Genomic DNA, 142866 nt, shown 5'->3' with positions numbered 1-142866 from the left:
GTCTCAGGTGCACATTTACGGTGTGGGGGAATATAGTCAAAAATTATGTAGTATCTTTGGTAACAAATGACAACTAGATGTCACGGTGTCCATTTTGAAATGTACAGAAATATCGAATCACTCTGCTGTGTATCAGGAGCTAACAGTGCTATAGGTCAACTATACTTCACACACAAACAAATGAAGCAAACTCATAGAAAGAGATTAGGTTTGTGGTTACCAGGGGTAGGGGATGAGAGCGAGGAGGAATTGGATGAAGATAGTCAATCTTCATCTTCAGGTTAAACTATTTTCAGATTAAAAGATAAATAAGTGCTACAGCTGTAATGCACAACATGATAAATACAATTAACACTGCTGTATGTTACATACGAAAGGTGTTAAGAGAGTAAATCCTAACAGTTCTCATAAAAAGGACAATTTTTTTCTATTTCTTTAATTTTGCATCCATATGAGATAATGAATGTTCACTAAACTTATTGTGATGATCACTGCATCACGTTTGTAGGTCAAACCATTGTGCTGTACACCTTAAACTTACGTAGTGCTGTGTGTCAATTGTATCTCAGTAAAATTTAAAGAAATAAAAAAGAGTGAGGCAAGGAGTAGGGAAGAGAGCACAGAAATTCTGTTCTCATCCCCAGTTCAAATTACCTATGAAACACAGCCTTTTTTGACACTAAAACTTTACTTATGTTATTAAACATAACTGTTTAAATGGATAACTGTTACTTGTGTCTGAAGTCTGAGTTACAATAATTTCATAAGGACAATGCCTACTTCAAAATTCTTAGTATTTCAAGGTATATTGAACTCAAAACTGGTGACATGAGAGAACTTAGTGAACAGGAACAGCAGGGTGATTAAAATGGAAAAGAATACTGAATAGATCAAATCATTCACATACTCCACTGAGTTAAAAAATGCGACCCACAGCACACCATATGGACATTACCAAATCTGAACTTACCAGAAATTCAGTCTCACCTGGAAGGTGAAATTTGTCTGGAGGGGAATCAAGAGCTGTAGTGGCAACTGATAATGAGAAAGAATGAATTCTTCATTTCCTTTTTAACAAAATGTGAGAGCCTTTTGCCACAGTTCTTTCATTGTGAGCAGTTATCTCAAAAACAGAGATTCAAAACCAAGTGGAGGATTAAATAAATACATTCATTCATCTACTTTAATACCCTCTACACCTTCCCCAAATTTTGGCCAGCTTCTGACCCACAGGGTCCTCCACAGCTTTGACTGTTTAGGAGTTCCTTTGGCCACAACGGTGTGCTGAAGGCCCTTCCCTCCACGTACTTGGCCTTGCTGGTGATGTCCTAACAATCTGAAAGAGCAGTTACACTGTCCCGAGAAACAAGGAACTGTTATGGCTTAATGTGCAGCTTATCAGAACTCTGATGATGAAAAGAAAACCGAAGTTTCCCTCTCTTTCTCCATTTCCATCTCTCCAAGATCCTGGTGCACACATCAGGCAAATTTCTCTCACATTTTTTTAAGGTGACTGCAACAACTCCAAACCTTTTACCACCTCAGGAATAAGTCCAGCAGAAGATAGCCCTGTCTTCAACTGCCAACATTTCCATCAAATATATCTGGTTGTGTAAAAGGTTGACCTCAGAATCAACACCTGTGATCTGAGAAATGGAATGCATGCACTGATTAGGTCAAGAATGGTTCAAGGACCCTCATGGTCCTTGAACAAACCATTTTGCAGTATCTATTAGGGTCTTACCTTTCAAACCATTTAACTATATGAGGCAGGATTCTCTTTACATAATTTAGCAAACTCTCATAGTACAATGGATGAATGCAAAAGCAGATATAGAATCCAATTGTCAACACAGAGTCAGCCGGTAAAGAAAATGTGAAACAACGGTATTCTGCTTATAAAATTTTTTTTTGTTTTAGAAAATAGGCTTTTAAAAAAAAATACATGATATATATCAACATTTAATGATTCACTATTGCTATTATTAAATGAATTTTGAGTTAATGGTTAAGCATTCTAAAATTTCTTGGTCCTAATTTATAATAAAGTACATATAGAGAGATATAATCAAATAAACAAAAGCTCTTTGCTGTTCTCAATAACTTTTATTTCTTTTTTTAAATATTTATTTACTTAGGCTGCACTGGGTCTTATTTGCACATGGGATCTTCCCTCTTTAGTTGCAGCAGATCTTTAGTGTAGCATGCAAACTTTTAATCAGAGCATGTGGGATCTAGCTCCCTGACCAGGGATCAAACCCAGGCCCCCTGCAGTGGGAGCACAGAGTCTTGACAACTGAGCCACCAGGGAAGTTCCTTCAATAACTTTTAGTGATACTGAGAGCAAACATTCTGAGTCCTGCTGTTATGGAATACTGGGCAGAGGTTGGGGTGTGTGGTCGAGGTGAGGTTGTCCCATTCTGAAACTTGGGTTCATACCCATATTGCTGCTCTCCCATAACATTTTGTGAGGCCAGAAATCCAATTGTGGTTTTTCTGGTATCAAGCTATTATTCTAGGCAGTGGGAGGTGGATATTGGTTGTAGGTGATCTATCAAAACAAACAGTAGTGTTTGGTCAGTCATCATGAATTCCACAGGGTCTTAAAATGGGGACTGTTTTACTGAGAGGTCAAATGAGGTTGAATTCTGTGGGCACTTTCCGTGGTCTTTATTCAGATGCCTTAGAAGAAACTATGGCACTGTGGTGATCACCAATACCTAGTCTTTGTGTTCCACTCAGTCACAAAGTGAATCTTGCCTATGCCTTTGTTGCATTTAGAAAACGACAGAATTCAGGAGCTCAGCAGTCAGCACTTCCAAATCTTCCTTCAGGTGATTCCGTCATCACCTGTTCCCACCCTGGCATTTGGGACTCACTTTAGCTGACTCTGACTTCATAAGCCTATGATGGAATTCGATAGTGTCTCGATATTGGGGCTATTCCAAGGTGAGAGGAAGTGGAGGTACCATTTGCCTTGGGAGCCCAAGACAACTCCAGCTACAAGTACTTCTAATCAGGGATCTGCATCTTAGCATAAGCCTGTGTTCACCTGACCCCATCACCACCTGAGTGCACACGATTAACCTACTGTCATTTTGACATTTTCCCATTGAATAAAGGGAGAAATGATCAAAGGTTTTGGCTGAGACCCACCACGTGAAATAGAAGGCCTCAGTTCATCGTACTTGTGTCTCAAATAGTCAGATGCTTAAGTAAATTTTTTGAATGAAAATAAATATAAATATAATTCATAAATATGAATATAAATATATTCCTATAAATACCTTTTATTAAGGAAACAACATTTTTACCTTGGAAACAAAACCCTGATAAAGCAGGTATTTCAGCCTGGATGATACGCCCTCCTTAGACAAAAGACTCAGAGGCAACCTACATGGATGACACTTACCTTAAACCTACTGTGCATCCTGCCTCCCTCTAAGGAGCAGCCACAATGAAGGAGAACATCAAGCTCTGTTTCTACCTGCTATTATGTCACTCTCAGGGCCTCAGTATAATCTCTAAAATGGGGATAATTATACCTGCCTGATGGAATATTGTGAGGGTTGATTTAAATTTTAAAATTCTTTTACAAATGAGAACAATCAATATGCTCTTAAATATGTTCAGTGTGAATACAAAATAAGTTATCTATCCTGGTATCTTAGTTTGTGCTTAGTCGCTCAGTCGTGTCCGACTCCTTGGAACCACACGGACTGGGGCCTGCCAGGCTCCTCTGTCCATGGGGATTCTCCAGGCAAGAATACTGGAGTGGGTTGCCATGCCCTCCCTCCAGGGGATCTTCCCAACCAAGAGATTGAACCTAGGTCTCCCACATTGCAGGTGGATTCTTTACCATCTGAGCCACCAGGGAAGCCCAGTATCTTAGCTTATCCTCCATATATAAACATGGTTATTATTTTAACGCTCTCCAGTATTAAAAGCACTTTCTAAGTGCAGTGGGCAGCGCGTCAGTCTCATAAAAGACCAAAGTTTGACCCAATTGATACTGACTCCTCAGATTCCTGTTACAAGAAAAACCAACTGAATTGTGCCAAAAATATTCACTTTTCCCAGGCTTCACTAGGTTCAGCAACACCATGTGTATTTGGAAGGGTTTTCTGTTGTCAAGCCACAGCATCTCCCACCCTACACCCACATAGGAGCTTCAGAACATAAGGCCCTAGGAAAACCCATAGTACCAGAGGTAACCCGCCAATAGCAGGGCACTATAAATAAACACATGATGCTTAATACTGCTGCTTTTGTTCCAGTATATTCATTCCAATTTGTTTATACTAGTAAAACTTTGAAAATAAACAGAATATCCTGAACATGGGGCTGTATAAAATACAATAGTATATCCCTACATACCGGGGTCTAGCCCCGGTTGGATCCAGGGATTCCCTCGGGAGGACGGCGTTGGTGAAAAGGATAGCAAAGCAGAGAGATTAGAGGCTCATTATAACTGGTTTACGCGGAAAGTCAATAAAACCCGTGACATCAGGTTTGCTCTGACCACGGAGGCCGCAGGCGCCCTCTCGAATCGCTGAAGGTGCCCCACCTTAGGCACCTTCTCGAGTGGGTCTTAGAAGCCCAGGCAAGTAAGTGGTCCCAGAGGACCCCCACACTCCAATTATATGTCCTGAAGGAAGAACAGAAAAGAAAAGGAGAGAAAAGGAAGCAAGAAAGAACGACACGGGGAGACCAAGCTTTGAGCAAGGCCCGTAGCTTTATTTTCAAAGGGAGCTTATATACCTTAAGTTGTGCATAGAGGATAATAGGGGGTGTAAAGTCATGCAAAGTCAGCAGTCTTTGATCCTTATTGAGAACAGGCTTTCTTTTCTGCAAGCTTAACGTATACAAATGGTTTAGGTGATTTACACCATCTTTTGGCCAGAAGACCTGTTAACATTTTATGATTCTGATCAAGGTTTGTCAACCATAGACTTATTTTCTCTAAGAGTAATTATTTTAAAGTTTGGCGCCATCCTCCGAAGGTGTTAGATAAAGTTGCATTCCTTTAGGGCAAAGGTGCAGTGGGCTTACAACAAAGGAAAGAATGTATTACCTTAAGGGTCTAAAGTTGTTAACACCAAGGCCACTACTTATTTTTTCTATATACCAACTATATTAATTAATATACTTCCAAGGATACAATACAGGGGATGTGGAAACTTGGCAGCAAGCATTGGCTCAACAATGAAATCTTCTACTATTTCTATTCTGACAATTTCTAACTCTCCGAGAGGCTCTATACTATTTGAATATCTTAAGCTTCCCGTGCCTCTCGGTTGGGAGACTGTAAACAATCGTATGCTGTAGGAGTCTGGGTAAACCTGTCAGGCAAATTAGAGAGCCGTCTGAGGGGTTTAGATTGAAACACTCCTATTATGCACAGGAGGCTAATTAACTAGAGCTCCAAATTGATTTCCTTCAGAGAAAGGTGGTCGGGGATAGCCCCGCATTAATGTCAGAGGAGTTGGTGAAAGTCGTAAAATAGTAAAACAGACAGATTCTGGTTTTGGGGTAGACGCTCAGGCAGGTCCACGGCGGGGGAGCCCCTAGAGTCCTGACTCGCCTTTGCATATCAGGCCTCTCCACATGACTTTGTCATGGGTGGAAACTCCCATGCTGGCTCCCGGCCCTTACAAAGGAATACTATTCAGCCATTAAATAGAAGGGGCTTCCCAGATGGCACTAGTGGTAAGGAACCCACCTGCCAATGCAGGAGACTTAAGAGATGCGGGTTTGATCACTGGGTTGGAAAGATCCCCTGGAAAAGAGCATGGCAAACCATCCCAGTGTTCTTGCCTCGAGAATCCCATGGACAGAGGAGCCTGGGGGGCCACAGTACATAGGGTCTCAAAGAGTTGGACACAACTGAAGCAACCAGTACATTAAATAGAATGAGGAACACTCTTGCCACTGGCATGGAATATGTCCAAAATATATTGTCAGTGGGAAAGAGATATTCAATGTAGAACACTGAATATAAAATGTTACTACTTATGGGGGGGAGGTGGGGAAGAGGCATCTATCCACATGTCAACAAACTTATAAATGCCTGTAACATGTAGATGATATAAAGACTGTAAAAGTATACCCAAAAAACTGAAAAATTATTGCATCTGGAAAATAAAATTTGGACCAAGAACCAAGAGGACAACATTCTTTTTACTAGGTTTGCTCTCTTAGTATGTTTGAATTTACATCTGTCATTTACACGCATCTGTGTGTTTTTAAAGGAAAAAGTCAAATAGACTACTTCACTATAGTCCCTTCTCAGTCGAGGGACCCAAGGAAGAGTCCCTGGTAATAGAAAACTCAAACACCTTTTCTATTTGTTTTGAAATCGAAAGCTCAAACAAAGCTATTTGCTTTCAAAGCTCATAACTCATATTTATGACATAAAACATAAACTACCATGGTGATGCAGCACAGAGCTGACCTCGGAAAACCCAGCTGGGAAGCTGCAGATATTCCCTCCTTCCTCCACCTGCCTCCTTCAGCACATCAGCCTCCTTCGTGATGGAGAGTTCCTGGTACACAGTAGGCGCTCATAATCTGAAACCTACTTGCTTACTATCCTGAGATTTTCCTCAGTGATTAAAAGAGCCTTTTGAAAGTTCGAAGCCAGGTGGAAGAACCAGAAAGTCATTAAAAGTTTCCGGTCCTGCTCGGCCCGCGAGTTCCAGGCGGCGCAGCGCCCCCTGCCGACCGAGGAGGCGGCCGTGGGAACCCTCCCCCGAGCGCAAAGGCGCTGAGCCTGTATGTGGGGTCTCCGCAGCTCCAGGCCCCCTCCTCTTCTAGCAGGGCTTCCTCCTCAGGCTGTGCTTGCAAGTCTAGGGTTTGTTTCTAAGAAGGAAGCGGAGGCCCTATGGGTAGAGCATCGAAACCCCTGTCAGGAGTCCTTGATCTGCGCCTCAGTGGCGGAAGCTCTGCGGGTGAAGAGACCCGAAGAAAAACGCTGTGGGTCCGGTCACCCGGGCCTTGGGTCAGCGCCATCGGAGTTCTATTCGAGCTGCCGTGGGCCGATCGATCAGTGAGCCCAGAGAACATCATCCCAGGGAGGGAACATGACTTTCCCGTATAGATGCCCACCATCCTATCAGCACATACGCGCGCACGCAAGAACTTGCTGACTCTCCGGGCCCCTGTGTCCTTCAATCCCGCCCAGGAAGAGGGCGAGGAATTCGAGGAACAGGGGAGAACCAGCCAAGAAAACAGGCCAGACTGGAACGAGGCGCAAGCCCAGCACAGAATTTCGCAGCAGCTCCTGCCCTCTGCTGGCGGAAGGCTGATTTACGTTGTGAGAGAGGCAGCTGCGTGGGGTCAGCGAGGGGTGCGGATTTGGGAGCCAGAAGCATTAGAACGGACTGAGGGTCCCCATAGATAAGAAGGGGCTTGTATCGCAGCACATGTCCTACTAGGAAAGGGGGAGTCTATACCAGCCCCCCCATTTGACCTCGTGGGTAACCGGCATGGAGCTTTAGTTGCACAATAGATGGTAAAGGCTGGCATGGAGCCGCTATCCATCAGTGACCTTGGCATCTTAAGAATGTTGTGTAGTGGCAACTGATTTGAGGAGCCTTATTCGGCAAACATTTCTTGAGTACCTATGTGTGAGACGCTGTTAGAGGTATGTGGGAGTCATCAGAGAATACAGCGGACAAAAAGAGAGAGAGAGAGAATAAACATAATAAAGTATGCAAGCTGTATAGACGGGATGATGAGCTCTGTGGGGAAAATACAGCAAGAAGGACAATAAGGCGCAGCTACCAGTAGCATTTTAAACTAAGGGGCATGAGAGAGCCAGGAGACAGTGGTGTCCCAGACCCAACATGCCGATTGACAGGTCTGTCTGTCTTGAGGGCACCCGGACTGATCTTAAAGGCTTTTCACGCTTGTTTCTGTCACAAGAAGCCCCACTGCCAGGTCAGAATCATCAAGGAGGAGGGAGTGATTGGCCATACTTGATGCTGCTGAGCCTGGAGAATCAACTCGGCTGGGGTGGGGAGGTCTCATTTCAAGTGCAAGGAGTGCCCCCTAACTTCTACTTATGGAACTGAGGAGACTGACAAAGTTCTTGGCCTAGAAGAAGACTGTCTTATCTAGGTGTGAGTCGGAAAAGGATCTGAGTCGTGTTCTCTGTCCTAGAGGAGGGAATGAACAGACAGAGAGGAGGGGATCTCTATCTCACTTCCCCCAAATTACCAGTCCTTCTTGCCTCAGACCGCAGATCTTCAGCACTCTCCCCTTCTCTTTCTCCTCCCTTGTCTGAGTACTCACGTGATAGGCTCACTTTGTCTTCCCTTCCTTTGTCTTGAGCATCCAGTTCAAGCTCCTCCCTCTTCTCTTCCCTCCATCCCACTACCTTGACTCTGCACATTCTTCTAGAGATCTCTACAGGTAGCACACCGATCCACCTCATTTCTAAATAGCCACATGGTACTAATGGAATCCTTGTATCAAGGAGCCACGTGTTTGAAAGTCAAAATTAGTCACTCAGTCGTGTCCAACTTTTTGTAACCCCATGGACTGTAGCCCACCAGGTTCCTCTGTCCATGGAATTCTTCAGGCAAGAATACTGAAGTGGATTGCCATTTCCTTCTCCAGGGGATCTTTCTGACCCAGGGATCAAACCTGGGTCTCCTGCACTGCAAGCAGATGCTTTACCAACTGAGCCACTAGTGAAGCCATGTGTTTAATTCCCACTTTTATCTCTACTTTTCTGTGTCAGCTAGATAAATCACTCCAGGATTCTAGTTCTCAGATGTTAATTGAAGGATTTGGAACAAAACAAGTTCTCTTGTAATTCTCTGAATTCCTGATAAAGGAGTAAAGGTGTATATGTGGAGAGGAATGTCTACAGAAAGTGCAATCCTCATTTCTGAAGTTTTTCTACTATGTAAAGCTTATTTTCTTAAAAGATTATGCCTAAATCCATAGGAAATAGGTCAATTACCTGAAATAAAATAATCGTAATATATATACATACATGTGTGTATATGTGATGGTTAATTTTCTGTCAACTTGACTGGCCCATGGGGGGCCCAGATGTTCAGTCAAACCTTATCCTGTGTATTTCTGTGACAGTGGTTTTGGATGAGATTAATATTTAAACTGGTAGACTAGGGGGACTTCCCTGGTGGTCCAGTGGCTAAGACTTTGTGCTCCCAGTGCAGAGGGCCCAGAATTGATCACTGGTCAGGGAACTAGATCCCACATGCTTCAACTAAGAGTCTACATGCTTCACCTAAAGAGCCCTCATGCCATAACAAAGATTGACAATCCCATGTGCCCCAACTACGACCTGGCATGGCCATATAAATAAAAATAAATATTAAAAAAATTAAAAATTGGTAGACTGAGTAAAACAGATTCCTCACCCTAACGTGGGTGGCCCTCATCCAGTCAACTGAAGGCCTGAATAGTTTGCTGTCAGTCAGCATACATTAGCAGAGTAGTTCCATTCTTCGCTGTCTCCAGCGAGGTTCACGAGTCTCTGGTCGAATAGGAAAGCAAAAGGCCTGGAACTCATTAAACCAAACAGGAAGCTTTGATGGGTGCTATGCAGCAAAGAATTGATGCTTTTGAACTGTGGTGTTGGAGAGTCCCTTGGACTGCAAGGAGATCCAATCAGTCCATCCTAAAGGAGATCAGTCCTGGGTGTTCTTTGGAAGGAATGATGCTAAAGCTGAAACTCCAGTACTTTGGCCACCTCATGCGAAGAGTTGACTCATTGGAAAAGACTCTGATGCTGGGAGGGATTGCGGTCAGGAGGAGAAGGGGACGACAGAGGATGAGATGGCTGGATGGCATCACCAACTCAATGGACATGAGTTTGGGTAAACTCCAGGAGTTGGTGACGGACAGGGAAGCCTGGCGTGCTGCGATTCATGGGGTCGCAAAGAGTCGGACACGACTGAGCAACTGAACTGAACTGAACTGAACTGATGCAGTGTAAAATATCTGTGCATCATTCACAATTTTTATGACTCTTGGTGTGCTGAAAATAAAGGCAAAATATGTTGAAAATAATAAGAAAGCCACCACCTCTTTGATGCACCCATTTCATACATGGCAGTTGGAATTAAGCCCCCCAATAAGGCTGCCCAATAGGTAACACTCCCTACACTTTCTAGTGTTTTCTCACCTGTACTCAAGACCCAGCATGACCCACTAGTAGACCTAGGATGTCTGTGGACAGTATGCAGGAGGAATTTTACTCTTTCTCTGGGATAAGGGAAGGTAAGCTCCTTGGCTGAGGTCTCATGGTTGGTGAGGGGCAGAGCTGTGAGTCAAACCTTGTTCTCTGTTTTTAAAAAGCCATGCACTTTAACAGACAAACAAGCTTGTTCCTCTCACGTTAGACCAAGAGGAATCATGGGATAATACCCCACACAGGAAAATATCCTGGCTTTGGAGGAAGAACATACGTTAACAATTAAGAGCCCCCAAATTCCTCTAAATGGCATCAAAGGGAAAGCCTTACTGCTAGAAATTATCTGCAGTAATGTCTATTATTGAGAAACAAGTGGAGTAGCTCAAACTGAGAAGCCAATTAGGGCACAGACCCAGGTAAGCCTGACTTTATCTCAAGCTTTCCCAGACATCAGATATCCTGCATGATAGCTCCATTCCAACTGTATTATTCATTAACATTTCCCTTTTATCAACTCAGTTTTTACACAATTTTGTTCTAAGGCATAATACATATGAAAACACAGATTTGACACACTGATTATTCCTCACATTAAAATAAATCCCTAACAATTAACACCTTAAATATTTATCTGTGTACTCCTTGACATCAGTGAGCTCACTTCTCGCCAATTGTACACATTTCATGTTTTTACAAACAGCTGTACCTACAGAAAAATAAAAAACCCAAAAACCCAAGCACAGTGGGAAAAAATGAACCCAAAAATCAAAGATTTGGTCATATTTAACCAATTCTGTTCAAAAGAAAAGCTACTCCAAGCAGTGTTCATAATTATAAAATGTTATTACCACAGTCCTTCTTTCCTTGCCGGCAAGCAGTGTTCATTGTTGCCCCTGTAACAGCCACTGCATTAGGAAAGCTGTGTCCAGGAACGTATTAACAGTTGGCAACTCCCTATCAGCAGATTAAGGGCACACGTTGCAAGAGCTCCTTAGGGCTGAAGAAATTTCAAGTACCGAACATCAAGATGGCTTTGAGAAACCCTGTGGCCAAAGCCCTCAACAGTTATTTTTCAGTTCAGTTCAGTTCAGTCTCTCAGTCGTGTCCGACTCTTTGCGACCCCATGAATCACAGCACGCCAGGCCTCCTTGTCCATCACCAACTCCCGGAGTTCACTCAGACTCATGTCCATCGAGTCAGTGATGCCATCCAGCCAATTCATCCTCTGTCGTCCCCTTCTCCTCCTGCCCCCAATCCCTCCCAGCATCAGAGTCTTTTCCAATGAGTCAACTCTTCGCATGAGGTGGCCAAAGTACTGGAGTTTCAACTTTAGCATCATTTTTTACCACAATGCAAAAGACCTTTTTCCCAAGACTATACCTTACAATGTCCCTCAATTACAAATAATAGCATAATGACATTGGCTGCTAATTCAGTGGCTGTTGTAACACAGATGGGGCGATTAAGCTAATGAAATAATAGAATGAGCTCACATTTAGCAGTCTTTTGATACTAAAGAAAAATCATGCTGAGAATTCCAGTTTAATTATGGGTTTGTATTAATCCCTTTTCAAATAAACAAATCCTCAGCCCAAGATCTTTCTTGTCAACTGAATCATTTGGGTTTGATTGGAAGGAAATAGAGGACAGTTAAAAATGTGCAGAGAAAATCTATAGATGAAACTATCAGAAATTATGTTTGGGGATGTTCTCTGAACACAATCTAAAGAAGAATGGTCAAGGATCAGGCAGAGTATCAGCCAGACTCCTCTTGGGACACTTAACAAGTCTGACGGCTCATGAACCCAAATGTGTGCAGGAGTCGGATAGGTATCATCCCTGAGCGAACAGACAGGATGCGAGTCAGGAGGGAGGAATGGAGCAGGGAAGACTTCTTGAGCTTTTTAGAAGTGGCCTATTCTACTCAGCTCTGGCTGATGGTTACATGGCCACACTTTGAGGCTATTTTAAGGCAAGCCAAGGATCATATTTTCTATATGAAAATCCCTCTTTGGAAAGGTTATCATGGACTCCAAAAATTAGTTTAAACATTAAAAAATAACATCATCAACAAAACCCACTGACTAAGCCAATCAGATCGGCTTTTGAACCAGACAGACCCCTATAACTAGAGTATATGGGTTTGCCTCATATTATAGATGCTTGAGTACCCTTGTGGTTCAGCTGGTAAAGGATCTGCCTGCAATGCGGGAGACCTGGGTTCAATCCCTGGGTTAGGAAGATCCCCTGGAGAAGGGAAAGACTACCCACTCCAGTATTACTGCCTGGAGAATTCCATGGACTTCCATGGAAGAGTCATGACTCTTTGCAACACGACTGAGCGACTTTCACGTTCTACAGCCTTGCTGCCCACTGAGACTCTAAATCATTGCAGAAGGGCTACATTATTCTTAATTCACTTTTATACCCTTTTCATGTATAAAAGCTGGTTTTAGAAAAGGCAGAGGAACCAGAGATCAAATTGCCGACATCCTCTGGATCATCAAAAAAGCAAGACAGTTTCAGAAAAACATCTATTTCTGCTTTACTGACTATGCCAAAGCCTTTGACTGGGTGGATCACAATAAACTGTGGGAAATTCTGAAAGAGATGGGAATACCAGACCACCTGACTGGCCTCTTGAGAAATCTGTATGCAGGTCACGAAGCAACTAGAACTTAGAAAAAGTTAGAACTGGACATGGAACAACAGACTGGTTCCAAATAGGAAAAGGAGTACATCAAGGCTTTATATTGTCACCCTGCTTATTTAACTTATACACAGAGTACATCATGAGAAACACTGGGCTGGAGGAAGCACAAGCCGGAATCAAGATTGCAGGGAGAAATATCAATAACCTCAGATATGCAGATGACATCACCCTTATGGCAGGAAGTGAAGAAGAACTAAAGAGCCTCTTGATGAAAGTGAAAAATGAGAGTGAAAAAGCTAGCTTAAAGCTCAATATTCAGAAACTAAGATCATGGCATCCAATCCCATCACTTCATGGCAAACAGATGGGGAAACAGTGGAAACAGTGGCTGACTTTATTTGGGGGGGGGGGGCTCCAAAATCACTGCAGATGACGACTGAAGCCATGAAATTAAAAGATATTTACTCCTTAGAAGGAAAGTTATGACCAACCTAGACAGCATATTAAAAAGCAGAGACATTACTTTGTCAACAAAGATCCATCTAGTCAAGGCTATGGTTTTTCCAGTAGTCATGTATGGATGTGAGAGTTGGACTATAAAGAAAGCTGAGTGCTGAAGAATTGATGCTTTTGAACTGTAGTGTTGGGGAAGACTCTTGAGAGTCCCTTGGACTGCAAGGAGATCCAACCAGTCCATCCTAAAGGAGATCAGTCCTGGGTGTTCATTGGAGGGACTGGTGCTGAAGCTGAAACTCCAATACTTTGGCTACCTGATTCAAAGAGCTGACTCATTTGAAAAGACCCTGATGCTGGGCAAGATTGAAGGCAGGAGGAGAAGGAGACAACAGAGGATGGGATGGTTGGATGGCATCACCAACTCAATGGACATGAGTTTGGGTAAACTCCAGGAGTTGGTGATGGACAGAGAGGCCTGGCGTGCTGCCTTCCATAGGGTGGCAAAGAGTCAGACACGACTGAGCAACTGAACTGAGCTGAACACCTATAAAAAGGGCTTTCCAGGTGGTGGTAGTGGTAAAGAACCTGCCTTCCAATGGAAGTAGACATAAGAGACACAGGTTCAATCCCTAGGTCGAGAAGATCCCCTGGAGGAGAGCATGGCAATCCACCCCAGTATTCTCACCTGGAGAATCTCAAGGACAGTGGAGACTGCGGGCTATGGTCCATAGGGTCACAAAGAGTCAGACGTGACTGACACAACTCAGCACACATGCACGCACCTATAAAAATATTTCACACCCAGTATATATACAAAAAGCTACTTGATACTCAAAATAATTAAGGAATTCCACAAAACAAGAGGACACAGCACAGTGCTAATAGCTCAGCCTTCAGTCCTATCCAGGTCAACATTTGTGTCCAGATTTTAGAAGGACATCAGTGGTAACATGATCACATTTGCAGATAAGAATACAGAAAAGGAGTAAAAAATTACATGAATTCATTTTGTTGAAAGATGATATTATGCCAATTTAAGAGTCTGATCCCAATTTTTCTCACCTAGAAGCTGGACCAGTGACTTAATGTCTCTTAGCACTTAGGCCTTCCCTGCCTTTGTGCACTGTTGCACATCAATTCCTTTGTCCAGAATGCTCATCCTTACCCTAATGCCCAGCAAACTCCTGCTCATCCTCATGACCCAGCACAGAAGAGGCTTCCAGCCTCCTCCTAGAAGCCTTCCTGGACCCATCAAGGAAAGTAACTTCCTCCACCTCCTGAACTCCCATTAAATCATGCTTACACCAGCAATATTATTGTCCTTCTATCACAAATTCAGCTTCTCTACTTCCCATAGGTTACTTGGGAATCTAGACTCCATTTCATGTATCTTGGTATACCCTGTGATTAACACGGTTTCAGGAAGAGTGCACTGTCCTTAAATGACTGATTTACAAAAAGAAAATTCCCAATTTACATAATGAAATATAAGCACTGGGCATGTACATGAGAGTTGTGTAGAAAACAGCCTGTGCGTGCATGCTCAGTCACTTCAGTCATGTCTGACTCTTGGCGACCCTATAGACTGTAGCCCACCAGGATCCTCTGTCCATGTGATTCTCCAGGCAAGGATATTAGAGAGGGTAGCCATGCCCTCCTCCAGAGGATCTTCTCAACCCAGGGATCAAACCTGCATCTCTTGCACTGCAGGTGGATTATTTACCGCTGAGCCACTGGGGAAGACCAGAAAACAGCACAAATGTGAATCAATGCAAGATCCTCGAAACCGAGATTGTATTCTTTTACAGAAAGTCTTCTGTGTTTTTTCAGATTGTTGGCTGACATAGAGTAGGAGCAATAATCAGGTTCAGACTGAAAATTAATAAATCCAATACAAATGAAACAGAGGGAAGAGCTCAAGAAGCACTTAACAAACTGTACTAACCTCTGCACAATTTTGAACAGCAAGAAGTCCAAAGGCTTAAGTTTCTAGCATCAGGAAATGATGAGATGGAGAAAGCTTATGTGAATTAAAAACAAGGAACATTACTAAAAATAAAAAGGAACCTGGGTTCCTCCTTTGCAAACAGCCTTCCCTGGCTCTATTTCTCCTGAGTATTAGGTTTTTTATTTTTTATTTTTGGTGGGGGGAACACATTTGTGGGATCTTAACCCACTCCAGTGTTCTTGCCTGGAGAATCCCAGGGACAGGGGAGCCTGGTGGGCTGCCGTCTATGGGGTCGCACAGAGTCGGACATGACTGAAGTGACTTAGCAGCAGCAGCAGTGGGATCTTAGTTACCTGACCAGGGATTGAACCAGGGGCCTCAGCAGTGGAAGTGCTGAATCCTAACCAGTGGACCAGGGAATTCTCTCTTTTTATATGACATGGCCCCTTTAGTGGGCTGAAGTAGGATTAAAAAGGAGATTTTACTGATATCTGATTCCATAGTACTTTCAGAGCTTGAATTGAGGCACCTCGGTGAGTTCAAAATACAAATTTGGAACAAGATTGTACAAGAAAAAGAAGACAGCACCTCCCATAACATATTCCACTCCTTGCCTGGTTTTCACCCTTAACACAAGGCTTGGCACATTTAATGCAGTCAGTAAAGGATTCCACTAATTCAGAAATGAAAACTAATTCTCATATCATAAATAAATATCTTTTCTCATTATACACCTTTCTCTCTCTATTTTTTCTCTTTTTTATTCCTTTTCTTCATACATTTCTTCTTCATTTTCTGGACAACCTCCTGGGCTATGAGGCTATGGGCTGGATAGCTATGTTTGCCAAGCTGGCTTCTAGTAAATCTCAAAAACACTTATGGGTCCTTCCAGAAAGTTCTCTCTTAAGTTAGTTCCTGTTGCAGGGCAGTATATTAGAGACAATATTTCTAGAAGGCAAGTTTCCTTCCTGGAATTCCTCTCCTGAATCTGGAATGGAAACTGCTAAATAAGTTGTTGAACAAAGGAGGCCCCTGACCCAGATGACTACATTTGGAATAATTTTAAGATTTCCTTCAAAGAGTCATGAACTGATAGAAGGAAGACTTCTACATCCCCTCACTGCCATGGCCACTCTCATGCCCATGTCAAAGTCCCAGGCTCTCAGAAGAGAAATGGGATACTCCGGGTGGGGGTCCAATCCTTTTCACCTCTAGAGAAGCTCCTGTGTATATAAGATTCATGTTCTGTGGATGTCAGAGATCCATTCAAGCCATCTATGCAGAGCTGAGTACTGCTCTGTGATGCTACATGGACTGGAGGTCCCTTTGCTCCCTTGTATCACATCTGTAGAGATACTTGACAATGTCTACCCAGCCAGATTTTTTAAAATATATATTCCTCTGAAACCAGCTTGCTCTCTTTAACAAAAGTTTTTGCCAAAGAAGATACCCTAATATACTGTGCACCCCAGCTCCCTCTAAGAGCCAGCCCGAAATGAATGGAAACACTTGACTTTTGAGGAAGACATTGCTGGTTTTGCCACTGTTAAGTGTGTGAGCTTCTGTTTGATCATCTTTAAAGTGAGAATAATACTATCTATCTTGTGGGTTCTCCTGAGGGTTAAGTGAGTCAATTTAAGTAAAGTGTTTACCCCATAGAAGTTGCTCGAAAATGAGAGCTTGCAATTTGCTCTAAAATTTTCTACATATGAAGTTAAATTAGCTGTTCTTACTTGTATCTAATTTATCTAACACATATAAACAAGCATGTACTTTCTCTAGTATTAAAGGACCAGAACTTTGAAATAATAATGCTGACTTCCATATGCAGATATGTTACTGGGCTCTCAATACAAGGAAACAACCCCTGGGCTTGTTGTTATGCTCTGAAGAATAATAGTCTCCCAGGCTTCCTTGGGGCCAGCGACGCCAGATGCACCTAGACTTGGCATTGCCAACTCACAGCTTCCCCCACCCCCCACCCCACAACATACAGAAGCGTCAGTGCTCGGATCCGGGGAACATTCACCATGTATGGGAGTGAACTTGTCAACAGCTGAATACAAACAGTTTGTTGTGGCACTTTTGTTCCAGGATATACATCCCATCTTACTGATAGCAGTTAAAGACTGGAACAAGCTGTTTGATTGTTTCTATGATTAAATAGCCATAGATCAGAATACCATGCAGCCATTAACTAGAGTGAGGTATATTCTTTGCCAAAACATAGTTAGTAATTAAAAAATAAGGTGCAGAACACTGTATAGGATATTGCTATGTGTGGTGTCAATGAAGGAGAATCACACAAACCTCTATACACACCAGTAAACTTACATACATGTATAAGTGTATGTGTTATGTATAGACTGTGAAAGGATACAAAGAAACTGAATACTTGTTGCTTTTAGAAAGGAAACTAGTGCCTAAAAGACAAATACTAGAGGAAGATATTGTTTTCAGTGGATACACATCAGTAAGTTTGAGTGTGTATATATATATATATATATATATACATACATATATATATATAATTTATGTATTTTTTTTTGGCTGTGCCGAGTCTTCATTGCTGCGCAGGCTTTTCTCTAGTTGCAGTGAGTCAGGGCTACTCTCTAGGTGTAGTGTGACTTCTTATTGCAGGGGCTTCTCCTGTTGCAGTGCAGGGGCTCTAGAGGACTCAGCTTGAGCGGTCTCCAACTGCTGGATCCTTAGTTGCCATTCTCAGGAACTAGAACACAAACTCAACAGTTGTAGCACAAGCTCAATAGTTGTGACCCAGGGGCTTAAGTTGCTCCACAACATGTAGGATCTTCCTGGATCAGAGATCAATCTGTGTTACCTGCATTGACAGATGAATTCTTTACCACTGAAGCCACCAGAGAAGCCCCTTGAGTTTATATTTTTACCATATGCGCCGCACTGGCAGAGACAGAGACACAAACGATAGAGACAGACCCTCGTAGAGAACCTTTGCTCTCGGAGCAGAAAAGAGGAGCGCTCTCCTGAGCTCTCTCCCCCCTCCCCGGGTCCTCTTCCATCTTCTGTCCACTGCTGGAGGCGCACGGTAACAAGGGATGCTCAATAGTTGTGTCTGTTGCTGCCTTCCCCTGTTTTGAAAAACTTTGACTATGCCACAGCAGGAGGTAGGTAGAATGAGACAGAGCTTGGAGCCAGGTCGCTGCGGAAGGGTGAAAATCTTGTACTTTGGCAGCTGATCTGTTTTAAGATATTTAAATCCTATGGGTCTATTTCTCTGTTGTTCCCCTTTGGACTCAAAAAGGCTTTTAAAAGATAAAGCCGGTCTCAGCCTTGCTGCTGCTGCCGCTGCTGCTAAGTCGCTTCCGTCGTGTCCGACTCTGTGCGACCCCATAGACGGTAGCCCACCAGGCTCCCCCGTCCCTGGGATTCTCCAGGCAAGAACACTGGAGTGGGTTGCCATTTCCTTCTCCAATGCATGAAAGTGGGAAGTGAAAATGAAGTCGCTCAGTCGTGTCCGACTCTTAGAGACCCCATGGACTGCAGCCCACCAGGCCCCTCCGTCCATGGGATTTTCCAGGCAAGGGTACTGGAGTTGGGTGCCATCGCCTTCTCCGTCAGCCTTGCAGAGCCAAAGGGTAAATTTGCTCTATTGCGCTGACTCGCGGGGAGCAAGCAACATAGCACCCCCTGCCAGCTTGTGCAGTGAGAGGCGCCTCAGCGGGAAAAGAGGGTGGAGCCGCCAGAAGAAAGGCTGCCAGCCAGGATCACAGATTTATAAGACCCGTTCGTAAACAAAAGAGCTCCATCACTCAGCATCACCCTGGGGCTTCCAGAAGTAGATGCTGCCCCACTCCCACCCCCATGCTCTGCGAACCTGCGAAGATTCCCTAGGTGAAAGGGGTACCAAGGAAAAGCTGGGAAAGTAGCAAGTGTCTGCCTACGATGTCGCGGGGCCTCTGCGCTCATCTGGCAGGAAGGGCAGTCACGCCTGCAGGAGGCAGCATAACCCTTCTCCCGTCGTGCACCCAGGTCTCCTCACCCCACTCCCTGTCACACGAGGCGCCCTGAGAGTGAGAGAGACGGCGGGCCGGGTCAGTGAGGGGTGCAGATTCGGGGAAGGAGTCTAACCAGAGGGAGCACCACCGAAGGCACCCCAATTAAGGCGCTGGTGTGCTGAGATCATCAGGGCGTCCGTGAGGACACGGTGACCTGGGAGGCCAGCTGATGATTGATGACTCTACTGGTTCAGCACACAGGCCATTCGGATATACCAGGACCAGATTCTAGACCTTTAAGGAGAGTGAGAGGGCCAGGACCCCAGAGAGACCATGTACTGGGTGAAGAGTTTTAAGAGGTGGACCTACCAGTTATTCTTTCAGGCACCTGGTAGTCTTGGCGCTGCATGTCATTTATCCCTTGCAAGCTCTGGTGAAAGAAGGTATTGAGGGACTTGCAGACCCTAGAGACCATCCCCCTGTGCTGCATCCTCACGTGGTGGTACTAACTGGACCCACATGGGATCCTGGAGTTGGGGCGGTCCTGTGGATGCTGGGGAATCTGGGGACTGGGAGAAAACAGTCTGATGTAGCAGCAGAAACCTGGAGAAGGGCCCGTGTGTTTTCCGAGAAGGACACACTGTGAGGGTTAGTCTCTTTCCAGAGACAAGGTGTCTGCCCTTCTCCTAGTTAAGAAATGTAGTGCTGCAAGTTCTCACAACTCTCAAATGGAATTTTCTGACACTCCCTCTTCTGCATCAGCTCACTCGCTTGGTCACACCCTCTTCTACTTGATCCATCTCCTTTCTTTTCTTCTCTGGGGCTTCCCCTTCCTGAATTGCCATCTGGCCCAGCTTTTTTTCCCCTAACTTTTTGGCCACATGGGATCTTAGTTCCTCCACCAGGGATCCAACCAGCAACCCCTGCAGTAGAATCGCAGGAGTCTTAATCACTGCACTACCAGGGAAGTCCGTGACCCAGCACATTCCTGATCATAGTGCTGGAGTCTAGATTTCTTCAAGGAACTGAGGTGGGGGGAGCTGTCACACACGTAAAGAGCCAAGTTCCCCCCTCCCTCTAGACCTGGTGCAGAGGTCCCATCTTATCCCAAAGGATCTATGATCCTCACCTAACCCCTCTTCAGTAATTGCCATAATTTACATTGTGAAGTGCCGCAGGGATGACAAAGCATTTTCCCCCCATCTGATCCTTACCACCACCTTATGAGTTAAAGCAAGCATTTTTACAACCCCATTTTATAAAGAGATAAATGACTCTCTGAAGTTTGTGACCTGCCCAAAGTCAGCTAAAAAGTGAGAGACAGCCTAGAATAATGATGAACCCTTGAGGGTCCCCACCAATAGAAACCTGCCTCATGCTGCAAACTAAGAGAGCCTGACCAGTCTCCTCTTCCTCTCATGCTCACTTAGACTTATTTCTAACTACCTCACTCACCCCCTTACCCACTCTTCTCCCCAGGACCACAGAAGGGTTACAGCTGTTACCACCCCTTGAGCGAGAGTCTTCCCCTCAACAGTCTTGATCTCATGTGTGCAGCCCCCTCTACTTGGCCCCGGGCTGAGGTTCTCGTAATTAAAGTTGAGGAGTCTGTGGCTGGAGAGGTGTTGAAGGGCTCTCCTTCCAAGGTGTATTGTTATATCACCGGGGGCAGGGAGGAACTGGGTGCATTGGAGTTGAGGAAAGAGTACTGTCCCATTATCTTCCAGGGGTGAAAGTTGAGACTTTCAGTCTTGACACTCAAATAGGACTTCAAGCAATATATGCGGAGACTGTATAGTAGGAGGCCAGGGGTCTTTGGGGAAATCAGACCCAGGCATGGACTGGAGGGTGAAAAGAATGGAAGGCAGCCCCAGTTTCTGGGCTCCCCAGGTAAGTGTTCTCCTCTCCCTGAGCCTCTTTGTTGCCACAGGTTATATGGGAAAGGAGTCTGATTGTTCATGTCATCTGGAAGGGCAGTGGTAAAGAGGAAGAGAGCCTAACTAGAAAGCATAACTCCTTTTGGCCAAATGCAACCCAGTCTGAGCAACAAGTCAGCCACCAGACTGACTTTCCTCTCCCCTAAATAGCCCTGGGGCTCTCTAATTTGAAGCCAGGAAATCAATGAGTGTAGAGAAAAGAATATTCATAGATTCCCAATGAGGAAGAGGCTCTCAGAGATAGCTGGAAGGAAGGGAAGAGGGCCTGAGGATGGAAAGTATCAAGAGGTGGAGCTGAGATCTGAGGAAAAGAACTGATGTTGACTGTATGGGCTATCCTGCTCCCTCTAAAGCCCTCCCAGGCTCCATGAAGAAAAGCCCTAGTACTCTTGTCCTTTCACCATGAGAGCCAGAGCTTTGGTTTTGAGACTTTTTTCACAGTCCACACTCTGGGTCAGCTCTCCAAATGCCTCATCAGCCTTAACGCACTGCAGCCTGGTTGCTGGGTCATCCCTTCACTCAGCCAAGTCTTTGCTTTTCTATTAGTTGGTTCTTTCAACCTGACCACTCAGCCCTGATTGGCCTCATTCTTAGATTCAGGGCTTCTCCTGTGGTTCAGACCCCATTCTGATCTGCCACAGGCCTATAGACAAGAATCCTTATCCCTCATCTGGAAAATTGAATTAAAGATACACTTTCACTTATGATACATGTTGCATAGCTCTTGCTAAGTAAATCTTTACCAAATGAAATGGAGCCACCAGCTAAGTGAAAGGGAAGTGCTCGAGTCCCTAAAACAGGCATCTCAGCCATCTAGCCATTTACCACGTGATGGGGTGATGACAGGGCCTCTCCTATTTGTAGAGCTCTTTCTTGGTCTCCCAGATTTCTGCTCTGGCATCTACACAGTCACTGCTTGAGAGCACTTTCTCATAGGTCTGCATGCCTTTGGGACCAATGTACTGCAATTATGACCCTATTCAGCTTGTTCTTGTTTTGGAGGAAGTGGAACATAAAAACAAACTATATGTTGACTCTTTCTGGTGTTGCAAAACTTTACCCTCTCCAAGCCTTTAACTTTTCCTTTAGGTTATAATTCTCAGACTTTCAGTCATGTCTGCTGACCTCTGGCTCTTCTAAAAGGTCTCCCATCTCACCCTTGTCCCCTTCCCTGGTGGCTTAGACAGTAAAGAATCTGCCTGCAATGCAGGAGACCAGGGTTCAGTCCCTTGGGAAGATCTCCTGGAGAAGGGAACGACAACCCACTCCAGCATTCTTGCCTAGAGAATTCCATGGGCAGAGAATCCTGGCGGGCTACAATCCATAGAGTTGGCAAAGAGTTGGACACAACTGAGCAACTAACACACACATCTCACTCTTGGCAATGCTGGTGAGCAGAAATAAGTCCGCCCTTTCCCAGAGACAATTAGCCTATATTCCCATCACATCCTCCTATACTGTGGCCTGACTCTGCTCTACCAAGGCATCAGGAGCCTCGTGCCAGATGAAACTGCCATGGGAAGGGAAAGGATCATGTGAGTCTTGCCTGTCTTGTGCACTGTGGCTCCAGCTTTCCTACTTAAGAAGTTGTCTCTGCTTCCCTCTGCTTCCTATTAGGGACTTAGGGATCACTGAAGTCCTGCATTATGCTGAAAGGGACCCAGGGAATGCAGTTCATGCTTGCCAGCCAAGGTGCCCTATTTGCCTCTGTCTATCCCAGAGAACTGAAGGGTTGAATATGTACCTCTAGGTAGAAAATAAAAACCAGAGTCAAGGGAAAGAAACGCAACGTGTAAAAATTTTTTTCTAATGTCAGCCTTGAGAATGGTTACATAACTTCCTGAAATCCTTTCTAGGCCTACCCTCTAGTCATGTTGAATCAGGGACAGCCAACTCGAGGTCTTAGTCTGCCTCTGCCTGGAATACATGATTTTCTGGGGTAATTATTTATCCTCCCAGATTCAGTGTGGTGACATCTTCAGCAGGAAAACTTTCCTGTCCCCTGCCATACACTTCCCAGACCTGTGGTTGGGCTCATATCTTCCCCCATTCACGCTTATATTATGATGATTGGATTATTGGTTTGTTTTTTTTCTAGCAGACTGACAATTCCTGAAGGGCACAATGTGAAGTGAAAGTCGTTCAGTCGTGTCTGACTATTTGCAACCCCATGGATAGTCCATGGAATTCTCCAGGCCAGAATATTGGAGTAGGTAGCCTTTCCCTTCTCCAGGAGCTCTTCCCAAGCCAGGGATCGAACCCAGGTCTCCCACATTGCAGACGGAGAAGAGCACAATATGCAACACCAATCTCTGATGTTTCTGTCTTGAATGTTATCATACAAGGACTCTATAAATGTTTATAGGAAAACAACACTGGGATCAGTGGATCAAAGGACCCAAAACACTCCTTTTGACTCCTGGTATATTGCCAACTGCCCTCCAAAAAATTAACACCTATTTATAATGCCATCTGCTATGGAATATAAGTTTCACTGCAACTTTGCTGGTTTATAAGGAAAAAATCATCCTAATTTTGAGGGGTTTTTTTGTTTGTTTTTGTTTTTGCTTTTTGGATGCACTGTCAGGCATGAGAGGATCTTAGTTTCCCTACCAGAGATGGAACCCATCCCCACTGCAGTGGAAGTACGGAGTCTTAACCACTGAACTGCCAGGGAAGTCCCTATTCTATTGTTTTAACATGCTTTTCTTTACTAGTGAGGTTAGTTTCCCCAGTGTTTATCTGACTAGCCATGACCCTCTTTTGTGAACTGTCTCTTTATATCTTAGTAATCACTTTCTCTGACAACTTACCAAAGCTACAGCCAAATTTCTTTCTCCCCTTAAGCAAGGAGTCACAGGCCCAATCTTGTAGCTGAATAAAGGATTTGTTTCCTAACCTCCATATATCCATATCAATGGGCCTCAGAGGGTTTACAACTTAGGTTGTAAACTAGGCCCAGGGCAGTTAAGATTCTCCACATTACAGACTTTATTTTCTTGGTAGGAGTTGCATCATCAAAAAAGCAAGACAATACCAGAAAAACACCTACTTCTGCTTTATTAGGGCTTCCCTGGTGGCTCAGACGATAAAGCATCTGCCTGCAATGCAGGAGACCATGATTCGAGTCCTGGGTCGGGAAGATCCCCTGGAGAAGGAAATGGCAATCCACTCCAGCACTCTTGCCTTGAAAATCCCATGGACGGAGGAGCCTGATAGGCTACAGTCCATGGGTCGCAAAGAGTCGGACACAACTGAGCAACTTCACTTCTGCTTTATTGACTACATCAACGCCTTTGACTGTGTGGATCACAACAAACTGGAAAATACTTAAAGAGATGGGAATACCAGACCACCTGACCTACCTCCTGAGAAATCTGTATGCAGGTCAAGAAGCAACAGTTAGAACTGGACATGGAACAACAGACTGATTCCAAATAGGGAAAGGAGTACGTCAAGGCTGTATATTGTCACCCTGCTTATTTAACTTCTATGCAGAGTAAATCATGCAAAATGCCAGGCTGGATGAAGCACAAGCTGGAATCAAGATTGCCAGGAGGAATATCAATAGTCTCAGATATGCAGATGACACCACCCTTATGGCAGAAAGCAAAGAAGAACTAAAGAGCCTCTTGATGAAAGTGAAAGAGGAGACTGAAAAAATTGGTTTAAAACTAAACATTCAGAAAACTAAGATTATGGCATCTGGTCCCATCAGTTCATGGCAAATAGATGGGGAGACAATGGAAACAGTGACAGACTATTTGGGGGGGCTCCCAAATCACTACAGATGGTGACTGCAGCCATGAAATTAAAAGATGCTTGATCCTTGGAAGAAAAGCTATGACCAACCTAGAAAGCATATTAAAAAGCAGAGACATCGTTTTGCCAACAAAGGTCTGTCTAGTCAAAGCTATGGTTGTTATTCCAGTAGTCATGTATGGATGCAAGAGTTGGGCTATAAAGAAAGCTAAACACAGAAGAATTGATGCTTTTGAACTGTGGTGTTGGAGAAGACTCTTTCGAGTCCCTTGGACTGCAAGGAGATCCAACCAGTCCATCCTAAAGGAAATCAGTCCTGAATATTCATTGGAAGGACTGGTGCTGAAGCTGAAACTCCAATACTTTGGCCACCTGATGCGAAGAACTGACTCACTGGAAAAGACCCTGATGCTGGGAAAGATAGAAGGTGGGAGAAGGGGACGACAGAGGATGAGATGTTTGGATGGCATCACCGACTCTCTGGACATGAGTTTGAGTAAACTCCGGGAGTTGGTAATGGAAAGGGAAGCCTAGAATGCTGCAGTCCATGGGGTTGCAAAGAGTCAGACATGACTGAGCGACTCATCTGAACTGAACTGAGAAACTACAGATAAGAAATACAGTCTGGGACTTCCCTGATGATACAGTCAGTAAGAATCCACTTGCCAATGCACAGGACATGGGTTCAATCCCTGGTCCAGGAAGATTTCACGTGCCTCGGAGCAACCAAGCTCACATGCTGCAACCACTGAAGCTGGTGAGCCGAGAACCTGTGCTCTGCGATTAGAGAAGCCACCGCAAGAAGCCCTCACACAGCAATGAAGACCCAGCAAACGAGATGCCAGTCCAGGTTCGATGCACGATACTGGATGCTTGGGGCTAGTGCACTGGGACGACCCAGAGGGATGGTATGGGGAGGGAGGAGGGAGGAGGGTTCAGGATGGGGAACACATGTATACCTGTGGTGGATTCATTTTGATATTTGGCAAAACTAATACAATTATGTAAAGTTTAAAAATAAAATAAAATTTAAAAATAAATAAATAAATAAACAAATTATATTTTTAAGTGTTAAAAAAAAGAAAGAAATACAGTCTGACAGTTTTCAGCAGATGCCTAAAATTTCTGGAAAAGCACAAGAAAAAGATCCATCCTGTCTGTCCCTTGAAATTTGCCAAGTCCGTTCTCTAGAACGTCTTCCCTTAAACCTCTAGATGGAGAGGGAAAGCAAGAGTAGAAACAGATAGTACTGCCAGAGCACAGGTCAAGGGCATATCCACCCTGAAAACTTCTTAGCCAGATTTACAATCAGCTGTTTAAGTTATTGTCATGTAAATTTCAAGGACAGTCTTTTTCTCCAAAAAATGTGGTCTGAGATTCTACTCCCTCCCTCTACCTCCCTGAAGGTGGCCTCTCCCATTTCCTCTGATAGATGGTTAGGGAAAGAATGTTTCTGCCATGGTGACAATGATTTTTCACAGTACATGATAGCAAGCATTAAGGAATTTGGCATGGAACAGTGTCACCCACCATTCAGACTTTGAAGCCTGCTCCAGTTCATTTCAAAGTTCACACATAACTGCCAGTCTCCATTTTGCTTTTGTTTAGTCACCAAGTCATATCTGACTCTTTTGTCACTCCATGGACTGTAGCCCACCAGGCTCCTCTGTCCATGGGATTTCCCAGGCAAGAATACTGGAGTGGGTTGCCATTTCCTTCTCCAGGGGATCTTCCTGACCAAGGGATCAAACCCATGTCTTCTGCATTGCAGGTGGATTCTTTACTATATGAGCCACCTGTTTGTTGTTGTTGTTCAGTCACTTAGTCCTGTCCAACTCTTTGTGATCCCATGAACTGCAGTATGCCAAGCTTCCCCATCCTTCACCATCTCCTGGAGCTTGCTCAAACTCATGTTCATTGAGTTGGTGATGCTATCCAACCATCTCATCCTCTGTCATCCCCTTCTCCTCCTGCCTTCGATCTTTCCCAGCATCAGGGTCTTTTCTGAGTGCCCTTCGCATCATATGGCCAAAGTATTGGAGCTTCAACTTCAGCATGAGTCCTTCCAATGAATATTCAGGACTGATCTCCTTTAGAATGGACTTGTTGGATCTCCTTGCAGTCCAAGGGATTCTCAAGAGTCTTTTCCAACACCACAGTTCAAAAGCATCAGTTCTTCAACATTCAGCTTTCTTTATAGTCCAACTCTTGCATCCATACATGACTACTGGAAAAACCATAGCTTTGACTATATGGACCTTTCTTGGCAAAGTAATGTCTCTGCATTTTAATATGCTGTCTAGGTTCGTCATAGCTTTTATTCCAAGAAGCGAGCATCTTTTGATTTTGTGGCTACAGTCACCATCTGAGCCACCAGTTTAGGCCAGAACTGTTTATCCCTTGATCTCTAAAGAAGCAGCATTCTTTCACTCTGAACTCTGGGCCCTGCCTTCATGGCTCAAGTAGAAACTACCCTCCTTATGCCCATACAAAGTCAACTAAGAGTTCATCTGTATTTTGTTTAGAGAACATTTCTAAACTAGTCTCTTCTTGGCTGACAATTCTAAACTTTTCCTACCCAGAAAATATTCTCCCTCTGATCTGTCCTCATTGTCCTCCTCCTCACTCTAAAGAAATGCTTCTTTAAAAAAAAAAAAAAATTACCAACTGTAGAAGATCCAGAGAGTCAGCAACACATCTCCTTCAGGAACTCATCCAATTCACTCAAAAATTTTTTGATCAGATACTTATTGGGAATTTGCTATGACTATATACCTGACTTTGCCTAAGTGCTGAAGGTACAGCCAGAACTACCCATTGGCCCAAGAAAGAGGAGTCCCTTTCCTGGGTCTCACATTCAAGAAAATCCCATATGTAACTAATGTAGACAAATAAATAAAAAGTTTACTATAGAATACAGAGGTGCCTCTGTCACTTGGGATCCTCTGCAACCTAAAATCATTCTGAACTTCTGCTTCCAGGACTGACATGGCTCTAAGTCAGGGGGAAACACCTCCCACATCTCTTGCCCAAACCCTTAAAGGTGACTGTGTCTAAGTGACAAGACTGCTTGTAGATTGGGCTTCCGCCAGACATTGCTTCCAAGTACAAGGGAGGACTAGACAGCAGGAACATATAGGTTAAAAAAAAAAAAAAGACAAATTTGTCAAATTCTTCCTCTCAGAGAGCATGAATGGAATACATTTTAAAAGAAGGTTTTATTTATTTATTTTTGGCTGTGTTGGGTCTTCGTTGCTGCACAGGCTGCTGTTCTCTGGCTGCAGAGAGTGGGGGCCACTCTCTAGTTGCAGGGTGCAGGCTTCTCGTGGCGGCAGCTTCTCTTGTTGCAGAGCAAGGCCTGTAGGACGCACAGGCTTCAGTACGTGGGGCGTGCGGGCGCAGTAGTTGTGGCTCCCCGGCTCTGGGGCACAGGTTCAGTACTTGTGGCACACGGACTTATTTGCTCCACAGCATGTGGAATCTTCCCAGATCAGGGATTGAACCCACATCTCCCTCATCAGCAGGCAGATTCTTTACCACTGAGCCACAAGGGTAACCCTCGAAATACATTTTTATACTATGACATATCATAGTACCAAGCACCTATTTTCTTTTTTCCCTTCATGTTTCAATGCATAGTTCTGAAGGTACTCAAAAATTAACACAATATTCCTAACAGTTGTACATTGCAGCTGAGGCACAGTTTGCAATAGCCAACAATGTCATTACTCTTAAATTTATATATATGTAGGTTAGGACAACATGTGTGAACTTGATACTAATTCTTTATAATTCTCTGTGTATCTAGATACTGGTTTAAGATATAGTAACAAAGTTGCAATATAAGGTATATAGTACTTTATATAATAAAATAATCCTTAATACAATACAATAATGTTAATTTAACATATGCAACCCCATTATAGTGTGAGAACACGATATGTAAAACCAACAATTCATTTCCAAATCTAACTATTGCTTTAAGAACTGTATTGATAATACCAGTTGCTATGGACTTAACAGAGCAAAATATTTTCAAATTAAATTCATTTTTAAAAATCAATAACTATAATTCAAGAAAGTCTGGCTAATTTGACATCTATTGCTGTCCAGAGGACATAAATTATGTAAAAATCTGGACAGAGATTTTGCTGAAATGAAGGCAAAAAAATTTTTTCAGCTGTGCCTTTAGAAGGTCAATCTGTGTGCCCTGCTTCCTTTAAACAGAAGACATTCCACATTCCATTGATTCTCTGATGTTTTCAACTCCAGTATTCTTGCCAGGACTTTGGAAGGAACATGATTATATGAAAGTTAAAGAGCTATTTCTGGTATGAAGGATTCGTATGCCTATAGTAAGAAAGTTTGAGGAGGAGTATATTAGACTCTGGGGCTCTCCATATGTTTCTGGGTCACTGATGCTATCAGCATTTGATGACAATGAACAGAGGCTGGAGAGTTCATGCATGGGTGGATCATGCATTTTTATGCTTCCTCCCATCCCAGGGGCCTTTAGATTACCCTTTTCCTCTGCTTTCAGCCATCCTTCCAAAGATTATTTCCTTTTCTTTTCCCAAGATTCTTATCAACCAGGACTGGAATCACCTTTCAGTTCAGTTTAGTTGCTCAGTCTTGTCGGACTCTTTTCAACCCCATGGACTGGAGCACACCAGGCTTGTATACATCCATATTGTATCAAGAGCTAGAACAGAGCCAGAGAATGCTGCATATAGAGAATATTGGGGTCAAGAAAAGGAGCAATCTTGATCATTTACAAAAGCTATAAATCCCCAGAAAGAAGCCAGAGAGGGCCTCTAAGACAGCAGATGAATGTGATTTCCAAATGAGCTAGAAATGAGGAAGAACGGAATAAGAACCATAGGTCAGGAGGGACAGCTGAGTTAGCTGGGGCATGGTGACGAGAAGTCAGATTCAGGATTGACTTAGGAAGGGAACTGGAAAGGAAAATTAGGAAGAGCCATGCCAAACACAGGGGCCACTGCATCCCCATGGCATACCCTGGGTGTGCAGGACCAACAAAGCAGAGAGTTGAGTCAAGGACAGCAAAGCCCCTCTCCCTTGCTCCTAGCAAAGATCATCTCTCCCTCTACCTAACTCTTGGGTTTCTTATAGATGCAGAGACATCTGTAGGAGAGAGACACACGTAGTCACCATCCATTCACACTCCACCTCCATGACAGATACACATTCACACTCCACCTCCACGACAGATACATACACGTGCTCTAGAGACAGGAAGACAAAAGTACAGCCATTTTGGAAAAGGACTAGTGAATGGTCTTGGGAAAAACAGGACTTGGAAGCTAAAAAACAAAGGCTCTAGGGGCCTTAGTTCCAGAGACAAAAATCAGGCTCACAGCAGTAAAAGCTTACCTCTTTCTCTGTTACACTAATGAGTATACTTAGTTGCCACAAGACAAGAAACTCAACTATAAATTTTAACCTTATCTGTTCTGGTGCTTTCTTACAGAAAATTATCATGTACTTCTATTCCTTCACAGAAGAACTCCTATTCCTGATAGCTATCTTGGAGCCACCTGCTGAAGATCAAACAAGTTTCATGATTTCTGGAGATTATTGGTGATCACGAGACAAACCCTCCTTTTGTTACAAAAACAACTTGCCCCTTCTACTCTGGGAACTGACACTTTTCCCCTCATCTTCTCCCTTATGCACAAGATATCTCTTTCAATAAAAATTTTTGCTTACCTAAGAGTCTTTTTTTGTGTTCATTACATCTTTATAACTCGCTTATTTTTTTAATGGAAGTATAGTTGATTTGTAATATCATGTTAGTTTCAGATGCACAGCACAGTGATTCGGTTATACAAATATCTATATATCTATATATATTTCTTTTCAGATTCTTTTCCCTTAAAGTTATTACAAGATATTGAGTAGAGTTCCGTGAGCTATATAGTAAGTCCTTGTTAGTTGTCTTGTGGAAACAATTACTCATTTCTGTGGTATTGCTGTCCAAAAAGGTGGAAAGGGCCCTATAATACCCTCACATATGTACACATAGCTGTATGTACTCCCTTTTCCAAAGATTACCCTGATAACAGCGTTATCTTTGTAGGTAAATGTACTGAGAAGACCTACCTTCAAAGTGAACAACAACTATTGCCAGTCAAGGCTGATGCTGGTTGGAGTGCTTTGCCTGTTTTGCTACAACTTAAAAATACCAGGGCTTCTTATGGATTTTTATGGTATTCCCGTGGTTAAGAATCTGCCTTGCAATGTAGGGGACACAGGTTTGATCCTTGGTTGGGGAAATAGACCCCACATGCCACCTGGCATGGACAAAAAAAAATAAGGAATATTTAATTATAAACAAACAAACATAAAGGTTTCCTTTAGGTTGATGACCAGGAAAGGAACTCAGTTCCCTTGAAGCAACCTGCCCAGCCCAGGATGTGGTCCTCAGTTGATGAAAAGATTGAGTAACAGTAGGAGACTGCTTATAACTCTAAAGCACATGGGACAAATCAGATGGATGCCAGCCAACTAATATTGGACACATATGGTGATTTGTGAGACTTGTTTGTGCTCAGTCGCTCAATCACGTCTGATTTTTACAACCCTGTGGATTGTAGTCCACCAGACTTCTCTGTAGGGGATTTCCCAGGCAAGAATACTGGAGTGGATTGCCATTCCCTCCTCCAGGGGATCTTCTCAAGGGCTCGAACCCGTGTCTTCTGCATTGGTAGGCAGATTCTTTACAACTGAGCCATCTGGGAAGCTATTTGTTTAGGTATTTTTAAAAGGATGCCTCACCTCCTACTGAAGTGAATTGTTTTGACCAAGAGCTTTTACTTCACCTTGTCAAATTATAAACATATTGTTATTTTTAAATCTCATAAATATGTGTATGTAAATCTTATTTTTAAATCTGTCTTTGAGAGAAAATTTTAAAAGTAGAAATTGTGTTTATATCTGAAATAAGTAATGCAAACATCCAGTTTTTGTGGAAGAACTGATGAGAATCTAGGGTCAGGTTCCCAGCAGTCTGCACTAACCCTCAAACCCTGGTATGAGTTTTAGCATATAAGTCTGGGAAACCACACCGTCTCTGAATATTGAGCAATTGAGCTCCAATATCCCTTTACTTCCAATGGAGAGAGCTGAGTCGGATTTCCTGCAGACCATGACCATTAGTCTCTGAAGGGACTCAGCCTTCTTGTGCAAAAGTGAGGAAGAAAATCTTGCAGGTGGAGGTCACCAATATGCAGCAGTTACTAGGCAGCAGTGAAATGCATGAAAACACTGGCATGATGAAGACATTGTTTCTAGGTTGGTGTCTCTGTTCCTGTTTTCCTATACTACACATTCACTTACTCCCCATTTAGCTAATTGACAGAAATAAATGTAAATGCTGCATTAGTCAAGTGAATGTGGTGTGTCATAACTATGTTCTCTCAGGATTGCCTGTACTTTGAAATCCTGAAGCCTATGGGCTTTATACTCAATCTTATTACTCAGAATAAAACACATATACTTTCTTGTAGTTCTTGGCCTGCTGAATCCTTCAAAGTCATAAGAAAGATGTAAATAAATCTATTCTAACTCAATTTGGTCAATCCAGTGAATCTTTATCACTGTTAGAGAATTTTCTTGATCTTGCCTTCCCTCCCTGGGGCAAGAATCACTCTGAGCCCAGAGTCACATTTAAATTACATTCCAACAACACAAAAGTCGAACCAGTAGAAATGCACCCTGTCTACTTGTTGAATATCTAACTTGGCCCCCTAATCTATTAATAGGACCTATTAACCTGAAAGGGCCCCAAATCTCTACTTTAGAATACATATTTTTTTAAATAACTCCCCCTTTCCATTCTGTAGAAAGTACAGTTTTCAAAGCACAGTCAAATGCCAAAAACCTAAATATCTAAACATTGGAACAGGTGTTAATTCAGTTGGTAATGATACAGTCCTTAACCACAGCAGGGAAGAAAAGGATGATGCCAGAGATTCCTAGAGAATTAACTTAAAACATACTGAGATTCCAAAAATGAATATAAAGCACAAGACACAGAATCAATAATCAAAGATAGAAGAAATATTTCTTTGGCAGGAGGTAGGGAACTGGTTTTAGAAATAGGTAGACCTCACAGATTCTCACCATGGGCAATTCCCACCATTGCTTTTAAAAAGAATGTCTAAAACATAACAAAAGAACAGCATTCTGAAAATTCCTAAGTAGGAAAAGTAGACCACTAATAGAAGGACATATTTTGTTGCTGTAAGTCACTAAGTCCTGTCCAACTCTTTTGCGACCGCATGGACTGTAGCCTGCCAGGCTCCTCTGCCCATAGGCAAGAACACTGGAGTGGGCTGCCATGTCCATTTCCCAGGCAAAAACACTGGAGTGGGTTGCACTGCCCTACTGCAGGAGATCTTCCCAACCCAGGGATTGAACCTGCATCTCCTGCATTGGCCAGTGTATTCTTTACCACTGGGCCAGCAGGGAAGCCCAAAAGAGGAGTACAGACAATAATAATCCATGTCATTCCACTGAAAAAATAAAAATTACCATGTGGACACCAAGAGAATGATACTTTAGTTAACTTTTTATTCTTATATGAAGACAACAGAGTCATTCTTAGAATACTAATACTTATTTAACTGACATTTCTTTCTGAGTGCCTTTGATGTAACAAGCACTATCCTAAGTGCTATGCATATAGCGGTGAGCAAATCAGACAGTCACCTGCATTTTAGAAATTCTGTCCTCATGATGCTGAAAACTCAGCCTCTCTGTACACCAGTGCCAAATCAAATCTCAAAGTTCTAAAGTGGAAAAGAATAGCTTTATTGCTCTGCCAGGCAAAGGGAGACACAGTGGGCTCCTGCCCTCAAAAACTGTGTGTCCCAACCAAGAAGGATTTGATAAGAAGTTTTATAGCAATGGTTCAAGGCTTGGGTCCCTGACAAGATTAGAGTGTGTGCAGGGCCTGGTTCAAAATTGGGAAAGGAGTATGTCAAGGCTTTATATTGTCATCCTGATAATTTAATTTATATGCAGAGTACATCATGCAAAATGCCAGGCTGGATGAAGCACAAGCTGGGTTTTCTATTTTTTGCTGTGCTTGTGGGAACTTAGTTCCCCAACCAGGGATCAAACCTGGGCCCTCAGCAATGAGAGAATAGAGTCCTAACCACTGGACCACCAGGGAATTCCCTGAAGAACAAGCTGGAATCAAGATTGCCAGGAGAAATATCAGCAACCTCAGATATGCAGATGATACCACTATAAGCGCAGAAAGTGAAGAGGAACTAAACAGTCTCTTGATGAGGGTGAAAGAGGGGAGTGAAAAAGCTGACTTAAAACTCAACATTCAAAAAACTAAGATCATGGCATCTGGTCTCATCATTTCATGGCAAGTAGAAGGGGAAAAAGTGGAAACAGTGACAGATTTTAATTTCTTGGGCTCCAAAATCACTGTGGATGGTAACTGCAGCTATGAAATTAAAAGACACTTGCTCCTTGGAAAGCTATGACAAACTTAAACAGTGTATTAAGAAGCAGAGACATCACTTTGCCAACAAAGGTCCATATGTTGCAGAAAGGGGGATCCCTCCAGGGTCCGAGAGTTGGCTCTTGTCTAACACTCAGAAATGAATTGTCTGAGGAGACACATGTGCTGACAAAGCAAGAGATTTTATTGGGAAGGGGTGCCCAAGTGGAGAGCAGTAGGGTAACGGAACCTCTGCTCTGCCACATGGCTCAAAGTTTCGCATTTTATGGTACTGGGATTAGTTACTGGGTTGTCTTTGACCAATCATTCTGACTCAGAGTCCTTCCTGGTGGCACATGCATCGCTCAACCAAGATGGATGCCAGCCAGAAGGATTCTGGGAGGTGATCTGACATGTGGTGTCTCCTTTTGACCTTTCCCAAACTCTTCTGGTTAGCGGTGGCTTATTTGTTCCATATTCCTTACCAGGACCTCCTGTCAGAAAACAACTCACGCAAATGGTTACCATGGTGCCTGGCTAGGATGGGCAGTTTCAGTCAGTGTGCTTCCCCTAGTAAAAACTATGGTTTTTCCAGGAATCATGTACGAATGTGAGAGTTGGACCATAAAGAAGGCTGAGTGCCGAAGAATTGATGCTTTCAAACTATGGTGCTGGAGAAGACTCTTGAGACTTCCTTGGACAGCAAGAAGATCAAACCAGTCAATCCTAAAGTAAATCAACCCTGAATATTCATTGGAAGGACCGATGCTAAAGCTGAAGCCCAATACTTTAGCCACCTGATGCAAAGAGCCAGCTCATTGGCAAAGACCCTGAGGCTGTGAAAGATTGAAGGCAGGAGGAGAAAGGGGCAACAGAGTATGAGATTTTGGGGCTGGATGGCATCACTGACTCAATGGACATGAGTTTGAGCAAGCTCTGGGAGATGGTGAAGGACAGGGAAGCTTGGAGCACTGCGGCCCATGGTGTCACAAAGAGACGGACACAACTTGGCGACTGAACAACAGCAACAACAAGGCCCTGCACTCCCTTAATCTTGTCTCAAACGGTCAGTCTCCTAATCTTGAGACTAGCATCTCTGGTCCTGTTAATATTGCTTCAGGGGATTTCTTGACTGTTCCTCCTTTGGTTAGCAATTGTTTGAATCTGCCATTTGGAACTCAAGGAAGACATGGGGCTGGAATCTTGCCTATAAGGAATGGGAGACAGAAAATGCTTCCATGCCTAGGAGCCCCATACGGTTTCACTCAGTTTACCCACACATCTTGGATATTTCTCAAACTAATTCAGCAGGGCATATTTTAACTAAGAAAAGAAAATCCTTCTATTGAGGCAATTAAATACCGCAGTGAGATCCCACTTTCATTACCATGATAACCAGGGACAGTGCAAGAGGAAGAACGACACGGCCTTTGGCATCAAGACTATGGCTTGAGACCTCCTATGTAGCCTGCATCAGTGAGTTGTGTGAGGATAAATTATTTATCAAATCTGGGCAAGACAGAAGTCATATATCATAAGATGAAAAGTTAGTGCAGTCATCATCAGGTGGCTCTACTGGCTTGATAAGTAAAATCAAAGATACGGGGTATTATATCCAAGGAGAAGTAGCTAAACTACCACATTCTATTTTTAACCATAGTTCATAAGAACTCCCCTAATTTCTTTTGAAGTTATTTCAACAGTATCACTTACTTCTAAAGGAAAACAAAGGACTAATGCAAAGCATTAATTGGTACTGATGCCAAAATCTTGGCTCTCCATGCACAGATGTCCAATAGAAATATAGAGATAGAGTTATAAAGAAAAAAAGATACAGTGGCTTTATTTCCCTGCCAGGCAAAGAAGGAACACAGTAGGTTAGCACTTCAAATACTGTGCTCTCCTCCCTGGGGAATAGGGAGAAGTATTATAGTCAAGTAAGTGATAAGGATCAAGGCAGTGACCGGTTTGCATTCTTCTAATGGGTTGGTAGTGAGGTAAGGATGAGTCAACATCATCAGCCTTCCAGTTTCAACTGGTCTGAGGTCTACGTGCTTCTTATCTGGGCAGCATACCATTGTTGATAGTTAACTTCTTCCTCTGGGAGGGGGTTTCAGTATCTGCAAAACAACTCAAAGATATTATTGTGTGTATCCTCTGATGGGGAACCAGGACCCTGCCCCAAGGCTGCACTATTGTTTCTCTTGACTATTTCTCCCTTGTCTTGCATCTTCTCCCTTCCCTAATTAGTAACTGCTGGATCTGGCCATTGAAACTCAGGGAAGTTCATGGAGGCTGAATGAAGGCTATTTCCTATAATCAAAGAAATTGGGGACACAGAAAGGCTTTCTACCCAGGAGTCCCATAGGGCCCTGCTCAGCATCAGTATTTGTTATTGCTTAGTGGCTAAGTTCCAAGCTGAAATCAAGATTGCCAGGAGAAATATCAATAACGTCAGATATGCAGATGACACCACCCTTATGGCAGAGAGTGAAGCAAAACTAAAAAGCCTCTTGATGAAAGTGAAAGAGGAGAGTGAAAAAGTTGACTTAAAGCTCAACATTCTTGCCTGGAGAATCCCATGGACAGAGGAGCCTGGTGGGCTGCCGTCTATGGGGTCGCACAGAGTCGGACACGACTGAAGCGACGTAGCAGCAGCAGCAGCAGCAGCAGCAGCAGCAGCAGCAGCATTCAGAAAACTAAGATCATGGCATCTGGTCCCATCACTTCATGGGAAATAGATGGGGAAACAGTGGCAGACTTTACTTTTTTGGGCTCCAAAATCACTGCAGATGGTGATTTCAGCCATGAAATTAAAAGACGCTTACTCTTTGGAAGGAAAGTTATGACCAACCTAGATAGCGTATTGAAAAGCAGAGATATTACTTTGCCAACAAATGTCCATCTAGTCAAGGCTATGGTTTTCCCAGTGGTCATGTATGCATGTGAGAGTTGGACTGTGAAGAAAGCTGAGCGCTGAAGAATTGATGCTTTTGAGCTGTGGTGCCGGAGAAGACTCTTGAGAGTCCCTTGGACTGCAAGGAGATCCAACCAGTCCATCCTAAAGGAGACCAGTCCAGGGTATTCATTGGAAGGACTGATGCTGAGGCTGAAACTCCAATACTTTGGCCACCTCACGCGAAGAGTTGACTCATTTGAAAAAACCCTGATGCTGGGAGGAATTGGGGGCAGGAGAAGAAGGGGATGACAGAGGATGAGATGGCTGGATGGCATCACCGGATGCACATGAGTTTGGGTGAACTCCGGGAGTTGGTGATGGACAGGGAGGCCTGGCATACTGCGATTCATTGGATTGCAAAGAGTCAGACATGACTGAGTGACTGAACTGAACTGAGTGGCTAAGTTTTGTCCGACTCTGCTGACAAGGGAAGGAAAGAAAAAGGAAGGGAAGGGAAGAGGAAGGGAGGGTAGGAGAGGGGAAAGCTACAGGCTGGCTCTCTAAGGGCACAGCTGAAACAACAGCTTGGAGGGAACATTCTGAAAAGATGGGGTACCATCCTTCAGGATGCAGTGTACATATTGAATCAGAAAACTCTAAATAATACCCCAATATGATGATTACATAGGTCTGATAACCAAGGAGTAGAAGCAGGAATGGTTTCCTTTACCATCACTCCTTCTGACCCATGGAAATTTCATGCTTTCATCTCTGTAATGCTGGGCTCTGTCAAGTCAAAGGTTCAGGTCCCCAAAGAGGATGCATTCTTGTCAAGGGATATATCGAGGGTCTCACTGAACTACAATCTACAGCTGCTGCCATAACACTTTGGATTTCTTAGGTCTAGGGAGCAGAAGATGAGGAGTTACCGAACTGTCAGGGCTGCTCCTGCTGCTGCTGCTAAGTCGCTTCAGTCGTGTCCGACTCTGTGCGACCCCATAGACAGTAGCCCACCAGGCTCCCCCGTCCCTGGGATTCTCCAGGCAAGAACACTGGAGTGGGTTGCCATTTCCTTCTCCAATGCATGAAAGTGAAAAGTGAAAGTGAAGTTGCTCAGTCATGTCCGACTCTTAGCAACCCCATGGACTGCAGCCCACCAGGTTCCTCCGTCCATGCGATTTTCCAGGCAAGAGTACTGGAGTGGGGTGCCATTGCTTTCTCCACTGTCAGAGCTAAGTAACACTAATTAGAAGGAAGAGGTAGGACTCTTTTTTACACAATGAGAGCAGAGAAGAATTCATGCAGTGCTGGGAGCCAACACGGGAGTTCACACCCATGACAAGGTCGTACGGGAGAGCCCTGATGGGCAAGGCGAGTCAGGGCTCAAGGGCGCCCCCTCCTGGACCTGCCCAAGCATCTACCCCAAAACCAGAATCTGTCTGTTTTACTATTTTATGACTTTTACCAACTCCCCTGACATTAAGGGGGAGCTATTCTTGACCACCTTTCTCTAAAGAAAATCAATTTAGACCTCTAGTTAATAATTCTCCTGGGCATAATAGGAGTGTTTCAATTCAAACCCCTCTGATGACTTTCTAGCTTGCCTGACAGGTTTGTTCAGATTCACAGCCTCCCAACCACAAGAGGCATGGGAAGCTTAAGATATTCTAACAATGCAGAGCTTCTCAGAGAGTTAAAATTGTTAGAATAGAACTAGTAGAGGATTTCTTTGTTGAGCTAATGCTTGCTGCCAAGTTTTCATATCCCTTACCTACTATGTCCCTGGGAGTGTATTGATTAATATAGTTGGTGTATAGAAATGTAAGTAGTAGCTTTAATATTTGTAACCTTGGACCCTTGAATTAATTCTTTTCTTGTTATAGCCCACCACACTTTTGCCCTATAGGAATCCAACTTTATCTAATGCTTTTGGAGGGTGGCGCCTGACTTTAGAATAATCACCTTTAGAGAAAAATAAGTTTTCTGAAGAAAGGTTCATAAAATGTTAACAAGCCTCCTGGCCAGAAGATGATGTAAGTCACCTAAAGCTTTTGCATATGATAAGTTTGCAGAAAGAAAGCCTGGCTTCGGTAAGGATCAAGGACTGCTGACCTTGCATGACTCTATGCCCCCCCAACTCCCATTATCCTCTATGCACAACTTAAGGTATAAAAACTACTTTGGAAAATACAGTGTGGGCCTTGATCATCAGGCTTGGTCTCCCCATGTCATTCTTTCTCTTTCCTTTTCCTTTTCAGGCTGATTCCCTGGAGCCCAGAGGCCCTCTGCGTTCACTTTCTTGCCTGGGCTTCTAAGACCCACTCGAGAAGGTGCCTAAGGTGGGGCATCTTCCACGATTCGAGAGGGCGCCTGCAGCCTACGTGAACAGAGCAAGTCCCGTGCTGAGGCTTTATTGGCTTTCTGCGTAAACCAAGGAATATCAGCCTCTTTTCTCTCCTCTATTTTCTTAACTGCAAAATTCTTTCCTTATCTCTTTCTCTATTTCTCTTAATTGCCAACGCCATCCTCCCAAGGGAATCCCTGGATCCAACCAAGGCTGGACCCCAGCAATGCAAAACCAAAGTGATCTACTTGGGTGCTTCCCAGAATTCCCATGTAACTGTGAGGCTATATGTACTACAATGTCAGCTGGGGAAAGATATGACTATCAAGGGTTTGGACCATTCAGGATAGAGGGTTTGGGTTCTAATACCAGACATGCCACTGTCACAGCTGAGGGCAAGGGGGAATGAGAATTAATGTAAAGGAAGGAGAGGATAACTTCAGCCCTGAAATCAACCACAGTAACAGTGACTATATTTTCCCTCTCTTTCTTCCAAATTTCTCTTCAAAAACGGAGTCCCATATAAGGCTTGAAGGAATCATCTCTTGAACCTATCAAAGCAGATCTGTGTGGTTCTAGGGCAAGTGTGAAAATGCACTACTCAGATCTCCTGCTGTAGTAATCATAATTAACTGATGACCCCAACTGCTAGCCTGTAAATCTGATATGCTTCTTATGGGCTGCTCTCAGACAGTGACTGAGTGTAGCTCGGATACTAAGTCAGGCCTATTTCTCAGGAAGCACAACTTCTCTGATAGCCACCTTGAGCTCAAAGACTCTCCATTAGCCTGGCTGAACCTTTTTAGAACTGTGCCTATCCAACCTGTTTTCTTTCCCTCCGTCTTTCACAGAGGTCAGACCTGCATTGCAGACTGTGATGAGTTGTGAATTAACTTTTATTTGGGGGCAAAATGAGAACTTAGAGGCCAGGAGACAGCATTTCAGATAGCTCTGAGAAACTGTTCTGAAGAGGCACGAGGCAAGGTCCGTATATATGTGATTTTGGTGAAGGAGGGGGAATACAAGCAATCAAGCACAAATTTTTGCAAAAGGTTGTTGCTAGTCATGTGAAGGTTACTGCTAGTCATGGGGAGCAGACATCACCATGAACGATGTTGGTGCTTTTCTAAATACGAGAAGATGCAAAAATTGGGCTCATGAAAATCATCTCCTGAAAACATATGGACTTTCTGCCAGTTTTTCCCAGAGCACAAAATGCCTCATTCTTGATCTCCATCCTGAAATCCTTTCAGAGGATGCTACAGGTCAGCAGCTACAGCAGGTCATAATTTAATCCTCATAGATGTAGATGGTGGCGGTGGTTTAGTTGCTAAGTCATGTCTGACTCTTGCAACCCCATGGACAGTAGCCTCCCAAGCTCCTCTGTCCATGGGACTCTCCAGGCAAGAATACTGGAGTGGGTTGCCATTCCCTTCTCCAGGGTATCTTCCCAACCCAGGAATCGAGCCCAGGTCTCCTACATTGCAGGCAGATTCTTTACCAACTGAGCTACCAGAGAAGCCCCCAGATAGAAAGTACCAATTTGTCATCAGCACTTGACAAATTGACACTTGCTAACTTGCCTTTTAAGTACCAATACTATCAGCAGAGCATATGTCTAAAGGTGAAGATCAGACTTAGATTGCCAAGGTTTAGAACTTGTTCTCACCTAACAAGCTCTTGGATCTCAAGCAGAATATTTAGCCACCTGAACTTTCACTTTCCTTGGGTGCAAAATCTATCCTTTAGAAGTATGGGGACTAAATAAGGTAGTACCATACCTTATTTATACCTGCCACACTACCTGTCACATAAGGTTCTCATGGTAGCTATTTACCTGGTTTAAAAGTACTGGTTTAATATTAAGAGAAACTAACAAGTAAGAAACATTATTATCTATTATTCCATCAATTTCGTCTCCTAAATCTGGCTTTCCTTGTTCATCTTCCCATTACTGCAGTCTCTCCATTCCACACGGGAGGTAAAAACTCCAAGAATTCAGTGTTCTCCAGAAGGTAAAACAAAGAACACTGGTAGTTAATACAAACACAAATTCTTTGCCTTCCTGTGACGCGTTTCTGGGGAATCCAGCATAGGGCCAGCCCATACCTATCTAACCCCGCCCCTCCGATTTCTGGAGGCGGAGACAAATCACAACGCAGCGTGGAAGTCACCTAGCTTCCGGCTGGCTACGCTGGAATTGAGGTGCACAAACGGCCTCCAAGGCGATATACAGATCGATTGTTTATTGGCTACTAGCAAGCACTCGTTCTCCGCATTGGCTGTTGCTGCGCGGCGCCAATGTTCGCGCAGGATGTTCGCTGCAGCTAGTGAGAGTGACAGACTCCGCACCTAAATTTCCGGTTCCGGTTCACCGCTGGCTCCATGGCGACCGGGAGAGGGTCGCGGTATCTGCTGACAATAGGCAGATGGCGCCGCAGTTTTGGAATAGCTCCCCAGTTCCGAGTGAGTACCTATTTTCCCTGCTTTCAAAAGAGGCTGTGGATCTCAAGAACAGCTCCTCTCCGAGGAGGTGCGCTTTCGGCAGTTCCTCCTTTAGCCAGTGCCCGCAGACATCCTCTGTGCCCCGCCATTAGCTTTTCTTTTTCTGCAGGCGCTTGCTGCCCTCGTGCCCGGCGTATCCCACGTGGATAACAAGTCCGATTTCCTGGGGAAGAGGCCCCATCGCCGGCACCCTGGAATCCTGCAGCTGTCATGCGTGCGGCTGCCGCAAGCATTGGCCGAAGCCGCGCAGTTACTGCTGCTAGGTGAGTAAAGGTGGGAAATGGAAGCTCAAGAAGCGGAGATTGGGCCCTGCGTACAAGTGATTCCTCTTTGCATCTTTGGTCCATAGGGAGCGCGATGCCCAATATGGAGAAGCAGGTGCAAGCCCTAACCAATTATCTCTGGAGCCGGCATTTACCTGTAGAGCCAGAGGAGCTACAAAGACGGGCAGTTCTTCTTGAGAAAAAAATCCTGGAAAACGCAGGTGGGTCTTAAAAATAAAGAGTAAGCCAAATAGAAAGAGCAGAGAGAAATGAAGAGCGAGTAATAATTCTGCAGCCTCTTAAATAAATACTGCAGTTTCTTATTTGACTTTCTAACCAGAGTAGTTATTCATAATGTTGCCTTTCTAAAAGAAGATAGGTAATTTCAGAGATTGCCTACTAAATTCAGGGCTTTAGTAAAGGTCAATGAGTGCTTCAGTCTACTGTTGAAATTTAGATCTTTTTTTTTTTCCTCAAGTCCACTGGATTAAGACCGTCTAAGTTTTTGTTCAGGTAAAATAAAGTCCCTCTCCAGTACTACAGGGAAAGGAGAATTCGTTTGTCAAGTTATTTTCATGATTGTGAATTCCTTCCTATTAAGAGGCCTGCCTTTTGTTCATCTTGTATTCCCTGAACTTCTTGTAGTACCTGGTTCATAGTAGGCACTCCGTAGGTAAAACAGTACTGAACTGAACACAATTGTAAGACAAGTTTTTCAAGCCCCTTTCCTTCCTATAGGAACTTTGGAGACATCACATTATTAAATTTGGGGGAATTGAAGAAATCTACAAAGTACTGTCTTTATCCTATCCTTTAACTTTTTATTACACTTGCTTTTAATACAGAACAAAACCTGTGAGATAGAGTTGGTTGAATTGAAAGAACTGCTGTTAGAGGCAATATATTATCTGATATACTATGGTGGTGGTGGTGGTCATTATTATTCTTACCTGAAACTCTTCTCTAGTTTCGCTTCTCTCTTAAGCATTTTCCATGTGGGAACTGGTGGGGAATGGCAGGCAGTAAATTCAGATATTGTATCTGAGCCCTGTTCTTCCTAGGTCCTTACTTCCAGTCCTTGTTCTTACCCCAGACTCATGTCAGACAGAGAAACATCATGAAGAAATCCTGCATGCCTTGCGCAGAACTACCTATCATTGGCAAGAACTGAGGTAAGGGAGACTAAAAGGGCTGCAGGAGAAGGAAAAGTTTGGCTTTTGAGAAGGAGAGTTGGGGAAATACAATTACACCCTTTAGTGTTTGAAAAAGTAATCTGGTTTGTAAGCCTCCCTAAGACGTTTCTGTGTTGATCAGTGAAAGGGTTGAGCTGGAAGAGCCCTTTGCAAAGATTTCATTTCCTAAAAGTCTGGAGGGTAGCTGCAGGATAGAGGTTAATTCCCAGTGGTATGTCTGATTTTTCTGGCAGCTACAGTGAGGGACTGAGCCTGGTGTATATGGCAGCAAGATTGGATGGTGGCTTTGCAGCAGTCTCCAGAGCTTTCCATGAGGTGAAATTCCCTCAACTTCCAACCAGAAACTTTTTACTATCAGTTCCCTTCTTCATAAAGTAATCTTCTGGGACAAGATTCTTGGGACATTACATGTGCATTTTTTTCGAGAGGTTGTCTTTATCGTCTGAAAGGAATTTTTGACCCAAAAAAGGTTTAGAATCACTGTTCTTAAGAGCTACACTGAATCTTAAAAGACATTCATGTCTCATTTCCTCTCTTGCGGTCCCCTAATTCATGTTTACCAAGACCCTAAATGTATGTCTGTCTTCCCCACTGTGGGGTATTGAATATTTCTTCAGATCCAAGCTCGCCTTCCAGAGTTCCAGCCACAAACCTTGATGGACTTTGGCTCAGGTACTGGCTCTGTCACCTGGTGAGTATCTTTCTCTGTCTCTGTCAGTTCCAACTCTATAGAGAGCTAGAGCTAGCTTATACCACGTCAATATCAAGAGATTGGAGAACCAAAGGAAGAAGAGGAAAATTGGGAACTGATGTGTTTCTTCCCTCAGATTAGACAAGGCATGAGAAGGTATATAAATTAGGGTCAGAACTTAAATGTCAAGTGAAAAAACCCACATTAAGAAGGATAAAAAAGGAAAGGAATTTGATCTCGGACAGGGATTTACGTATCATCAAGATTTTTGTGTGTGTGTTCATGTAGTTTTTGAGTCTTCTAAAGAGTTGTAGATGAAACAAGAAAATAAGATTGCTAGTTTTTCTAACTATTTTAACATAGCACTCTGTTTCCCCAAGGTTGGGTTAGGGACAGAGGGGTCTCTTGTAGGGATAACTTTGTCATGAGAACGTGATGATTTATTTTTTGCCACTTTAGGGCTGCTCATAGTACTTGGGGCCAGAGCCTACGGGAGTATATGTGTGTGGACAGCTCAGCTGCCATGTTGGAATTGGCAGAAAAGCTGCTGAAAGGTGAGGACAAAATGTAAGGAAGGGCTTTTCCAAAGTTGAAGGCGTTTGCAAAGCAAAGGAGTACCAGAAAGGGTATTTTATTGGGGAGTAGAGGAGAGGCCTGAAAGTTAAAGATGTGTCTGATGCAATGACCCTGTTAAAGATGCTGGGGGCCTCTGTTGGACTGTGGATGGGTAGGGTAAGAATAACAGGACAAATGACCCAATATTCCCCCTGCCCTTTTTTTTCATAGTTGTCTACTCTGTTGCATCTCCTCCTCAGCTAGCATTTTGTCCCTTCAGTTTCTACCCACACTCACAGTTGCCACATCTCTACTTTCCTCCACAGGTGGTTCAGGATCTGGGATGCCTTGTGTTCCGGGTGTCTTTTTCAGACAGTTTCTACCTGTATCACCCAAGGCAAGTGGCGGTGTTTAAAGTATGCCAGATGTGGAGTATGCAGATGGAAAACTGGCCCTGGCTTTACAACCTAGCATTCTGTTAGAAAGTAAAAGAAAGCAGAAGAAATTTAGTGGGATAGACCTTTGTTGTACTCTTTAAAAGAGGGAGATGTCAGGTCGGTCGTTTTCCTCGTCTTGTGCACCAGGTACAATTCGATGTGGTGGTAGCAGCCTTTTCTCTCAGTGAGCTGCCCAGCAAGGCCGACCGCACTGACGTAGTCCAGACCTTGTGGCGCAAGACAGGTCATTTTCTGGTAAGTGGAAGCCCCTTTATCCCTTCAAGTTTTTAAGCAGCTTCATGGGTTTGTTTCATGCCTTTCCTTGTCCCCATTGGAGCTTGTCTTCATTTTTAAGCATTTTCATCCTACATAGATCCCTTTGTCCTTCTTTTCAGGTCTCCACCTACATCATATATGTAATACCCGTTTCATTTAGAATCCCTATTCTATTTGGGAATGCTCTTCCAGAGCTACTGACATTTATGTTTTCATGTAATTCGAGGCTTCTTACTTCCCCTTTTATAATCAGGTATTGATAGAGAATGGAACAAAAGCTGGGCACTCCCTTCTCATGGACGCCAGGGACCTGGTCCTTAATGTAAGGTTCTTTCTCCTTCTTTCACCTTACCCTCCTTTCCCCACTTATTCTCACCAGTTCTTGGCACTCCCTTGAAAACTGAAGGGACTCGCATATAGTAATAAGGATGACTCTGGAGATAGTAGGCACATGAAGTCATGATATAGGGTAGTAGTTGGCAAACTCCAGCCTATGGATCAGATCCAGCCTGCCACCTGTTTTTATATGAGCAGTGCTTATTTGTGCATCTATAACCATGTGTCTGTGGCTATACGTCTGTTGCCTGTGGCTATTTTCACCATACAGATAGCAGTAGGAAACAGATTTTGCCTAGTCTCTGGACCTTAAAAATTTTTTTTTTTTGCCAGCCTCTGATCCAGGGCACTTCTGAGCCAAGAACCTTATCTGTTTAGGACCATATGAACCAGTGTATAATCGCAAATTTCATTGTCTTGAAATGGGATTTTTTTTTTTTGAGAGTGAAGGTTACTGACAAGGGAGAGCACCATACTATGTGCCAAGTTTCTGCCTTTCTCTTGCTGCAAAGAGAAAGTTCTTTGTTTGGAGTATTAGAGAAACAGCCAGCTTAATTCAAAGAACATAGTTAATAATTACCATAATTGAATGTTAGAGGAGTGCCCAATTTATTGAGTGCAGAGATTGAGTTAGAACAGACCCCCTCAGCCCAGCCTAAAATTTTTTTTCATTTCCTTTGATTTCAGGGAAAAGAAAAGTCACCTTTGGATCCTCGACCTGGTTTTGTCTTTGCCCCAGTGAGTATTACTTCTGCCTTTCCCAGCAAGCAAAGATCTGAACTCAGGAAAAGAGAGCTAACCACCATCCTCTACTCTTGATTCCTCCTTAGTGATTCCCCTGGCTTGCCCTTTCGTCTGCTCTGTGCTCCCTTATCCCTAGCCCTTCTTAACTCTATTACTCATAGTTTCTAGGTTTCATGATTGTGGTTCTTTTGTCTTACCTTATGTCTTTGTGTTCACAGTGTCCCCATGAACTTCCGTGTCCCCAGTTGACAGCCTCTAAGCCCCTGGCCTGTAGCTTTTCCCAGGCCTACTATCCCATCCCCTTCAGCTGGGTATGTACTCTGAGAATACTGTGGTAGGGAGAAAATAGCCTGGGAAAGCACAGTGAAAAAGATTCAGAGATGGGAGGATTTGGGAAATTCCAGAGAATGCTTAGAGATTTTAGGGTCTGAATGTATATGACTTATAGAAAATGAGAAGAGTCACAGGAATGAGGTTGGAAGAAATTTTTTTCCCTCATCTTTTCCCGCAAGCCATCTCTGTATCTTTGTCTTAGAACAAGAAGCCGAAGGAAGAAAAGTTCTCCTTGGTAATCCTTGCCCGAGGATCTCCAGAGAAGGCTAATCGCTGGCCCCGAATCACTCAGCCTGTTCTTAAACGGCCACGCCATGTGCATTGCCACCTGTGCTGTCCAGATGGGCATATGCAGCATGCTGTGATCACAGCCCGCAGACATGGCAGGTGTGGAGGTGTGACCAGAGTTGGTGGGAGGTAGGGAGAACCTGCAGCCCACATTGACCCTCTCTTTTCTGTAGGGATTTGTATCGCTGTGCCCGGGTCAGTTCCTGGGGAGATCTTTTACCTGTGATCACACCATTGGAACTTCCTCCATCTGCTCAAGATGCCCAAGATGCCCCTGAGAGTTGACACAGATGTGTGACAAGTGTTTTCTTCTATCTTGATGGCCGAGGCGGAAGCTACCTGGTGTCCAGGATGGGAGTGCTATTACTGTTACGGCAAAAAAAAACTAGTTCAAATATCCTCCATTGTAGTAGACTGTATTCTTTGAGCTTACTCGGCCATCCTCTCGTGTCAGGGGACATTCAACTTTAAGGGATCCAATATGTTGCATTTTCTTTCTTTGTGTGCCATTTGTCAAGGACTCTGTTCCTTATCAGTTCCTGGGATACAGGAACGAGTAGAGCTGTACGCAATTCTCAGGACTGCTGGCTGCGGCTGCGGCTGCTGCTGCTGCTGCTGCTGTTGAGTCACTTCAGTCGTGTCCGACTCTCTGTGACCCCATAGACGGCAGCCCACGAGGCTCCCCCATCCCTGGGATTCTCCAGGCAAGAACACAGGAGTGGGTTGCCATTTCCTTCTCCAATGCATGAAAGTGAAAAGTGAAAGTGAAGTCGTGTCCGACTCTTACCAACCCCAGAGACCGCAGCCTACCAGGCTCCACCATCCATGGGATTTTCCAGGCATGAGTACTGGAGTTGGATGCCATCGCCTTCTCTGTCTCAGGACTGAGATCATGGGAAAGAGCACCTGCTTGGATTCCCTTCAGTGACTCTGTTCAGTGACTCTGTTCAGTGACCTTGTACTTATTAGACTATCCATTTTGTTGCAACTGGTGGAATTTCATTCTTTTTAACAGCTGAGTAATCATTTTACTGAAGATATATAAGCATGCATTTCTTACAAGCATGCTAATAAAATACCCTTGTTCCACTAGAGACTTGGGTCCCCCACGTCCTTCTTTCTGTCTCCAGCTACTTCAGAGCGTGGAAACCTAACGAACTCACTTTCTCGCCCGGGCTTTCAAGACCTCCTTGAGAGGACACCCTGTGCCTTCGTGAGTGGTACAAGTCCTGTGTATGGGCTTTATTGGTTTTCCACGTAGCCTGAGGGATATTGCTCTTTCTCTTTCTTTTCGTCGACTCCAGTCCCCAGGTCCCAGTCTGTAAAAGACCGCAACAAATGGCACCCGAAACGGACATGGTATTCACCCTTGGCAAACAGGACGGAGTGACTGGGACCTACAGAGGTTGGTAAGTGCGGGGTTATGGGACAAACAGCTGGAAAGCCTCACCATTTTTCTACTTTACTTCATCATTTAAAGTTCAAGGACTTCTGGGTTTGTGTCAACTTATAATTTGGCACCGGGTCAAAGAGAATGTTGGAACAAGCCACTAAATGGGGGAAAAATATTCCAATAGATTTCTGGCCCCTATGGACTCTCATTAAAGCTGTGATTCTGCCATTTCAAGATAATTCTAGCCCTCCTGATATTCGACAATAAGCGGAACGCTTGTTACATGAATATGAATTAGATGATGAAACTTTTCAAAAGGCCCAATTAGAACATAAAATATTTCAGAATTTTCCTACTAGCCCTGTTCCGGCGGCCCCAAGTGCTCCTCTCGCAATAGACACAAAACCGAAAGTCCCTTCAATTCAAGGACAAAATGACTCTGACAATGACTCTTCTGAGGCTCTCTTTGACACTAAAGCTGATAATGGTTTTTTGGATAACAACGATAAGCCTTTAGCACGCACTCGTATTTATGAGAAAAAACTATCTACTCATTCTCCTTCACGACGGAGGCTCTCTGAGTTGCTGGCTTTGCGATCTTGAATCTCTGAGGCCAATACAGGCTTTTCCTATATTAAGAAATGTTAATGCCCAGGGGCAAATAATACCTCAATATGAAGGCTTTGATTTTTCTCACAGGCAACAAATGAAAAAGGCTGTAATTATGTATGGCCCTCATTCACCTTTTACTAAAGAACTTTTAAACACTATGGCATCTTCTATTGGAAATTTTGTTCCTTATGATTGGCAACTTTTGATAAGGGCTCTTCTTAAACCAGGAGAATATTTTCAATGGACAATGTGGTTTCAGGATATGGCCCAAGATGGTGCCAATTCTAATGCTCAAGCTGGCACTCTCCAAAACCAAATTACTCTTGAAATGTTAACCAATACAAGGCAATATGATTCTATAGAAGCTCAAATACAAAGCCCTCCTTGGTGGAAAACTATCTTGACTATAATAATTGTAGTCATCTTATTCTTGCTGTTTGCTTTTTATATCAGTAACTGTATAATGAACTTTGTATCTAAGTGGCTTAGGCATTTAAGTTACAAATGATTGTTCATGCTCCTGCAGTTTCCACTGCCTCAGGGCCCCTGGATCAGAGACCCTCAATATGAGGATAAGGAGACTGTATTGCCTCAACAATTTAGGGTCTACACCCCTTCCCAGCAGGAAGAAGTTACAGAACAATTTCTTCACCCCTTTCCCTGGCAATCATATTCTCCTAAAAGCAGGACGAAATGAAAGAATTAAAGCTTAGGCAAGCAATCCAGGGCCTTTTAAGGAAGAGACAAGCATTCTCACTCATGTTTTCCTTAAGCCTTGTGCAACAATGTATGTTGCCAGAGAACTGACCTTTCTTTAGGTCCAGAGCTAATGATTACACAGCACAATGTCTTACTCATGGAAATGCTTTTCCTAGGCCCTATGTTAATGATTTGAATTATAACAAATCTTTGCTGGGAACCTATATCTCAAGACTTGTACCCCTGATTACACAGCAACAATATATCTTGCCCAGAGACTTTGTCTGGAATCTGTTCTCCCTGGCTAATCTTGTGCCAAAGTTATCTCAGGATATATGTCTTGCTGCTGCTGCTAAGTCGCTTCAGTCGTGTCCGACTCTGTGCGACCCCAGAGACAGGAGCCCACCAGGCTCCTCCGTCCCTGGGATTCTCCAGGCGAGAACACTGGAGTGGGTTGCCATTTCCTTCTCCAGTGCATGAAAGTGAAAAGAGTGAAGTCGCTCAGTCGTGTCCGACTCTTAGCGACCCCATGGACTGCAGCCTACCAGGCTCCTCCGTCCTTGGGATTTTCCAGGCAAGAGTACTGGAGTGGGGTGCCACTGGGAAAGAGCCTAATAGAACTCGTACAATGTTGAGGTATTCTTTTCATCTATTATCAGCAGCTAGTTGAGAAATATACAAGGTCCCACTTAAACTAATGAGGCAGATACCCTTTCTACCCCCACAAACCTTCGACCTTTTACTTGGCCAATCTAGTTTGACTTCTAAAAGAATTACTGTTCACCCTAGAATAATTGATTTAGATTATAAGGGAGAAATTCAAATTATGATGTCATCTCAGATACTATGGCAATTCAAAAAGGGGGACAAAATTGCCCAGCTGCTTCTTTTACCTTGACAGATGGACTTGGCAATACAGATCAAAAATAATCCTTATGGACATCAATAATATCTGAATATGCACAACCAAATATAAAAATCAAAATTAATGGCAAAAGATTTTCTGGTCTTGATACTAGATCCAATATTACTGTTATTTTCAAATATTTATGGCCCAAATCTTGGCCGATGCAGAGAATTTCTTGCCAAATTACAGGAATTTCTCAAACCAAAATAACAAGAACTCTATCAAAATACTCAAATTTATCCTTGTGAGGGACTAGAAAGCCAACCGGCAACATTACAATCTTATGTGATAGATGCAACCCTTAATTTAATACAGATTTACTTATACAATGGCAAGCACAAATATATATTCCACATTTTTCCTAGGGGCCACTGCTCATTTAACAAACAATGCAATTATTAAAATAATTTGGAAGAATGATGACCCTATATGGACAGATTGAAATTAAAACATATTGAGGAATCTTATTCCCCTTGGAACTCTCTCACTTTTGTTATAAGAAAGAAATCTAACAAATGGCATATCTTAACAGACCTTAGAAAAGTTAATGCAATATGAAACCTATGGATGCATTACAACCAGGAATTGTATCACCTACCACTATTCCTCAAAACAGGCGTATTATTATTACAGATTTATCAGATCAGATCAGTCGCTCAGTCGTGTCCGACTCTTTGCGACCCCATGAATCGCAGCACGCCAGGCCTCCCTGTCCATCACCAACTCCCGGAGTTCACTCAGACTCATTTCCATCAAGTCAGTGATGCCATCCAGCCATCTCATCCTCTGTCGTCCCCTTCTCCTCTTGCCCCCAATCCCTCCCAGCATCAGAGTCTTTTCCAATGAGTCAACTCTTCGCATGAGGTAGCCAAAGTACTGGAGTTTCAGCTTTAGCATCATTCCTTCCAAAGAAATCCCAGGGCTGATCTCCTTCAGAATGGACTGGTTGGATCTCCTTTGCAGTCCAAGTGACTCTCAAGAGTCTCCTCCAACACCACAGTTCAAAAGCATCAATTCTATGGCACTCAGCCTTCACAGTCCAACTCACATCCATACATGACCACAGGAAAAACCATAGCCTTGACTAGACGAACCTTTGTTGTCAAAGTAATGTCTCTGCTTTTGAATATGCTATCTAGGTTGGTCATAACTTTCCTTCCAAGGAGTAAGCGTCTTTTAATTTCATGGCTGCAGTCACCATCTGCAGTGATTTTGGAGCCCAGAAAAATAAAGTCTGACACTGTTTCCACTGTTTCCCCATCTATTTCCCATGAAGTGATGGGACCAGATGCCATGATCTTCGTTTTCTGAATGTTGAGCTTTAAGCCACTTTTTCACTCTCCACTTTCACCTTCATCAAGAGGCTTTTGAGTTCCTCTTCACTTTCTGCCATAAGGGTGGTGTCATCTGCATATCTGAGGTTATTGATATTTCTCCCGGCAATCTTGATTCCAGCTTGTGTTCCTTCCAGTCCAGTTCAGCGTTTCTCATGATGTACTCTGCATATAAGTTAAATAAACAGGGTGACAATATACAGCCTTGACGTCCTCCTTTTCCTATCTGGAACCAGTCTGTTGTTCCATGTCCAGTTCTAACGGTTGCTTCCTGACCTGCATACAAATTTCTCAAGAGGCAGATCAGGTGGTCTGGTATTCCCATCTCTTGAAGAATTTTCCACAGTTTGTTGTGATCCACACAGTCAAAGGCTTTGGCATAGTCAATAAAGCAGAAATAGATGTTTTTCTGGAACTCTCTTGCTTTTTCCATGATCCAGCGGATGTTGGCAATTTGACCTCTGGTTCCTCTGCCTTTTCTAAAACCAGCTTGAACATCAGGAAGTTCACGGTTCACATATTGCTGAAGCCTGGCTTGGAGAATTTGGAGCATTACTTTACTAGCGTGTGAGATGAGTGCAATCGTGTGGTAGTTTGAGCATTCTTTGGCATTGCCTTTCTTTGGGATTGGAATGAAAACTGACCTTTTCCAGTCCTGTGGCCACTGCTGAGTTTTCCTAATTTGCTGGCATATTGAGTGCAGCACTTTCACAGCATCATCTTTCAGGATTTGAAATAGCTCAACTAGAATTCCATCACCTCCACTAGCTTTGTTCATAGTGATGCTTTCTAAGGCCCACTTGACTTCACATTCCAGGATGTCTGGCTCTAGGTCAGTGATCACACCATCGTGATTTTCTGGGTCGTGAAGCTCTTTTTGGTACAGTTCTTCTGTGTATTCTTGCCATCTCTTCTTAATGTCTTCTGCTTCTGTTCAGTCCATACCATTTCTGTCCTTTATCGAGCCCATCTTTGCATGAAATGTTCCTTTGGTATCTCTGATTTTCTTGAGGAGATCTCTAGTCTTTCCCATTCTGTTGTTTTCCTCTATTTCTTTGCATTGATCACTGAAGAAGGCTTTCTTATCTCTTCTTGCTATTCTTTGGAACTCTGCATTCGGATTGCTTTTTTACTATACCTTTACACCCTCTAGACCGAGAGAGATGTACTTTCTCTCTTCCTTATCCTAATCACACCAGGCCTCATAAACGATACCAATGGACTGTATTGCCTTAGGAATGATGAATTCTCCCACCATGTGCCAATACTATGTAGCCAAAGCCCTTGAACCTACAAGAAAACAATTTCCTAACTTTCTTGTTATTCATTATATGGATGATGTATTGTTTTCAGCTCCATCTGTTTTAGAAACTCAACACATGTTCTATACAGCTCAACAATGCTTGAAAGACTGGATTAATCATTGCCCCTGAAAAAACAAACCTCTACACATTACCATTACTTAAGATTTGATATTAATACAAAACATATTAGTCCCCAACTAAAACAGATTCGTACTGATAAATTATCAACCTTGAGATTTTCAAAAACTTTTAGGTGATATAAATTGGATTAGACCCTCTTTCAGTTCAGTTCAGTTCAGTTCAATCACTCAGTCGTCTCCAACTCTTTGTGACCCCATGAATCGCAGCACACCAGGCCTTCCTGTCCATCACCAACTCCCGGAGTTCACTCAGACTCATTTCCATCGAGTCAGTGATGCCATCCAGCCATCTCATCCTCTGTCGTCCCCTTCTCCTCTTGCCCCCAATCCCTCCCAGCATCAGAGTCTTTTCCAATGAGTCAACTCTTCGCATGAGGTGGCCAAAGTACTGGAGTTTCAGCTTTAGCATCATTCCTTCCAAAGAAATCCCAGGGCTGATCTCCTTCAGAATGGACTGGTTGGATCTCCTTGCAGTCCAAGGGACTCTCTAGAGTCTTCTCCAACACCACAGTTCATAAGCATCAATTCTTCGGTGCTCAGCCTTCTTCACAGTCCAACTCTCACATCCATACATGATCACAGGAAAAACCATAGCCTTGACTAGATGGACCTTTGTTGTCAAAGTAATGTCTCTGCTTTTGAATATGCTATTTAGGTTGGTCATAACTTTCCTTCCAAAGAGTAAGCGTCTTTTAATTTCATGGCTGCAGTCACCATCTGCAGTGATTTTGGAGCCCAGAAAAATAAAGTCTGACACTGTTTCCACTGTTTCCCCATCTATTTCCCATGAAGTGATGGGACCGGATGCCATGATCTTCGTTTTCTGAATGTTGAGCTTTAAGCCACTTTTTCACTCTCCACTTTCACCTTCATCAAGAGGCTTTTGAGTTCCTCTTCACTTTCTGCCATAAGGGTGGTGTCATCTGCATATCTGAGGTTATTGATATTTCTCCTGGCAATCTTGATTCCAGCTTGTGTTCCTTCCAGTCCAGTTCAGCGTTTCTCATGATGTACTCTGCATATAAGTTAAATAAACAGGGTGACAATATACAGCCTTGACGTCCTCCTTTTCCTATCTGGAACCAGTCTGTTGTTCCATGTCCAGTTCTAACGGTTGCTTCCTGACCTGCATACAAATTTCTCAAGAAGCAGATCAGGTGGTCTGGTATTCCCATCTCTCAGAATTTTCCACAGTTTATTGTGATCCACACAGCCAAACGCTTTGGCATAGTCAATAAAGCAGAAATAGATGTTTTTCTGGAACTCTCTTGCTTTTTCCATGATCCAGCGGATGTTGGCAATTTGACCTCTGGTTCCTCTGCCTTTTCTAAAACCAGCTTGAACATCAGGAAGTTCACGGTTCACATATTGCTGAAGCCTGGCTTGGAGAATTTGGAGCATTACTTTACTAGCGTGTGAGATGAGTGCAATTGTGTGGTAGTTTGAGCATTCTTTGGCATTGCCTTTCTTTGGGATTGGAATGAAAACTGACCTTTTCCAGTCCTGTGGCCACTGCTGAGTTTTCCTAATTTGCTGGCATATTGAGTGCAGCACTTTCACAGCATCATCTTTCAGGATTTGAAATAGCTCAACTGGAATTCTATCACCTCCACTAGCTTTGTTCGTAGTGATGCTTTCTAAGGCCCACTTGACTTCCCATTCCAGGGTGTCTGGCTCTAGGTCAGTGATCACACCATCATGATTATCTGGGTCGTGAAGCTCTTTTTGGTACAGTTCTTCTGTGTATTCTTGCCATCTCTTCTTAATATCTTCTGCTTCTGTTCAGTCCATACCATTTCTGTCCTTTATCGAGCCCATCTTTGCATGAAATGTTCCTTTGGTATCTCTGATTTTCTTGAAGAGATCTCTAGTCTTTCCCATTCTGTTGTTTTCCTCTATTTCTTTGCATTGATCGCTGAAGAAGGCTTTCTTATCTCTTCTTGCTATTTTTTGGAACTTTGCATTCAGATGTTTATATCTTTCCTTTTCTCCTTTGCTTTTCACTTCTCTTCTTTTCACAGCTATTTGTAAGCCCTCCCCAGACAGCTATTTTGCTTTTTTGCATTTCTTTTCCATGGGGATGGTCTTGATCCCTGTCTCCTGTACAATGTCACAAACCTCATTCCATAGCTCAGTAATGCTGAGGAAGCTGAACGGTTCTATGAAGACCTACAAGACCTTTTAGAACTAACACCCAAAAAATATGTCCTTTTCGTTATAGGGGACTGGAATGCAAAAGTAGGAAGTCTAGAAACACCTGGAGTAACAGGCAAATTTGGCCTTGGAATACAGAATGAAGCAGGGCAAAGACTAACAGAGTTTTACCAAGAAAATGCACTGATCATAGCAAACACCCTCTTCCAACAACACAAGAGAAGACTCTATACATGGACATCACCAGATGGTCAACACCGAAATCAGATTGATTATATTCTTTGCAGCTAAAGATGGAGAAGCTCTATACAGTCAGCAAAAACAAGACCAGGAGCTGACTGTGGGTCAGACCATGAACTCCTTATTGCCAAATTCAGACTGAAATTGAAGAAAGTAGGGAAAACCACTAGACCATTCAGGTATGACCTAAATCAAATCCCTTATGATTATACAGTGGAAGTGAGAAATAGATTTAAGGGCCTAGATCTGATAGATAGAGTGCCTGATGAACTATGGAATGAGAATTATTTATACTCCCCTCTTTTCATCCTCCCATGGGACTTCTTGCCCAACAAGAACACCCAATAGAATGAATCTATACCCATTTTAGAGGAATAAAGTCACTTACACCCTACCTTGATTTAATTGCTCTAATTATCAATGGAAGAAATAGACCTAAAACTCTAATTGGCTCTGATCCTCATAAAATTATAATACCTATTAATAAATCTCAGTTTGAGAATGCATTACAAACCTACTGATTTCCAAATAGCTTTTCTGCAATATTTTGTAGAATTTTCATTTCATTATCCTTCTAACAAGCTCTGGAATTTCTTCAAAAATACTGAATTTATTATCTCTCACATTATCAGCTTGCAGCCTATACCTCAAGCTGATATTTTCTATATAGATGGGACTAAAAACTCCAAAGCTTCATTCTGGTCTCTCAAAGAACATAAAATTTTTTATACTAAATTTCATTCTGCTCAACAAAATGAATTATATGCTCTTATTCAAGTTATTCACCTTATCCCATTAATATAGTCTCTGACTCCTTATATTCAGCTTTTTTATTAAAAAATATAGAAACCTCCACTATAAACTCCAGTCAACCTATTATTCAACAACTTTTTTTCGAACTACAATCTATTATTAGAAACTGCACTTCTCCTATTTATATTTCCCATATTCAAACACATTCCTACCTTCCTGGCCCTATGACTCATGGTAATGAACAAGGTGATAAACTTATTTGTTTTGCTACTCCCGAGGAACAACGTGCTCTATTACACAATAATGCTGGCTCCTGGCACCAAATTTGGAAAATTCCATACCGACAAGCTAAAGAAATCATTAGTAATTGCTCTACTTGTAAACCCTTACATCTTCGACCCATTACACAGGGTGATAATCCTCGAGGATTACAACCCAAAGAATTATGGCAAATGGATGTAACTCATTGCCCTGAACTTTCTCCATCTTCTTTCCTATATATCTGTATCAACACAAATTCTTCTTTTATATAGGCCATACCTCTTCAAGGTCAGGCTACACAGCACGTTGTAACTCACCTTTTTTAGCTTGTTTTGCAGTAACGGGAACTCCTATAAAAACAGACAATGGCCCTGCCTATATTTCTAGGCAATTCAAACAATTTTTTACAATCATTTTCTATTAAGCACGTTACAGGTATTCCTTATAATCCACAAGCACAAGGCATAGTTGAACGAGCACATCACACACTGAAACTACAAATAAAAAAGTTTAAAAAGGGGGAATACACAAGAACACTTCTATCTTCCTTATCCAAAGCAGACTTTACTAGATTTCAATGTAAGATGTTATTTAAACCTATAACTATTGTTAATACAGCTTTATTTGTTTTAAATTTTTTATTTTTTTAATTTAAATTTATTTATTTTAATTGGAGGCTAACAACTTTACAATATTGTATTGGTTTTGCCATACATCAACAGGCACGGGTGTACACATGTTCCCCATCCTGAAGCCCCTTCCCACCTCCCTCCCCGTACCATCCCTCTGGGTCATCCCAGTGCACCAGCCCCAAGTATCCTGTATCCTGCATCAAACCTGGACTGGAGATTCATTTCTTATATGATATTATACATGTTTCAATGCCATTCTCCCAAATCACTCCACCCTTTCCCTCTCCCACAGAGTCCAAAAGACTGTTCTATACATCTGTATCTCTTTTGCTGTCTCACATACAGGGTTATTGTTACCATCTTTCTAAATTCCATATATATGCATTAGTATACTGTATTGGTGTTTTTCTTTCTAGCTTACTTCACTCCGTATAATAGGCTCCAGTTTCATCCACCTCATTAGAACTGATTCAAATGTATTCTTTTTAATGGCTGAGTAATACTCCATTGTGTATATGTACCACAGCTTTCTTATCCATTATCCATTCATCTGCTGATGGACATCTAGGTTGCTTCCATGTCCTGGCTATTATAAACAGTGCTGTGATGAACGTTGGGGTACACGTGTCCCTTTCCCTTCTGGTTTCCTCAGTGTGTATGCCCAGCAGTGGGATTGCTGGGTCATAAGGCAGTTCTATTTCCAGTTTTTAAGGAATCTCCACACTGTTCTCCATAGTGGCTGTACTAGTCTGCATTCCCACCAACAGTGTAAGAGGGTTCCCTTTTCTCCACATCCTCTCCAGCATTTATTGCTTGTAGACTTTTGGATTGTAGCCATTCTTCACGCCATGTGAGACTGGCATGAAATGGTACCTCACTGTGGTTTTGATTTGCATTTCTCTGATAATGAGTGATGTTGAGCATCTTTTCATGTGTTTGTTAGCCATCTGTATGTCTTCTTTGGAGAAATGTCTGTTTAGTTCTTTGACCCATTTTTTGATTGGGTCATTTATTTTTCTGGAATTGAGCTGCAGGAGTTCCTTGTATATTATTGAGATTAGTTCTTTGCCAGTTGCTTCATTTGCTATTATTTTCTCCCATTCTGAAGGCTGTCTTTTCACCTTGCTTATAGTTTCCCTTGTTGTGCAGAAGCTTTTAATTTTAATTAGGTCCCATTTGTTTATTTTTGCTTTTATTTCCAATATTCTGGGAGATGGGTCATAGAGGATCCTGCTATGATTTATGTCGGAGAGTGTTTTGCCTATGTTCTCCTCTAAGAGTTTTATAGTTTCTGGTCTTAAATTTAGATCTTTAATCCATTTTGAGTTTATTTTTGTGTATGGTGTTAGAAAGTGTTCTAGTTTCATTCTTTTACAAGTGGTTGACCAGTTTTCCCAGCACCACTTGTTAAAGAGATTGTCTTTTCTCCATTGTATATTCTTGCTTCCTAGTCAAAGATAAGGTGTCCATAGGTGCATGGATTTATCTCTGGGCTTTCTATTTTGTTCCATTGATCTATATTTCTGTTGTTGTGCCAGTACCATACTGTCTTCATGACTGTGGCTTTGTAGTAGAGCCTGAAGTCAGGCAGGTTGATTCCTCCAGTTCCATTCTTCTTTCTCAAGATTGCTTTGGCTATTCGAGGTTTTTTGTATTTCCATACAAATTGTGAAATTATTTGTTTTAGCTCTGTGAAAAATACCGTTGGTAGCTTGCTAGGGATTGCATTGAATCTATAGATGCTTTGAGTAGTATACACATTTTCACTATATTGATTCTTCCAATCCATGAACATGGTATATTTCTCCATCTATTAGTGTCCTCTTTGATTTCTTTCACCAGTGTTTTATAGTTTTATATATATAGGTCTTTAGTTTCTTTAGGTAAATATATTCCTAAGTAAGATGTCCTTTTCATTATAGGGGACTGGAATGCAAAAGTAGGAAGTCAAGAAACACCTGGAGTAACAGGCAAATTTGGCCTTGGAATACGGAATGAAGCAGGGCAAAGACTAACAGAGTTTTACCAAGAAAATGCACAGGTCATAGCAAACACCCTCTTCCAACAACACAAGAGAAGACTGTACACATGGACATCACCAGATGGTCAACACCAAAATCAGATTGATTATACTCTTTGCAACCAAAGATGGAGAAGCTCTATACAGTCAGCAAAAACAAGACCAGGAGCTGACTGTGGCTCAGACCATGAACTCCTTATTGCCAAATTCAGACTGAAATTGAAGAAAGTAGGGAAAACCACTAGACCATTCAGGTATGACCTAAATCAAATCCCTTATGATTATACAGTGGAAGTGAGAAATAGATTTAAGGGACTAGATCTGATAGAATGCCTGATGAGCTATGGACGGAGGTTCGTGACATTGCACAGGAGACAGGGATCAAGACCATCCCCATGGAAAAGAAATGCAAAAAAGCAAAATGGCTGTCTGGGGAGGCCTTACAAATAGCTGTGAAAAGAAAAGAAGCGAAAAGCAAAGGAGAAAAGGAAAGATATAAACATCTGAATGCAGAGTTCCAAAGAATAGCAAGAAGAGATAAGAAAGCCTTCCTCAGCGATCAATGCAAAGAAATAGAGGAAAACAACAGAATGGGAAAGACTAGAGACCTCTTCAAGAAAATCAGAGATACCAAAGGAACATTTCATGCAAAGATGGGCTCAATAAAGGACAGAAATAGTATGGACTGAACAGAAGCAGAAGATATTAAGAAGAGATGGCGAGAATACACAGAAGAACTGTACAAAAAAGAGCTTCACGACCCAGATAATCACGATGGTGTGATCACTGACCTAGAGCCAGACATCCTGGAATGGAAAGTCAAGTGGGCCTTAGAAAGCATCACTACAAACAAAGCTAGTGGAGGTGATGGAATTCCAGTTGAGCTATTCCAAATCCTGAAAGATGGTGCTGTGAAAGTGCTGCACTCAATATGCCAGCAAATTAGGAAAACTCAGCAGTGGCCACAGGACTGGAAAAGGTCAGTTTTCATTCCAATCCCAAAGAAAGGCAATGCCAAAGAATGCTCAAACTACCGCACAATTGCACTCATCTCATATGCTAGTAAAGTAATGCTCCAAATTCTCCAAGCCAGGCTTCAGCAATATGTGAACCGTGAACTTCCTGATGTTCAAGCTGGTTTTAGAAAAGGCAGAGGAACCAGAGGTCAAATTGCCAACATCCGCTGGATCATGGAAAAAGCAAGAGAGTTCCAGAAAAACATCTATTTCTGCTTTATTGACTATGCCAAAGCCTTTGACTGTGTGGATCACAATAAACTGTGGAAAATTCTGAAAGAGATGGGAATACCAGACCACCTGATCTGCCTCTTGAGAAATTTGTATGCAGGTCAGGAAGCAACCGTTAGAACTGGACATGGAACAACAGACTGGTTCCAAATAGGAAAAGGAGGACGTCAAGGTTGTATATTGTCACCCTGTTTATTTAACTTATATGCAGAGTACGTCATGAGAAACGCTGGACTGGACTGGAAGGAACACAAGCTGGAATCAGGATTGCTGGGAGAAATATCAATAACCTCAGATATGCAGATGACATCACCCTTATGGCAGAAAGTGAAGAGGAACTCAAAAGCCTCTTGATGAAGGTGAAAGTGGAGAGTGAAAAAATTGGCTTAAAGCTCAACATTCAGAAAATGAAGATCATGGCATCCGGTCCCATCACTTCATGGGAAATAGATGGGGAAACAGTGGAAACAGTGTCAGACTTTATTTTTCTGGGCTCCAAAATCACTGCAGATGATGACTGCAGCCATGAAATTAAAAGACGCTTACTCCTTGGAAGGAAAGTTATGACCAACCTAGATAGCATATTCAAAAGCAGAGACATTACTTTGACAACAAAGGTTCGTCTAGTCAAGGCTATGGTTTTTCCTGTCGTCATGTATGGATGTGAGAGTTGGACTGTGAAGAAGGCTGAGCGCCAAAGAATTGATGCTTTTGAACTGTGGTGTTGGAGAAGACTCTAGAGAGTCCCTTGGACTGCAAGGAGATCCAACCAGTCCATTCTAAAGGAGATCAGCCCTGGGATTTCTTTGGAAGGAATGGTGCTAAAGCTGAAACTCCAGTACTTTGGCCACCTCATGCGAAGAGTTGACTCATTGGAAAAGACTCTGATGCTGGGAGGGATTGGGGGCAAGAGAAGAAGGGGACGACAGAGGATGAGACGGCTGGATGGCATCACTGACTCGATGGACATGAGTCTGAGTGAACTCCGGGAGTTGGTGATGGACAGGGAGGCCTGGCTTGCTGTGATTCATGCGGTGGCAAAGAGTCGGACATGACTGAGTGACTGATCTGATCTGATCTGATCTGATTCCTAAGTATTTTATTCTTTTCATTGCATTGGTGAATGGAATTGTTTCTTTAATTTCTCTTTCTATTTTCTCATTATTAGTGTATAGGAATGCAAGGGATTTCTGTGTATTGATTTTATATCCTGCAACTTTACTATATTCATTGATTAGCTCTAGTAAATTTTTTAAACTTACCACAGGGAGATATCTTAACAAGAGCAGAAAAACATTTTGAAGGATTACAGGATACCTCTCCTCCTCTGCCCATTTGGTATCAAGACGGGCTGACTAAACAATGGAAATCTGGGAAATCTTACAGGGAAAGGGATATGCTTGTATTTCTCCAGATGGATCCAACAAACTCAATTGGCTTCCTCTTCGGAAAATCCGCCCCAGGGGAGCCTCCAGTATTCAAAATAAAGACAAAAAGACAAAACCCCCAGGAGGAAGAAATTCCAATACAGGCCATGGCTGCTCTAAAACTCTCCAAGAAGCACCGCCCTCGATGTCATCAACCTCATGATCTCCTGTCACTGCTCCTGCTAAGTCACTTCAGTCGTTTCCGACTCTGTGCTACCCCAGAAACGGCAGCCCACCAGGCTCCCCCGTCCCTGGGATTCTCCAGGCAAGAACACTGGAGTGGGTTGCCATTTCCTTCTCCAATGCATGAAAGTGAAAAGTGAAAGTGAAGTTGTTCATTCGTGTCCAACTCTTAGTGATCCCATGGACTACGGCCCACCAGGCTCCTCCATCCATGGGATTTTCCAGGCATGATCTCCCTACTTGGGGACAAATAAAAACCCTTACTAATCAAGCTGAAAATCTGGTTTCTCAACAGGAAATGCCTCAGAATCCAGAAAATATTTTTATTGCTATGCTTGCTTTGCTTGCTTTTGCTTCCCCTGCTCACGCTGAATTAATTAATCATACTTACTGGGCCTATATACCCAACCCCCCTTTACTGCAGGTTATAAAATGTACAGATAAAGGACCAATCATATCCACTGATGACTCAGTACATATGCCTCCTCCTTGGAGCTTGGAGGGGCCTTCTCATCCTGAGAAAAAAGGAAGACTAATTAATATTTCTCTAGGGTATGAAGTCCTTCGTCTATGCATGGGTCCAAAAGAATTATGCATTAACTTTAGCCGACAAACATGGGCTTTCATTCTGCCTCCAAACAAGAACTTTTGGACATTGCTTGGACAGTTTACTGCCCTTTCTTTCTATGAGAACCATGTCAACACTACTGAAACTCTAGGGAAAAAACAAAAATCATTATGTAAAGGATTTACATATAAAAACTTTAAATATACTCCTATTCATTGGGACAGATGTCAGGCTAAATCAGGAAAATTAATGTTTGTGGCCAATTACACCATTGATTGGATGCAATCTCAAAAATGACAGAATGATCTCTGTTCGTTTCCAAGGCAAACCATTCAATATCACAGTAATCCAAGTCTATGCCCCAACCAGTAACGCTGAAGAAGATGAAGTTGAACTGTCCTATGAAGACCTACAAGACCTTCTAGAACTAACACCCAAAAAAGATATCCTTTTCATTATAGGGGACTGGAATGCAAAAGTAGGAAGTCAAGAAACACCTGGAGTAACAGGCAAATTTGGCCTTGGAATACGGAATGAAGCAGGGCAAAGACTAACAGAGTTTTACCAAGAAAATGCACAGGTCATAGCAAACACCCTCTTCCAACAACACAAGAGAAGACTGTACACATGGACATCACCAGATGGTCAACACCAAAATCAGATTGATTATACTCTTTGCAACCAAAGATGGAGAAGCTCTATACAGTCAGCAAAAACAAGACCAGGAGCTGACTGTGGCTCAGACCATGAACTCCTTATTGCCAAATTCAGACTGAAATTGAAGAAAGTAGGGAAAACCACTAGACCATTCAGGTATGACCTAAATCAAATCCCTTATGATTATACAGTGGAAGTGAGAAATAGATTTAAGGGACTAGATCTGATAGAATGCCTGATGAGCTATGGACGGAGGTTCGTGACATTGCACAGGAGACAGGGATCAAGACCATCCCCATGGAAAAGAAATGCAAAAAAGCAAAATGGCTGTCTGGGGAGGCCTTACAAATAGCTGTGAAAAGAAAAGAAGCGAAAAGCAAAGGAGAAAAGGAAAGATATAAACATCTGAATGCAGAGTTCCAAAGAATAGCAAGAAGAGATAAGAAAGCCTTCCTCAGCGATCAATGCAAAGAAATAGAGGAAAACAACAGAATGGGAAAGACTAGAGATCTCTTCAAGAAAATCAGAGATACCAAAGGAACATTTCATGCAAAGATGGGCTCGATAAAGGACAGAAATGGTATGGACTGAACAGAAGCAGAAGATATTAAGAAGAGATGGCGAGAATACACAGAAGAACTGTACAAAAAAGAGCCTCACGACCCAGATAATCACGATGGTGTGATCACTCACCTAGGGCCAGACATCCTGGAATGGGAAGTCAAGTGGGCCTTAGAAAGCATCACTACAAACAAAGCTAGTGGAGATGATGGAATTCCAGTTGAGCTATTTCAAATCCTGAAAGATGATGCTGTGAAAGTGCTGCACTCAATATACCAGCAAATTAGGAAAACTCAGCAGTGGCCACAGGACTGGAAAAGGTCAGTTTTCATTCCAATCCCAAAGAAAGGCAATGCCAAAGAATGCTCAAACTACCGCACAATTGCACTCATCTCACACGCTAGTAAAGTAATGCTCCAAATTCTCCAAGCCAGGCTTCAGCAATACGTGAACCGTGAACTTCCTGATGTTCAAGCTGGTTTTAGAAAAGGCAGAGGAACCAGAGGTCAAATTGCCAACATCCGCTGGATCATGGAAAAAGCAAGAGAGTTCCAGAAAAACATCTATTTCTGCCTTATTGACTATGCCAAAGCCTTTGACTGTGTGGATCACAATAAACTGTGGAAAATTCTTCAAGAGATGGGAATACCAGACCACCTGATCTGCTTCTTGAGAAATTTGTATGCAGGTCAGGAAGCAACCATTAGAACTGGACATGGAACAACAGACTAGTTCCAAATAGGAAAAGGAGTACATCAAGGCTGTACATTGTCACCCTGCCTATTTAAATTATATGCAGAGTACATCATGAGAAACACTGGTCTGGAAGAAGCACAAGCTGGAATCAAGATTGCCAGGAGAATATCAATAACCTCAGATATGCAGATGACACCACCCTTATGGCAGAAAGTGAAGAGGAACTCAAAAGCCTCTTGATGAAAGTGAAAGAGGAGAGTGAAAAAGTTGGCTTAAAGCTCAACATTCAGAAAATGATCATGGCATCTGGTCCCATCACTTCATGGGAAATAGATGGGATAACAGTGAAAACAGTGTCAGACTTTATTTTTTGGGCTCCAAAATCACTACAGATGGTGACTGCAGCCATGAAATTAAAAGACGCTTACTGCTTGGAAGGAAAGTTATGACCAACCTAGATAGCATATTCAAAAGCAGAGACATTACTTTGCTAACAAAGGTCCGTCTAGTCAAGGCTATGGTTTTTCCAGTGGTCATGTATGGATGTGAGAGTTGGACTGTGAAGAAAGCTGAGCACCGAAGAATTGATGCTTTTGAACTGTGGTGTTGGAGAAGACTCTTGAGAGTCCCTTGGACTGCAAGGAGATCCAACCAGTCCATTCTAAAGGACATCAGCCCTGGGTGTTCTTTGGAAGGAATGATGCTAAAGCTGAAACTCCAGTACTTTGGCCACCTCATGCGAAGAGTTGACTCATTGGAAAAGACTCTGATGCTGGGAGGGACAGGGGGCAGGAGGAGAAGGGGATGACAGAGGATGAGACGGCTGGATGGCATCACTGACTCGATGGACGTGAGTCTGAGTGAACTCCGGGAGTTGGTGATGGACAGGGAGGCCTGGCATGCTGTGATTCATAGGGTTGCAAAGAGTCAGACACGACTGAGTGACTAAACTGAACTGAACTGAACACCATTGATTATTGGGGACCCCATGGTATGTAGTTGTCTAACTGCTCAGATGATATTAACACCACTGTATATGATTATACTACTCAAGTAGCATAAAAGGTTACTAATACTACAATGGACTTCATTGTATTAACAAAGGACCCTTGGGTGGCTTGACGGTGGAATGGCACCCCCTCGACCTCGAATCATCCTCAATAAACGGATTGGGCCTGAACAATGGGACATCTGGAAACTTGCCACAAGCACCAAAGAACTTGGAATTTGGACTGGATATTTTATGGGGACCAGTCATAGTCATAGTAACTATTCCTTTCATTATAATCATTCATATTTCATACAAGCTTGTGTTCCCCTTCCTTTTGTTATAGCTATAGGGAACTTGCAGTTTAATAAGACTTTATGTTTTGTGCCTTGTATAGATTGCAAATTATATGCTTGTTTTAATTCCTCTGTCTCTTTGAAAAATGAATCCCTTTTGATTCTTCATTTGTGACGTAATCTATGGTTGCCAATAGATCTCCAATGACCCTGGGAAGAGGGTCCCATGGCAGGATTTGCCTCCCAGCTACTTACTAAATCACTTCGATGATCTAAACAATTCATTGGATGGTTAATTCTTGGCATTTGGGGATTAATGGCCATTTGCACTACTGCCGCTGTTGCAGGCATTGCTTTACAAACCTCAATTCAAACACACAACTTTATTCAAAATTGGACCAAAGATGCTCATACTATGTGGACCATTCAGACTCAGGTAAATGAGGAAATTCAAGATGAAATACAAGAAATAAAAATAGCCATCCAATAGGTTGAAGATCAATTAATAGATTTGCAAAAACAAGCTATACTAAAATATAACTGAAATTCTACTCAATTTTGTATGACCCCTGTTCGGTTCAACTATAGTGCCTACAATTGGGAACAAATCAAATTTCATTTGCAAGACTTACATGATAATGCTTCCTTAAATGTACAATTATTACCAAAAGAAATCTTTGAAACTTTCTCTAACAGTCTACCCGCTTTCAAAAATCTGGAAACCTTAGCTGAACAGCTAGCTGATTAATTATCTGGGCTAGACCCTCGAGGATGATTTCAAAGCATTATACATAGTATTGGATCTGGAGCTATGACACTGATAATTATCCTGATGGTTATATTTGTAGTATACCAATGCCTTTCAACTAAAATTGTTCAAACTAAACAAACTCATTTCGTCAGGGTCTTTTTCACAAAAGTATCTACAGTCACCCCGAATTATGAAAAAATTAAAAAAGGAATTGTCAGGGGACAGTCAACTTTAAGGGATCCAATATGTTGCATTTTCTTCCTTTGTGTGCCGTTTCTCAAGGACTGTCTGTTCCTTATCAGTTCCTGGGATACAGGAACGAGTAGAGCTGCATGCAGTTCTCAGGACTGAGATCATGGGAAAGAGCACCTGCTTGGATTCCCTTCAAGTGACTCCCTTCAGTGACTCTCTTCAACGACCTTGTACTTATTAGACTATCCTTCCAACTGGTGGAATTTCATTCTTTTTAATGGCTGAGAAATCATTTTACTGAAGATATATAAGCATGCATTTCTTATAAGCATGCTAATAAAATACCCTTGTTTCACTAGAGACTTGGGTCCCCTGCGTCCTTCTTTCTATCTCCGGCTACTTCTTCAGAGCATGGAAACCTACTGAGCTCACTTTCTCACCCGGGCTTTCTGACCTCCTTGAGAGGACGCCCTGTGCCTTCGTGAGTGGTACAAGTCCTGTGTATGGGCTTTATTGGTTTTCCACGTAACCCAAGGGATATTGCTTTTTCTCTCTTTTTCTCTCTTTCTTTTCGTCGACTCCAGTCCCCAGGTCCCGGTCTGTAAAAGACTGCAACACTCTCACAGCTGCTTTTCTTTCTTAATTGCACTTCTCAAATGATTGCCTTCTAGCCAGAATTGTGCTGTGCACCTGGTGTTTACTTCTCCAAGAAAACACTCCCTAAAACTCCCTTCCCTTGTGAGCATCATTCATTCCAGAAAGAAAGGTCATGCGTGGTGTGATCATCTCAAGGACCACCAGAATCAGTCCCAGGAGCACCTAACACCAACTGTGACAATTTTGAAAATTTCTGAAGTGAAGAATGCAAGCTTGATCTACCCTGATCCTTATCTATGGTCCTGGTTTCCACCCTCAAACTATAAGACCCCTTGCTGTTCTCTTTCGAGGGAAGGCACAGTCTGTAGGACATTAACCTGCAGTGGCCTCCTTTGCCTGGCACAATAAAAAAAAACTACTCTTTTATACTTCACCCAAAACTGTCTTTATGTTTCTGTTCACTCTGGTGAACAGAGATGAGTTTCAGCAACAGTACCCCTATATACCTGTGTTCACTTGAAGCTTTAATAATAATAAAAAGTTTTCAAAGAATGGAAAGGAATCTTGCGATTTCTTAAAAGGTAGAGAGGTCTGTTGTCATGGCCTATCCTATAATGAAGAGAATCCTCAGATTTTCAGTGGTCCCCACATAAGTCTCCAGCTCATCCTGTCCTGGAAGAATCCTGCTGCTTCCACCAGATAATGGGGGGAGGGGGGATGGGGAAAGTCACCCCCAGCTTCCTGAGAACTGGCTTAACAGGTCTCAGGATTGTTAGGCAGTCCACCTGAACAGGGTAATCAACAGCTGCTTGGCTTCTATTTTTTTCTGCCTTCTCCCCTTTCAACTTTCTCAACTCACTCATAGTTAACCCCATACACATTTGCCTCAAGAGTCGGTTCCCCTCAGGCCTCAATGTTCCATCTCCATCTTTACATGTCCAGGCAGGAGCCTTCAGTATACCTGGTTCGTTTCTGTTTTCCTCTAAGCCTTGCTGTTTCAGAATTAGAGCAACTTTCTTCATCTTAAAACTCTCGTTCCCTTTTCTATAATTTATATCAGGAAAAAGGCATAGTCAAAAGTTGTAACAGTATCACTGTTGTAATACTAGAAATCTCAACTTCCTTCTAGACATTTCCATGCCTGGAGCTATTTCTCTAGAGTGACAGGATAGGGAAGTCCCCTCCTCTACTAGTTCTCACAGAGTGGTGGCAGCTCTACTTGCCAGCCCCACCTCTTTATTCCTGCTGCTGCTGCTGCTGCTAAGTCACTTCAGTCGTGTCCAACTCTGTGTGACCCCATAGACGGCAGCCCACCAGGCTCCTCCGTCCCTGGGATTCTCCAAGCAAGAACACTGGAGTGGGTTGCCATTTCCTTCTCCAATGCATGAAAGTAAAAAGAGAAAGTGAAGTCGCTCAGTCGTGTCTGACTCTCAGCGACCCCATGGACTGTAGCCCACCAGGTTTCTCTCTCCATGGGATTTTCCAGGCAAGAGTACTGGAGTGGAGTGCCGTTTCCTTCTCTCCTTCTTATCCCAAGTGGCCCCAAATCCCCTTTGAAAGGATGCAGTTCAGGTATCAACAGAGCAACCTAAAGGACTTGAGGCGGAGTAGACAGGGTATGAAAGGCTTAGATCAAATGTCCTGAGTGAGGCAAGATCAGATTGTCCCCAGGACAAAACAGCTGGGAGAGCTACTATACACACTCTGGATTAGAACAGCCCCAAGCCAGAACTAAGACTCGACAGCCCCTGGATTAGTCACAGCATTGAAGAGGAGGAGAAGACACTGCACCAGGCCATGCCTGGCAGAGAGTCTGGAGTTTCTGGTTTCTAAATTCAGGAAGGCGTCAGCCAGGGGAGGGGCCTGCATGTAGGGGAAGAGCGAGAAACCGGGGTTGGGCAAGCTTCCTATGTAAGGCTACACAAGAAGAGGCAACATAGACCAGAAAGAGGATTCCTGATAGCCTCCTGAAACTCAGGAGGGTGAACACTCCAGCTCTGACCACCTGAGACACCCCTCCTGCTCCAAAGACTATAACTCCACTTGTCTTTCTGAGCCTCTACTAACGCTGTACCACAAGGATGGAACCACTACTAGGAACAAAAATTGGCTGCCTATTTGCCCTGCTGGTGCTCACTCTGGTCTGTGGCCTTATTCCCATCTGCTTCAAGTGGTTCCAGACTACTACAGCCACAGGTACAGCCCTATCACATCTTTGTCCCCACAACCTAAGTCTGACTTCAGCCTTGTCACCCTGTCCTGATATCTTGCTCCGATTCTCTCATCATCCCCAGTCTTCGGACACTGAGTGCTGCCTGTGGCTCCTTAGTCACCTTCTTCTTATCTCCTCTTTGCCAACTGGATTGTAACTCCTGCTTTTAATTAGGTTGTCACCGCCGGGTTCTCAGTTTCCTGGGCTGCACGTCTGCTGGTGTTTTCCTGGGAGCAGGGTTCATGCACATGACTGCTGAAGCCTTGGAGGGGATTAAATCAGAGATCCAGAACTTGGTGATACAGGTGAGTGGCAGACCTCCAAGGCTGCGAGGCCAGAATGATGAACAGAACGAGGGGAAGAAAGAGGGGGAAGTGACAAGGTCAAGGACAGAAGGAACCACGAGGAAGATGATGGCTATTGTGTGGAGTGATGGAAACAGGTCAGATTGGCCTTGAAGGAAAGTGGTAGAGCCAACGGCATAGAACAGGAAGCTGAGCTGCTTTCCCTCATCTAATTTGTGCTTTTTTCTCCCTAGAACAGGACAAAGAGTGAGGGGCATTCTGATGATGATGCTGATTCAGCTTATGTGAGTGTCTCCCACCAGCCCTTACCTGGACAGTAAGGAGAACCAGAGATTGCTTTCATGCCCAGACCTTTTTGAGAGGATTTGTGTGTGGAATTCTAAGAATTCCTCCTGCCCCTCAGCTCTAACATTGTTGTTGGCAAGGAAAGGTGGAGCCACTCAATCCTTCTGGGCTTATGAAACCCAGAGAGAACTCTTGTTTAACCTTCCATTCTTTCTCTGGACCCTTTGATACATGCTTCTTATCATTTCCCTGTATTTCTAACCCTATTGATATTCTTTCCCTTATTTCCTCAGGTTTTCTTGTGGTCAAACGTCCATGTCTCCTCTTGGCTTCATTCCCCTTTTTATGTTCTGTTACCACACTTCCCATTCTCTTCAGCCCAGTCCCTGCTGCTGCTGCTGCTGCTAAGTCGCTTCAGTCGTGTCCGACTCTGTGCGACCCCATAGATGGCAGCCCACCAGGCTCCCCCATCCCTGGGATTCTCCAGGCAAGAACACTGGAGTGGGTTGCCATTTCCTTCTCCAATGCATGAAAGTGAAAAGTGAAAGTGAAGTCGCTCAGTCGTGTCTGACTGTTCGTGACCCCATGGACTGCAGCCTACCAGGCTCCTCCATCCATGGGATTTTCCAGGCAAGAGTGCTGGAGTGGGTTGCCATTGCCTTCTCTGTCAGCCCAGTCCCAATCCTGTGCAATTTCTTCCCTTCCTTACTTCCCCCAGGGCTTAGCAGTAAAGAAACCACCATCAACGCAGGAGACTCGAATTCGATCCCTGGGTGGGGAAGAACCCCTGGAAAAGGAAATGGCAACCCACTCCAGTATCTTTGCCTGGAAAATCCCATGGAACCTGGCGGGCTACAGTCCAGAGGATCACAAACAGTTGGATATGACTGAGCACAAGCACAGCACACTTTGCCATCTCACAACACCTCTTTCTGTTCCCACCAGATGGAGTATCCCTACGGAGAGCTCATCATCTCCCTGGGCTTCTTCCTTGTCTTCCTTTTGGAGTCGCTGGCATTGCAGTGCTGTCCTGGGACTGCTGAAACACCCAAAGTGCAGGAGCAGGAATTGGGTACAGCTCATGAGCTTGCACCTCACAGCCATGGACCTCTATCCTCACCCTCAGGGGGTCCCTTTCGAGCCCTCATCCTTTTGCTCTCGCTCTCCTTTCACTCCGTGTTTGAAGGTCTGGCTGTGGGGCTGCAGCTCACAGTCGCATCTACTGTGCAGCTCTGTCTTGCTGTCCTGGCTCACAAGGGGATCGTGGTGTTTGGTGTAGGACTGCGGCTGGTGCAGGTAGGCACTAAATCACGTTGGGCCGTGCTCTCCATCCTGTCTTTAGCTCTCATGTCCCCCCTGGGCCTAGCCATAGGGCTGGCCGTGCCTCAAGGAGACTCTAAAGCTGGGCAAGGTTTGGCGCAGTCTGTGTTAGAAGGCATGGCAGCTGGTACATTCCTGTATGTCACCTTCCTGGAAATTCTGCCCCGGGAACTTGCAAGTCCTGAAGCCCCTCTGGCCAAGTGGAGCTGTGTAGCTGCTGGTTTTGCTTTTATGGCTGTCATTGCCTTGTGGGCATGAGAGATTCCTGACGTTTCTGGTGGACCCAAGATGACCTCCCTACCCCCAGGAAAAGCTGCTCAAATGACTTCGCCCTCTGACATTTCTTCCCTGAGACACAGTGACATTTACTAGGCATTGTGCCGTAACCTGGACCCCAACTTTTCACCACGTGAGATGCCATTTCTCATACAGGACTGAGAAAAAGTTGTTTTGGTTGAGTGCTTATAAATGAGAGTATTTGACTCTTGTCCCATTTGTGCTGTTATGTGTAATAAAATGTCATTTTGTCCTTCCTCTTCAGCTGTGCTGTGCTTCATTTCTCTGGGTTGCCTAGGAAGGTCAGGAGGTGGTGGAGTGGCGAGCGGGAAGGGTGAGTGTGGGATACAGTCTTGTTTTCTGGAATTGGGCCCCCAGTCACTCATTCTGTCAGTTGCAGGCCCAGCCCCTCCAATTACAGGAGCATTGCTGAAATTCCAACAACTCACTACCACCTTATGCACGTATGTGTGTCTGTGTGTAGGTCGCTTCAGTCATGTCCGACTCTTTGCAATGCTATGGACCATAGCCCACAAGGCTCCTCTGTCCATGGAGTTTCTCCAGGCAAGAATACAGGAGTAGTTAACCATGCCCTCCTCCAGGGGATCTTCCCAACCCAAGGATTGAACCTGCATCTCTTACATCTCCTGCATTGGCAGGAGTATGGTTTACCACTGGCGCCACCTAGGAATCCTCCTTACGCACAAATTTGAGAAACTGAGCCAGAGCTCCCACATTCAGAGGGAAGAGGTTTAGGGATCTAGATTTTTCTCCTATGCTATCCACACCCACCCTACTCCCTGTGCCTGTTATCAGCCTCCCACAAAGTATCCAACAGACTCTTGAGATAAAGCTAAATGGAAGCTATTTCCATATGCTTCCTCTGTTTCATGCTGAGCCCCATGTGGCTTCAGGGACATTCTTGCTCTTCTTGGAGTCTCTGTCTCCTCCCAGCAGCCTCGTGCTGAGGGATTAAGAAACAGTTTGGAGAGAGAGAGAGAGATGCCAGATAGATGTCCTGGGTGATTACTGGGCTCACCCCATGACTTAATGACTTTCTTTCTGCCTGTCTTACCTGCCACTATGGCTGCAGCCCCCCCGCCTTTCTAGACCATTTGCCTTTCAGTTTGAGTAACTCTTACAGTGTATTGCTTCTCTTAAGAGCTGCTGAGGACATATACATTATCTAAAACCGAGGGGGAGCAGATGACCATTGCCCAGCCACTGACCCATGGGATGGAGGAATATATCAGACTTAGTGGAGAAATAGGGAAAGAGAAGGTGTGCCCTGTGCGCTCAACTGCTCACCAGCTTGCTCCTTCTCATATTTTTGGTATTTAACTGGCCTTAACACCGACAAGGTCTCCTGAGTTTCATTCTTGTCTCAGTCTATCTCCTGTCCATCCCATTACCCTTCCCGTAAATTAAGATACATAAACCTCCCCACCAACCCAGCTTACACTCATAGGGATCAGTGAGAAGGCAAGCCTCGGGCAAAGCTGAATAAAAATGTCTGACAAGGGAAATAATTTCCCTGAAGCATCATCCAATTTTGTCTTCCCTTTGGTACTAATTGCACTCACATGGAATACACTCTAATGTAGTAATGATAGAATTTCTATGCTGAGCATCTGGCACAGTTCTATTGCTTTCACGTATATTATCTCACCTTCCCAACTCTACCAGGTAAATATTATCCCTATGGTAAGTCAAGGGAAGTACTAGAAAAGTTAAATAACTTGGTAGCTAAGTGGGCTTCAAACCCATGTTTCTTCAAACCCATATAAGAAAAACTCAAGATGTAGCTTTTCTTCTCCTACCTTACCTTTCCCTCCCCATCTTCCACATTAGGGTTTCATAAGAAAGCCGAGAGCACATTGGATAAGTGAGGCAAGCTTAATAAAGGGAGTATATAGAAGGGTATTGGAGAAGACTCTTGAGAGTCCCTTAGACTGCAAGGAGATCCAAACAGTCCATTCTGAAGGAGATCAGCCCTGGGATTTCTTTGGAAGGAATGATTCTAAAGCTGAAACTCCAGTACTTTGGTCACCTCATGCAAAGAGTTGACTCATTGGAAAAGACTCTGATGCTGGGAGGAATTGGGGGCAGGAGGAGAAGGGGACGACAGAGGATGAGATGGCTGGATGACATCACTGACTGGATGGACGTGAGTCTGAGTGAACTCCGGGAGTTGGTGATGGACAGGGAGGCCTGGCATGCTGCGATTCGTGGGGTCGCAAAGAGTCGGACACGACTGAGCGACTGAACTGAACTGAACTGATAGAAAGGTGTGGGCAGGGTTTAGACAGAACAACAAGGGATGGTGCAATTCCTTGGGGCTGAGTAATAACAATGCTGTTACCTGGGCTGAACAGAGGGAGTAGCAACCAGAAACTAGAGGGCTGTCCAATAAGAGCTGTGGCCTTGGTTCAAGGATACAACCAACCTGCAGGGACCAGGAGGAAGTCAGAGGAATATCCTCACTCTCCTTCTCCTCTGTGGTCTGCTGCCAGTGTCTCCTGTCGGCCATACACAAACAGGAACCAAGGACAAAAATGTCTACGGGTGATTGCGCATAGGCCAGCCTTGTGAGGCACAGGTCCTAAAGAACTCTGGAAGGGCAAATAGAAGACATTCCACACACCATCGATTCTCTGCTTCCTTCGACTCCAATGATCTTGCCAGGACTTTGGAAGGGACACGATTATATGGAAGTTAGCTATTTCTGGTACTGAGGATTTGTATGCCTATAGAAAGGAGGCTTGAGGAGTACATTAGACTCTAGGGCTCTCCATATGTTTCTGGGTCACTGATGCTATCAGCGTTTGACGACAATGAGCAGAGGCTGGAGATTTCAAGCGTGAGTGGTTCGTGCATTTTTTTGCTTCCTCCCAACCCACGGGCCTTTAGATTTCCCTTCTCCTCCTCTGCTTTCAGCCATCCTTCCAAAGTCCATTTCCTTTTCCTTTCTCAAGATTCTTATCAACCAGGAACCATCTTTGGTTTGAACCATATTGTATCAAGAGCTGGAATAGAGCTAGGGAATGCCACATGGAGAGAACACTGGGATGAAGAAAAGGAACAATCTTGATCCTTTTCAAAAGTTCTGAATCCCCAGCCAGGAGCCAGAAAGGGCTCTAAGGGAGCAGAAGATGAGTGTGATTTCTGAATGAGCTAGAAATGAGGAAGAATGGAATAAGAACCATAGGACAGGAGGGAGAGCTCAGTTAACTGGGGCCTGGTGACTAGAAGCCAGATTCAGGAGTGAACCCTGATTCACACAGCCTTGAAAGATAGATTGTAACTGAAGAAAATTAGAATAATGAGAGTTGAAATATAAAAATCAGAGGGAAGATATACAGGTTGGAAGAGTGAATAATAGGAGAAACTAGTTGGAGTAATCACAAGAGAATTTATACAAATAGTTTTTCAAATCTTCTCAAGTTTTCTTTCTGTGTCTCTTCCTCACCCGTCTTCTCCACGCCATCTATTTTTTACATATTTAAACAGGAAAAAACAATCTGAAACAAAAGAATGAAACCTCCAACTTCCTTCCCACTTTGAGCCAGCTTTCCATTTTTGCACCAATAAATGATTCTCTGGGAGAGTTCCTTGGTGATCTAGTGGTTACTTTCACTGCCAAAGCCTGGGTTCAATCTCTGCTCAGGGAACAGATTCCACAAGTCTCGTGGAGTGACCAAAAAATAAATTAATTACAAATAAAAACAAATAATTCTTTGAAGTAAAACTTGGGAGCTCCCCACCTTTCCTTTGCTTATGAGCTAAGGGTTGGGTTTGGATATTGCTGTTGTATGAAAAAAGGGAGATGGGGAACAGCATACTGAACAGTATTCAGTGAATACCTCAGAGTCAGGTGGGAGGCCAGGCAGAGAACAACACATGTGAACAAGATACACCCAGGACAAAAACCAAAGTGCTCTGAACTAATTCTCATGAGGCAATTCATGCCATTTCACCCCTCCCCTTAAGGACAGTTTTCCAATGTCTTGCCGAGGAAATGGTCCCTTGCTCCTGGCTCTGGATGATAGAGCAAGAAACAGCTAATTGGGGTGGGTTGGTAACGTGAGTGTGCCAATCGGCCAGATACCCTCACATTTCAACCCCCACACCCCAGCCCCGAACCTGAGGGAGAAGCCCATGATTACTAGCAAAGGTGAAGTAAAAAGGGGTACAGACAGGGGTGACACCCACCCCCACCCTTAGTCTGTGAAGATGCTAAAAACACCAGTTGTCAATTATTTCCTTTTTTATTTCAGTTTTGGTTGTGAGTTACTTTTTTATATAACTTTATTTAAATAAATAATTAATGTTTAAATAAATAAAATTATATTTAAAAAGTAACAACAAAAACTGAAATAAAAAAGGAAATAATTGACAACTGGTGTATTTAATAATCTCCACAGACTGGAAGTGGAGGTGGTAACTTTATTTATTTGGCCTTCCCTGGTGGCTCAGATGGTAAAGAATCTGCCTGCAGTGCAGGAGGTCCAGGTTCAATCCCTGGGTCGGGAAGATCCCCTGGAGAAGGAAATGGCAACCCACTCCAGTATCCTTGCCTAGGAAATCCCATGGACACAGGAGCCTGGAGGGCTGCAGTGTATGGGGTCTCAGAGTCGGACACAACTGAGCAGCTAACAGATTGATTTATTTGGCTGTGCAGGGTCTTCACTGCTGTGTGAAGGCTTTCTCTAACTCTATAATGGAGACTGCGGGGGGCTACTCTCTAGTTGCGGCGCATGGGCTTCTCATTGCGGTGGCTTCTCTTGTTTCGGAGCACAGGCTCTAGACTCGTGGGCTTCAGCAGTTGCAGCACAGAGGTTTATCAGTTGTGGCTCTCAGGCCGTAGAGCTCACTGGCTGCAAGAGTTGTGGTGCGTGGGCTTCAGCGGTTTCAGCTCCTGGGCTCTACGGACTCAGTACTTGTGGCGCACAGGCTTAGTTGCTTCACAGCAAGTAGGATCTTCCCAGACCAGGGATTGAACCCATGTTTCCCTGCATTGGCAGGCAGACTTTTATCCACTGTACCACCAGGAAAGTCCCTGAGTTACTTTCTTTAGATTCATTGAAAGTGAAAAAAACAGGAAGGAAGCATTCTATTTTTACTGTATTTATCCAGCTGGAGGAAAATTCTAATGTTGGTGAGAAGAGAAGGTTATGTGGTGTCTCTGGGCACTGTTTACCCTGACCACGCCCCTGGCCTGTGGTCAGAATTGACTCACACTTTCCACTTTAGTCCTAAAATCTCTGTAGAAAGGTGCTGTTCCCTGTTAGAGGAGTGCTCTCTAAAGCTTAACACCTATCCTCCCGCTGCAGTTTCACTGCTTTGTGTGTTCCTTCAGAGAATCAACCTTTCATATCTCTTTAGTAGTTCCAGAATTTGTAAGGGCTCTCATCACTGTGTTCTAGTTTTAATCTCCTTCCCATGGCACCCTTGCTTAGCTGTCTTGGGCTTCTGTCCCTAAAGTCAGGGAAACATTCCTTGAGAACAAGAGAAAGAGAGAAACAAGAGTCCTAAGCCTGAAGCCAAGACAAAAGAGAGGTAGTTTGTGGTTTGACATCTGTAAAGTCCCTTCACCTCTCCTCTAAGCTCTGATCTTGAGAATGGGCAAGAGCCACAGACCACTGCTGACCATGGTATCAGGCCTTCCCTCCAGAGCTACCACTAGAATCACAAAGAGCTATGGGAGACTTTGGAAGGGACCCGGGAGCTGGGAAAAGTTAGGAAGAACCATGCCAACCACAGGGGGGCACTGCATCCCTGGAGTGTGCAAGACCAACAAAGCAGAGAGGTCAGTCAAGGACAGCAAAGCCCCTCTCCCTTGCTCCCAGCAGACAGCATCTCTCCCTCTACTTAATTCTTGGGTTTCCTAAAGATGCAGACACATCTGTAGGAGAGAGAGAGAGACAGTCAACACCCATTCACACCCACCTCCATGGCAGATACACTGTCTGATATGTATACACAAATGTAATTTACTCCCTCTTCTGAGGAGTACCCTGATAACAGTGTTATCTTTTCAGGTAAATGTACTGAGAAGACTGGCCTTCCCTTCCATAATGAACAACAGCAGGTATTGCTGGTCAAGGCTGTAAGTTCTCTGCCTTTTCTGCATGTTTATCTAGGAGCTGGTTGGTCCAATGTTCCAATTATGCTGTTTTGTTTCTTTAGCATGGCATTTAAGCCCTGCTTGCTGTCTACCCTGTGTGTGGTTGGTCAACACCCTCACCATCCATAGCCAGCTCTGTAACTTCTGTATTTCTGTGTGTGTGCACGCGTGCTGTCACTTCCGTCATGTCCAACTCTTTGCGACCCAATGGACTGCAGCCTGCCAGGCTTCTCTGTCCATGGGATTCTCCAGGCAAGAATACTGGAGTGGGTTGCCATTCCCTTCTCCAGGGTCTGTATATCTGCTAGTCACCTAATACTGCCCCCTTCTGATCCTGGCCTACTGCATTTAAGATACAGTTCATCCTGTGTTAGACAGTGAGGAAATGCTCAAGATTCAAGCATACATTCCACACTCCACGTTGATGCCAACGTGTCAGCACCAGATCTCAAGCTACATTAGTCCTTAGCTCAGTTCCAGAGGAAAGTGCAATTGCCTATGGCGTTTCTATTATATGAAGTAATCTAACAAATGACCTTGTAACAATCCATCTACAATCCTCTTGCCAGTAACACTATATGGTGCCTTCTCATTTTCACTTCTTGTGCCCCAAGAGCATAAGAATCAGCCTGCAACAGCCACAGACTATCTGAAGTCCTCTTGATCATTGTTCTTACTTGAAAAGCTTCTCAGAGAACCACACGCAGAGTCTAATTAACTCCCTGATTCACAGAAGAGGAGAAATTCCTGAGAGGAAGTCCTCTCTTTTGCTGTAACTCTCCTGAAGGAGTCTTCAGATTGGGATCGACTATGAGCAATCCAACCTTTCTAGCAACTGCACGAGGCCTTGTCTACTGACTGTATCGATCAATCGAAAATGAAATCTACAGAACCTTAGGGAGGATCCCGCCAGAAAATGAGTCAAAAGATGTCCTTGGACACTTGCGTCAGTTTTCTATGCTTCCTTCTTTAAATCACGATCTTGGTGATGTCTCTAAAATCCTATGGCATTTCTCAGTGGGCCAGTCTCTTAAGATCTGAGTTCCTCCTCTGGTCCCCAACTGGGATACCCTATCAATATCAAGGGCAATACCATGCTATTGGAGTAGGGACCAGTGACCATGAGGTCACATTTTATAGTGTGTCTATGCTATACAGGGGCTTCCCTGGTGGCTTAGACAGTAAAGAATCTGCCTCAAGAGTCCGGGGTTCAATCCCTGTGTCAGGAAGATCCCCTGGAAGAGGGCATGGCAACCCACTCCAGTATCCTTGCCTGGAGAATTTCATGGACAGAGGAGCCTGGCGGGCTACACACAGTCCATGAGGTCCACAAAGAGTTGAACACGACTGCGCGACTAACACTTTTGCTATACAAGCCCTGTCCTGTGGTTTTGTCACCTTGAGAAGAGAAATGTAAGGGCTGAGCAGGGAGAGGCAGAAAAGGGGCACGAGGCAGGCATATTCAGACCCAGAAGAATAATGGAGCTCAGATTCCTCTATAGTTTATTGTTACAGCAGAAGTTGTGGGAGACAGGAGGGCACCCCCCACATATAACACACTGTGGTCAGAGCCCCAAGGCAGCCCTTCCCACCCCCATGCCAAGCCCCAAGCAGCCATGCCCAGCTTGGCTCCCCCCCACCCCCCTCTAGACACACGCTGTCTAGATAGCTACCAAAGTTAGAGCAGCCGGTGGCCCCAGTCCCCTTCCTACTGCCCAGCTCCAGCCCCTCCGTCACATTTGTTCACCGCCCACCACCTCCCATTCCAACTTCCATTTCCACACTGAACGTTTCTGGCATGTCCTGAGGACCACTAACCCACCAGCAGCTCTCCCCTGTCACACGTTCATTGAGGCCCATGCCCTTCAGAGGCACGAAGGATTAATGCGACACCATGCCAGCTTTGGTGAGAGGAGCCCCAGCCCAAAGCCCCTTACCCTTGCAATCTGGGATAAGGAGGGAGAGTCTGGGGGAGTCACCACGGACAACTTCCACAACCTCTTGTCCCTTAGCTACAGACACCCAGATTAGGGAGCAGGGATACATGCCTTCTCCGCCTAACACCAAGATGAAGGAGAGGGATCATTTAGGGGTCTGGGTCCCTAAGAGATATTAGGACATCTCTCCCAGGAGCTGAGGGAAATCACAGGTTAGAGGTCAAGGTTAGGGTAGCAATCAAAGATCAAGGTCATCTCCCCACATGATCTGCCCAGCTTCCTGTGCTCACTTGGGCCCAGTGCCCTGGGCACCTCCCAGGTTAGTACTGGGGGAGGTGAGGGCTGGGTCCCACACCAGGACAACAAGGATCATTCAACAGGAGACCTCCATGGTGTGCCCTGGGGGCCCTGAAGAGAGAGTCCCAGACTCGCTGCTCTGGGACAGGGTGCGAGAGCGGGACCGGTTGCCATCAATGGATGCTGCGCTGGTCAGGGAGGCCGTGCGAGATCGGGACAGGCGAGTCATGCAGGATGAAGCCACTGTGGAGACGGAAGGGAAAGCCAGCAGTCAGAGCGGAGGTGGGGAGAGAAGCAGGCAACTCAGAGTGGGGTGCTTGGGTGGAGACGAGAGTTACAAATGGGGCCAGGGGTCAATGAGCTTGATTTGACAGACGGCGGTAAATCCAGGAACTAGCCTGAAGTGGTTCCTGCCCCCCGTGGCCCTCCCTCCTCCTATGCCACAACCTCTTGTCTTCATGACAGCCTCTGACCCCCATACTCACTATAGCCCATGCCCTGCAGGAAGTACTTGAAGGCCTCGGTCAGCTTGCCTGGCTGTGAAAGTAAAATGAGGAAAGGGAGACAGCAAAGTGAGGTTAGAAACTGAGCTGGAGCCCATAGCCATGGCAGGTTAGAGATGGGGTGTGTAGCAAAGGGTATAGTTCAGGGCCACTAATATCCCACCCCACGAATGGCAGGGGCGCTCACCTGAGTCAGCTGGGGCTGCCCCCCAGAGTCAGCCATCTGTTCAGGAGAGAGTCATCCAGAAAAAGTGATATACATATACACCAATGAGCCATGCCGAGAGGTACGAGATGGCTCTCTTCCCTAGGCTTCCCACTCCAGGCCGTTGGGGTGTTTTCTGTTTCTTTTACTCCACCCACCCACTTGCTCCCATGTAGGACCCTGGAAGCCAGCCTAGCAGCTGAATCTGGAGAAGATCTATGGCTCTGGACCGGGGGCCAAGAGTCAGGCTGAATGTGGAATAGGGTTACTGACCTTGAGGAAAGAAGTCTGGGTGGGGTCCAGTTTTGAGTTACATTCCACCTGGAGTAGGGAGAAGGTTGAATGAATGAAGTCACACTCCCAGTGGCCCCTCCCAACCAAAGAACCCAGAGGCCCAGACCCAATTCTTTTTTTTTTTTTTTTTTTAATTTTATTTTGCCCATACCCACAACATATGGAATCTTAGTTCCCCAACCAGGGATCAAACCCATGCCCCCCGCATTGGGAGCATGCAGTCTTAACCACTGGACCACCAGAAGAGTCCTCCAAATTCCTTTCTTATCAAGCCTCTGCCCATTTCCTTCTTGTCAGGAATCAACCTCTTATGCCCCAAAGTTACTCTCCCCGTCCCCAAACAGAGCTTGCTTCTTGGCAAGATAGCCCTCTGACTGCCACCCTCCTTCACCCACCCCAAGACTCCCTACTGACCACTGCATCTTCATGGGGTGCTTGGTCTCCTACCACCAGCATCACAGGGCACCTAGAGGCATAGTGTTGGGGAGCAGGTGGTGAGCCCCTGGCACTCCCTCCTCCACCTCCTCCCAGAAGAACAGTTGGCTCCAAAGAGAAAATAACCTTCTGAACCCTGCTGACCCCACCAACAGAGTTCAAAGGGGTAGGACCTAGAGGGTGGTGGTTTGCTAAACAGGATAGGGGAAGAGGTGACAAGAAAATTCCCTGGCAAAAGACTCTCCTTCTAAAGGGTATAAGCGTCTACTAGGGGAAGATCCAGGGAGAGAGGCAAAGCTTTATCCCTTAAAGTCTTACTTGAGGGTGGTATCGCCTCCACGCACAAAGTTCAGGTCTCGGCGACTAAAGAGGGTTTAAAAGAAGAGTAGAAATTTTAGGCAAGCAGTGCTACCCACCCAGATGTAAGCCAGCTTCCCCATGAGGAAGCAATCTTCCTCCCCTAAATTAGAGTTGAATATTGGTGATTACAAGTGAGAACCGAAGGAGAAGGTGGCAGACAGGCCTCAAGCATGAGCCCTATGGTCACTTGTGCCCAAGTCCCTGGTCAGAGGGCAGTGAAGGGGATGAAGGGCATGAGGACCAGAGATCATCTTACTTCAGGGAATCCAAAAATCCAAGGAAGTAACAAGAGAGAGATGGCCGGCTTCTCACAATTCTACCCCCCAAACCCCCGTCTGTCCTGCAGCTGCCCCCTACTGCCCAACAATCCCTGCCCACCTCGCACAGCCTGCTTCCCCTCCCCTTGGCCCCTCTGTGCCTCCCATGACCCCCATTCCCGCTTCTACATTTCTCATCCATGCCCACTTACTTGTTGTAGCTGTTCCAGTACAGTTCAATGTTATCCAGGTTGGGGGCATGTGCAATGATATTTCTATACTTTTGTATCAACTCAGAATTTCCGGACAGCTCTTCCTGAAGGAAAATAGAGGGAGAATAAATAGGGCTGGGAAGAGAACTCAAAAACAGTTACTAGATGCAAACTTCCCTCCCCAAATCAGTCCCAAGTAAGGAAATCACCCCATACATTCCAGTCCTTGCTGGTTCCCTCTACTTCTTCCATCTTCCACAACCACTTACCTGGCTGAAAAGATGTCCAAGGATCATCTCCGAAATGGAAGAGGTGAGACCTGTTAGCTATGAGGACAGGGCAGGTGAAAAAGCTCAGGACATTATGAGGAGTAGAGACCCAAGTTTCTTTCCTGCTCCTTCCCCCCTTCCTGCTCCTTCCCCCTTCCCTGAAGCTCACAGGCCAGCCAGTTATGTTGTTAGAGCCTAAATGGACCCACACAAGGGGAAGCCCCCTAAGATCTCAGTGCACAGGCCCCCCAAACCTTGTGCGCTGCCCAATCCATCCAGCCTTTGGCGTTGGGATCAATGTTGATGAGGACAAGACCCTCGACGGTATCAGGGTGGGTAAGCTGAGGGGCAGCAGAGGGAAGTTAGAGGCAGGCATGGACTTATCCCCTCCCCACTGAGCTCTGCCCACCCCAGGCTCCATGGGGCCTGCTTCCCACCCTCGTACGCACAGCCTCCCCCCAAGCACACACTGTTAACACTGCCTGGGCCTTGGACCCGCCTTTTGCTTATCTGGGTTTTTTTTTTAATTTCTTACAGCGTATCGCGACAGGACGTAGGCCCCAGCTCCAACACCAATTCCAATTATTGTGGAGAAACTGTGAAAGGTAAATGTAGGTCTAATGGGTCCGGGTATCCAAAACTTTGACTCTCCAAACTCCTCACCCTCCTTCCTAAGGCCATGGGCATAAAGGACAGAAAGGGACCTTCCTTTGGGGGGATGCTGAAAAAGAAGGTGCTAAGGAGCTAAAAAATGGACACTGTAGTCTTTTACCAGCTCCCTCCAGGGAGAGTGAGTGTCTTGAAACACCCACATGCCAACCAACCAGACACTGTTTCCTATGTAGCTCTTTGTCCATTCTCAATTTTCAGGAGCTAGTTCAACTAGTTCTGTTTTCCTTCCTGGTTCCTCTAGAGGAACTGGGAAGGGGGGCACTTAAAGCAAGATATTAAAAAAGATACAACTTTGGTGAACAACAGGAAGTATCAGGAGAAAGAGCCCAAGAGGTGAACCACAGCTGCCCAGGGCCCTGATGCCCAGGAAAAGCCAAGGCAAGGACAGAGCCCAGGTGTCATCAGCACTAAGTATGCACCGAAGAGGCCACACCCGGCTTTCTTTTCCTTCTCTCACCCACTCTGCCTCGGTCTGGAGGAGGCACAGGGAGTGGGAGGGAAAGACAGGCTTGTCTGGTTCCTCAGGGACTGTGTCGCCCACTCCTCTTCTTCTCTAGCTTTCAGATCACAGCAGACCCTCCTCAGCCTGAGGCAAGGCCAGGCACACAGCTCCCTTTTCTTTTCCTCCTCCCTTAGGGCTACTCTGCTGACTCAAGTCAGCTTTCCAAAGCCACCCACTTCCTCTCAACTGGAATAGACAACATCTAGTCCAGACAGAACTCGCTCAGGAGTTCTACGGGCCGCCTTGTACTGGAAAGAGAACTCTGGCTCGGAGGGGTCCCCAGGCCTCTCACTTTAAGTACTGCAGGATGCAAGGGATCATGTCCGCAAGCTGGTCCAGAGATGGGTACTGATACCTGGGGAAGAAAAGAACGTTAAGGAAAACACCAACCTGCCCCCATGGCCCCCACCTCCATGTCCTACTCATTCTCTCCCAGGGTCACCATTTGCCCTCCCCTTCCTCCTCCCTGATCCAATCTACTCCATACCTGCCATGTGCCTCACAGCCTGATGAGGAGGGAAGGAGCTAATTCTCACCCCAAAGGGAACACGGGAGCCCCCTCTTCCATGCCAGGGGCATCCACATGAACCCGCACGAAGTTCTGAATGATTTCCTGCATATCCGCAAATTGAAACAGCGGCTGGAAGCAGGATTTATCTAAAGAGAATCCCCATCACCCCAACAGTAGAGTCAGACGGGGAAAATGTCCCCAGGTCAGAATCCACCCTCTTTCTTTCATGCCACATTCAGACGAGGAGAGAACTTCCCCTTGACATGCCACATGGCTCCTTTCCCATACTGGCCCTTCCCCTCACACTGGAGTCTTGCCCTTCCCCTCACACTGGAGTCTTACCCTCCCCCTGCCCCACCAGCCTCTTCCCAGAAAGAAATGGGAGAGGAAGTGAAGGTCCTTACAGTTGAGTCCCACATCATGGTAGGTGAGTATCGCTGGCCGTTTGGGTTTGGGGGTGCCATAGACAGTAAAAGTGACAGAACCATAAGGTGTCTCCACAGAGTGAGTCTGCAGGAAAACAGGTCACCATCAGGCTGAGAGGAAAAGAGGCACGAGAGGAGCCTCCATGAAAGTCGGGGCGTTGAAGGGGTAGGGGCAAAAGAGAGGAAACTGGAGCCAAAAAGTAGAAGTAGGATCAGCAAGAATTTAGGTAAAAATGACACTGGAAGATGATTTAGGGGGTGGGAAAGAATAATGAAAGATCGAAGAGCATCAGGGAACTCAGAAAAGAGGGAGGAGAAGGCAGGAAAGCAGGGAGATGGGGACAGGAAAGGACTGGAATAGAAGGAGAAGAAGCAGAGAGAAGAAAACCAGGCAGGGGCCCCTCCTTCCTGGGGCGAGAAGAGCCCCTCCTCCCACCTGGGGCTGCCCCAAACTGTTACCTGTCCCTGATCCAGGAGGATTCGGGCAGCTAACTCAGCCTCCTGGAGAGATACACACAGACAGATACACACAGAAACACACAGTAGAGTCACAGAGAGAGAGACAGACACAGATAAAAGAAAGGTAGGCAAAGAGGCCAACGGAGACCAATGACAGAAAGAGATTGACGAAAAAGAGACATGGAGAGGATGAAGGTTAGCATAGTGACAGGAAAAAAGCCTGGACTCTGAGCCATGGTGTTTGGGGAGAGATAACATGGGGAGACGTGGAGAGCATAGTGGGGTGTGAGTGACAATGAGATCATGAGTCTGGGAGGGAAAGAAGTGAGGGCTATGCTTCGAGGTCTGGGATTCCGGACTGGGAGTCAGGGGTCTCTGATAACCTTGGCCACCTCGGGTGTCTGCCCTGGCAACAGCGGCTTCTCCTCCGTGATCTGCACTTCCCGCAGCTCTGCCATGGTGACCTGGCAGGGTGAGGAAACACAGAGACTGGGGAGGCTGCCCCTACACCGCACGCCTCCCCCAACCCCTGGCTTCCTCTCAACACTGGACATTGCTGAGTGCGGAGGGCCACAGGAGCTGAAGACTACTCCAGGACACAGAGAGAGGTGGTCCGGCACCCCCAGCTGTAGGGCCAGGCCGCTAGGAAAGAGGGCTTGGGGAAGAGGACTCAGGACACCACTTCCTTTCAGCCTGGCCATCCCAACACCCCTCAACACCGACACCTTCCGTACCCCCTCCCCTATCCTGGATGGAAATATCAGGGTGGGGCAGCAGGGCAGCTCAGGTTTCCCAGGCTATATTTAGGGGCCACCCCACACTCCTAGTTAGGTAGGGGGTGAAACTCGTGGCTCAGCGACTGGGTGCTCTAAAGATACCAAGGGATGGGTATCGAGAGTTCACCACTGACTGTGACCTTCGACTAAAGCGCCAAGGTCAGCAGCGCAAAGAGAAAGGGGCTAAAAATGACCTGAGTAACATGACCAAGGGGGGGAGGGGGAAACCAGAAAAGAAGGACAAGGGACATCTGTGTCCAACAGACCCAATGCCTCCCTTCCTCCCAAGACTCCTGACTTGGAATAAAGTAGCATGTATTCAACCTTTGGGGCCAGTGAGGAGCAGAGCACCTGTGCAGACCAGCAGAGTAAAAGACCAGCAGCCCGGAGGTGGGGTCACTTACTTGGCTCCTATTGGCTGGATGAAGTAGGGTTAGGGGTCAGGGTTCTCACTCCTCCTGGCTCTGGGGTCTGAGAAAACAAGGCAATGAGGTCAATGACATGGGAGACAAATCCTGGATCTTTTAGAGACAAAAAACCTAAGCCAAGACCTGGACTATCTGGGTCACCAATCCCTGCCAGGTCACTAACCCTCCCAATCTGTACCCACGAGTCCAGTGAACAAGTCTTCTCCAGGCTTCAGCTAGAATCATTACAGGCTGGCGTGGTCTGCCCGGCAACACAGCAGGTATCAGTCCAGGCTTGGGAAGCGGGGCGGGGGGCCGGGGGCGGGGCGGGGAGAGGAGAGAAGGAAGTGCTGATGTGGAGGAAAGAGCGTGTCTTATGTCAGAACCTCTGGATTCTACCCCAGGCTCTGCTGCTCCCACTGTGACCTTGGCTCTGTCTGTCACTACTCTTGCGCTCAATTTCTTATTTGCAAATTAAAGTGGGGACTAAGGGATCCCCAAGATTTTTGACAGCTCTCGAGTGAGATGGGGTGGCAGAGCACGACTGTTTCTTTCCACCATTAAAAAAAAATTTTTTTAAGCCTCGTGCTTTCGCTTCTCTCCTCCACCCAGTTTCGGTGTGGGTCCCGAAAGTGGAGAAGGGGTGTGTAGGGGGCGTTTCCACAGTCTCTCCCCAGCGTGCCCCGACAACCCGCAAGGGCCGAGAGTCAGCTGGGAAGGGATGGGGAGGACAGATGGAACTGACTGGGCCCAGCCCCCGGAACCTGTCCCTCCGAGTCCCCTCGCTGCCATCCGCGTGGGGACTGACAATTCGCGCGGCTGGCGCGGAGAGCCCTGGACCCCGAACTCAACTTCGTGCACGCCCTAAACACGCCCTGCAGCCCGCGGAGCCTCCGCCTCTGTACGCCGCGGCCTCGCGGCCCTGTGGGCCGGCTCCTGCCCACAAGCCGTACTCTCCGAGGCGTTGGGATCCAAGCGCCTCCCGGCACCCCCAGGTGCCAGCCTGGCCCCGCGGCCCCACTCCCGCCCTTCCCCCTACCTGCTGCCGCCGCCGCCGCTTCCACCTTCACTTGCCTTTGACTCCCCGGCCCGCCCCGGCTCGGGCTCCCCACAGACCCGCCCCCGGCCCGCCCCGGCCCGCCCACCGGCCGCCAGCTCCCCGCAGATCCGCCCCAGACCCCTGGTAAACACGCCCCCCTTCACCCCGCCCGGAGCCTCCCACAGCTCCGGGAGGGGCAGCGCTGGGGGCCCGAGGGGAACTCTAAAGAAAGCCAACTGCTGGGTGCTTCCAGACTTCGGCCCGCGCTCCCCACAACATTCACTACCCGCCCCCGCCCCGACCCCGGCAACCGGGCGGCTGTGGGTGTGGGGGATCCCTTAGTCCCGTGGGGGACCCCCACCCCCGCTCTCAGCACCGCCCCCACCCTTGATCTGGCCCTGCCTGTAGCACTCAGGCTCCTTCCTGCGCCCCGACTCCGAGGTGGGAACGGGTAAAAGGGAGACGAAGCCAGGGTGCTGGCACCCCACGATTTTTACTCCACCCGCCTGGAAACAGAGGGCTAGGCCAAAGAAGGATCGCTGCTGAGGAGGCGAGGGTCTCGACCGCGGAGAGGGGAGGTGTGCCTGCACCGACTAGGGAGTGGGGGCGTCGAGGGCGCGGGAGTTACAATTTCTGGGCGCCCAGGGTCCTGGTACCTCCTCTCTCTGCAGTGTCCCGGCGACTGCTCTCCGGGTTGCTCCCTGAGAAGTTGGAAAACAAGGCGGGGAGGGAGGGGGGGGATGCGGGGGGCCGCTATAAATAGAGGGAGATCGCGGGAGGGGGGGCAAAGGATGGCCAACGGGGACTCCCGGGTCAAGGCCCCAAGGAGGGGCGGAGGAGGGGCCAGGACCCCCAGGGGTGCTGACTCTTGGGTAAACAGGCACAGGGGTGGAGTTAACTCTGTGGAAGTGGGGTGGGGGTTTAGGGAGGACGCAGTGTCCCGGGCTGGGACCCAAGAGACCCTGTGGCTTCAGTGCTAACCCCTTCTATTCTGGCCCAGAGAAGGAGGCCGGCTAGGGCCAGCCAAGGCACTGGTTTCTCAGGGACTGCGGCGTCTATTAGGGCCTGGGTGGGTGTGACGGCCTGGATCCCTCACTCACCCTGCTCTCTCCCCACCTATATGCACCCTCCCTGTGCCCCTCGGGGAAAAGTCACCCAGAATGAGATAGTTATGAGGCTAAAGGGATTCAAAGTTGTCTTACACAAAAGGACACAGACTGGATTTCTCCCCACCTGCGCCCTTTCCAGGTTCCCTTCCCCCAGAGGTCCCCACCCCATCCTCCTTCAGCCTGGTTCCTGAGTTGCCATTTCGGGGGCTGGGCGCCAGGCCAGTTGGGAACAATGGCCAATGGAACTGGAGCTGCCAACTGCAACACCAGCTCAGACTGCCCCCCCAAGACCCCTAAATTGCTTTCCCCCTCCTGCCTGGGAACCACCCCCCACAACCACCCTCACCACCCCCTCCCATCCAAGGAACATCAATGCCCCTTTCATCCCCACTTGGCAGGGTCTATTGGAAAGGAGGGGCCAAGAGGGAGGAGGTGACCCAGAGTAGATCCCGACTAATCAAATCCAGCTTTTAACAACCCCAAACCTAAAGGATTCCCTCTAGACTCCCCAATTTGGGGCACCCAAGTTTTCCTCCATTCCCTTCCCCACTCCCTTCATAACCATGTACCCAGAAACTGACACAGAAGCTGGGCACCCCTGGCTCCTTGCCTAGTCCCCTCTCCCCTCTGGATGCCAGTTTAACACTCTCCTGGACAAGGAAAAGCCTGCTGGAATTGGGACTGTAGATAAAAATGCATAGGACAGAAGAGAGCTCTCCCAGCCCAGCTGGAACTGGGGGAGAAAAGAGAGCCTACAGTGAGAAATTCTGCCTGCTGCCTCCTCTGATGTATCTAAAGTAGGTCTTACTTGGAGTGGGGGAGGGAAGGACCTGGAGGTTCCAGCATCTAAATCCGTCTCTGGGTCAGGATGACTCAGGGGGAACCTGATAAGGGGCCTACGCAGGGGCGTAGGGCAGGCAGGAGTCAGGAAATTTCCACTGGGATCTGTTTGCTTCCTAGGCTAGGGGTCTCAGCCTGCCACAGGCAGTAAGAGGCTGCTTCTGCTCTAAGATGGGGTCCCTCCTTATCAGGGCAGATCTCAGCCTGGTCCAGTGTCAGTGGCCCAACAAGAACAATTTCCCTAACTTCCTTCTCTTGGACCAAGAAGCAGCTTCAAACTATACCTTCCAGTTGGCAACAATAAGGACCTGCTCTGCGCAAGCCACTGTATAGATGGAATTCAAAGAAGTGTGAGTCTAGTCATACCTCTCTAGAGCTTAGGATCCAGTAGTTGAGAGAAGATACAAAGATAGAAAACGTTCAGAATGACGTAATAATATAAGGTTAATTGTTTACACAATAAGTGCTATAGGAAGAGTTTCCCATCCTTTTCAAGTGGGAGATCAGAGACTTCCATTCCCAAATGATGATTTTAAAATCCCCTGATGGAGACCAACTGTGAATTCAGCAAATACTTTCAGGTAAGTTTGTTCAGTCTTCTGGTAATTGTAACATCTATGCATGTATGCACTTACATGTGCAAAGTTTATTATTTACTCAATGACCAGTCTTCTGTGTGTGTGTGTGTATATATATATATATATATATATATATATAGGTTCCACAGGCCCTCAATAACTCAGAAACCCTTGCCCAAAGAGGCTTCAGCCCACAGGCTAAGAACCATTATCTTAGTATAATTCAGAGAAGGAAAGGGTTTTGTTCTTAGGGTAAAGCATCCTATGAGAAGTACAGTACAGTACTTGCGTGAGAAGGAGGGGCATTCTATTAAGGCAGAGAGACCATAAAGGAAAGTTTAGGGACAGAAATACACAAGTTAATTTGATGAACTGCACAGTAGCTACTACGTGGAAGATAATTCCTACATAGTATCCCCCCCAATACTATAAGATAAATATTATTGTCCTCACTGTACAGATGAAGAAATTAAAGCTCAGAGGTGTTTAGTCTCTTGCTCAAGGCCACTCACTTGTAAATGATTTATCTAGGACTTAAATCCCTGGATTCAATCCTCTCCAAAGTTATTCTGTCTCTACCAGGCTTCAGGTAGCCTCTGCAGCATAGAGTGATTAGGTCATTATGGCCACAAATGCAGAGTAATACTGATGAAATGTGACATCTGGTAAGGTGGATTGGAGCCAAGTGTGAAGGTCCTTGAATGACAGGTGAAAAGGGTTGACTCTTCAAAACATTTTGAAGATCCAGAGTGTTCTTGATCAGGAACAATGGATAAGTAATTGTTTTGTGAAAATAATCTGATTGGGAGCGGAGGGTTAAGAAGAGATGGATTATGGAGTGGTTGAGGGTAAGGCATTTGACTTAGGAAAGAGGTCATTTAGAAGCCAGAATAATCAACTAGATATGAGATGACAGGGACTTGAATAAAGAGTGGGAGTAACAGGAATGGAAAGGAAGGAGTGGATTTATAAGACAAGGGAATTACAGAAATTGGTGACTGATTAGATGGGATGGGGAGGGAAGTCACCGACCTAGTGGCTCTATTTTAGGAGCCATGAAGTTCATTCCTCTAGATGGTTTCCAGCAAGAGAAAAGGCCAAAGAGAAACTCCTTCTGAAAGAAGAAACAACACATGTAGTAAAAACTGAGTAAAATTACAGCATTACTTTAAAAAGAGAGGGGAGGGCATTCCCTAGTGGTCCAGTAGTTACTCAGAGCCTTCACTGCCGAGAGCCTAGGTTCAGTCCCTGGTCAGTGAACTAAGATTCCAGAAGCCATGTGGCATGGGAAGAAAAAAATATCCCTGACCTGCATAGAAAATTAAAATTATCTGGAAGATTTTGAGAGTCTGAGGCTCACCCTCACCCTAACCCAGCCAGGTGTGTGACCCTACAAGGCCCACACTCTTTCCGTGTGGGGCCCAAACTGGAAGCCATTTCAAGTTCCTATTGAGCCTGGTCTGCCAAAGCCAGTGGGATTCTCCATGTGGGTCATTAACCCGGCCAGGAGATGAAAAAGGGACAGTGCTAGACTGATGTCAACCTGTTTCCCTTAACTCCTTCCCTGAGCTCTCCTCAACTTTTGTTGAGGGACAGAGTATAAGACAGTTTAACTAGGACCAGAGGACTGGTTCAAGCAGGGCTGAACCAATGAGGGAAGCTTGGTCACTTGCAGAGATCAGGAGTTTGGTAACATGCTCAATGCAGCATGCAAGGTAGGGACACAAGACCCCCTCCCCCAAGATTAGAGCTGTAACAGGGGCTGAAAATGATGTCACATAAACACTGCTGAGGTCACAGAAACTTCCCTCTCCTCCCCTGTCTCCCTCCCCACTGCCCCCCAGTCTCCTCAGCCAGCCGGCTCCCACGGATCTGCACACACTTACCTACAGAGGCTGGTTAGGGTCAGACACCATCCAGGCACTCTCAGGTACACAGAAGTGGTGGGGAAGTGGTTGGCAGTGGTGATTATTCAGTATGTAGGATCCACACTAGTATCCCTCGTACTGGGAACAGTAGGTTGGACGGGTGTGTTTGTTCCTGTTGCTGATTCTGATTTTACTGTAACCTTCATCATTCTTACTCCTCAGTCCTCCCCCCTCCCTCACCCCCAAGCCTCCCCCCTTACTGTCCTCCCCTACCTCCCGTTGACCATGGCATCAGAAGCAGAAAGAACGTTCCAGCGGTTTGCTGTCTTTGGAGAATCGTCAAGCAGTGGCACTGAAATGAACAACAAGAACTTCTCCAAGCTGTGCAAAGACTGTGGCATCATGGATGGCAAGACGGTCACCTCCACTGACGTGGACATCGTTTTCAGCAAAGTCAAGTAAGGGACCACAGACGGGTGTGGGGGTGGTGAGTAAAACAAGCAAGGTCATGGGATGTGGCAGGGTTTCCGCAGTAGAACATTTGTAACAGGTCTCCTGAGCACCTACTGGGTGCCTGGCTCTGCTAGGCCCTGACCTCAAGACATTCAGTGTATAGAGGCCCCGTCTGAGTAAGAGGAGGGCTGGACCTTGGAAAGCAATGACTTCATGTTCCCCAGTTCCTGGATTTCTGTCTTACTGACCAGGGCCAAGAATGCCCGAACCATCACATTCCAACAGTTCCAGGAAGCAATGAAGGAACTGGGCCAGAAGCGATTCAAGGGTAAAAGCCCGGATGAAGCCCTGGAGAACATTTATAAGCTCATGGAGGGCAAGGACCCAGCTACCACTGGTGTTACTGTGAGTGACAGACTTCATTCCTAACCCTGACTCTGCTTCCCTGAGTCCCTGCTGCTCTCATCTCCCCTCCTCTGCACCAATGTCCCCAACCCTTTTCAATAGCAGAAGGGAGACGGGGCAGAAGGCCTTTGGGCACTTTTAGAGATCATCGAGTCATTTCAGAAGTGAGGAAACCGTGAGAAGTGACTTACCCAAGGTCCACAGCGATTTTATTTATTTACTTATTTTTCTTTTCACACCTATTTTAATAGTAAAACTTAGAGTCATTCCCAAGTATCCAGGATCTGGGCCAAGCCACCAGGGCCAGGTGGCTTTGGGGAAACACTGAGCACAGAGCACATGCTACCTGCTCCCTACTCCTCTTTGCACTCTTATGTAAGGTCTAATATCTGACCTCTTGCCTCGACCCACCTTTCTGTTCCCTATTTATCCCCTCTCTACTAAAAGCTCTTTCTACTGTGGGTTTCAAATAGGGCCTTCCCAGCAGGACAGAGGGGCTTCCCTGATGGCTCAGATGGTAAAGAATTTGCTTGCAATGCTGGAGACCTGGGTTTGATCCCTGGGTTGGAAAGATCCCATAGAGGAGGGCATGGCAACCCACTCCAGTATTCTTGCCTGGAGAATCCCCATGGATAGAGGAGCCTGGAGGGCTACAGTCCATGGGGTCACAAAGAGCTGGACAAGACTGAGCGACTAAGCACAGCACAGCAGGACAGAACTTATGTTTTAGGTCTGCGGTTGAAGTCCTCTGGCTGCAGCCTAGTCAAAATAGCTTCTCTGGAAGCAGAAAAATCCACACACACCTCCCTACTCATTCCCATGCCCCGGATTCCTTTCTCACGAGTGGATGGCTTTTATCATAGTTCCTCCTCTCGTCTGCACCTGAGCCCTAAGCAGGCAGCACCATGCCAGGGGTTGAACATGGGCTCAGACAACTAATAAAACTACTCGAAGGCCATTTCTAGAGAAGGGCTGTGACAGTGGAGGGGAAGGAAGGGAGAAGGCTCAGGCTCCTCACCCTCTGGCCCATAGAAAGCGACAACAGTGGGCGGGGTGAGCCGGCTGACGGACACCAGCAAGTACACCGGTACCCACAAGGAGCGCTTTGACGAGAGTGGCAAGGGGAAAGGCATCGCGGGTCGGGAAGACGTGACTGACAACTCAGGCTACGTGAGTGGCTACAAGGGTGCTGGCACGTATGATAAGAAGGGCAGCAACTAGGGAGTAGCCTCATCTTCGCCTGTTGGCCCTTGACCCTGCATCTTGAACACCAGGGAGCTTGGAGGGGACAATAAACATCTGTGTGTGCAGCAGTTCATGAGCTCCGTCTTCCACCCGGGGAAGGATGAGGGACCCTTGGTGCAGAAACAGAGAGAAGAGCCGAGAAACCCAAGGGTAGGCCTTCCCAGAAGCACGTCCTTCGTTCTACTTGGCCTCCTTATCACTGGGTAGCATCCCCCTCAACAGCTCCTTCTAAGAACATGGCTGAGGAATATACTTGGAGATAAGCGATAAACTAGCTGTGGAGGCAAAAGTATTTGCTAGTTGTGCTCACACATTACCAGTATCCATCACCCCCAGCATCCCAAAGGGGAGTAGCAGTTCCCGATTTGACATAGCACGGCCCAAATACTAGCAATGAGACCGTTCCCTGTCCCTCCACCTTCCTCATCTGCTGCAGTCCATGTTCTGTTGGGGAAGAAATAGACACCAGAGATCTGGTGGCCAAGGATCAAGGATCTACTTAGCCTAACTCCTGTTATGAGCTTATTCTAGAGCTAAGGGTTTCGCTGGTGGCTCGAGAATGTGCCTGCATTGCTGGAGATGTGCAGGAGACATGGGTTCTATCCTTGGGTCAGGAAGATCCCCTGGAGTAGGAAATGACAATCCACTCCAATATACTTGCCTGGAAAACTCCATAGACAGAGGAGCCTGGTGGGCTACAGTCCATGGGGTCGCAAGAGTCAAATACGACTGAGCACACAACACAACAAGGGTAAGGAGACTTCATTTTCAACCCAGTCCAGAGCTGAGTCTTACCCCACCCACCTCCATCGTGGTAGATGTGGAACAGAAGATCCTACTGACCCTACTGCCAAAGGGTGGCCCAGGAAGATGGCCAGAGGTGGGTGACTTCCAGGACTCTGAGAGTAGGAGTTCTGATGCATTGCAGGAAAAGTAATGAAATCAGAACTAATTCAGATGTGCTTTTTATCTTTTTATTTTGCAATGATTAGACTCACAGGCAGATGTAAAAAAAAATACAGAGAGATCCCATGTACCCTTCTCCCAATTTCATCCAATGGTTGTATCTTACATAATTCAAATATGGTTTTAAAACCTTCTGTGACCACAGCTGAGCCCACTTCATCCCTGCCTTGTCAGAGGCAGATCCTGGATTTGGGGGAATATCAGAAGGAGCTTCAGGAAGGAAAAGGATGCAGGAATCTCTGGGAGAACAGGTCAGAGAAGATAACTTAAAACTCCAGTGGTCCAAGGCGAGAAGGATGGAAGGAAAAGAGGTCAGAGAAAGAATACAGGATGACTAAAGAGGTTGGAGGTGTTGGGGAGAGACTGAGAGCTGAGGGGGATGGCCTGGAGAAATGAAGCTGATATGAGTCTAAGACTCTTAGGGAGCGTCCTACAGCTAGAGATAGCCACCATACGGGTGAGCAAGTGGAGGGAATCGTAAGGGAGATGGGGAAGACCGAGAAGGGAAAGGTGGCAGGGAGAGGATTTGAGACTCGGAACCAGTGCCATGGTGTGAGCTGAGGCTCTGGGACTCCGGCCAGGATTCAGGATCTGGCCCAGTAGATGGACAGTCGCTGCCAGCTGGACACAGTCAGCTTCTTGGGTGGGTAAAACGGTCTGTGGGAGAGCGAGAACGGTGGCGGGGGTGGTGGGAGGAGGGAAACAAGACGGAAAAGGCCTAGAAGACAGTACAATGTTGCATGGTGACCAAAAGTCTGGACATACTTCCTGCCTCCCTGGTCTCTTGGGAGGGGACTCTGCCTGCCTGTGAAGCCAGAAAGGAAGCCTTGTACCAGGAATCTGAGCTTCAGGAGTGGGGACAGGCTAGTGTGTGGCAGTGGCCATGCACGGGGAGTTGCGGGGGTGGTTTTAGACCGAAGGCTTCTCTTCCTAGTAGAGGCCAATGATATCTATGGGTTCACCATCATACTTTTCAGAGCAGAGCAGATAGAGCCTTTGGTTGGTCAGGGTGCTGTTGTAACGGCAGCTGGTCGGCGGCTGTCTGGGGTACAGGGAGCAAATTGTGAGCGGGATGGAGTCCTTGGTGAGCGTGCAGTATTCATTGTAATTCTCACAGAAGCTCTCACTGTATTTGCAGAACTTCCAGATGACTGTCCAAGGGGCATGTAAGACATAATGGATCCTTGGGCAATACCAGCTTTCTTGCCTGCCCCGAACATAGGACATCAGACCATTGCAGTAACCTTGGAAACCTTGGGCGTAGGTAACCTTGGGATAGTCAACGTGTAAGGTACGGAAGTTCTTGATGGCAAGCTGAGTCTTGATGTTTTCAAGCAAAGCTGTCCCTAGAACAACCTGGAGGAAGAGGAGCTGGGCCACAAGTGGTGCCATTCTTCCTGCTGGCAGAATTAAGGTGGTTGGAGAGAGAGGTGGCTGGCTGTCCCTGCCCAGAGCCTCCAGTGTGCCCCCAGCCTCCCCAGTGTGCCCTCCCCTATGCCTTCAAGGCCCAACTGTCCCTCAGAGATCATGCAGCCCAAGTCCTCATGCATCAGAGAGAGGAGACATTTGCCCAAGGTCACCCCGCTGGTCGGCCACCTCTAACCATTCCCCATGTCCCTGGGTCTACCTTAGAATCTCAGCTTCACCCCATCCATCTGGGAGCTGTGACACTTACAAAATAAGAGGTCCAACTGGTCCTTGGGTAAGAGGCTCTTCCTGGTTACCCTGGCCTGGTTAGTCCTTCTGGTAAAAATGCAGAGGGTCCAGAAGTGACAGGCTCAGCAGCACTTCCCTGACTGCAGCTTAGGAGGGATGGGAGCTGGAAGGCAGCAGGACAGAGGCGGAGTCTTCCTGCCTGAGGCTAAGGACAGCCAACAGGTGACAGAAGAGGCTAGAAAGATTGGTGGATAAAGACTGGTGTGGGAGGAGGGCATGTCCCCTGGGATTGAGGAGCCCCTTGGGCTGAGGGGGCTGGATGAGGAGGAGGAAAGAGCCATTTACCTTCTGCTCTCCTCCTCTCTGGTGTCATCAGAACACTAAGTTCCAGTCTCCTTGCCAGAAATCCCCCGGTTCTTAGGCTTCCTTTGATGTCTTCTCTGGTTCACAGGCCCTGCTCCCGTGGAAAGGTGATAAGGAAAACACTGTCATGTTTCTGAGAAACAAGGTGCTGCTTATTCCTGACCCTCAGAGAACAGCGGGTCTCCCACTCTCTCATCCCACTCCTGGGGGCCCCGGGGCCACATATACAAGGGAGCCTCCCTGCCGCCTGAGTGCTGGGCTAAGAACCAAAGACCATTCTGTGGACCCCTCACCGTCTCCGTCACCGACTGCACTCCAGTGGTGATCACGCTGACCTTGTAACCTCAGGCCCTTTAGCGTCAGGGCACTCCTGGAAACTTATGAGTGCTGACCCCGAAGGCTCAAACTTGTCAGGTGGAAGTAGACAGCGTCGCCTGGGCTGGAGGCGGTGTGGGCCGGTGCCCAGTAGATCAGATTCTTGCTGTTTAAAAAAAAAAAAAAAAAGGGCCAGGCTACTAAATCGTTTTCATCAACCCCTGCCCCTTCACAGTCCTGGACTTCCACGGGCTTCTCGGCCTTGCCTCCAGCACCTGTTGTCCAGGTTGTGTCTTAGGACAGCTTACCATTCTCTCCCTGGAGAGCAGGAAAGGGGAGTCAGAACAGAACCCTGAGTGTTCCAAGGCCGGTGTGTGATTCACAAGGGGTAGGGGGAATGGGGAGATCCACGGGTGTTCCTCATTCACAGCCCCCCTTAACCTTGCTCTTTGTTTTTTCTTTTAAGAAATTTTCTTTTTATTTATTTATTTATGGCTGTGCTGGGTATTCATTGCTGTGCACAGGCTTTCCCTACTTGCAAAGAGCAGGGGTTACTCTCTGGTCATGACGCACAGGCTTCTCTTTGCAGTGGCTTCTCTCGTTGCAGAGCGTGGGCATACAGGCTTCAGTAGTTGCGAGACTTAGTTGCCCCAAGCCATGTGGAATCTTCCTGCGCCAGGGACCAAACTGGTCACTCCTGCATTGGCAGGAGGATTCTTATTCACTGCGCCACCAGCAAAGTCCAAACTTGCTCTTTCCGACAAGGCAGACTCCAAAACCAAACCCATCCTCCTCCAGCTTGCTTTCTCTCCTGCCTTGTCTGTTTCCTCAGTTACCTCTGCAAGAAATCTGAGAATGATCCTCCACCTTACCCTCTCCCGAATCCCATCCATTTGGAGGCAGTACTACAAGATGGTTAAGAGCAAAGCTTTTGAGCCAAACAGACCAGGAATTGAATCCTGGCTCTGATGCTTCCAGGCTGTGCACCATGGATCTTAGTTCACTAAACCAGTATAAGTTTCAGTTTCTTCATCTGTCAGTGAGGATAATATTCCATACCTCGAAGCAGTATTAGGATTCATGAAGATGTATATCAGGAGCTCTTAGCTCAGGGCCTGGCACTGGTATGAGCTCGAGTCCATCAGTCACGCAGCCCTGACAATCTCTTAACTAAAATTTTCCTCGAACCTGTCTGTTCCATTCCTATTCCTTCTCCTGCTCAGGATCTCCTTCTCTTGGACACGACACACTCTCCAACCACAAGAGGACTCTCCATCTCATAGGGCAGAAGACCTCTGTGACGTGGCCCCCACCATGTCTCCAACTGCATCTTCATCCCTGCCTGCTTCCACCACATCTTGTTCATCTTATCTCCTCTACCCAGAATGCTGCTCTCTCCTCCCACTCTCACCCCCACCCTCAGTTCTTCTGAACCAGTTCATGTGGAGATCAACCCAGAGGTCATGTTTAAGAAGCCTCTGTTTGGAGCATCTCCTTAGGGAAGTGTGCACAGCTAGGCAGGTGAGGGGAAAGCCCACACAGGCAGGTGGTTCATCTGTATCCTTCAGGCTGGTCTATCAGCCAACACCCTGTGGGAGCCCATGCAGGGTGGTGCCAGAGCCTGGCTGACTCAAGTCTTTGTTTTGAGGAAGCTAGCATTATGTGGCCCCAGTCTCAGAGCATGCCATCTCTTCCTTATTTGCTCAAGGCTGCAACTTCCCTTGGAAGAGAAAGGGGCTTTTTGTGCCTCTTTGTCTTCCACTTCCTTCATTTGCTACTCCCCCTTCATCACTGACCTCCACTTGCACAATTACAGAAATGGAACAACACATCATAAAAAGTTTAGGATATGATCTCAGGTTAACCTACTGAGCTTCTGTTTCCTCTTCTGGAGAACAGGATTGATGCCTTCCTTTCCTCATGAGGCTGTGAGAATAAAATGAGACGGTTAGTATGGAAATGCCTTTTAGTCATTCAGTTCAGTTGCTCAGTTATGTCCGACTCTTTGTGACCCCATGAATCACAGCACGCCAGGCCTCCCTGTCCATCACTAACTCCTGGAGTTCACTCAGACTCACGTCCATCGAGTCAGTGATGCCATCCAGCCATCTCATCCTCTGTCGTCCCCTTCTCCTCCTGCCCCCAATCCCTCCCAGCATCAGAGTCTTTTCCAATGAGTCAACTCTTCGCATGAGGTGGCCAAAGTACTGGAGTTTCAGCTTTAGCATCAGTCCTTCCAAAGAACACCCAGGACTGATCTTCAGAATGGACTGGTTGGATCTCCTTGCAGTCCAAGGGACTCTCAAGAGTCTTCTCCAACACCACAGTTTAAAAGCATCAATTCTTCGGCACTCAGCTATCTTCACAGTCCAACTCTCACATCCATACATGACTACTGGAAAAACCATAGCCTTGACTAGACGGACCTTTGTTGGCAAAGTAATGTCTCTGCTTTTCAATACGCTATCTAGTTGGTCATAACTTTCCTTCCAAGGAGTAAGCGTCTTTTAGTCACTAAACAATATATAATTGGATATCTAGTTATGGTCCTATACCAACTTACTTTTCCCAACTCACTCAACATTGGCAAGTCTTATATTCCCCAAATGAGCCAAGTGACCTCCCCACATCCCCACTGCCAATCTAGAGCCCTCTGTAATGCCTGACTTAAATTCATCTTCACCAAGCTTTCTATTAATCATGCCCCATGCTAATTGCTTGAAAATATTTTAAAATTGTTAAATACTACCTGAAAAGCACTACAACAAATATTGGGGGAAATAGAAAAGTAAGTGAGACAGTTCCAGTCCAGATTAAATTTACAATTCAGTAGGAACAACACACGGATAAACATATGTTACAAAGTCATGATCATGGAACTGGAAAAAAGTGCTGAGTGTATGATTGGCCTTTGAGTTTCAATCTTCAGTCCTTGTGGTTTGGTCTTTAAAATCCCATCCTGATCCATAGTATTGCTTCATCCATTCTGACATCCTTGTGATGGTTTCATCTGCACCTGAGGCCTGAGATTTGTTAAATTGTTACCCGGTTATACTGGACTTTACTTATACAACAATCATCCTAGAGATGAAGAAACTAACTTTTAGAGAGGGACAGCAGCTTGCTTGAGGCCACCTGTCTAATTCAGTGGTTCTCAAGGGGGAGCAGTTAATCATGTCTGGAGACTTTTTTGGTTGTCACAACTGGGAGGTGCTACTGGCATCTAATGGGTAGAGGCCAGAGATGCTGCTCAACGTCTTCCATTGCACAAGGACAGCTCCCACAACAAAGACGAACCCAGACCAAAGTGTAGCTTGTGCTGAGGTTGAAAACTTCTGGTCTAATGACAGAATCAGATTCCCTAACAAGAGCAAACTTACTTATACCTTACATATTGAAAAGGATTGGTAAATATCTAAGACTTAGAGATTTTTTGTTTGTTTGACTTCGCTTGTGATGGTGCTGGTCCTTCTGCCAGCCAAAGGACTACTGACCATTCATCACTGGAGCACCCTTTTGTTATTTTTCCCCTGAAACTGACTCTCTGCACACAGCCATGTACACATTCTCTCCCTCCTCCCCTTCCCAATGGTAGGATTCTAGAACCACTGGCTAGACTGACAAGTGCAAAGATGATTCCCTATGATCAAGGGGGAGCCCTAAGTGAGCTCACTACAATCTTGGTGGCTTTACCTTTGCCCTTTCCAAATCAAATGGTTCCAATAGCAAACTGTCCTGGGTTGTCCTTGAACTCAAAGGATTGTTTCAGCCACTTCAACCTCCTTGTCATAATTTGACCTTCTCCCCAGGGTTAGAGTTCAGCAGCTGCACTGTCAGTTCCTCAACTGGGACTGGGATCATTCAGGTGATACCACCTGGAAATGGGATCACCCAAGGCCAGGACAAATGCCTTCTAACATTGAATTTGAATCCTTTAGGGTCACTAACTGTGCTGTATCCTGTGGGAATAGTCTAACAGATGGTCCGTGTCTTCTGGGAATTGACAGTCAAAACTGGAGGAAAACAAACATATATGAAGAAATAACCAATGATTCAAGGCAGAAAATTATACATTTTGAAGACAGTAAATGTAGGAATTTAAAGATGAGAGAGATCCCTCTGAATTAGGAAGGCCAAAGAAAGCTTTTTGGAGGGAAATTGAAACCTTTGGATGGATCTCAAGGAACAATTAGGTGGAGATAAAGAGAGTTATGAGCCTACTGTATAGCACATGGAACCCTGCTCAATGTTATGTAGACACCTGGATGCAAGGGGAGTTTGGGAGAGAATGGATATAAGTATATGTATGTCTGAGTCCCTTTGCTGTTCTCCTGAAAGTATCACAATGTTGTTAATTGGTTATATTCCAATACAAAATAAAAATTTTAAAAATATAAATAGCATGTATAACATATATTTTAGAAAATGTATGAATTTTTGCCCAAAAAATTTGTGACATTTTGATTCCACTTGTTTGACTTAGTATGAATAGAATACTAAATTTCTAATTAAAAGAAATAGATATGCATCAAGCAACAAAGTTTTACTGTATAGCACAGGGAACTATAGTCAGTATCTTGTAATAACCTATAATGGAAAATAATCTGAAAATAATGTATGTGTATATGTATAACTGAATCACCTTCCTGTGTACCTGAAACACTGTAAGTCAACTGTACTTCAATAAAATATACTGAAGGAGGAAGAAAAGCGAGATAGTTGCAGCCTCAAAGCTTGAAAAAAAAAAAAAGAGGGGGTGGGGAAAATTATGAAAGGCATGTTTGAGGAAAGAAAAAAAACCATCCTGGCTGAGACTGAGGCACTCAGTGGGAGAAAAGTCAGAGACAAAGTTAGAAAGGTAGGTTTGCCAGATTGTGGCAGACCTTGAGTATCAAGCTAAGGAATTTCTAACTTACTCCATAGACAAATGGGGAACAGGCAATGGCTTACGGGACAGAGTGACCTGGTGAGGCCTCTCAAGCCCATACCAGGTTCCCCACCCCTACATCCTGGCTGGTCTAAAGGCACTGGCCTAGGAGCCAAGGATTCCAAACTTCCGTCACTGCTGCCTCCTACAGATCCCAGCTGTTCCAAAAGAGGTCATGAGAATTCAAAGACCCAAAGTGAATCCCACATCTGACCCCAACTTGCTATTTGTTTCACTTTTTCCTCGTCTGCAAAAATGAGTCCATTACCTTTATATATCCTAGGAGCAACACAGAATAACAGAGCTTGGATCTGCTCCTGCTTGGAGGGAAAGGCTCATGGACTTTCCATGGGTCTCCAGAGGCTGTGTAGAACTCCAGAAGAGAGAGAGCCTGGGCTCTGAAGGGTGGGCACCAATCCAAGTTCGGCCTCCTCTCTCCCAGCCCCCTTCAACCCCTCCCAGCGAGGGCTAGAGGAAGTAGCAGCTGTCGTCCTGAGGGGAAGACAGGCAGAGGTCCACCTGGCACTGTTGGGATTTTTACAACACCCACCCCAACAACTTTAAACACACACACACATGCACCATGCACCACACACACGCACAGCAGTGGCCCAGGGAAAGGTTAGGCCCAGAGCAGAGACTGTGACACTGAAGGAGGAGGTGGCTACCTTACAGCCCTGCACAGAGGCTTGCTTCCCTCTCATCTTCTCTCCCACCATTCTGTCTTCTTCTCTCCCCTCTTTAATTTTTCTCTTCTCCCTTCTGCCAGCCTTCCCGACCAGTCCTTGGCCTGATGCCTGACTCCTTTTGTTCTCCCTAACCTTATTCCCCTTCCTCCATCCTTTCTCGCCCTGTGAATGCAGTGAAGGAAACATGGCAAAGTTATCCTACCGAGTGCAAAGTGAAGCAGATCTTGGAAACTGTATGGTTTCAGTGAATAAATAAATGAAATCACCTGGCTTATCCAAATAACGGAGGCAAAGTAAGGGTTTCAGCCTGAACTGTGTAAACAGTTTTCACAGTGCAAATCTAAACATTGACTCCCTCTTCCCTTTGACCTGAGACAGCGTGGCTGTGTTTACTTTCACAGAGCACTAAGGTAGACTTTTTTTAGAACCCCACACGATGAAGTCGAAGAGCAAACTAGATAATTATGTTAACAGGAAAACACAAGAGCAGAGGGCAAGCTGTGGTTTGGAATCATCTCACTCTAGAATAATAAGAAGTGAGGAGGTGTCCGGCAGGCGAGGAATCCAAATGAGCTCTTGGCCTTTCCACCCCCTCTCTAACCCCAGCCTCCGGTCCAGGGCAGGACTGGCCTGGGCTGATCTGCATTCTGTCCACATTCTGCTCTAACCCTTGGATTCCTACAGCAGCAGAGGCATAATTCTCTACCCAGAAGTCCAAACTACAAAGAATCAGGCACCTGAACAAAGCAGTGAATGCTGTTACCACCGCCAAGGCCTCACCAAGGGGGAGCCAGGGGAGTCAGAGGCCTGTTAACCTACTCCTGGTTCTCTGCTGCCATCTAGTGGTGCTTCTCACTCCAACACCATTCTTTCTTCCAAAGATTCTCCATCCTGACCCACAGCTGTGTTCTCGAGCTACTAAAATGACGTCCCCAACCTCAAAACAAACACCCCACCTCCCTGACTCAAAATCCTAACTTCTGGACCAGAACACAGACAGTATGGCTCAGGTTTGTACGACCTGGATGGTTCGTGTGGCTTCTCTGCAGCCACATACACACAACAGCCAGGGAATCTTTAAACAGATAGATCTTCTACTCCTCTGGGTTTTTGTTCTTTTTTTTTTTTTAACTACGCAGCTTGCAGGATCTGCTTCCTGACCAGGGATTGAACTCAGGCCATGGCAATGAAAGTCTGGACTCCTAGCCACTATGCCACCTGGAAACTCTCTTTATTCCTCTGCTTAGCAAAACTTGTGTGTGCATGCTCAGTTGCTCAGCCATGTTCGACTCTTTGCAACCCCATGGACTGTAATCTGCCAGGTTCTTCTGTTCATGGAAACTTCCAAGCAAGAATACTGGAGCAGGTTGCCATTTCCTATTCTAGGGGATCGTCCCAGCCCAGGAATCAAATCTGTGCTTCCTGTGTTTCCTGCATTGGCAGGCAACTCTTTACCACTGAGCCACCACAGTCCTTTCTTTTTTTTCTTTTTTCAGCCCTCCACCACAGTCCTTCTAATGGTCTCTGAGGCTTCCATGATCTGGCCTCTGGACCGCTCTGACCCTATCACTCACCCGCTCCAGCCACACTGGACTCTTTACTGTTCCTCCAACCCCTCACCCATCCATCTGCTATAGGGCCTCTGCAGTGCTGTCCCCTCTGCTTTTTCATACTGGAGAGGGGACAATATCACTATGAACAAGGCTAGTGGAGGTGGTGGAATTCCAGTTGAGCTATTTCAAATCCTAAAAGATAATGCTGTTAAAGGGCTGCGCTCAATATGCCAGCAAATTTGGAAAACTCAGCAGTGGCCACAGGACTGGAAAAGGTCAGTTTTCATTCCAATGCCAAAGAAAGGCAATGCCAAAGAATGTTCAAACTACCACACCATTGTACTCATCTTACATGCTAGCAAAGTAATGCTCAGAGTTCTCCAAGCCAGGCTTCAACAGTACGTGAACCGTGAACTTCCAGTTGTTAAAGCTGGTTTTAGAAAAGGCAGAGAAAACCAGAGATCAAATTGCCAACATCCGCTGGATCATTGAAAAAGTAAGAGAGTTCCAGAAAAACATTTACTTCTGCTTTATTGATTACACCAAAGCCTTTGACTGTGTGGATCACAACAAGCTGTGGAAAATTCTACAGAGATGGGAATACCAGACCACCTGACCTGCCTCCTGAGAAATCTGTATTCACGTCAAGAAGCAACAGTTAGAACTGGACATGGAATAACAGACTGGTTCCAAACAGGAAAAGGAGGACGTCAAGGCTGTATATTGTCACCCTGCTTATTTAACTTATATGCAGAGTACATCATGAGAAACGCTGGGCTGAAGGAAGCACAAGCTGGAATCAAGATTGCTGGGAGAAATATCAATAACCTCAGATATGCAGATAACACCATCCTTATGGCAGAAAGTGAAGAGGAACTAAAGAGCCTCTTGGTGAAAGTGAAAGAGGAGAGTGAAAAAGTTGGCTTAAAACTCAACATTCAAAAAACTAAGATCATGGCATCCAGTCTTATCACTTCATGGCAAATAGATGGAGAAACAGTGGAAACAGTGACAGACTTTATTTTCTTGGGCTCCAAAATTGCTGCAGCTGGTGACTGCAGCCATGAAATTAAAAGACGCTTGCTCCTTGGGAGAAAAGCTATGACCAACCTAGACAGCATATTAAAAAGCAGAGACATCATTTTGCCAACAAAGGTCCATCTAGTCAAAGCTATGGTTTTTCCAGTAGTCATGTATGGATGTGAGAGTTGGGCTATAAAGAAAGCTGAGCACAGAAGGATTGATGTTTTTGAACTGTGGTGTTGGAGAAGACTCTTGAGAGTCACTTGGACTGCAAGGAAATCCAACCACTTAATCCTAAAGGAAATCAGTCCTGAATATTCATTGGAAGGACTGATGCTGAAGCTGAAACTCCAATACTTTGGCCACCTGATGCAAAGAACTGACTCATGGGAAAAGATCCTGATGCTGGGAAAAATTGAAGGCGGGAGAAGGGGACGACAGAGGATAAGATGGTTGGATGGCATCACCAACTCAATGGTCATGGGTTTCAGCAATGGACAGGGAAGCCTGGCCTGCTGTAGTCCATGGGATCGCAAAGAGTTGGACACGACTGAGTGACTGAATTGAACTGAATCCCTCAGCTTGGAGCCTTCTTCCCCAAACAAGCATAAGTTCACTTTCTCACCTTCAAGTGTTTTTCCAGTCACCTACTTCAATGACACTGTTTAAAAATCACTGCCTACCAATCTCCATTTGTTCTTTCTTCCTTAGCAATGATCACTTTGAGCAAAATATGTATTTTTTAACTGTCTTTCCTCCAATGTAATGTAAAGATTCTCTTCCCCAGTGAAACGTAAGCATTCCAAAGGTAGGGACTTTGACTCTTTTATTCACTGGTATATCCCAAGCTCCTTGGCCCATAGTAGATGCTCAATAAATACTGACTACGTGAACGAACCTGAATCCACTATTCTGAGATCACTTACTGCTTACAAGTAAATCCTGAGAAGAACACTGTTCGTGTCCGTTTTCTAGGCCTTCCCATCCACCTGCAGTGATGCTTCTCTGCCTTGGTATCTCGGTTCTTCTGAGTCTCATGTACCAAGCTCATTGGAGCCACAGGAGCAGCATTGACTCCAGCTCTTCGCACAGCTGTAACTGCCACGAGGAACAGGGAACACCAGTGGAGGAAGGTCTAGTTAGCTGTGGAGCAGCATCCCCACCAGCAGCATTCTCAAATTTGGACACTAAGTGCTGAAAATTTTAACAGAGCAGTAAGGGAAAGAGTGAAGGATGAGAGGTGTTGGGCATCATCTCCAGGTAAAGCCAGGTGACCTTGCTTGACCCTGGAACAGGAGGGACCCAGAAGGATGAATCACTGTAGAATGGTTGAGTTGGAATGGTGCTGGGAATAGGGGCTGTGATGATTGGTCCACTTCCCTGTCTCCAAAAGATTAGCAAAAAGTCCTGATGACAGGAAGTCACGCAAAGTAACCACCTAGGCTATTCCATCTATATAGAAAAAAAGCAACCCTTACCACCACAGCCATGGGCTTTTCCCAGAATGAGAATCAGAGGTGTATATAGGAGAGGATAAATGACAGCTCTCATTTGGGGTAGACGCCTGGGTCAAGTGTTTTATCAGAGTCATGACAACCTTGTGGCTAGAGGCCAGATCTACTCTTTGAGTATGCCGATTCAGACTTCCTCATTGCTAAATATGTTTAGGCAGGTGTACTAGCCCCATTTACTACACTTGGAATATGTAAGTGGAAAGGCATGAACCTGATTCATTTCCTGATCCAGGGCTGCTCCCCAGCCCACACCCAAATAAAGGCACCACAGGCCAGGCCAGCTCTTAAGGAGTTCGTGGTGGGAAAGGAGGCCCTCAGACATCTGAAGACCAGCGGACGGAAGCTGTGTTCACTGAGCCAGCGTTGCAACAGGAAGACTCATTGACGAGGTGAGGCCACAGTAGAACGTGGGTGAGGAGAGAAGACAGGGAAGGGATGGGTTCTGGCCAGATAAGAGTACCCTCAGGTGAGTGACAAGGTGGACAAAGGAAGGACTCAATGTGGAGGGATGAGGACACAAAGGGGAGAGAGGAGAGAGATGCTAGGGGCTGGGGGCACAAACTGGGGCTTTGGAGGAGATGGGGATGGAGTCATGGAGGGTACAAAACAGAGAAAAGGATATAAACAGGGACACAGAAGGATGGATGTGAGGGAGAGGAGACAAAGCAAGGAGTGGGAGACGTGTGGGACAGAATGAATAAAAGAAGATAGGGACACAAGATGAGGGGGACAGAGCCCTAGGATCATGGGAAGGGGTCATAGCAGCTGTGGGGACACCGAGAGGAGAGGAGGTGAAAGACATGGGCAGAGGGAAGAGGAGACAGATGGGGAGGGAGACGGTGATCAGCTGGAAGGAGCAGGTTCAGGAGGGCTAATTTCCACCTCCTGCTCTCCATCCCCAGAGACCCCACTCCTCCCTTCTAACTGTGCTCCCTAAGAGAGATGGCTCCAGCCAGAGCAGGATTCTGCCCTCTGCTGCTGCTCCTGCTGTTGGGGCTGTGGGTGGCCGAGGACGCAGTCAGTGCCAGGCCCGGGAACATGACCCCAGCTCAGTGGTTTGAAACTCAGCACGTGCAGCCCAGTCCTCAAGGCTGCAACGCTGCGATGCGCAAAATCAACAAGTTCTCCAAACACTGCAAAGACCTCAACACCTTCCTGCATGAGTCCTTCTCCAGTGTGGCCACCACTTGTCAGACTCCCAACATAACCTGCAAGAATCATGAGAATAACTGCCACCAAAGCCAGAAGCCTGTATCCCTGACCGAGTGTAAGCTCACCTCAAGGAGATACCCAGACTGCAAGTACAAGGAGAAGAAACAGATCACTTCTTACATCGTGGCCTGTAAGCCTCCCAAGAAAGGGGACTCTGGGAAATTCAAGCTGGTTCCAGTCCACTTGGAAAAAGTCCTTTAGTTTTCCAGCCTTCCTTGTGCTTGAGTTAATTCCCTCTCCAGGCCTCTGGACCACTCCTCCACCCAGAAGTTTCTCTTCTGACATCTCTTGGGACCCTTCCTGGCTCAAGCTCCTCTGAAAAGATAGGGGCCTGGAGGGTTGAGGTGATACCTTAGCAGGCTAAGCTCTAGAAGAGGTGGTGATCTCTCTACTTTTTATTGCTGTTTTTTCAGAAGTTTATCTGCAAAAAGTTTAGGGGTTTGGGTCCCTTGGTCTGTGCCTCATACATCTCTCCCGTGCCCCATCTTCTTATGGCAGCATGGCACGAGGAAGAAAGGACTGGAAAGAGAGTGTATGGGATTTAGGAAAGAGTTACTCCTGTTCCTAAACTGGGCCTCTTCCCCAACCCTGATGTGGTAGTGAGGTGGCCTGTGTGCAGGGAGGCGGCCAGAAGGGAAGAGGAGGAGGCTCATCACAATGACATGGCATTTCAGGCTCTTCACGGCGTGTCCACGTGCATCCCTTGTGAGACAGACTTGACAGGGATTACTTCCTTCTTTAGGGATGAGGAAATTGAGGTTTCAGATGGCTTTATTAATTAAAGAGCTTGTCAGGGCGGTTAGTAGCAGCATTTGGACTTGAAACTGGGTCTCCTGACTCTGTATGCAGTGCACTTTCTATTTAATCACTGGGCCAGAAATGGAGACCTCTGCAGGGACCAGAGGGCCACTGGGTGAGAGTTCACCTGTGAGGCAATGTCGGAGAGCTCTGAAGAGCCAGTTACACCATGTTGGCTGCAATAAAGGTCATTACCTCTCTAGCCAAGGGACTGTTGATGAGGTGTTCCAAGGATTGTAATCCTCTCTCTTCTCTCCACCCCACCCCCACCCCGCCTCTCTGCCCTCCCCCTTCTCCAGCCCACTACTCTTCCGTCCTGGGCCCTGGGCCTGGCTCTGGCTGGCTTGATCGCTTAGCCCTGAAGGCACAGTGTCAGAGGAGTGTCCCAGCTTCATCCCGCTGTTCCAGGATCACATTTCCCTTGACCTCAAGGGACTTCCGTGGCCCAGTGCCTGCTTGTCACAAACAAGCTAGTGGGAGCTGCCAGAGCTTCCTTCCTCCTGATAATGATCTCTCCTGCCTTGGTGCTTCCCTGGCTCTCTGCTCTGGCTGTCCGCCCAGGCCAGAGGGGTTGAGATGTGGAAATGCCGCCTCCCTGTCCCCCAAGGGCTGCAGACACCAGTTCTCCCTTCCTGGTGAGCAGAACTGGAGAAACTATGGGTTTCCGTCGGCTCAGTCCTCATAGCCTCCCACTCATAGCCCCCACCCAGCATTGCCTGCAGCCCTGACCATCACCAACCCCTTCTCTCTCCCTTAATCTCAGTCCCAAACTTCACTATGCCCATGCCTACCCTAGCTGAGCACCTAAAGACTACCTTGTTAGACCTTCCCTTCCCAGCTGCGGAGTCTACCACCTACCTGTCTCTCCCCAACACTCCAGTGTTCCTTTATGCCTTCCCAGAGTCAGGTAAGCTTTGGAGCCAGATACAATTGGGTATAAATCTTGGCTCAGTTCTTTGTGACTACATGTCCTCAAGAAAACCCACACCCCTTTGCAACTACATTTCCATATATATTGGAGTAATACCGCCTACCCAATAGGATTTCAGAAAGACTTAGAAATGACACTTTTGAAGCATCAGTCAACCCCAGGTACTGTTAGGCAGTCAATAATAATAGCTACTAGCAGGGAGTAGTAGCAGTAACCCTATTATATTCACCTTTGGTAGATAGACTGGGTGGTTTGAGATGGTGAGGGAAGGGATGACAAAAAGAATGGGGAGCAAAACATTGAACACTTCAAGCCAAGTGTGGGGCCAATACATTGATGAGCCTTAAAAGTAGAGGGGCAATAAGTCTACTTTATAGCCAAATGACTGAATGTAAAGTCTACATATCTATGGTCACTGTGCTACACATTCATCACTCTAAATAGATGATTTTCAACTGAGGCATATGGATAATCAAGACTGACGGGTAGCTGATCTTTTTCTTTTCACTTTTTTCTTTTTTAACAACTCTTTTTATACTCTTTATTGATGACTTTTCTTATGGATATTATGGTTTTGGAAGACATCCTCCTCACAAACTTCTTAAGTGGCTAAAATTAATGTAGTCTCTCAAAATAAAAAGAATTTCCAAATATAATTTTTTTCTTGAAGGACTCATAATCTCAATAGTAGCTAAAAATTAAACATAATTTTAAAGCAATCTATGATGATAGTGGTCAGAATAGTGCTAGCCTTAGGGAGTACTAACTGGGAAGGTGTGGGAAGTAAGCTGGAAATGTTTGATTCCTGCTCTGGATATGCTTGCTTTGTGAAAATTTACTGAGTTGCACACTTATGATGTGTGTACTTTACTGCATGGAAATTATACCTCAATTTTAAAATCTTCCAAAAAAGTATAGTTTTTAAAGATTAGTTTATTTAACATGAGAAATGCTAATATATCAATTCACAATTATTATAATAAAATCACAGAATCATGATCTAATCCATTTCTATTGTCCCACTTTGTACTATTTGTTAAATTAAATAGTAGTTGTACTATTTACCCACATCTGGGTATGGCATAAGCTGTCTTGGAGGAGGTCATCACTGACCCCATAGAGCCACCAGAACTTACACAGGACTGGAGAAACAGACTCTTGGAGGGCACAAACAAAATTCTGTGTGCACCAGGACCCAGGAGAAAGGAGAAGTAAACCCACAAGAGACTGACTCAGATTTGCCTGTGAATGTCCAGGAGTCTCCGGCAGCAGTGTGGGTCGGCCATGGCTGCTGCAGGGTCAGGGGCACTGAGTGTGGCAGTGCATGCACAGGACCTTTTGAAGGAGGTTGCCATCATCCCCAGGTCAGTAGGTGCCCAACATGCTACTGGAGAAGAGTGGAGAAATAACTCCAGAAAGAATGAAGAGACAGAGCCAAAGCAAAAACAACGCCCAGATGTGGATGTGACTGGTGATGGAAGTAAAGTCTAATGCTGTAAAGAGCAATCCTGCATAGGAACCTGGAATGTTAGGTCCATGAATCAAGGCAAATGGAAGTGGTCAAACAGGATGGCAAGAGTGAACATCAACATTTTAGGAATCAGTGAACTAAAATGGACAGGAATGGGCAAATTTAACTCAGATGACCATTATATCTACTACTGTGGGCAAGAATCCCTTAGAAGAAATGGAGTAGCCCTCATAGTCAACAAAAGAGTCCAAAATGCAGTACTTGGGTGCAATCTCAAAAATGACAGAATGATCTCTGTTCATTTCCAAGGCAAACCATTCAATATCACAGTAATCCAAGTCTATGCCCCAACCAGTAACACTGAAGAAGCTGAAGTTAAACGGTTCTATGAAGACCTACAAGACCTTCTAGAACTAACACCCTTTTCATTAAAGGGGACTGGAATGCAAAAGTAGGAAGTCAAGAGTTACTTGGAGTAACAGGCAAGTTTGGTCTTGGAGTACAAAATGAAGCAGGGCAAAGGCTGACAGAGTTTTGCCAAGATAATGCACTTGGTCATAGTAAATACCCTCTTCCAACAACACAAGAGAGGACTCTACACATGGACATCACCAGGTAGTCAATACCAAAATCAGATTGATTCTATTCTTTGCAGCCAAAGATGGCTAGAAGCTCTATACAGTCAGCAAAAACAAGACAGGGAGCTGACTGTGGCTCAGATCATGAACTCCTTATTGCCAAATTCAGACTTAAATTGAAGAAAGTAGGGAAAACCACTAGACCATTCATGTATGACCTAAATCAAATCCCTTACAATTATACAGTGGAAGTGACAAATAGATTCAAGGGATTAGATCTGAGAGAGTGCCTGAAGAACTATGGATGGAGGTTCATGACACTGTACAGGAAGCAGTGATCAAGACCATCCCCAAGAAAAAGAAATGCAAAAAGGCAAAATAGTTGTCTGAGGAAGCCTTCAAATAGCTGAGAATAGAAGATAAGCAAAAGGGAAAGGAGAAAAGGAAAGATATACCCATTTGAATGCAGAGTTCCAAAGAATAGCAAGGAGAGATAAGAAAGCCTTCCTCAAAGATCAATGCAAAGAAATAGAGAAAAATAGAATAGGAAAGACTAGAGATCGCTTCAAGAAAATTAGAGATACAAAAGGAACATTTCTTGCAAAGACGGGGACAATAAAGGACAGAAATGGTATACACCTAACAGAAGCAGAAGATATTAAGAAGAGGTGGTAAGAATACACAGAACTGTACAAAAAAGATCTTCACTACCCAGATAACCACAATGGTGTGATTACTCACCTAGAGTCAGACATTCTGGAATGCGAAGTCAAGTGGGCCTTAGGAAACATCGTTACAAACAAAGCAAGTGGAAGTGATGGAATTCCAGTTGAGCTATTTCAAATCCTAAAAGATAATGCTATTAAAGTGCTGCACTCAGTATGCCAGCAAATTTGGAAAACTCAGCAGTGGGCACAGGACTGGAAAAGGTCAGTTTTCATTTCAATGCTAAAGAAAGGCAATGCCAAAGAATGTTCAAACTACCGCACAATTGCATTCATCTCAAACGCTAGCAAAGTAATGCTTAAAATTATCCAAGCAGGCTTCAACAGTTCGTGAACTGTGATCTTCCAGATGTTCAAGCTGGATTTAGAAGAGCCAGAGGAACCAGGGATCAAACTGCCAACATCTGTTGGATCATCAAAAAAGCAAAAGAGTTCCAGAAAAACATTTACTTCCGCTTTATTGATTACACCAATGCCTTTGACTGGGTGGATCACAACAAACTGTTGAAAATTCTTGAAAAGATGGGAATACCAGACCACCTGACCTGCCTCCTGACAAATCTGTATGCAGGTCAAGAAGCAATAGTTAGAACTGGACATGGAACAACAACTGATTCCAAATTGGGAAAGGAGTACATCAAGGCTGTATATTGTCACCCTGCTTATTTAACTCATATGCAGAGTACATCATGTGAAATACCAGGCTGGATGAAGCACAAACTGCAATCAAGATTGCCAGGAGAAATATCAATAACCTCAGATATGCAGATGACACCACCCTTATTGCATAAAATGAAGAACTAAAGAGCCCCTTGATGAAAGTGAAAGAGGAGAGTGGAAAAAGTAGGCTTAAAACTCAACATCCCCAAAACTAAGATCATGGCATCCTATCCCATCACTTCATGGCAAATAGATGGGGAAACAATGGGAATAGTGACAGACTTTATTTTGGGGAGCTCCAAAATCACTGCAGATGGTCACTGCATCTATGAAATTAAAAGATACTCCTTGGAAGAAAAGCTATGACCAACCTAGACAGCATATTAAAAAGCAGAGACATTGCTTTGCCAACAAAGGTCCATCTAGTCAAAGCTATGGTTTTCCAGTAGTCATGTATGGATGTGAGAGTTGGACTGCAAAGAAAGCTGAGCACCGAAGGATTGATGTTTTTGAACTGTGGTGTTGGAGAGGACTCTTGAGAGTCCCTTGAACTGCAAGGAGATCAAACCAGTCAATCTTAAAGGAAATCAGTCCTGAATGTTCATTGGATGGACTGATTCTGAAGCTGAAACTCCAATACTTTGGCCACCTGATGAGAACTGACTCATGTGAAAAGACCCTGATGCTGGGAAAGATTGAAGGTGGGAGGAGAAGGGGCCGACATAGGATGAGATGGTTGGATGGCATCACTGACTCAGTGGACATGAGTTTGAGCAAGCTCTGGGATTTGGTGATGAACAGGAAAGCCTGGCTTGCTGCAGTCCATAGGATCACAAAGAGTTGGACACGACTGAGCGGCTGAACTGAACTGTACTATTTATTGAAATATTGTAAATATTTTTGGCTCAAAAAGTATATAAGGTTTTTTTTCCAAAGTTATCCAGGTAATCCATTCTCTTCTACTACTTATCCAACTACTTATTACAACTAATGAAAATAAAAAAATAAAATGTAAATATAAATAAGAAACTATTTTTAACTGAAAATTCTTAATGAATTTTATATGTAGTATAAGCTTTTGTGCTTGTACAAAAGCTCATGCTCAGTTGCTCAATTGTGTTCAACTCTTTGTGATCCTTTGGACTGTAGCCCGCCAGGCTCCTCTGTGCGTAGGATTCTTCAGGCAAGAATGCTGGAGTGGGTTGTCTGCCTTCTCCACGGGGTCATCCCTACCCAGGGATCAAACCATCGTCTCCTGCATCTCCTGCATTGTAGGCATTCTTTGCCTCTGAGCTATAGGGGAAGCCAAGTATAAGCTTTTACAATCAATTATTACATTTTTTAAAAAATAATAATCATGTATTTGTATTTCCACCGACTAACAGAATTTCAACTTTTAAAGTTCATAAGGAAAATTTCACTTCCAGTTACATTCAGAGTGCTCACCAATACTTGAAAGAGATTATTCTATTAACAATGAACCCAAATGACCTGACTTGTTTTCATACTAAAGCATTAACTGATTAGATTTGACAGTCACCCATTCCTTCACATGATCTTGATCACAGCCAAGTTCAGGGATGCCAGGAATTATGTTGAAATAAGCATTGGGCTATTCAGACTTTCAAAGGCCAAAGCTGAGGTCCAAAACGAATAATAGGTTTGCACCAATTACCAAGGCTGCATCTTGACACATTCTTACTTGAAGGCTGAAAAATGGGAAAAGAAGACTGATTAGTTGTGAAATTTCTGTTCCTGGGGGTGGCAGCATGGAGAGGGGAGGAGGGTGTCCAGGGAGGTATTGCCCAGCCATGGGTAGATGGCTTTAAAGGAAATCGTTTTGCCCTGGATCTGTCTAAGGAGCAAAAATGGCATCCCATAAAGAACATAACCCAAGAACTGGAGCTAGTGTGAGCTAACTTTCTAGGAGTGAGACTATCTGAGGTAGACTAGGTAGGAGACTTTTTGACGTGACTCTAGTTGCTCCAAAGGCACCATGCTCTGAAGAAAATGACCCACAGACACTATGAAGAGGGCCAGCTGGGTCAAAGCAGAGAGAAGGGTCCTGATCTCAAGGGCATGGTGTAGGAAGAGGAAATGCCCTTGAGACTGGAAACTTTTTCTGCACATCCATTCGGATGGCCTTCTTCATAGTGCCTATGGCCCTAAGGGGTGACCTTAGAGCTACAGCAGCAGAAAACAAACCAATAACAATACTCAGGGAAGAGCCTTCTTGGCAAGAACCTTGCCCAATTTCACCACATTTCTCCTGTGCTACTTCACAACTGGGCCTCCAAGAGAGCTTTGAAAACTTCAGATCCTCATTCTAAAGTCCTCTTTCTATCCCCTATCCACCTGGAGAGAGATAAACAGCAATCACAGCTCTTACCAGGATGTTTTCCTGTGCAGGATTTCAAAGCCAGTAAGCATGGGAATATCCATGAAGCCACAGAGGCATGAGAAAACATTGCCAGAGAGGCTTCGAAGGAAGTTCACAAGAGGAGAGGCAAGGAAAGATGTCTACCCGTAATGGAAATATGCCCATGATGGAAAGTCCTCTTGACTTAGAGAAATTGGAATTTCCTCATCTGTGTGAAGGTCATCTACTTCAGAGTATTAACGCAGATTAAATGTGATAACGTACACAAAGCACTTAGTACAGTGGCTGGTGTGCAGGAAAAGTTTGAGAGATGTAATCATTTATATTTATTACTCTGATGTCAAATGTTGAGTGGCCAGATCTCTGATGGAACAGGCCCGACTTCCGTAACAGAAGAACAAAGGACTTAAACAAAGAAGGCCGAGCTCCTCCTCAGCCTCCTCTTGTCCAAAACAATTCCTAGCAAAGAGGAGATAAGGTAAGGTTCAAGATTAGACACAAAGGACAATATGCATTAATTTCTCTGCTCTCTCTGGAGTGAAGTGGGAGCAATGTTTTCAATTAGAGGGGACAGAAAGCTATTGAGCATTTCTATTAAGACTATGCAATGGGTTTTTCTCATCTCTACCATCCATGAATCCAAAGATGTGAAAACAAGGCAGAGGAAATAAGGTCACTCGCTTTTGAGAGTGTCCTCCTTACAGCTCCTCTCCAAAGGGTTCAATTATCACAGCAGTTGATGGAGAGAAGTTCCTAGTTACATTTCCGTTTCCCTTCCTGAGTCATTTAAACTAGTCCTTAGGTAAGCTTACTGTCCCTTCATTCCATCATGGAAGACGTCTTGTATTTTTCCCACCGTCTGATTCAGTTTCATTTGCTAGTCTGTCTCCCATTACACAAAACTACCACCAAGGGTGGTCCACTGCTTTCCGATGGATTGTTTACAATGGGAAAATATCAGCATTGTTATTTTCTGTGATCTTCACCTGGAAACTTAGTTGAAGTTACACATTTAAAACATAAACTGTACACCTGAAATTAATACAACATTGTAAACCAACCATATTTTCATTATAAATAAATAAACTAGCAAACAAACTGACCTGGTGTGAATCAGTACAAATTCCCGCTTGGGCCATGGCATTCACATCCACATAGCTTTAGGCTCTTTCAGTCGATATTCATAAAACGATGTCATAAGATGTTGTATCCAGTGACCTCAGAGATCATCTAGTACCGCCCTCCCTATTTTGCAAATGAGAAAAATGAGACCCAGGGAACCTAAGACCCTGTGATTAGTTTAAGTAAGAACTCATGTTTCTTGAACCAGTCCAATGACATTTCCAAAGTGTTATTCCAGTTAAGGCTCCCAAATGGATCTCAGACATCCTCCAAGGTCAAACTCATGATACATGACTGGCAAATCAATCAGCAAATGGGCAGGTTCCCAGACTGAGACAAAAGCATGTTCATCCAAAACAGAGCGTCCAGTGTCCATGATCCTGAGGCGTTTACCTTTCTGCTGCTCACCTGTGGACTACATCCCCTTCACCTGAATGCTTACATTGTATCAGTGAGATGGAAAAAACAAAATAGCACCCAAGAACTTGATGGTAAACTCGTCAAGCATATCCCTGGGCCATGCCTGTTGGAGACATAAATAAGGGCACACAGCAAGAACAAAGGTCTTTACTCTCCATCTGCTATTTGGGGCCAAGGTGAAAACATTGCAGAGATCCCTTTGGGTGATCTACAGATGGGCCTGAAACATCCAAAATATTTTATCTTTGGTAAGGGTTATCATTCTCTACCCTCAAGGTTGACACATCCAGGGCTGGGTTTTCATGGTCAACTAGAGCCCCCAGAGCAATGTTTCTCAGACTTTTCCCTGAAGTGCTAGTAATGGCAGAGGAGAATTAATTGAACACTAAGTCATATCCAGCAGGCATGAACTTTCTCTAAAGCCTTTTTATTTCACTTAATTGATATTTATAAAATAGCCACATGCATAGATGTTTTACATCCTAGAATTTAATTTGTGATAATAGTGAATCAATGTTAATTTCCTGGTTTTGATGCCTATGCTGTGGTTACGTAGGCAGGCATACTTGTAATTAGGAAATGTTCGTTTTGGTATGAAGGGGCAAGGGAGCATTTGGTCTGTAACTTAGTCCCAAATAGTCCAGAAATGTTAATAAAAATTAGGAAATTTGGGTGAAGTACATAGGGGAGCTCGGTGTACTATTCCTAAAACATATATAAATTTGAAATTATGTCAAAGCAGAAACATTTGAAAATTATTTTTTAAATAATTGACTTCAATGTTTTAATAAACCCTATCATAGTTTTATTTTGTGTAAAGAACAGTGCTTCAAATTACTTCCTTTCCCCTCCAAAATAGTTTTGGTAAAACTGGGAAAGAAGACATTTATCTCATGGCTTTGCGTGCACTTTGTGCATATCTGCATTCAACCTAGACTAGGAATACACTCGCCCTAATGAGGTTTTCTTTAATTCGCTCTCTGTGGACTGTGCCTCTGACCGATACTTCTCTTAAAGAACTGTTTCATTTTGGCTTGTTCTTTAACTGCATAATGTAGTCTTGTATTATTTAGAGTATTATTAATTTATGCCCTTTTTTCCTTAATTTTGTAAATAGAATTGAAAAAGACAACTTGTGCTGCTATTTTAAAACTACAAGCCAAAATTCAGAACTTTTTTGAGCAATAGAGAGTGAATGCCCACCTTTCACTCATTCTCTAAAAATTTCACTTTAAAATTTTTAAATATAGCCCAAATATCATTTACCAATGTTTATTCATACTTTAAAAGGGAATCATATTTGGTTCTGATTTGCTTTGCATTCTTCCCCTCAAGGCTTACAATTTTTAGAAATTTCCTTATGTGTGAATCACTATGATAATAAAAAACAAAAGGCTTATCAGGGAAAAAATAAGAACTGGATGAGGAAGATATGATAAGCACAGAGCCAGAGCAGTAGGAAGGTATTTCACACCTAAAAATGAGAAAATAAACGTGGAGCACTTGAAGCTGGGACCTAGACTCCCTCAGTACGTGTTCACTCTGACTGTTTTTACCGTTGTCATCATCACCCCTGGGAGGTCTGAATACGGAACACAGGCTTGAAGTAAGTCAAAAGCCACAAAACACATGCAAGGGGAGACACAGACCCCCAGGCTTGTTGGATTGAAGACCGCATCCTCTCCTGCTTGAGGACAGATCCAATAGAAAGGAACAAAGGGAGGCAGTCCACCTGCTGAAGCACGATCATGGCAGACTGGACGCCCTGAGAAGGCCCCAAAGAGCTTCACAGTACAGAAAAATGAAGCTGGTAAGAGAGAGGGTCAGCCACTGGGAACAGAGATTTCCTGTGATAGCACTCGGAGGCTCAAAGTTTAGAAACCAGAATCCAGGACATCTTATGCCATGGGTCTTCTCCTCCAGTTGTCTTGGAGGAGAATCCTTCTTGGAGAGATTCCTTGTCAAAGTTTCTGGCAAGCTCCTGCCTCCGCCTGAGACCAACCCAGCTCCTCTATCTAGCCTGGCTGTAGACTCAGTGCCAAGTCCATGAGTCCCAGCAAGCAGAGCAAGGAGAACATTCAGAGAATCAGGGGCAAGGTAGCCCTATGGTCCTTCAGAGATACCCTGGAGCAGGGCGCTGCCCTTCGGGCTGCTCATCCTTCTAGCTTCCCTCTGGGTTTTTCCAGCCTGAGCTTGCATCTACCCGGCTTCCTGGACTTTCATTCTATTTGCATTTTTCTCTTTTCTCCCTCTTCCCTCTCTCCTGAGGATATCTTTATATATATTTACAAAGTAATTGAAGAGCTGAATATTCACAATCTCAGTCTCCTTTCTGAATTAGAAGTGCAATAGTGTTTCTATTTCTCTAGCCGGAGAAGGCAATGGCACCGCACTCCAGTACTCTTGCTTGAAAAATTCCATGGACGGAGGAGCCTGGTAGGCTGCCACGGGGTCGCTAACAGTTGGACACGACTGAGCGACTTTACTGTCATTTTTCACTTTCATGCATTGGAGAAGGAAATGGCAACCCACTCCAGTGTTCTTGCCTGGAGAATCCCAGGGACGGGGGAGCCTGGTGGGCTGCCGTCTATGGGGTCGCACAGAGTCGGACACGACTGAAGCGACTTAGCAGCAGCAGCAGTGTTTCACAGCAGAGCTGTGGGGCGTTAGGGCATCCATCTGCAGGGCATCCACGGTCAGGACTTCCGTCATTAGGAGTAAGTGCTGCAAACTCACCTGTCCTGGCCCCACGTGGTACTCATGGATGTGTGAGCTGTTTGGCAGAAAGTTAGCTGAGAATCTCTCATACTGAGCCCAGAGAACCTGAACACTATCAGCAGCCACCTGCCTCCTGAAGTTAACATTATACCTTCATTCAGCTTGCCTCTTGGTGAATTTTACCTCAAGGCATCTGCACCCCAGCCTGCCTCATCTTTAGCACCTACAGAAAACATAGTCAGCAATAGCTCCTCTCACGCATAGTCAGGAGTAACTTAGCCAAGCAAGTGAAGCTTCCCGCTGGCTACTCAAGCTGAACCTGTCCTCAGAGACCTCTATGAATAGATCCCACCAAGGCCCTCTACTGAGGTGCCAGGAATCGGTTCTGGGCAATTGCACACAAGATCCAAGCAGAGGATCAGAAAATGTACATACAGCCCCCTTTCCACTTAGCCACTTGTGGCCATTTGTAGTGGTCCTGGCCACTCCTACACCAGTCCTGCTCTTCCAGAACCCCCTTCTTCCTGAAGAGGCTGCCCCTTGCCTCCAGGGTAAAGCCTGACAACCATACTGAAGGTGGCATTTGTAGCTCAAAGACTACCTCAGGCCAGCAACCCAGATAGACTTTTCTGGCCCCCTCACCCACATCTCCTCAGTTCAGTTTAGTTCAGTCGCTCAGTCATGTCTGACTCTTTGCAACCACATGGACTGCACATGGACATCACCAGATGGTCAACACTGAAATCAGATTGATTATATTCTTTGTAGCCAAAGATGGAGAAGCTCTATACAGTCAGCAAAAACAAGACCAGGAGCTGACTGTGGGTCAGACCATGAACTCCTTATTGCCAAATTCAGACTGAAATTGAAGAAAGTAGGGAACACCACTAGACCATTCAGGTATGACCTAAATCAAATCCCTTATGATTATACAGTGGAAGTGAGAAATAGATTTAAGGGCCTAGATCTGATAGAGTGCCAGATGAACTATGGACAGAGGTTCGTGACATTGTACAGGAGACAGGGATCAAGATCATTCCTATAGAAACGAAATGCAAAAAAGCAGAATGGCTGTCTGAGGAGGCCTTACAAATAGCTGTGAAAAGAAGAGAAGAGAAAAGCAAAGGAGAAAAGGAAAGATATAAGCATCTGAATGCAGAGTTCCAAAGAATAGCAAAAAGAGATAAGAAAGCCTTCTTCAGCGATCAATGCAAAGAAATAGAGGAAAACAACAGAATGGGAAAGACTAGGGATCTCTTCAAGAAAATCAGAAATACCAAAGGAACATTTCATGCAAAGATGAGTTCGATAAAGGACAGAAATGGTATGGACCTAACAGAAGCAGAAGATATTACAAAGAGGTGGCAAGAATACACAGAAGAACTGTACAAAAAAGATCTTCATGACCCAGATAATCACGATGGTGTGATCACTGACCTAGAGCCAGACAACCTGGAATGTGAAGTCAAGTGGGCCTTAGAAAGCATCACTACAAACAAAGCAAGTGGAGGTGATAGAATTCCAGCTGAGCTATTCCAAATCCTGAAAGATGATGCTGTGAAAGTGCTGCACTCAATATACCAGCAAATTTGGAAAACTCAGCAGTGGCCACAGGATCGGAAAAGGTCAGTTTTCATTCCAATCCCAAAGAAAGGCAATGCCAAAGAATGCTCAAACTACCACACAATTGCACTCATCTCACACGCTAGTAAAGTAATGCTCAAAATTCTCCAAGCCAGGCTTCAGCAATATGTGAACTGTGAACCTCCTGATGTTCAAGCTGGTTTTAGAAAAAGCAGAGGAACCAGAGATCAAATTGCCAACATCCACTGGATCATAGAAAAAGCAAGAGAGTTCCAGAAAAACATCTATTTCTGCTTTATTGACTATGCCAAAGCCTTTGACTGTGTGGATCACAATAAACTGGAAAATTCTGAAAGAGATGGGAATACCAGACCACCTGATCTGCCTCTTGATAAATTTGTATGCAGGCCAGGAAGCAACAGTTAGAACTGGACATGGAACAACAGACTGGTTCCAAATAGGAAAAGGAGTACGTCAAGGCTGTATATTGTCACCCTGTTTATTTAACTTCTATGCAGAGTACATTATGAGAAACGCTGGACTGGAAGAAATACAAGCTGGAATCAAGATTGCCGGGAGAAATATCAATAACCTCAGATATGCAGATGACATCACCCTTATGGCAGAAAGTGAAGAGGAACTCAAAAGCCTCTTGATGAAAGTGAAAGTGGAGAGTGAAAAAGTTTGCCTAAAGCTCAACATTCAGAAAACGAAGATCATGGCAACTGGTCCCACCACTTCATGGGAAATAGATGGGGAAACAGTGGAAACAGTGTCAGACTTTATTTTTCTGGGCTCCAAAATCACTACAGATGGTGACTGCAGCCATGAAATTAAAAGACGCTTACTCCTTGGAAGGAAAGTTATGACCAACCTAGATAGCATATTCAAAAGCAGAGACATTACTTTGACAACAAAGGTTCGTCTAGTCAAGGCTATGGTTTTTCCTGTGGTCATGTATGGATGTGAGAGTTGGACTGTGAAGAAGGCTGAACGCCGAAGAATTGATGCTTTTGAACTGTGGTGTTGAAGAAGACTCTTGAGAGTCCCTTGGACTGCAAGGAGATCCAACCTGTCCATTCTGAAGGAGATCAGCCCTGGGATTTCTTTGGAAGGAATGATGCTAAAGCTGAAACTCCAGTACTTTGGCCACCTCATGCGAAGAGTTGACTCATTGGAAAAGACTCTGATGCTGGGAGGGATTGGGGGCAGGAGGAGAAGGGGACGACAGAGGATGAGATGGCTGGATGGCATCACTACTTCGATGGATGTGAGTCTCAGTGAACTCCGGGAGTTGGTGATGGACAGGGAGGTCTGGCGTGCTGTGATTCATGGGGTCACAAAGAGTCGGACACGACTGAGTGACTGATCTGATCTGATGCCAAGCCTCCCTGTCCATCACCAACTCCCAACTCCCGGAGCTTACTCAAACTCATGTCCATTGAGTCGGTGATGCCATCCAACCATCTTATCCTTTGTTGTCCCCTTCTCCTCCCACCTTCAATCATTCCCAGCATCAGGGTTTTTTCAAATGAGTCAGTTCTTCACACCTCCTAGGCTATCCTGAGAAAACTGGTCTCTACAGGATCAGTGCTTATTCTCCACTCGCCCTCTTGGAGCTACCTTTGGGGTCTTCCTGCAGGATCTCTTTTCACATTCTAGTCTGGCCACTAGCACTTTGATGCTTCCTCTTGTTTCACAGAGTCTTTTAGAAATTTTTCTTTTTAGAAAATATTTAGAAATTATTATACTTTTTAGAAATTACTCAACTGAAACTCTTTAGGCTACAAATGATGAGGAGACTAAGAGGACAAGAGTGGCGATTCAGTTCAACACACAGTTACTGAGTATCCCTCTGAGCTATCCTGGCTTTATGGAGATTGAGAAGCATGAAATGAGCTGATTTCTGCCCACAAGTTCACCATTTAGTTGGGAAGCTTGGATACACACATCAGAGTCAAATAATAGAACAAGGTAGTACCTGACTGAGCATCCAAGTGAGTGGTACCAGGAGTTAATACTGAAGGAGGTATATTCAGAAAAGAGTCACCCCAGGTAGAGTTGTACAGGAAGGTTCAAGCACAAGCTCGGGGGACCAAGCTGAGCACTGAAGGATGGATAAGAGTTGAGGGAGAACTTTTAGGGAAGAGGAAAAAAAAAGCAGAAATAAAGTTGAAGAAAACAGAACACGTCCAAGAGATGAAAAGAAGCCCAATCTATTAGTCACACAGTAACTGTCAGCCCATAAGGTAACTCTCAGAAAGCAGTGTGGGGACTTGCCACACTGGGCCAGGAATCTGCCTGCCAATGCAGGGGACAAGGGTTCCATACCTGGTCCAGGAAGATCCCACATGCCACAGAGAAACGAAGTCCGCGTGCCACACGTGCTGCAACTACTGAAGCCCGTGGGCCTGGAGCCTGTGCTCTGCAACGACAGAAGCACTGCAATGAGAAGCCCGTGCGCAGCAATGAAGACTCAGTGCAACAAAAAATAAAATAAGGAAATAAGAGGAAATAAGTATCCCTCTGAGCTAGCCACATGCCCAGCTCTGTGGAGACTGAGAAGCATGAAAGGACCTGATTCCTGTCCCACAAGTTCATCAGCCAGCTGGGAAGACTGAATACACATGTAAGAGTCAAATAATAGAATAAGGTAGTACCTGAATGAGCATCCGAATGAGTGGTACCAGGAAATGCAGGAAATAATAAAATAGGGAAACAATAGATTCGAAAAGCACATTTATAAAACTTAAAAAGCAGTGTGGTGAGGAGGGAACAACACAACACTTGAGCCAGCCCTCCCTCCTTTTCTGTCCTAGGCCTGCCGCTTAACACATCTGTGAACTTAGCCTTTCCAAGCCTCAGTTTCCTTTTCTATAAAATGGAAAAAATAACATGGAACACACAATATTGTTTTGCAAATTGAATTGTACATAAAGCACAAGGCCTTGGCACACAGTGAGCATTTTTTTAAAAAAAATTTGGCCATACACTGCAGCATGCAGAATCTTAGTTCCCCAACCAGGGATCAGACCACCTGCAGTGGAAGTACAGAGTCTTAACCACTGGACCACCAGGGAAGTCCCCAAGCACTTTTAAACGATAGCTGTAATCCTTAGCAGAATACCTAGCACTGTGCCAAGCACGTGCTATATCTTCACTGAACGGTGGTTAGCGTACACTTTCCTCCTGTTGCTGCAGCACAGCCCTGGGCTGACTCAACTCTAAAGCAATGTAGTGCGTATCATCCAGGCTGCCTTTAGGAAAGCGGTAAACGATACACCCAAGGCAACTAGCTCTAGAATGTCAAGGGCTCTGTTTAATACCCCCATACCACACTAGGCATTTCAACATTTCGTCATGCCACATTGAATATATAAAATGTATGTTCCTCATTCAATATCATTCTTGCAGAAACGTATCTGAAATGATTTTTAAAGTTTTACTTCTGAAATCATTTGACTCCAAGTAACTTGGGATTGGCACTTCTCCTTCTCCAATCGTGGTATTGAGAATTCCAGTAAAAGGATGGGAAAAAAAAAAAAAAATCTAACCTAAGTCTGTTTTCCAAAGTAATAGACTTCTTATGGGTGCCAAATTCCAAAATAAGTGAAATCAACTTTATGTTACTGTGGTAGCAGGTAAGTAAATATTTTAAATTTGATTTTATAGTTGACTTTTCCTATATTGGAGCCAATATATTTTTTTCCTAATCTCAAATATTGTAGGCCCTTGAAAACCTCCCAGACCCTAGGCACTGGGCTTTTAGTGCTTAATGGATAAGACAGCCCTGAGACTGTGACCACTGGGAAGACTTGTGATGAATAACTAGGATCAAACACACAATTAAAGGAACCCTTTCCTCAGACCTCCCTGAGTGGGACTGGCCAGTTGCACGGTCAGTACCTACTTGAGGAAAGCATGTTTGCAACTTAACTAGATTCAGAGCTTGCGAAGTCCATGGTCAGTCACTTGGTTGGCATGAAATGTTCCTGCCAACCCTTGGCTCCTGCTGCCATCCCTACCCTCTCACACAAAAAGCCCAGAGGCTTGGGTCTGCAACAGGTAATGAACAATCACATGGCAATCCAACCATCCCAATGGGAAAGGTTCAGCTGCTGCTGCTCCTGCTAAGTCACTTCAGTCGTGGCAGCTGACAGCCTGCAAAAGGGAAATATATATATTGGGTTGGCCAAAAAATTAGTTAGAGATCTTCTGTAACATCTGATGGAAAAAATGAATGAAATGAACTTTTTGAACAACTCAATATATTTTCTCTCTGAGGTCCAAATCAACTATTTGCTGGATAATGCTCTACTGGGATCAAAAAGCAGTGTTTCGTTAGCTTTGTGGGGAGAAGTGCAGGAGAAGGGTGAGCTTGGTTGATGAACCAGGCTCCACCTTGAAGATAGAAAGGCAAACATCTCCAAAGTTTCCCATCTGGAAATCCAGATCATAGGAGTCTAAGTGTTTTTTGCCACTTTGCAGAGCATTTTATCTCAAAGGCAGTGAAATCACACAGAAGTCAAGGTAGGGCTCAACATGCCAGCACAGACCTGAGAGGCTATAGCTAAAGCAAGATCCCCCACTTCAGTCATTTGCTCCCTCCCTTGATAATTGCTGTAATACTGCCAGTATTATCATTTACTAAATTTATATTTATATGCATTTAGTTCAAAGAGTTCTTTGAATATGAAACTGTGTAACATCATATTTCACAGAATACTAGAGTGTCACTGGATAAATAGAAGTAAAAATAAACAATGTCATCAAATTGTTTAAAATTCTGGTGATCTTCCCTGGTGGTCCAGTGGTTGAGAATCTGCCTTCCAAGCAGAGAATGTGGGTTTGATCCCTGGTCAGGGAATTAAGATCCCACATGCCATGGGGCAACTAAGCCCACTGCTCCACAAAAGAAGCCTGCATGCTGCAACAAACCCAGTGCAGCCAAAAGAAAAAAAAGATTTTAAAGTTCTATCCAGATACTGTTTTCAGTTGAAGGCTCAGCCTGAGATCTGTTGTCTGTACTGAAAAGTGGGTAGAAACAAAGGCTTTACCTTCTTGTCCTAATAGGAACTGCTGCTGCTGCTAAGTCGCTTCAGTCGTGTCCGACTCTGTGCGATCCCAAAGACGGCAACCCACCAGGCTCCCCCATCCCTGGGATTCTTCAGGCAAGAACACTGAAGTGGGTTGCCATTTCCTTATCCAATGCATGAAAGTGAAAAGTGAAAGTGAAGTCGCTCAGTCGTGTCCAATAGGAGACTTTCTCCTAAAGTCATCAGAAGGATTAGAAGAGAATTATCAAAGGCAATGGTCATGTTTCACTTAAACCACAAACAGACACACTCACTAGGCCCTGTCTCTATGGGAAACACGTTCTCCTTCCCTTTTCAGCCTGGCACTAGACCAAAGGGATGGGTTGAAAGTCAGGAAGCTCCAGTCCCAGCTCTGACACTCAGTTGGTGGCCTTGGGAAGGGCACTTGCTCTTTCAGGCCCTCCAGCTCTTTCCTCTGTAAAGCAGAGTTGATTGAGATGATCTTAAAGAAACTCCTCTGCTCTGATTCTGTCATTCCAAAACTTTCTCCACTTAGGGTGATATGTCAGTCCCAGAAAGAACCCAATTCACAGAATCCTGCTTGGCTGGCTGGAACACTGAGAGTGACTGTTTTTCTAGCTTCAGTGAGAAACTCGACCACAGAGCAGAGAGGAATTAGCCTGACACCACAACCTTAATATTGATTTTCAGGAATGTCTGAGCTAGCCTGGAAGAGCAAGGTATGGACCCTTGACCTACTTTCTTTCAAGACTGGTTTCCTTTTGTGGTCTGATTTCTCAGAGTTTCAAACCAGAAACATGGGAATGTGGAAAGAATAGGGGCTTTGGAAGCTGAGAAGCATCGATTCAAAGCCTGTAACACTCCCTAGCTGTATGATGATGGGCAATTTCCTTAACTTTTCTGAGCTTCAGTTTGCTTGCCTATTAAAAAAAAGAGTTCATACCTCATAAAACTCTTATGAAGGAAAAACTGTATACGTATTTATTGGGGGACATAAAATGTATCATTAAATAAAATGTATCTGCTGGGACCGAACAATTAAATGCCAGTAGTGTTTTTAAATATCTGAGGCTGTAGGAACCCTGCAATACTTGATTTACAGTATGAAATTTTTAGAAGGGCTAGCAGGGCACCCCCATGGTGACCTAGTCACCCACCTCCCACTTCTTCTGTGCCCCCTGTGCCCCCTGGGAGCAATGGCGCCAGCCAGAGCAGGATTCTGCGCTCTGTGGCTGCTCCTGTTGCTGGGGCTGTGGGTGGCCAAGGACCAGTCAGCGCCAAGCCTGGGAACATGACCCCAGCTCAGTGGTTTGAAACTCAGCATGTGCAGCCCAGACCTCAAGGATGCAACACAGCGATACACAAAATCAACAAGTTCTCTAAGCACTGCAAAGACTTCAACACCTTTCTGCATGAATCCATCTACTGCATGGTCACCACTTGTCGGACCCCCAACTTAGCCTGCAAGAATGGTCATAAAAACTGCCACCAGAGCCAAAGCCTATATCCCTGACTACATGTGAGCTCATCTCAGGAAGGTGTCCAGACTGCAGGAACAAGGAGAAGCAACTGGAGGCATTCTTCATTGTAGCCTGTGACCTGCCACAACAGAAGGATGACCTGAGGTACCACTGGTCCTGTACTTTTGGATAATGTTGTCTAAGGCCAAGTGTTCCCCTCACCCCAAGCCCTGCAGACTCCTGACACTGCGGCTGCCTTTTCCTCCCTTGAGTTCTTCACTAATCCTCACCCTTTTTGCAAATACCACTTCTCTCCCACGCAGCCAACTCCACATACTCTTAATTCCTTACGGGGTTTTGTGGATGCTCCAAATGATGAGGGAAGAGAGGTGATTCTCCTTAACCCTTCACTGCTGCTTACATTGTTTTCTGAGTGTGGATGCCCTGTGGCTCTTCAGGCACTAAGGCTCTTGGCATGGGTGGATCCAGGTTTTGTGGGGCTTATGGCACATGCAATTTTAGAGACCATCTTAAAGAAGAAGAACACAAAACTACAAATGCAAAGTAAAGTCAGGACCTTGGTAGAGCTGTGGTTGGACCATTCAGAGGGAACCCTAGGGGAGATCATTCAAGGAAGGAGGCCAGAAGCGTCTGTGCCCTGTTCACTGTACTGGACAAAGGAATGTGTCTGACTTTGCTACAATGAAAAACCTTTCTTTTCCTGATTGAACGTGTGCGCTACTGACCAGGGGAAGCATGGAGGTTTGGAAGCCCCTGTTTATCTCTGTGAAGCTTCAGCATCGTGTACCCTGCAGGCAGAAGAGACGGCAGCACCCTGAGCAGGCTCAGGCTGGAAGGCGCAGTTACTCTAGGGGGCTCTGCCTTCCACCCCCTTAAAAATTGCCTGGTGGGCCCACGTCACATGAAGGGGAGGATGGCAGGGAAGGGCAGGCTGAGCCCCAGGATGGTAGTCAGACCTAAGGTGGAATCCCTTGTTTATGTTCAAGACCTGACCTCATGCCTCACTGTTATGACCCAGAGCAGGAATCTCGGATTTTTGAAGTGAACTTACCTCCCTTGGAAATTTCAGAACCAGGACCTTCTAAAAATCTTGATCTGGTTCTAATTAGTGCTTCTCCAACTAACTGCAGTGAAGGATCAGTTTTGTATGCAAAATCTGCCACAGATCAGCACTTTCATAAAATACAATAAAATGAATTACTGGAAAAATGAAATAGAATATACAGATATAGAAAACACAAGGTCGGATTTCTTTATAATCAAATTCAGTGAACATAAAAGTGGTGTATCAGATTGGGATAAAAGTTTCTCGATGCTGCCTTTGATTTATGCTGCTTATGCTGCAAATTATGCTGCCCATAATTTCTATACTTATGATAGATACACAGAGGAAAATACTATATACATATACACCCATAAATTAAACACCAGCATAAGACATACACGCCCATACATATATACATATAATGGGCACGTACTCACACATGTGCACGTGTGCACACAACACACACACTCAACAGTAAGGCGACACCGTCCTTCCCTCTGCTGATTCTGCCTCGCCCATACTGCTCCCTTTCCATACTTAGAAAGAGACTTTTCTACATCGACTAGAGTTCATAATAAGGAAAGCATGATTGGTGAAACATGAAGTGGCAAGAAAAGCAGAAAATCCAAAAATTCTGACTCCCAGCCCCCATCCCTGCTACCTAGAAAGAGATCTAAAGCAGAGCTCCTTGCTACCTACCACACCCACACTATCCTACCCAAATATAGCTTTCCCCACAGCGCCCAGCCTTCCCACATCACACTCTGCCCATCACTACCACTACTGTACCCACCCTGTGCTTCTGACCAAGGAAGATATACTGGAAATGAGAGGAAAACAACATCCTTCTACTCCTCTCTTTGCCCGGGTGTTGTGGGCAGGCTTCACTTCCTCTGTCTGCACCTTAAATGATGGTGTTTCTCAGGCTCCTATTCTTAGCTCTCTTTTCCTCTCACACTGAACTCTCTTGAATGACTTGATACAGTCCCATAGCTTCAACTTCCACTTATTTTCTCCCAAAAGCATCTCTCCGGCCCTGTCTCCCAAGTTCCAGGCACATATACTCATCTCAGCATCTTGCAGACATTATTAAAAAAAAAAAAAAAAACCACTCAGAACTGGGCTCAGATCTGCCTGGCTGCCAAACTTGCCCCTTCTCCTGGCATCTCTCAGTCTTGGTGAGGGGAAACATCAGAGCCAGTCATTCAAAGTCTTAATCTAAGAGACACCTATGTCTACACATTCTTTTTCTGTTTGCTGGCATTGCCAGTAACTCCCCATCTACCCCATGCTTACCTGCTAACTTGTTTCAGTTATGTCTCTTTGCGACCCCAGTGGACTGTAGCCCTCCAGGTTCCTCTGTCCAGGGGATTTCCCAGGCAAGAATACTGGAGTGAGTTGCCATTTCCTTCTCCAGAATATCTTCCCCACCTAGGGATCCAACCCACATCTCTCTCTTACATCTCCTGCTTGGCAATTGGGTTCTTTACCACTAGCGCCACCTGAGACCACCCAGGTAATCCCAGGTATTACCTTAAGAGGGCGCACAAGTTCTTGGATTTTCTTTTTTCCAACTATCACTAAGTTCCTAACATTGGTTCAACAGACATAATGATTTTGGAGGCGGCTGTGATTTGAAGCTAAGCAAATACACCTAAGTGGTTGCAATCAAGGATTTACTGTCTAGCTACAGAGGGAAGAAAAAATAATACCTTTAGAACTTTATCGAACAGTAACAGAGTAGGAATTTCCCTGGTGGTCCAGTAGTTAAGACTCCACCTCCCAATGCAGGAGGTGCAGGTTCAGTCTCTGGTGGTGGAACCCTATATGCCGAGGGGTGGGGCCAAAAAGTTAAGGAAAAAAAAGGCGGCAATAGAAGAGTATAATGAATCAAGTGGATTCTGTAACATTTCTCTCCCACCTCCCCCAAGGTTTCATTCATCCTAACCTATAGGTTAGGTTCTCTGTTCTCTGTTAAATGCTAATATTTCTGATACATGTCTCTGACATAATATTAGGTCTGTAATTAGAGTCAGGCAACACCAGGAGAAATCAAACCACTGAATATATGTAAGAGTTATGGCTCCAGAAGCTGGCAAGAGTGTGGAACGAGTTCAGAATAGAATGGATCTTTAAATAGACTAATTATATCCAAACAAGTAATGTAGCAGCTTGGGTGGGAGTTTCTGACTTCCGTGTGTAGGTTGAAGAATTAAATGCAGTGTAACTTGAATCCAGGGGCCATGGATCATGAACCTGGCCCATTCAGAGACTAATGACACAGAATACAGGGCCCACTGGGGCAGTTGGGGGCCTGAGAAGAGCCACGCAAAAGCCTTGGGACCAAATCTCTGCTGGTTATATTCTCTGAGAACGGATTTCCAAAAAGTCAACTCGGAAAGGCACTCCCCAGATATTTAGGATGACATAATTATTTCCTGGTCGGTAAGTTTGCTTTACTAGCCATAAAATTGTAAGAATAGAAATATTTACGCAAATCAAGTACTTGGCATTAGTGTGTTTGTGTTAAAGACTTCCTGTGTATTTTGTATTTTAAGTATTTACAGTGTTTAAGAGAATCTAGCCTGTTACAGTAACAAATTGGTCTTGCTATTTTAAATGTGTAATTAGTTTAGATGTGTGGTTTGAAATAGAATTTTCCTTTATTTTTTTCTTCAAGTTAAAAAACCAATTTTTATATTTATTTATTTATTTGGTTACATTGGGTCTTTAGTTGTGGTGTGCAGGGTCTTTGTTCCAGTGTGAAGGCTCCTCTAGGTGTGCGAGCTCCAGAGAGCACAGGCTCAGTCGTTGTGGCACACGGGCTTCTGCATTGGAAAGTGAATTTTTAACCACTGGTCCACCAGAGAAGTCCCCAATTTTTTTTTACTAAAGTGTAGTTGATTTACAATGTTGTGCTGATCTCCACTGTACAGCAAAGTAACTCAGTTTATATATATATATATATATGTACACATCCTTTTTATGTATAGAATTTCCCTTTAAAACTAGTTTGGGGACATTTTAAAAACTTAGGAATTTAATCACTATATGCATAAATTGTCAGATTTCTAAGAATTTTTTTAGGTATTCAGGAATGTGTGGTTGGTTAGCTCAGGTAACCAAATTACTTTGTAAGGACATGGAATATGTTAAACTTATAAAGTATACTTTTAAGTGTTTAAAGGAGTCATTAACTACATTTATAAGTGGTACCAAACAGTTCATCAAGTACAATCATTTAAAGTGATTATTAAAATATACTTGTTTGCAAGTTGAACATAAACTTAAGGAAGAACTGAGCTTCTGATTTGCATCTTTAACATAGGGAACACAAATTTCAAAAAGCCAAAGTAGACCCTACTCAGCCATATAGTCTTTGAGTTTTACTTTTTCTTGGAGCGTATTTAGCTGAATTCATCTGCCACCACCGCAGTGGCCTTTATAGCCTTCTTTTCTGGCACAAAAAGGACATTTAAAAAATTCACACCAACACTGCAAGACTGGTCCATTTTCTGGACTGCTTTCATCTACCCAGTACAGAGCAGATTGGGTGGTTATATTTCCTGCTCTTGCCATGTTTGCTGGTTTTACTACTAAGCCTTCAGAAGGGAGAATGGCTCTGCTGATGAAATAGCAGAGGCCGGGCTCAAGGCACAGAGCTGGCAGGGACTGACTCCGAAATTGTCTCTCCTCAGCGCCCTCCTTTCTCTCCATTGTTCCACCTCCAGATGGGTCATTCTGCATTCTGGAGGAACTGAGAAAGGGGAGTAGGGCTTCCCTGAGGCCACTGTGGTGGTGGCAGACGAATTCAGCTAAATACGCTCCAAGAAAAAGTAAAACTCTGAAACTATATAGCTGAGTCTCCATCCTCAATAGGGACTTTTCCTCCCTGGCCAAATTTGGAATTTTGAGACTACATATTTCCAAGTAAGATGGCTTTTTAAAAACAACAGATTGTTAAGCAACTGTTTCCTTCAATAAATCAGGCTGCTTGCCTGGAAATGTGTGTGTGTGTGTGTGTAAACACATGTGTTCATGGTGAGGAGGAGAAGTTATGTTAGTGGGATTAGGACTGCTGTATTTTACCAGTTACAGATTCTCTGGGGACCAGAATGCCTCGTGTGAAATACAAATATTTTTTAGTAGAAATAAAAAACAAGATAATGTTGGGACTTCCCTGGTGGTCCAGTGGTTAAGAATTCACCTTGCAATGCAGGGTACACAGGTTCTATCCTTAGTCTGGGAACTAAGATCCCACATGCCACGGAGTAACTAAGCCTGCTGCAAGCTGCAACTACGGAGCCCATGCACCACAACTGGAGAGCCCGTGTGCTGCATCTAAGACCTGATGCAGCCTATGCTATGCTATGTTAAGTCGCTTCAGTCATGTCTGACTCTGTGCAACCCCAAAGACGGCAGCCCACCAGGCTCCCCCGCCCCTGGGATTCTCCAGGCAAGAACACTGGAGTGGGTTGCCATTAACTGAAAACAACAATATAATGTAACAATTACTTGGAATCAGTCACTTGGGTACTGGGTGCATTTGGCTTGGGCTTTTTGTTTGTTTATTTTTTAAATTTTATTGGAGTATAGTTGATTTACAACATTGTGTTAGTTTCAGGTGTACAGCAGAGTGATTCAGTAATACATATACATATATTCATTCTTTTCCAGATTCTTTTCCCATATAAGTTATTACACAGTATTGAGTAGAGTTACCTGTGCTGTTAAGTAGGTCCTTGTTGGTTATTTATTTTATTGATATGTATAGCAGTGCATGTGTGCGTTAGTCCCATGGCTTGGGAGCTGTTGGATGTATGTCATAGTGTATTGAAAGGTTTGTAACAAAGATCTTAAGAATAGGTGGAATAGAGGCAGAGACGTGGAAGGAGAAGATGAGCATAGAAAACGAGATGTCAAGGAACTGGAGACAAATTTGTGCCCACTAGCTTAGCAGTTCTGAAGACTAAGGGGTTGGGAGGTATGATTTCAAGGTGCTATAATTCCCAGGTTGCCTGCCCCTGGAGGCTCAGCTGGGAGCCTGCCAATGAGTGCTCCAGCTGCCACTGGGCATACCTGGCACATTGAAGTCTTAATAAATGTTCACTGAACACAATTTGTTTTCAGAGCAAAGGAATGGGGCTAGGGAAATATACAAATCACAACTCTGGAAAGCTTATAAAACAATTTATTTTAAAACTCTCCAGAGAGGGGGAATTTACTACCTATCGAGACAGCCTGTCCCATTTTCTGGCAGCTCTAAATATTAAAAATTCTCCTATAGAGAACCTAATCTATTTCTCTGTCACTGCAGCAATTTGCTGATGCCCTATCACTTTGAGCCATTCAGAGTAAATCCAATTCCTCATCACACCCAACTTTGTAAATATTTTCAGTGTTTCATGCCCCCTTCCCTCCAAAATTGCCTCAACAGACAATAACACGAGCTATAAAATGGCTTCTAAAGTTTGACCCAATAATTTTCAGTTGGTAAAATATGCTAAATGGAAATCAGTCAAAGTGAGAAGGAGTAAATTTGTGCAACCTGTCTATATTTGTCTTTGTGTGGCAAAAAAAAAAAAATATATATATATAGAAATTGTAGAAATAATACAAATTTCCCCAAACTGAGAATGACTAAACAAATGATGGGGCAGCTATTTATAATGCATTAACTGAAGCATCAAGTCATCACTTTAGCTGAAGACAAATATACAAAAATTATATTGATGCATAGAAATTTGTGTGGGGAATGATAAATGAAGAAAAGAGAACATTAGGACCTCCCTGCTGATCCAGTGTTTAAGAATCTGCTTTCCAATGCAGGCGGCACGGGTTTGATCCTTGGGTCACTAAGAGTCGGACAGAACTGAGAGACTTCACTTTCACTTTTCACTTTCATGCATTGGAGAAGGAAATGGCAACCCAGTCCAGTGTTCTTGCCTGGAGAATCCTAGGGGGGAGCCTGGTGGGCTGCCGTCTATGGGGTCACACAGAGTCGGACACAACTGGAGCGACTTAGCAGCAGCAGCAAAGTCCATAAGTGAATCTGGAGCCTTTCCAGAACTCTGTCTCCAAACCAGTGCTTCCTTCAAATTCATCTAGCCCAGTGAACTATGCCTGACACAGAAGACATTCCACATGTGTTGTTTTTTTAAAGTATAATTGAATATAACATCATACCAGCTTCAGGTATAGGACACAATAGTTCAGTATTTGTATGTGCTGCAAAATGATTACCAGAATAAGTCTACATCTGTCACCGTACATAGTTACACAAAATTTTTTTCTTGTGATGAGAACTTTTAAGAACTACTCTCTAGGCAACTTTCAAATATGTAATACAGTGTTATAAATTATTGTCATCAGTAATTACAATATATGTTCAGTTCAGTCACTCAGTCATGTCCGACTCTCTGCGACCCCATGAACTGCAGCACGCCAGGCCTCCCCCTCCATCACCAACTCCCAGAGTCTACCCAAACTCATGTCCACTGAGTCGGTGATGCCATCCAACCATCTCATCCTCTGTTGTCCACTTCTCCTCCTGCCCTCAATCTTTCCCAGTATCAGGGTCTTTTCAAATGAGTCAGCTCTCTGCATCAGGTGGCCAAAGTACCGGAGTTTCAGCTTCAACATCAGTCCTTCCAAGGAACACCCAAGACTGATCTCCTTTAGGATGGACTGGTTGGATCTCCTTGCAGTCCAAGGGACTCTCAAGAGTCTTCTCCAACACCACAGTTCAAAAGCATCAATTCTTCTGCACTCAGCTTGCTTTATAGTGCAACTCACATCCATACATGACAATTGGAAAAACCATAGCCTTGACTAGACGGACCTTTGTTGGCAAAGTAATGTCTCTGCTTTTTAATATGCTGTCTAGGTTGGTCATAACTTTCCTTCCAAGGAGTAAGCGTCTTTTAATTTCATGGCTGCAATCACCATCTGCAGTGATTTTACAGCCCCCAAAAATAAAGTCTGATATTGTTTCCCCATCTATTTGCCATGAAGTGATAAGACTGGATGCCATGATCTTAGTTTTCTGAATGTTGAGCTTTAAGGCAGCTTTTTCACTCTCCTCTTTCACTTTCATCAAGACGCTCTTTAATTCTTCTTCACTTTCTGCCATAAGGGTGGTGTCATCTGCATATCTGAGGTTATTGATATTTCTCCCGGCAATCTTGATTCCAGCCTGTGCTTCCTCCAGCCAAGCATTTCTCATGATGTATTCTGCATATAAGTTAAATAAGCAGGGTGACAATATACAGCCTTGATGTACTTCTTTTCCTATTTGGAACCAGTCTGTTGTTCCATGTCCAGTTCTAACTGTTGCTTCCGAACCTGCATACAGGTTTCTCAAGAGGTAGGTCAGGTGGTCTGGTATTCCCATCTCTGTCAGAATTTTCCACAGTTTGTTGTGATCCACACAGTCAAAGGCTTTGGCATTGCTTTTTTGATGATCCAGTGGATGTTGGCAATTTGATCTCTGGTTCCTCTGCCTTTTCTAAAACCAGCTTGAATATCTGGAAGTTCACGGTTCACATATTGCTGAAGCCTGGCTTGAGAATTTTGAGCATTACTTTATTAGCATGTGAGATGATGTCACCAATAATGTACATTGCATACTCATGACTTATTGTGTAAGTTTGTATCTTTTGATTCGCTTCATCCACTTCACCCACCTACCCACCCACCTCTTGCAAGGCAACCAGCAATCTGTACTCCGTATCTACAAGATTTTTTTTAAAGTGAGATCACATGACGTCTTTCTCATACTTATTTTACTTAGCATAATGCCTCCCCTGGTGGCTCAGAGGGTAAAGAATTCACCTGCAATGTGGGAAACCTGGTTCAATCCCTGGGTTGGGAAGATCCCCTGGAGAAGGGCATGGCAACCCACTCCAGTATTCTTCCCTGGATAATCCCCATGGACAAAGAAGCCTGGCAGACTACAGTCCATGGGGTTGCAAAGAGATGGACACAACTGAGCAACTAAGTACACACACTCACACACTCACACACACATATATACCATATTTCCTTTGTCCATCTATCAACAGATAGTTGGGCAGTTTCTGTGTCTTGGCTATTGTAAGTAATTCAGCAATGAACATAGACATTCACATATCTTTTCTCCAGGAAGAAATGAAAGCTAAGCAGTGGACTCCACGCCTTGGCCTACTCACTTGTTCCTGGTTTCTATCTCTCACCTGTTACCACCACCATTCCTATTATGTGGGGATTTCTGCTCTCTTTACAGTCTTCAGAGCTTCCCTGGTAGCACAGCTGGTAAAGAATCTGCCTGCAATTCAGGAGACCCTGGTTCAATTCCTGAGTTGGGAAGATCTGTTGGAGAAGGGCTAGGCTACCCACTCCAGTATTCTTGGATTTCCCTGGTGGCTCAGCTGGTAAAGAATCTGCCTGCAATGCAAGACCTGGGTTCAATCCTTGGGTTGGGAAGATCCCCTGGAGAAGGGAACAGCTACCCACTCCAGTATTCTGGCCTGGAGAATTCCATAGACTGTATAGTCCATGGGGTTGCAAAGAGTCAGACACGACCGAGTGACTTTCACTTTACAGTCTTCACCTAGTTTGGTGACATCTTTTGGACACTAGCTGGGATACAGCAGTGATAAAAGAGACAAGATCCTTGACTTTTTATGAAGCTTAATTTCAAATGATATGTGGTGGTAGAGGTGAGTCTATTGAGAAACAGGAAATAATCAAAGAAATAATCAGATAGAGACAAATGCTGGAAGGAAAACAAGACAGAAAACATACATTATTTGGAGGGACAACAGATGAGAGACCAGTTTAGCCCACTTTAGTTGAGGGAAGACATTTGAGAATGCAACATTTTAGTTATGATCGAAAGATGAGAGCCAGACCCTAGAACTGTGAAAAGAAGCCTCCAGGGAGAAGGAATATTCCAAATTAGGAATAAGCAAGGCCTGTGTGAAGAACTGAAAGGCCGCATGACTGGAGGCTCACTAGTGGCTTCCCACATCAGTGGAGTGGTAAGAGGTGAGGCTGGAGAGAGGAGAAAAGCAGTCATGATACAAAGGGGAGGCCATTAGAAGAGGCTGATGGGATCTGATTGGAGTATTTTTTTTTTAACTGAAAGATAATTGCTTTATAATGTTGTGTTGATTTCTGCTGTACATCAATGAGGATCAGCCATAGTTATATATGTATATCCCCTCCTTTTTGAGCCTCTCTCCCTCCATCTTCCCATCCCACCTCTCTAGGTCACTACAGAGCACCTGGCTAGGCTCCTTGTGTTATACATCAGCTTCCCACCAACTATCTATTTTACACATGATAGTGCATATATGTCAGGGCTACTTTCTCAACTCGTCCTTCCCCAGCTTTGTCCACAAGTCCATTGTCTACATGTGCATCCCCATTTCATCCACACAAACGGGTTCATCGGTATTATTTTTCTAGATTCCATACATATGAATTAATATACAATATGTGTTTTTCTCTTTCTGACTTACTTCACTCTGTATAACAGGTTCTAGGTTCATCCACCTCTCTACAACTGACTCAAATTTGTTCTTTTATGACTTAGTAATATTCCATTATATATGTGTACCACAACTTCTTTGATCCATGGGGGTGGCAGTTTAGTCGCTAAGTCGTGTCCAATTCTCGTGACCCTATGGACTGTAGCCTTCCAATTGCCTCTCTCCATAGGATTTCCCAGGCAAGAATACTGGAGTGGGTTGTCATTTCCTTCTCCAGGGGATCTTCCTGACCCAGGGATCAAACCCAGGTCTCCTGCATTGCAGGCAGTCTCCTGCATTGCAAGTGGATTCTTTACCAGCTGAGCTACCAGGGAAGATTCTTTATCCATATACCTTGAGAAAACTACAATTTAAAAAGACACATGTGCCCCAATGTTCATTGCAGCATTATTCACCATAGCCAGGACATGGAAGCAACCTAGATGTCCAATGACAGATGAATGGATAATGATCAGGGTTTTTAGAAGATCACTCTGGTGAGGGTGCAGAGAACAGCTTCTTAGGTGGCAAGAGTGGAGCAGGTAGGCCAGTACGGAAATGAATGCATTAGTATAGGCAAGATGGTGGTGGTGTGGGCTTTGGTGTCACCTCGTTCAAAGCAGACAAGCTATAAATGTTTAAAGGAATATTACCAATAAAATAAAACCAAACCTAAGGGGAAATTAAACAAAAAATAGAATCAGCACATATATACTACACAGATTTCTTATCCTGAAATACCTAAGGTTTGGCCCCCAGTTTCCTTGGAAAGCACGAGTAACAAGAATATGTTCTCTCAAACCAATACAATATTGTAATTAGGCTCCAATTAACACAAATTAATTTATATTTTAAAAAAAAGAATCTGTTCTCTCCAGTCTGTCCCTTCCTGTCCCCCAAATTCCCCTTTGTGGTCCTTCACTAATTCCCCCTTACCTTGAGGCATGCAGCTCAAGCAGAGCCCTAGTCCCTTCTAGTCTCCAAGTGGACAAATACTGAGCAGCCTGAAGTCCCAACCCTATGTAGAACGGCCATTACATCTCTTGGTGCACACAAGCCAGGTAATAAACATTACAGACACAAATGTTTCTTTCACCATCTCTCATGTTTGCATAACAGTACTTCCCAAAAGAACCATACTGGAAATTTCCTGGCAATTATTGTAACTATTATTTATTCTAGAACAAGACTAGTGGGGGAAATGGTTTCAATGCCTGACCACAGTGATATATTTATCACTTTTAGAAACTCTTTCCAGCACTGGTTACTACAAAAATAAAGTTAACACTTTTTAATAATCCTTTTTAAAAAATGTATCTGTCTGTACCAGGTCTTAGTTGCAGCACATGGGATCTAGTTCCCTGATCAGGGTTCAAACTTCATTCGAAGTGTGGAGTCTTAACTACTGGACCACCAGAGAAGTCCCAAAGTTAACCCTTTTTAACATGATGGTTCAGTTCAGTTGCTCAGTCGTGTCCGACTCTGCAACCCCATGGACTACAGCATGCCACGCTTCCCTGTCCTAACCTAACATGTTAACCTAACATGATGGTTAGGTGGTGGAAAAGGTGATGTAGTTTTCAAAGGACTTCCTGTATGGACTCTCGCTTGACAGCTTGGATGAAACCCTATGACAGTGGTTGAGAATGAAGGCTCTGTTGTCAGGCTGCTGGGGTTCAAATTCTGGCTTCTCCACTTACTGTATAGCTTACAGCTTGTTTTTTAATTTCAAATAAGCCAGAATCTCATCTGTAAAATGCGAGTTTGTTAAACTCCAAAGAATCTGAAATTGGTGAAATATAGTGAGAACTTTTAGTGAATGCTGGAGAGAGTTTTTAGGTCTGGTCTATTGCCAGTCTCTATTTCCTCCATTTTAATCTTTCTACTTCACAATCTCCCCAAAACGTTCACATCAACACACACACTATCACACAGATGCACAGGTATTAGGTAAGAGCCTGCATCCCTGGAGAAAGTGGCATTTAACCACTATATGCATATCTGTCTCCTTATTTACTTAAATAAACCTTTCTAATTTAGCACAGATTAAAACTCCTGGAAAGGAATAACTTGATTTCAGAGCCTGCATCTAAACCCCTCACCCGTAGGCTCAAAAACTTTCAATAACTCCCTTTTTCCCATGGGGGGAAAAATATCCACTCGTTTTTTTCCCCCAGGATCTCACAGATTATAAAAGCCAGCTTTGTGGGAAACTCGGATTCTACCAACTGTTCCCCAAACAATTTGTTTGAGTATAAAGAATGTTAAGATCTAATGAGGAAAAGTTCAGACTCTGTCAACACTGGGAATGGGTGAGCTGGGTTTGAAACAAGTGAATAAGGTTCATAATAAACCCCCTAAGAAAATCTCCTAAATTCTGGCCTCTATAACCAGCCACTGGGTCCCATTTACAGAGTGGACACCAGGGGGTAGCAAAATCTCACTCTCCCAGTTCTCAGCACTGATTATAAGGAGGCTTGGGGAGGCTGGATGTCTAGCGAGCTCATAACCCATTGATGGACAAGAGCTCCAGCTCCCTGCCTCTGACTGTGCTGGAAAGATGGGCACTGAGGTTTGCTGCCCTAGATTTTTTTTTTTTTTTTTTTGACGCTATGGAGCAGAGGGATCTTCTTGCCTCCAAAAGAATGAATATTTTCTCTCCTGTTTTCCAGATCCGGCGGAGAGGAGAAAAGGGCGGAGATTAGCGTTCAGAGGAGGTGAGAGAAGAGCCCATCACCTAGGCGACGCCCCCTCTATCCCCACCCTTCCGCCTGCCTCCGTTCCAAAGACTGCCCTCAGGCTCCAGTCTCCTGGCTTCGTCGGAGCTGCATCCCAGGCAGGACGTTTTCCAAACGTCACCCTCTCCCCAGTCGCAGTGGTACCTGCATTCACGTCCGTCTCTGGGGTCTATTTGGCTCTCCTATCTTCTCAAATGCCCACTCTTTAGAAGTGCCCCTGCCCACCCCTGCACGGCTTCCAGGTGCCTGCTCAGAGGAGGAGCAAAGCATCTCCTCGCCATGCCTAAGCCTCCTCTGACCCTCCTGGGGGACCCTCGCCAGGGCTTCATTTGCCATCCAGACGAGGTGGAGGATGGGTGAGACTAGAACTTTCTTAACTAGCCTACCCCCTTTGTCTACTGCGTCAGATTGCCATCCCCGCCACCAAGAGCTCTAGCGGCCCCAGGAGACTGACTTTCGCCACCCCCACAGAAGGAAGGGTCTGGAATCCGGAGGTGGGGCTGCTGAACAGGGTCTGGTGCCTTCCCTCCGCTAGCTAAGGGAGAGGATGAGAGATTCAGAGGGGAAGGGGCAGCGAGGAAAGAACTCAGAAAACGTCCGCCTAGGCAGGAGGATCCTGATCCCGGGACTCTGCGCGCATTCAGCCTGGACGTCCAATCCCCCTCCCCAAGCCTTCTCCGCTGCCTAATTCCCCCACGCCCCCGCCCTCCCCAGGCCGCACAGAGGAGCCCATTGTCGGAGCCCGAAGGCTCGAGGCCGGAGGAGATGGGAGGGGAAGGAGGAGGGCAGGCAAGCCCCTGGAGAGGGGGAGGAATCCCCCGATTTTCCTGCCCCCAGCTCCGAGGGAAGCTAGCAGGGGCTGTGTGTGTGTGTGTGTGTGTGTGTGTGTGTGTGTGTGTTGTGAGCGGGGGGTGGGGTTCTCTTCTGAGCTCCAGGTGCTGCCAGTGCTGCCAAAGTCTGGCAACCGAGGGGAGAAGAGGTTCCCAA

The 142866-nt window shown here is 44.9% G+C and overlaps 6 protein-coding genes and 1 pseudogene across 15 annotated transcripts; 5 read left to right on the top strand and 2 right to left on the bottom strand.

Annotated features, from left to right (window-relative positions):
- Nucleotides 1–41871: 41871 nt before the first annotated feature.
- On the top strand, nt 41872–48340 carry METTL17 (methyltransferase like 17). Its single transcript, XM_019968419.2, has 14 exons — nt 41872–42091; nt 42240–42393; nt 42480–42614; nt 43487–43565; nt 43820–43901; nt 44204–44277; nt 44737–44831; nt 45159–45229; nt 45417–45524; nt 45799–45867; nt 46569–46619; nt 46844–46936; nt 47161–47345; nt 47420–48340. The coding sequence occupies exons 1-14, from the start codon at nt 42011–42013 to the stop codon at nt 47529–47531; spliced, it is 1389 nt and encodes a 462-aa protein (XP_019823978.2). The 5' UTR covers nt 41872–42010; the 3' UTR covers nt 47532–48340.
- A 194-nt stretch (nt 48341–48534) lies between these two features.
- On the top strand, nt 48535–72513 carry SLC39A2 (solute carrier family 39 member 2). Of its 3 annotated transcripts, none has more exons than XM_070797167.1 (5): nt 48541–48655; nt 59598–70054; nt 70245–70375; nt 70609–70659; nt 71606–72513. In XM_070797167.1, exons 2-5 carry the CDS (start codon nt 69940–69942, stop codon nt 72236–72238), a joined length of 930 nt encoding a protein of 309 aa, XP_070653268.1. In that variant the 5' UTR covers nt 48541–48655; nt 59598–69939; the 3' UTR covers nt 72239–72513. The 3 variants fall into 3 exon arrangements, with proteins under 3 accessions (XP_019823980.2, XP_070653268.1, XP_019823982.1); XM_019968423.2 differs by having other exon boundaries at nt 70614–70659; nt 71606–71824; XM_019968421.2 differs by lacking the exon at nt 59598–70054 and having other exon boundaries at nt 48535–48655.
- Nucleotides 72514–79869: 7356 nt separating this feature from the next.
- Nucleotides 79870–88685, bottom strand: NDRG2 (NDRG family member 2). Of its 8 annotated transcripts, none has more exons than XM_070797159.1 (17): nt 88600–88685; nt 86902–86968; nt 86105–86185; nt 85722–85763; nt 85242–85347; nt 84863–84983; nt 84619–84681; nt 83688–83748; nt 83407–83493; nt 83153–83209; nt 82884–82987; nt 82373–82417; nt 82034–82085; nt 81599–81646; nt 81308–81343; nt 81103–81154; nt 79870–80860 (listed from the first exon to the last, which is right to left on the bottom strand). In XM_070797159.1, the coding sequence occupies exons 3-17, from the start codon at nt 86177–86179 to the stop codon at nt 80694–80696; spliced, it is 1116 nt and encodes a 371-aa protein (XP_070653260.1). In that variant the 5' UTR covers nt 86180–86185; nt 86902–86968; nt 88600–88685; the 3' UTR covers nt 79870–80693. The 8 variants fall into 8 exon arrangements, with proteins under 8 accessions (XP_070653260.1, XP_070653262.1, XP_070653261.1 ...); XM_070797161.1 differs by lacking the exon at nt 88600–88685 and adding an exon at nt 88450–88580; XM_070797160.1 differs by lacking the exon at nt 88600–88685 and adding an exon at nt 87944–88043.
- A 165-nt stretch (nt 88686–88850) lies between these two features.
- Nucleotides 88851–96804, top strand: TPPP2 (tubulin polymerization promoting protein family member 2). The gene is made up of 5 exons (XM_019968417.2): nt 88851–90473; nt 92561–92796; nt 93043–93196; nt 94229–95321; nt 96546–96804. The coding sequence occupies exons 1-4, from the start codon at nt 90438–90440 to the stop codon at nt 94415–94417; spliced, it is 615 nt and encodes a 204-aa protein (XP_019823976.1). The 5' UTR covers nt 88851–90437; the 3' UTR covers nt 94418–95321; nt 96546–96804.
- On the top strand, nt 92701–114022 carry LOC109564855 (ribonuclease 7-like). Its single transcript, XM_019968414.2, has 3 exons — nt 92701–92796; nt 104854–107836; nt 108350–114022. The coding sequence occupies exon 3, from the start codon at nt 108390–108392 to the stop codon at nt 108858–108860; it is 471 nt and encodes a 156-aa protein (XP_019823973.1). The 5' UTR covers nt 92701–92796; nt 104854–107836; nt 108350–108389; the 3' UTR covers nt 108861–114022.
- Nucleotides 95400–96799, bottom strand: RNASE13 (ribonuclease A family member 13 (inactive)). The gene has a single exon (XM_019968418.2). It carries the CDS (start codon nt 96797–96799, stop codon nt 96338–96340), a length of 462 nt encoding a protein of 153 aa, XP_019823977.2. The 3' UTR covers nt 95400–96337.
- A 14277-nt stretch (nt 114023–128299) lies between the features above and the next one.
- On the top strand, nt 128300–128756 carry LOC139185448 (ribonuclease 7-like; annotated as a pseudogene).
- The last annotated feature ends 14110 nt before the right edge of the window (nt 128757–142866 follow it).

Source organism: Bos indicus, chromosome 10 (assembly GCF_029378745.1).
Source record: "Bos indicus isolate NIAB-ARS_2022 breed Sahiwal x Tharparkar chromosome 10, NIAB-ARS_B.indTharparkar_mat_pri_1.0, whole genome shotgun sequence".
NCBI classification, from domain to species: domain Eukaryota; kingdom Metazoa; phylum Chordata; class Mammalia; order Artiodactyla; family Bovidae; genus Bos; species Bos indicus.
Note: the sequence above shows the minus strand (reverse complement) of the source record. Positions and strands in the feature narration are given on the sequence as shown.

Coding starts and splice junctions, on each gene's coding strand:
- METTL17 (XM_019968419.2), top strand. CDS start 42,011: ATGGCGACCGGGAGAGGGTCGCGGTATCTGCTGACAATAGGCAGATGG. Junction 42,092..42,239: donor GAATAGCTCCCCAGTTCCGA/GTGAGTACCTAT, acceptor CTTTTTCTGCAG/GCGCTTGCTGCCCTCGTGCC. Junction 45,525..45,798: donor GCAAGACAGGTCATTTTCTG/GTAAGTGGAAGC, acceptor TTTTATAATCAG/GTATTGATAGAGAATGGAAC.
- SLC39A2 (XM_070797167.1), top strand. CDS start 69,940: ATGGAACCACTACTAGGAACAAAAATTGGCTGCCTATTTGCCCTGCTG. Junction 70,055..70,244: donor CCAGACTACTACAGCCACAG/GTACAGCCCTAT, acceptor GCTTTTAATTAG/GTTGTCACCGCCGGGTTCTC. Junction 70,660..71,605: donor ATGATGCTGATTCAGCTTAT/GTGAGTGTCTCC, acceptor TGTTCCCACCAG/ATGGAGTATCCCTACGGAGA.
- NDRG2 (XM_070797159.1), bottom strand. CDS start 86,179: ATGGCAGAGCTGCGGGAAGTGCAGATCACGGAGGAGAAGCCGCTGTTG. Junction 81,647..82,033: donor CACCCCATGAAGATGCAGTG/GTCAGTAGGGAG, acceptor TCCCTACTCCAG/GTGGAATGTAACTCAAAACT. Junction 81,344..81,598: donor CCCAGACTTCTTTCCTCAAG/GTCAGTAACCCT, acceptor TCTCCTGAACAG/ATGGCTGACTCTGGGGGGCA.
- TPPP2 (XM_019968417.2), top strand. CDS start 90,438: ATGGAGACCAACTGTGAATTCAGCAAATACTTTCAG. Junction 92,797..93,042: donor ATCGTTTTCAGCAAAGTCAA/GTAAGGGACCAC, acceptor CTTACTGACCAG/GGCCAAGAATGCCCGAACCA. Junction 93,197..94,228: donor CAGCTACCACTGGTGTTACT/GTGAGTGACAGA, acceptor TCTGGCCCATAG/AAAGCGACAACAGTGGGCGG.
- RNASE13 (XM_019968418.2), bottom strand. CDS start 96,799: ATGGCACCACTTGTGGCCCAGCTCCTCTTCCTCCAGGTTGTTCTAGGG.
- LOC109564855 (XM_019968414.2), top strand. CDS start 108,390: ATGGCTCCAGCCAGAGCAGGATTCTGCCCTCTGCTGCTGCTCCTGCTG.